General features: G+C 43.6%; 1 protein-coding gene across 5 annotated transcripts; it reads left to right on the forward strand.

The window, feature by feature from the left end:
- The first annotated feature begins 13,153 nt into the window (after positions 1-13,153).
- On the forward strand, positions 13,154-77,721 carry RPS6KA1 (ribosomal protein S6 kinase A1). Of its 5 annotated transcripts, XM_032802916.2 has the most exons (23): positions 13,154-13,262; positions 23,990-24,034; positions 54,932-54,985; positions 60,912-61,028; positions 63,864-63,945; positions 64,253-64,333; positions 65,431-65,510; positions 66,093-66,199; positions 67,472-67,509; positions 67,635-67,777; positions 68,325-68,395; positions 68,822-68,910; positions 69,150-69,214; positions 70,587-70,689; positions 71,047-71,174; positions 72,121-72,246; positions 72,755-72,844; positions 73,728-73,886; positions 74,408-74,569; positions 75,351-75,427; positions 75,605-75,722; positions 76,122-76,259; positions 76,637-77,721. In XM_032802916.2, exons 1-23 carry the CDS (start codon positions 13,200-13,202, stop codon positions 76,757-76,759), a joined length of 2,259 nt encoding a protein of 752 aa, XP_032658807.1. In that variant the 5' UTR covers positions 13,154-13,199; the 3' UTR covers positions 76,760-77,721. The 5 variants fall into 5 exon arrangements, with proteins under 5 accessions (XP_032658807.1, XP_032658810.1, XP_074916832.1 ...); XM_032802919.2 differs by lacking the exon at positions 54,932-54,985 and having other exon boundaries at positions 13,155-13,262; XM_075060731.1 differs by lacking the exons at positions 13,154-13,262; positions 23,990-24,034 and adding an exon at positions 51,792-51,932.
- The last annotated feature ends 33,955 nt before the right edge of the window (positions 77,722-111,676 follow it).

Raw genomic sequence — 111,676 nt, forward strand, 5'->3', positions numbered from 1 at the left:
ACCCCAGAGAGAACATGGACAGAGAACAAAGAACACAAAACCAAAGCTTCCCTCCCCCCAGATTTGAAAGTATCTTGTCTCCTGATTGGTCCTCTGGTCAGGTGTTCCGGTTCACTGTTTGTTAACCCTTTACAGGTGAAAGAGACATTAACCGTTAGCTCTCTGTTTATGACATGGCCTCAGGCCCATCCTGGACTGCAAGAACTCAACAAGTTTGTGAAGAAACTCAAGTTCTGCATGGTCTCATTGGCCTCCATCATCCCCTCACTGGATCCAGCAGACTGGTATGCCACCCCCGACTTTAAGGACACTTACTTTCATATTGCGATCACTCAGCCCCACAGGGAGTTCCTCACAATAGCCACTACCAATTTACAGTCCTTCTGTTCGGCCTGTCAGCAGCACCTCAAGTCTTCACCAAGTGCATGGCAGTCGTCGCTGCATTCCTGCACAGGCACCAGGTACAGATGTTTCCGTACCTCGACAGCTGACTGATCAAGGGCCACAGGAAACCCTCTACGAGAGCCACCTACCTTGTCAAGTGGAAGAGATTTTCAATCTGGTTGGCACAGCGTCATTCGTTCCCAACACTTGCCTCAGTACTGCTTATTCTGGACTACCTTCTCTATTTGAAGCAGCAGGGGCTTTCAGTGTCATCAATAAGAATTCACTTAGCTGCCATCTCAGCCTTTCACCGGGTGCGGAGGGACGCTCCGTGTTTGCTAACCCGATGGTCAGGCGGTTTCTTAAAGGTCTCGACAGGCTATACTCTTATGTCTGGCAGCCTGTCCCAGCTTGGAACCTCAACCTGGTCCTTTCTAGGCTCATGGGATCACCTCCTTTGAAACCTTGTCATCATGCTTCCTGCTCTACCTCTCTTACAAGGTGGCGTCCCTGATAGCGATAACCTCAGCCAGGAGGGTGTCTGAATTTAAAGCCCTAACATCAGAGCCTCCTTACCCTGTGTTCTATAAGGACAAGGTTCAGCTCTGACCTCACCCTGCTTTCCTCCCAAAGGTTGTGTCGCAGTTTCACATCAACCAGAACATCTTCCTCCTGGTATTGTACCGTAGGCCGCATTCCAGTGGCAGGGAGCAGAGACTTCACTCACTGGATGTCCGTAGGGCCCTAGCCTTCTACATTGAGAGAATTCAGCCATTCAGAAAATCGGTCCAGTTAGTTATGGCAGTGGTGGAAAGAATGAAAGATCTGCCTGTGTCATCGCAATGCATTTTGTGATGGATCATGTCCTGCATTCCTGAGTGCTACAACCGGGCGGGGATTCCTGCACCTCCAATCACTGCGCACTCCACCAGGGCGCAATCCTCGTCAACAGCGTTCCTGGCTCAGGTTCCCACTCAGGAAATCTGCAGGGCGGCAACGTGGTCCTCCATACACACTTTTGCCATGCACTATGTGATTACCCAGCAGGCCAGAGATGATGCAGCCTTTAGATGAGCAGTGCTCCAACCAGTGAACAACTCTGACCCCACCTCCTGAGCTTCGGCTTGTGAGTCACCTGATTGGAAGTGACATGAACAAGCACTCAAAGAAGAAAAAACGGTTACTCGCCTTTCCGTAACTGCTGTTCTTCGAGATGTGTTGTTCATGTCCATTCCAATATCCATCTTCCTTCCCTGCTGTCGGAGTAGCCGGCAAGAAGGAACTGAGGGGGTGGTGGGTCAGCAGGGCCCTTTATTGGGCGCTATGAAGGCACAACTCCAGTGGGTGCCCAGGCCGACCCACGGATGCTGCTAGGGGAAAAATCTTCCAGCTACTGTGCACGTGCATGCACACACACCTGATTGGAATGGACATGAACAACACATCTCAAAGAACAATAGTTACAAGAAGGTGAGTAATCAGTTTTTTGTGACCTATTACCATTGCCCTCAACCAACTACTAATTTATGATTGCTGTCAATATCCAGTGGATCTTGTGGCCTTTTAAAGGATTCTTACCGTATACTGGAGTTCCTGCTGTGTGAGTGCATAGGATTTTTGAGTTAAATATTATCTGATGTAACATTATTTATTATCTGTTTCCAACACACTGACCTCATTTCCACTATATCTTATTCTGGGCTGCTGCTGTGGGATGTTTTTCTTGCATGTTAGTTAGTAGCATGCAAGGATGAAGAGGGGGAAAATGATTCTGTGCAGACTTTGAAAGAGACAAATCAACACCACAGCTTTGGCCAGGGCCTTCAAAAGCTAATTTGTGAGCAAGTGTCTCACTGAGCTCCTGTTGGAAAGCAGGCAAAAAGAAACTTGTATTTACCTGCCTTGCAAGCCCTGCTATCCCTGCTCCCACTGAAGTCAATGGCAAAACTCACATAGGCTTTATAGTATTATGCTGCAGTATAAAGTAGGTGCAATAAAGATTTTATCTAATCCACCAGGGGCTAACATGCATGAAGTTCATATTTTGCAAACTGACATAAAACAAATGGCCAGAGGTACGTTGCCATATGAGCACAGAACTGGGAATCAGGAGACACGGATTTTAGTCTCGAGTCTGCCACTGACTGGCTGTGAGCTTTGTGACCTTGGGTAAGTAGTTTTACTTCTGTATCTCAGTTTCCCCATCTTCTAAATGGCATAACAATATCTACCTTTATGAAGCACTTTGAAATCCTTAGATGAAAGGTGCTACCTAAGTGCAGTGCATTATTTTCATTAAAAAACACACATGCACCCTTGATATTTCTCTGCACTTGTATCTTTTTATAGATGCTGTGTTTATTTTATAAATTTTTGAATACGAGCCCCTCTGGGCACATTTTCATTTTTCTAACATGAAAAATATATAGCAGATTAGAAATTGTCTGTTGGCTAAATTCACCAGCATTAAAACCTTGGAATTGATTATCATTGTCCTCATCTTGTAGCGATGGAGATGGGAGCACAGGCTCAAATGTAATGTTAGCTGCAAAGGGGGAAAAATGGGCAATGCCCTTTTCAATTTCATTATGATGGAGCAGAAGACCTAAAAAGTTTTGTTAGAAAACAAGCAGGATTATTATTATTATTTTTTCAAATCTTAGAAATTCAGATCTAATCTCATAGAGTCCTAGACTTTAAGGTCAGAAGGGACCATTATGATCATCTAGTCTGACCTCCTGCACAACGCAGGCCACAGAATCTCACCCACCCACTCCTGTAATAAACCCCTAACCTATGTCTGAGCTATTGAAGTCCTCAAATCATCGTTTAAAGACTTCAAGGTGCAGAGAATCCTCCAACAAGTGACCCGTGCCCCATACTGCAGAGGAAGGCGAAAAAAACCCCAGGGCCTCTGCCAATCTGCCCTGGAGGAAAGTTCCTTCCTGACCTCAGATATGGCAATCAGTTAAACCCTGAGCATGGGGGCAAGACTCACCAGCCAGACACCCAGGAAAGAATTCTCTGTAGTAACTCAGATCTCACCCCATCTAATATTCCATCACAGTCCTTTGGGCATATTTACTGCTATTAGTCAAAGATTAATTAATTGCCAAAATTAGGCTATCCCATCATACCATCCCCTCCATAAACTTATCAAGCTTAGTCTTGAAGCCAGATATGTCTTTTGCCCCCACTGCTCCCCTTGGAAGGCTGTTCCAGAACTTCACTCCTCTGATGGTTAGAAACCATCTAATTTCAAGTCCAAACTTCCTGATGGCCAGTTTATATCCATTTGTTCTTGTGTCCATATTGGGACTGAGCTTAGATAATTCCTTTCTCTCCCTGGTATTTATCCCTCCGATATATTTATAGAGAGCAATCATATCTCCCCTCAGCCTTCTTTGGGTTAGGCTAAACAAGCCAAGATCTTTGAGTCTCCTTTCATAAGACAGGTTTTCCATTCCTCGGATCATCCTAGTAGCCCTGCTCTGTACCTGTTCCAGTTTGAATTCAACCTTCTTAAACATGGGAGACCAGAATTTGTCCTGGAAGAGTCTATGGTGCCTGGAGAACTAGTGAAATGCCAAGAGCTATGAGCGGAAGCTGAGTGGGAAAGGGATTTTCAGTCACACAGTGTAAACCACTTGGGTTTGCTAATATCTATTTCATTTTGATGTCTAGTAAATATGACTGAGTTAGGACATTTTTTGTAAAAGCTTCGATGCCCTCCCCCAGCCTGTGGTCAAGGTGCAAGAGCCAGAATAAACATCAGTCTGACAGACCCAGGGAAGGCCAGACTGGATGTTCCTGAGATTTCTAATGTAAAAAAGAAATAGGGGGAAAAATTCCTTTTGCAAGGAGGGAGCTGCTGGGAGACCCAAAAAACTTCAAACCCCCTCTCAGGTCTTTGTTTATCTAACCTAAAGAAGAGGGAGGAAAAAAGAGCACATGTCCAATTAAAAAAACAAACACTTGCCAAGTCCCTTTGTAGACTTCTTCATACTTTGGTTCATTCCCTCTGGGGAAAACGATTATGAAATATGCAGAGAATTAACACAGTACAAGCTTTATATTGTTGCAGCCACTTTACCTTTGTGGTGACACATGTTCCTTTGAGTTGCAACATTGCCAGATATGCAAGAGTGCCACAAACTCAGGTGGTTTTTTTATTGTTGTTGTTGTTGTTGTTTCAAAACTTGTGAGGCATTACTTTTCCTTTGGCCAAGTAAATGCATTTCCCAGCATATTTAAAGCTGTTATACTGTTTCACTCTTTGTACAACAAAATATGAAAAAGCCACAGGGCACAGTTTGGTCCCAAATAATTGCATTTGCTAACTATACACGGCCTAGTAGCTGCATACATACTGCGGCTCTGAACAGTTTCAGGTGGCTTCTGAAATATAGAATACAGTTAGTTCCACTAGAGGGCTCATAAAGTATGTAAAAGGACTCAATTCCCACACACTATAATAATGTTCTGTGACATGGGGAGATCCGGCGGGGGGGGGGGGGACTGCTCATCCCAACTAATTTCTCAAGCAGGATCACATCTGGGATTTGAGGAGTAGGATCACAGAAAGAGTGGCTAATGGGAGTCAGCTGGGAGCAGAATCAAAGCTCTGTTGATCAGGGAATATGTTTGCTCTGATATCTCATTAGCTGCCAGATTATTAAATTATTACTTAATCCACTCCGTTTATTGTTGTGACATGGCTTTTCACTACTGGCTTAGTCCCTGCTGTGTAGCAGCACCAACAGCCAAGAAGCAATGAAGTGGCACTTGTGTGATAATGCCACCTCTTGGAGAAAGCGGAGAGTCAGAGAGAAAGAATAGCTCCTTAAGGGCATGGACTTCCAATGAGTCTGGGTAGTTCATTTGGTTTGTGTGGCTTAGGGGTTAGAGCCAAGAATCTGGGAGTCATGACTTCTAGGTTTTCTTCTCAGCTGTGAAACTGATTCAGTTCATGACTTTGAACAACTGACTTAACTCCTCTGCATCTGTTGAAACATAGCAAAAAGTAGCTCCACGTGACCTAGGCTACGGTTTAAATTAAAATGAAAGAAGAGGGACTAATCAGCTACCGTCTTCCACAAGCTGGCCAATGAGTGGCTAGAGACTCAGGAGCAGGAGAGGCGACTCCACATCCCACCCCAGCATGTGTTCTCTTCCCCAGTCACGGCAGGCCTTCTAAAGTTTCCCACCTGTTGAGGTAGGTGGCATTTCCCAGAGTATAAAATTGTTTAATTTGGAATGAATGGATGTAATGCACACCAGTGCCTTCTACACACAGTGGAATGAGAACTGCCCAGTTGTGTGTTGTAGGCACTGCACTGTTAATAGCTCATTTGAGATTTTCAGCTAACTCAGATTGTGTTTCTGCTGGAGCGTGCTTTTGTTTTACGTTGCCATGTCCCCCTATATCCCTGGCAGACCTGCCTCATGACCCAGGCACCTGGGTTTGTACTGTTTACTCTGCATTCTCTACTACCCAGCTGGAGACAATGAAAGCACATCTGTCAGTTTCACTCTTTGTTTACAGTTTCTAGTCATTTTCCCTTTCACATTCTCACTGGCTGGCATGGTGCTGCTGTGAGAGCTGGCTGTCTGATGAACACCTCTGAGTGCCAATGATTCAACAAAATTTGCCAACTTCATTAGATAAACTATAGACTGTGAATAAGTCACTATCCCCACCGGCTGTTTCCACTGGAATTGACTTTAGGTTTTGTAAGGGCTTCTCTTCTATAAAATGTTGAAGCCACATTTGACCCACCATTGTCTCGTCCACACAGGGAACTGAAAGCAGCTAGGATCTGAAAGGCTGAGCCAGTTTCTTGTAAATTGGTGTTATTAGCTTGAACTTTCTAATGAGCAGTTGAAGTAAATTAAACTGCACGTCTGTGCAGTAATCAGGCAATAAGGAGACTCCACAGTAGCTTATCCTGGATCCAAAATGCTAAACAAGAGAAAAATATGAAGAGGCAGTGAAAAAAACTCCTTTGAGGTCCTATGAGATATTTGAAGGTAACAGCAGCACCAAAATGGAATTAGTCAGAGCATTAACAGGCTCACATAGTTTAAATACCAAAAAGCAAGTCAGCTTCAGCTCCTGGTTCATTTCGTGCTAGGAAGAAATGAACAAAATAATTTTTCTTTTTGTTTGGATGTCAAGTGTTCTGCTCTGCATGGAAATTAGACTAGACTCACGGCTAATTTCTTTGCATCCAGGAAACGGAAGGTAACTGATATCAGGGAAGACTGATGGAAAGATTGTATCCATGACAACCAGCAGATGTGGCCTTGCTGCCCAGATGGCTGGTGCCTGATTGGTTCCCATGTCCTCCCAGGATGTTCCCAACCCCAATGGGTCCCTTTGCTCAGGACACCTATTGTCTCCAACTTGATGCTCTGGAGATGCAGGTGGCAAATTCCCAAACAAAAAGAGGCTCTCCTAGGCATCAGTTTAACCAATGCATGCTCTTTTAGCATAACCCGCCTTTGGCTGCATGTGCCCATGCCAAACAATCCTTCAGATTTCTGGGGCTCAAGTCTAAAACTCTGGTCATTGACTAGAGTTCCTAGGTGCTATTGTGATACTTATAATAATAATTAATGTGGAAGCAGTGGACTGGATGGGGTCAGTGATCCCATAATCACTTCACAGAACCAGGGACCTTCTTCAAAGGAAAATACAATAAATGGTGCCATAGGAATCACAACTTGGTTTGAGTAGATGAGCCGGCTTAATTCTTGCAAGAACTGGCCACATGAGCAACATCAGGAGGGAGTGTGAGGCACATGTTTGTGTTTACAGAAGATGCAGGTATTTGTCCTGTTAATAGGCCCTCACTATACACTGAACACCCTCTTCCAGGGGAATTAGAGGTAGAGAAATGATTGCGTTCCCTAAGGTACTCACTGTACCATAATCTGCAGTGATGTGTTTTCCGCATTCCGGCTGCTGCCTGGACTTGCCTCGGAAAGCAGTGGCATTTCAGGCAGCTGTAATCACACACGGCGTTGTGAGTATAACAATGGAAAGAAATCCACCACAAAAGGAAAAAGTAATTGGTCATTAAACACGCCAGCCAAAGTTGCTCATTACAGAGCTCCTGTTTTATGTCTAAAAAGTGACACTTGCACCACGCAAAGGAAAAATGTCTCTGGGATCAAAACAAGATGTTATCCCATTATGGTGGTAAGAGGAGAGGAGACTGGGACTTTTCAGCTTGAAAAGAGATGACTAAGGGGGGTTATAATTGAGGTCTATAAAATCATGACTGGTGTGAAGAAAGTAAATAAGGAGGTGTTATTTACTCCTTCTCATAACACAAGAACTAAGGGTCACCAAATGAAATTAATAGGCAGCAGGTTTAAAACAAACAAAAGGAAGTATTTTTTCACAGAACACACAGTTAACCTGTGGAACTGCTTGCCAGAGGATGTTGTGAAGGCCAAGACTATAACAGGGTTCAAAAAGAACTAGATAAGTTCATGGAAGATAGATCCATTAATGGCTATTTGCCAGAAGCTGGGAATGGGCAATGGGGGATGGATCATTTGATGATTCCCTGTTCTATTCATTCCCTCTGAAGCACCTGGCATTGGCCACTGTCGGAAGACAGGATACTGGGCTAGATGGACCTTTGGTCTGACCCAGTATGGCCGTTCTTTTGTTCTGCTCTTATGAGAGGATGACAGGACTCCTGAGTTCTAATCCTGGCTCTGCCACTGATTTGCTCCGTGACATGTTCCTCAGTTTCCCCTTCTGCACAACAAAGAATAACAGCAATATACTAGAAGATCATTTCAGATTAGTACATTTTAAAAACAAAAATACATAAATACCTACTGCACAGGGTTGTTGTAAGGCTTAATTAACAATGTCTGAATGCATGTAGCTTGCAGATCACACTGATCTTGCTCAGTAAATAATAACCTTGGTAATGGGACTCATCCTGCAAATTTGTGCTTGCAATCCCATTACATTTATTTGTGTGAGTAAAGGCTGGTGGGATCTGGCCTGAAGTTTGTAAAATGATCTGAGACTGCCTAATAAACATTATATAGGAAGACAGGGATATAATTCTGAGTGTCAGAAAATACAGAAATGTACGGGAGAATAAAGAGATACAGATTATCCGTACATCTCCTAACTTACAATACAAGCATCTAGCACAACACACAGTTAAAAAGATGTTCCTGTTGCATCTTGGCTCCAGAAAGGAGAAGCAGACAGATAAGGTGACTCAGGGGATCACTATTCCTAGGCAGCTAGGCTGATTAGCTATGGTCTGTGCATTCTTATACAGGGATCACAAAGGGGCCAGCAAATCGAACAGCTTTTAATGCAAAGGGGAGAACTGTACCTGTGGCCAAGCTTGGGAAAGCTGGTTGTTTGTTGTTTCAATGGATGTAACTTTCACATGCATCACAATCACTCTGAATGGGAACACATTTATAAACCAAAAGCCAGCCAGCTTCAGATGCTAAAATGTCTCCTGCTGTAAATGATGAGGATTTGGATTTTGAAACTGGAGAAAATAAACAGCAATGCAGCATTTTGAGTTTTTTTCAGTGAATTTCAGTGAACTGTGAAAGGGGCCATCTGAGAGCTTTGGAGACCCCTGTGTCTCCATCATAGCCATAACACTACCCCTAAACAAAGACCTCCGCACTTACTTGAAGAGAATACTTGGAAAGGAAGAAGGTTGTTTAGCTTCATTTAGCCATTGTGTTTTCTTGGGTGCCAACATTGGAGCTGCCTCTTAACTGGGAAATACTAATTGGGCTGAGACCACTACCTCATTTCACCTATGAAGAAAACACTTTCAGTCACCATTGCCCTGGGCTCACCTGGCAACCTAATAATGAGGTCCCATATTCTGTTACCAGTCTCCTGTATCTTTCAGGGTTGTCTGCTGCAGGAGGCAGTGTGGTCTATTGGTTACAGCAGCAGACTTGGGTTCAGGATTCTTGCGTTCTATGCTGAGCTCTGCCACTGAATTGCTAATAGAGTTATCTAATCTAATTTGGGGATACGGTCTTTGTGTAAATGAAACAATAAACAGAGCACAAGCACTATCGTGCTAATACTCATGTAGTGTATTTTTCAGTAAAAAAAAAATCTTGAATTTACAGTTTTACTGTGAAACTGGCTTGTGTGATTTGGTACTTTGCCTAGACTCTTCGGCATCCTTGGGTGTGGATCTTTTTGTTCCCTTCAAATTAAAGAAATCTTCATTTCCATAAAGCTCAATATTTCCTGTCTTTTGTCAAGCATGCGGTCAACTTGCAAATCTTTCTACTGTGAAATATGAGCACATTTCAGCATATCAGTAGAGTCATCAGGGGATGGAGTCAGTAGTGGATTCTCTCCCTATCTCTCTACTTGAATTCCAACACACTTTGCTCTGCATTTCAAATAGAATCCCTCTGGATAGTGGCCATTAACCTCCCACAATAATCTTGAAAATTGTCTTGCATTCTTACTGATTACTGTACCATTATTCAGTGCTAGAAAAATACCAGTGCTGTAAACAGGGCACCCCATCCAGGGCCATATGCATGCCAACTTTTTAACTCACCAAAAGGAAACTACTTTATTTTTAACATATTTTCACTCTTTACAATAGCAATAATGATTTCTGGGTCCGAAAATTCACAGCAGTTGATAGCCAGCTGGGTCAAGGTTATATCCTCAGTTGCTCCACATGATTGCAAGAGTTCCAGGCAGATCTCCTCTTTTAAATCAATAGGAGTTCTGCATGCCAACTGGGAGGAAATGCCCTCTTTGTCCTTAATGGCTTAAATATATCACTTCAGTTTAACACCAGGGCTGGGTGATTCCTAAAGTGTGGAGGAATCAAGGCCAGTGCCACCATGGTGGAATTGCCGAAGGTCAGCTTCATGGGGCCTAGATTTGATCTTAGAGGGTTGGAAATGTCCACTTTGCTCTCCTGCTTGAAAGCCCCATGCCATACATGCTTCTGTCTGCATTTATCATATAAGTCAATCTGATACAATTCAAGAACATAAAGAAGTACTAAAAGTTACATGGACTTTGCAAACAAATGAAAGGAAAATAACTCAGATGTTAGGTCTTCCAGCATTGATGCTCTCTCTTTAATATTGCCATTTAAAGCAGGTTTAATTCTGCACCAGCTGGAGGATGATCCTAGCCATGCTGCCCTATGCATATCAAGCAACAAGGAGCACTCCTAGAAAGCTATGAAGTTTGATGAAATTATCCTAGACAAAACTCATCTCAGCTTGCTCTCACAGTAATTGATATGGGGCCTAATTGTCCATAACAAGAATTCACTAGTACTATTCTGGCTGTTTCTTACTCCACAAGACTTTCATCTCAGGCTTGTAGATTTACAGTACTGAGGTGTAGTCAAAGCACAGGACTAGGAGCCAAGAAATCTTAAGCTTGGTTCTGACACTATGTCTCTCCATGATCTTGGGGAATTCTCTGCTTCAGTTTCTGTACAACAGATGATAATATGGACTCACCTCACTGGCCTGTTGTGAAGATTAAAAGTGGGATTTTCAAAAGTGATAGGTGCTGACCTAATTCTGATCCCCTTGAGTCAATTGCCCAGGCCAATGAGAATGCAGGATTGGGACCTTAGATTGTTAGCTCCTTGGGGCAGAAACTATATTTTTGTGCTTTGTACATTGCTGGTTCTTAACAAACAATAGAAAAATACTTTTAGCTCCCACATTATTATGTTTGACCCTTAGCTGTACCTATCTTTTAAAAAAATGTTTATTTAATAAACAGTTTTATAATGAAATACAAAAACTTTTTTTGCAGAAGGTGGACAGAAGGAGCAGAGTGTTACATTTTTCTACTGGGCAGGATAGCAGATAAGAATAGCAATTTATAATTAATACTTCACATTCCTAAAGCACCTTCATCTGAGTATCTCTCTATAAACCCGACAAAGCTGGATATGTATCAATGTCTCTAGTTTACGGAGAAACTGAAAAATGGGACTTGCACAAGGTAGAACAGTGAGTTAATGTCAGACTCAGAAAACAGAACCCAGATTGTTGGCCTGCCCATCTCCTGCTCTAATCACTAGCCTGTACTGCCTCCCACTAATTTAACCTCACTATGCCCTTTTTGTGGGGTTATTTTCCAGTGTTCTATATACAATGAAGGCAGCATACAACTCAGCTTAACACTTGGGGGGAGATTTTCCATGGCACACATGGCAGTTGCGCACCTCACTCCAGTTGGGCAGTGGGAGTGAGCATCTAGCTGCCTTTTGTGCCTTTGAAAATCTCCCTTATCGGTAGAAATATGTACACATAACAGTTGGTTACAAACAGTACTTAAAAACATCCAAAACCACGGCTGGCTTTATGGTGTAAGGAATCCAAGGACTCCTGTGAATGTGGTACCTTCTGTATGTGTTCAGTTATTTTCAAATATATTAGGAATGATCCTGCCACTGATCAGTGTTACTTTTCAAACAATGTATGTAAATGCCTATGCACTGAGCTTTGTCTTTAAAGACATGTTACCATATGTTGAGATACTGGTCTGTTTTATGTCTTCAACTGTACATATCTTCTGACAGGTTAATTCGATCTGGCCTCCCTCTGCCTATTTTGGCCAAGAAATCTTGAGGCTTCATCTCCACTTCCTTCTGCCTAATTCTTGAAAGACAACAGAAGTGATTTTTCTGGGTAAGCATATTCATATATCCTCCATCTCCTTCTTTGATTTAGACCTTTGTTTGCCTCCACTCTCAATAACTTTATTCCTTGACCTGGATTTCTCCTTTTCCTCCCACATCCAAGTCTGTAAATTCATAGATCTTAAGGCCAGAAGACACCATTATGATCACCTACACCAATGATACCTCCTGTATAACATGGACCATAGATTTTTAACCAGGAATTCCTGCATCAAGCCCTTAATCTTGTAATCAAGGATGGTTCTGTTTTTAAAACATCCAGTCTTGATGTAAAGACTTCAGGTGATGGAGAATCTACCACATCCCTTGGTAAATTCCAGTAGTTAATCACTCTGACTTCATCTCTTGCTCAGGAATTGGATTTTTTTAGCCACTCCTGATGCAGCAGCATGGTACATAGTAACTGAACTGCTTTGCACTGGCACCAGCCTCCTTTGAGACACCTGGTTGCCAAGTTGCCATTCATTGAACCCTTATTCTGGGGTATTGCAAAGGCAGCTAAGGGGAGGGACTCTGCGCCTTGCTGCCGTTTGAGGGGCACCTGGGAAGGGGTGAACATTTTCACGGGTCGGGCAGATTTTGAGGTACCCTTTGGAAGAATGAGACTTTGCACCCGAAGCAGGAGTGCAGAAGTGGGATTCGGGGAGCACCTGGAAAGGGGCGAGAATTTGTACCCCTTCAGGATGCGGGTCTGGGGGTGCAGCCCTGCCCTAGCACTAGGAGGGGATCTGTGAGGGGTGCGGACTGAGTGCACCCCTCCTGGGAGGGCGTTGGCCTCTCGGAGCAGGCTCGCTCTGTCCGGGGACTGCGCCCCGAGTCCCGGCCCCCGCGGGAGCAGCGCCGGGCCCCGGCGGAACCTCCCTCCCTCCCCGCGGAGACACTCAGCCAATGGGGCGGAGGAGGCCGGCGCTAGAGACCGGTGCCCAATGGGGGCAGCGAGCGGCGCTTCGAGTGCCGGCTGGTCAGAGGGCGGCGGAGCTCGGGCTGGAGTCTTAGGCGGTCTCGCCTGACCCACCTGCAGCGCCAGGGGAAGAAGCCAGCCAGCCAGCCCCGCTTTTTCGCCGCCCGCTGCTCCTAGGGCCAGAAGCCGCCAGGATGCCGCTCGCCCAGCTGGGAGATCCATGGCCCAACATGGAGCTGGTGCAGCTGGACACGGAGGTGAGGAGGGGGCGCAGGGCGGGGAATTGGGGTGGGAGTGGCATACAGCCTCCCCGCACCCCCCTTGCACCAGGGTGCTGGAGGCCCTGCCGGGGTGGAGGTAGCCCCCTACCCTAGTGGATGGTGGGGTCCGGGGAAGCCATTGGAGCCCCTGTGCGGCAGAGACGGGAGCGGGACGCCTGCCTGCACTGCGGGGAAGGGGCTGAAGGGAGCCTGCCTGCCCCTCGGCGGGTCCGGGTCCGGGTCCGGGTCCGGGTCTGGGTCTGGGTCTGGGTCTGAGTCTGAGTCTGGGTCTGAGCCAGGGCATGAGGGCCAGGCTGGGCGACATCCCAGAGGTTTGGTGGGAGGGATGTTTTTCTGTCCCATTGAAAGCCCTGAGGTCAGCGCCGAGGAGAAAGAGCCTTTGTCTGCCTGTGTCCACATACGAACACACAGAAAGTTTCCCTTTGAACAAAGAAAGTACCCAGGTCTCCTCCTCCACCTCACTCAGATGAAGAGTATGGCAGCTAAGCCTCGCTGTAGGCTTGCCTACTAATTAAAGACATAAAAATCCCATAATTGATCAGATGAATGCAATTAGGGATTCTGCACCCAGGATCTCTGCTCTGGATCATCTCTCTGCCCTCACCCTGCACTAAAGGAATTGAGAAATTCATTTTTGGGAAGGGGCGAAGGCAGGGACCTTGTCACCTGATCCAGTCAACATGTCTGCAAGCGGGTTTCAGTGGTTCAAACAGCCAGGAGTGAGTGAGTGAGTTATTTTATTTAAGCAAAGAAGCAGATTCACAGTAATCCTGTGGGTTTTGTGTGCTGCCCTGGGGCTGCTATCCATAATTTGCTGCATTCATTTGGCCTATCGCAGTCCAATGTTTAGGCAGCTGAGCCCCTCAGGGCTGACCCCTTGTGGGTGTACAACTGGGTTGTACAGACCAGTCCTGGGCTAAAACTTAGTGCTGAATAGTGTCAGTCCTCAAGCGATCTTTTGTACCAAGTCCAAGGGGGAGGGGAAGTGCTCCAAGTTTCAAATAAAAACAACAAACTGTACGACTGTCATTTTTTTAAACCACATTTTAGAAGTGTCTTGCCTGCTTTACTTTCTCAGTATTGGAGAGGAATTAACTTCCCTAAAAAGTGTCTCTTCCATGTATCTCTCTCGTATGTAATACATATGTTACACATGCACAACTAATCAAATTTCTTGAGGATTTGTAGGAAAACCATCCACCAGTGTACTTGCTAGACTGAGTGCATTGTAATGAACTGCCAGATCAACGTTATTAACCACTCCTTAAGCTATATTTCACCCTAGGTAATCTTTTTTTTTTTTTTTAAGGGACGGAGAGTATCTAGCCTGCAGTCTATCCAACATTTAAGGGCCTAATTAAACCTAACAAATGCTCTGAAGTACAGAAGGAAGTCAGGAACTCTCACCTTATCTCTGAATCTCTTGTTATTTAGATTGCACTGGTGCTGCAAGTGTGGTAGGATTTTTCCAAACACGGATGAAAACACAGTTCCAGCTTCAAAGTCCCAAGTCAAAATGACCCCCTCTGAGTACTACACTGCTTCCCCTTCAAAGCATGCACGCTGATGCTTCTCTAATCCAGTTTGCCAGGATGGGCATACATTTAAAATTCCCAGGTGTTCTATCATGTATACACACTTCTTTCTCACATACACACTTTTCTTTCCTTTCTGCTTAAATCTCTCTCTTCCTTCTCCCCCATCCCCACTAACTCAATCTTTGTTCAGATGGACAGGATACTACATGTCCCATAGACATGCATTGTTGCAGGCTTATGGTACAATTTTTTTAAAAGGAAAGGTGCAAGTTTGGGGAGCATTTAAACTGAATACTAAAGAATCACCTATGGCTGTGTGCTATGAAACTGAGCTCCTACTAATGGTAACTACACCCAGCACCTTTATTCTACAGCTTGTCTTTTTCTCAGGCCCTGAGGCTCTCCCTTCATGTTGAGATGTGTGCTACTCTGCCTACCCACCACCTCACAGGTTCTCCTGCTAAAGCTGACCAGTCCCTAATATTTAGCCTCTTGATAGGTCTTTCATGATAGAGAAAGAAACTTGACTTGAAACCTCTGAGCAATGACCATAACAACAAATGTTCTGTTGAGAGAATATCATTGGTCACAGTTGCCCCTTTTCTTTGGCAGCCAAGCCCTGCAAGGCTTTGGGTCAATACTTCACCATACTGGTTAGCAGCAGTGCTAAGGGTCTCCATCTATGGTGGGCTTAGAACATCTGGGGTGCATAGATAGACAGAGGATTCATCTTGAAGTGAACTAATAGCATCTGTTGTAAAGTTTTGAGTCATCAAGGTGCATATGCATGTACAGGGGTGGGAGAGGAGGGAGTTACTTGTTCCAGAATGATTTGATCAAGAGGCCTGCCATCACGCTGTGCTTTCAGGGCTGACTTTTGTGGTGAGGTAACTGAGATCTGGAAGATGACAGTGCCGTAGTAAGATACCACGGTGCTTTGAGTCTGCGTGGTTTTTTTGTTTGTTTGTTTTTGACTCGGAAGACCTCATAATACCTGATTACTAAATGCAAACCCTAACAGGAGGAAAAATTAATGCCAGTATCAATGACAAGCGATGCTGCTGGCAGGACTGGCATTTACTGTCTAATCCTGTGGACAAACTGCACTTTTGTGTGTTGCATGCCTGTCTGCTGACGGTGTCAACGTTTCTAGAGTTATATTGCTGACCTGAAACTGATGTCTTGGATTTTTTTGTTTGTGGTGCAGGTCGTGTGTTCTGTGTGTTTGGAAATCATTCCTATCTATGAAGTTTGTTTCTAACAACGGGAGAATAAGAAGACTAATGTGTTCTCACCTACTGCCTCTTTTGTAGCTTAATTTAAGTCTCAAGGCCTGTGTTTTTGTTCTTAGCACCTTTACAAAGTAGTCCCTTAACTTCTGGGGTTATTGTGTCTTGTATGTAGAACCCAACTCCCAAGCTAATATCCCAGCTAATTGGGGAGTTGTGTGCATGGGCACTGGATCCCGTGTAATAACATGGATAATGTTGGTGGAGTTTTGTTTCACCTTTAAGTCTGGCTGCCATCTTCTGTGCTAGATGCCAATACATTCCCTCTAACCTGGCAGAATATCTATATAGCTGCATAATGTAGAGAAGGCTTGAAAGACCGAATGTGACTCATGGCTTCAAAGGTTATTAAAGGGTGGTGAGGGTCTGCTGGCCCTTCTTGTGAAGGGTAACATAGCTACGAAATGAGACATTTCTGGAACGTCAGTTACGTAAATTACTCTGGGATCCTTGCCACAAAGGTTTTTAATGGGCTTCCGCAAACCTTTGCTTTCTGAGTCATGGAGCAGAGGTGTTATCGGAGTGTTCGTGGAGGAATCAAACCTATTGTTTTTTTCATGCTCCAGGAGTATTAGTAATCCTTTATTTTTTTGAGACTGGTGGTAGTTGGTTCTGTTTGTCACAGCAAGTTCAAGTGAAGAAGATGGAGCTGCTTTGTGGGGTGTGGATGGAAGTGTGTGTGAGACCAATGCACTGCAGGAGGCAAGTAGGGGAACACTGAAGTCCTGGGCACCAAACTCAGCCTAACAGATATTTCAGTTCCTCTTCTGCTTTCTGCATTGATCAGAATATTGCTTACATAATGAGGAAATGTGGGTGAAGTAAAGTGCAAGCAGTAGAAAATGAATCTGAGTGATTTAATTGTCATAGTAATGACCAGCAACTTCTGGCCAGGTCTGCACAATTCGTAAAGCGTCGAGGGCCATATTACTCCAAAGTAAACAGCTGAGGGCCAAACCCCTCCGAAACACAGCATCCCCTCCCCCAGCACCACCCACCCGACAAAAACTCTCTTGCCCCAGCACTGCCCCCAATGAAACAGCAGTATTGAACCTTGGTAATATTTATAGCAAGCCTCTAAGATAGTATAATTAAGGTAAAAAAAAATGTCTTTGCTAGAGGTAGAATAATATCTTCCCCCAACTTTGTAATCGATTGCCCTGTTGAATGAATGAGGTGTGAATGAGGAAGGTGTGGAGCAGCACCTCCAGACAGCTGCAACCCTTGGAGGGGCATGGGAGCCAGACCAGATCAGTAGAACAGGTCAGCCACTGACTCTCTCGCTCGCCTACTTCCCCCAGCTTGCCTACTCAGCCCCCGACACTGCCTGCCCGCCTCTTCAGCCCCCCTCCCTCACCCGCCTCTTGCCTACTCACCGCCTGTGGGCTGCACAGTGAGCCCACGCGGGCCGCATGCGGCCTCCCGGGCCACATGTTGTGCAGGCCTGTTCTAGGCAATGCTTTTCGCTAAACTCTTGTTTCATTAAGCGAATATACAGCAGTCTAACTGACCGTCACTTCAAAATGGAATTATTTTGCCCATTATAAATACATGTGCGCTCTCTACTGAGCAAGAGTTCTCCATAGCTAACTTGTCTCTTGTGAACATCTTAGGTGAAATCTGTTCAGTGATCAGAAGATAAAGAAGGAAACTATGTGATCTCAATCTCTATTAATACATTTCTCCAGCGTGTCACAGCCAACTAATCAGTCCGTCGCCTGGGCTGTGCAGCGTTATGTGGTACGTCTTTTTATTTTGTGGCGTTTTCCTTACTGGAGCCACAATCAGCAAAGGCGCTCAAATTCCATTTAAAAGAAAATAAGCAACAAAAAAGGTTGCATATCAAAGTACCAAAAGCTTTTGAAGGAAGGGTTTGATTCTCATTAGAGAGAGTCTGTTGGGATTTTGTACATCAGCACTTAATGTTTCACCCTTCATGGAAGTGAGTGGGGAAGGTTCTTTATGGATATATAATATTCTAGTTATGTTTAGGCATGGAAGGATTAGATTTTTATAGGTAAATGTCGGTAAACATTAATTTCACCATACAAACATAAACAGATGAAAAAATATTTCCATCAGTAGTGTAGTAATCTATATTTACAGCTAGGAAAAGTAAGAAATTCTTCTTGAGAACTTAGTTTGATTTAAGGATATTTACTCAGTATATTTTGACATATGATATTGACAATTTGTGTGTTAATGCTTATAAAGCTTTAACTTTTTGAATCTCAACATCTACTGTCATCAGACTATCATCTGACTTCCCCTCCCCCGTAATTTTATGCAACTGTACAAATTTAAATCAATAACTGGAAAAAATGCTTTAAAAGAATCTATTATCCACTGAAATGATTTTTTAAAAATCCAGTTCTGCCTAGTCTAGTTCCATTTTATGGCCATCTGTATAGTGATCAGTTGAAATTTAAAGCTTTAGAAATAGCACCAGGGTGTCTAAACAGATCTTTCAGTAGTCCAAGGCTCTACTTTTGCTGAACACTCTAGTTAGGAAATAAATGTCTTGATTGTCTTAATGGCAATAAGAGAATGAGCTTCATATTTTTCATGACCCAAAAGGGAGGCGTTCTTCCTGCTTCTCTAATTCAGAGCAGCTATGGCTACTGTGTCCAGTTCTGGCAATTGCTTTCTGGCTGCAATAAGGATTATGTGGAATTAAAGGGATTTAAAAAGCAAGATGTCCTAAGATAAACATCTCCAAGTGCAGCCCTAGGTGAGAGTTATGTAACCATATACATTTGCTTTCTTAATAGACTATTGTATTGAACAGACACCCCTATAGTGTTAAAGTCTATGTATGAAAGGGGCCACAAGTTGCAAAGCTTGTTTCTGAAAGTGATGCACTAGGGTATTTCTGGAGCAAACCAGCACTACAGGTGGCATGTCAGATTACCTTCTTAATCTGCACTTTCCTCAGACACAGAGCAACGCTTGCTGGAAAAGTTGGGTGGATGGACTGCTGACTCCCAGCAGAGATGCCTGTTAGCTGCAGTTTCTGTAGCTTGAACTGCTCTTCCTGGCCTGTCAGTGTCAGCCCCCTGTTAATACACAACACTCAGAGTTCAAGAGCCAGGTCTCATACAATGGAATTCTTGCAGCAGGCACTGCCTGGTTGGTACCTAGGACACTATCACCAGCGCTGCTCTCTTCTGAGTCACCCTGGGGTGGGGCAGTCAGGTAGCCTTATGTTTGGAAACAAGAGAACAATTTTCTGCCTAGTTTGTCTTTGACTGTGCCACATATAGCTGGTTAGCTGTATACGTATATAGTATGTAGGATGGAGCCTTGAAAGAGGTTTCTTACAAGACAAAAAGATGAAGCTGAAAAACCCATACATTTGTTCAGGTGTATTTATAAAGCAATAAACTGCAGCATGTTAGCTGGGAAGATGACTACTATACATGTCAGGACAGAGATATGTACATAACACCAGATGGGTCACAGAGATCTAAATGGAAACCACCAGGTGAGGCAGTAAAGGGGTTTTTGGGTTTTTTTTTGAGGGGGGGGGGGTGTCTTGGCTCAAAGCGTGCCGGCTTCTTCCAGCAAAGCTAAGTTGCACAGCAGTTTGAAAAGTGACTCATTTGTTGGATGAATTTGGTTCCGGTGGAAGCACGTATGTGCGTGCAAAGCACCCCCTGGAATGTGTGCTTTGTATTGATTTTCTCCCAGCATCCTACCACTCCCAAGCAGGATTACAGTCAATCACAAATAGCTTTCTGCAGAACCCACGCTGTTTGACTGGAGGAAGTCAGAAATGTGGTACTTAAGGGTACCTGCCAAATGCTTAGGAAGCGGGAAGAGGCAATAGGGTGAAAGGGGGAGACCCTGCTGGGATAGCCAGTACTCCTTCAGCTCACTCGGTGCTTTGAAACCTTGTGCTTCAATTGTCCCTTCTATCCAAAGATCTCAAAGCCCAAGGAACTCTGTGGCAGAGCCAAGTATCACACTCAGGGGTCACATGCCTTACCCATACTCTCTTGCTTTCCTACTGTTAGATAGCATAGAAAGAGATGTTCTTCTCAGTGTGGTTGTGGATTCGTGTTCCACTCAGGTATGCTTGTAGAGAACTTTGTATACCAGTACTTGGGGCAGCGCATGTGCCCTACGTCAGTGGCTCTCAACCTTTCCAGGCTACTGTACCTCTTTTTCGAGAGTCTGATTTGTCTTGCGTTCCCCAAGTTTCACCTCACTTAACTACATGCTCACACAATCGGACATAAAAATACAAAAGTGTCAAAGCACACTTACTGAAAACTTGCTGACTTTCTCATTTTTACCATATAATTATCAAATAAATTAATTGGAATATAAATATTGTACTTACATTTCAGTGTAGAGAGTAGTATAAATAAGTCATTGTCTGTATGAAATTTTAGTTTGTACTGACCTGGCTATTGCTTTTTATGTAGCCTGTTGTAAAAGTAGACAAGTATCTAGATGAGTTGATGTACCCCCTAGAAGACCCTGTGTACCCCCCAGGATACACATGCCCCTGGCTGAGAACCACTGCACTTCACCTCCTTGTGTCTCCTCCTGAGGCTGTTTAAGGGCGTCTGAGTTTCAGGTTGGCCAAAGTCTGTTTTCAGTTACTGTGGATGGCCTGGGTGCAAATGAAAGCAGAGTTTGGCCCACGTGAAGCTCAGTTCACTTTCCTGGCATGTGCCTTTAGTAGCGTCTGAGTGGCTGCTAATTAAATGTGAACTTCTTCAACTTAGAATGGGCATTCCACCTCTTGTCGGACTTATTTTTTAAATACATAAACAACTCTTACAAAGCTGGAATTTTAATGAACAGTGACTTAAGAATTGTCTATCAGAAACAGCTGAGCCAATAAACACGAGTACCCTTCTACGCTGGTGCTAGCAAGGAGGCACTCTCCTCTGGGCAACGGAAAGATCTTACTTCATTTCTTAAATATTCTTTGTAGGCTAAAGCCACTGACAGCTTCTCCTAAACAATATATCTGTAATCTCTTGGAAACACTTAGTTCTTCTGCTAGTTCGGTTCCATAGTGGTACCATTATTTTTCTCTGGCCACTTATGATTGAAAATACTTCTGATACTTCAAGCTGCGCAAGTGTATGAGAGGAAACAAAATGTGGTTTGGTCCTTTCTAAGTGGCTGAGTTAGAACAAGCAGCTCTGATATCTTTGAGAATCTGGCCCTAAATCCTTATTAAACCACATCTAACGCCGCCTTTTTGGGTATTGCATGACTAACTGGTGAATGTTACTGAGGAGTATATGTCTGCATGTATCTGTATCAAACTACAAACTCCATTTGTGAATGCCATTTTGACTGTAAATGGTGCTGGGCCGTCATGTTGTGTTTTACCTCCATCTTGAACTGGGATTCCAGGAGGTGTCAAGAGAAATCCTTGTGCCTAAAGCAGTCGGGAGTCATTAATCTGGATGGTTTTCTATTCAAAAGAGAGCCCTCTAGGACAACTGAACTGAGTGCAGCCCAGGAAAACCAGTTTTACCAGACTGGACTGCATAGGCCAGATTGAGTTGCATTTCACGCAATACAAAAAACGGGTCACCAATGAAATTAACAGGCAGCAGGTTTAATGCAAAGTAATAGTACTTTTTCGCACAATGCACAACTAACCTGTGGAGCTCATTACCATGGGATGTTGTGGTGGCCAAAAATATAACTGGGTTCAAAAAAGAATTCTATCCGCCATGAACGTATCGGTCCATCAATGGCTATTAGCCAAGCTGGTCAGGGACACAACCCCATGCTCAGGGTAACCCTAAGCCTCCAACTGCCAGAAACCAGGAGTGGGAGATGGGTAGATCACCCTGTAATTGCCCTGGTCTGTACACTGAAGCCCTGGTACGGGTCACTGTCCCACACAGGATAGTGGGAAGATGGAGCATGGTCTGACCCAGTATGGCAGCTCTTGTGTTCTCTTATGTTGCTTACCTGAGATGCTCAGGGCAAGGGATGTGGAAAGAGTGCCGAAGTCATTTCCACGAACTCCAGTGAGTAATCCCTGTTCCTGGCAGCTCTTAGGTACATTCTTGATTTTCCCCATTGAAGTCAATAGCTTTTTAAGCATGTGCTTCTGTCCACACTTTAGAGAAGCAACTGGTTGTACCACAGGATAAGACTGATCTCTCCCAAGGGTAAACTGGAGGCAACTGGAACTACATTGGTGTGAGATCAGAATTAGGCCCTATAGGGCTAATGTCAGTCTAGCAGGCAGGGATTGGCTCTTTGCTGAACTGACACGGCCATGCTGTGAATTGGAGTGGCTCTAAATTCACACATACAAGGTATTGCTCGGGGCATAGCTCTCCTAGAAAGGGGGAATCACCTACAACTTGGAGACAATCAGCTGTTTTCCCTGCACTTATCTTTGAAGACTAAATTTGTATGTGAAGAGCTGAGTCTGCCAACTCCTCCCTGTGCTAAACTCTTTATCAGGAGTTAGCCACCAGTTGGTATGCATGAAGTTTAAAACTATATTTAATAGTGTGTATGTACAGTGCTTCATGACAAATGTGGAGCACCAGTAAGATATGGTAGAAACTGAATCCCTGTAGTGTTAAAGTGAAACTTGGATAGTGTCACACTCTAAAAGCTGTCATACCAGAGATCAATAAATGTAAGTCTTCTCTGCCTTGTTTTGAAAGGGCATGAATTAAACGGGCAAAACATCACTTCTTGTTAAGTGTTATGAAAGCTTGACACCAATCTCGGAAAAACAAAAATACTTCATCATAACAAAAGTTGATTTAAGCCCCTCCAACTCCACAATGTTTAAAATTCACATTACAACGCCTAGAACATGAGGGTGACGTGGGTTTTTTTTACCCACGAAATCTTATGCCCAAATAAATCTGTTAGTCTTCAAGATGCCACCCAACTCCTTGTTGTTTTAATTTCATTGCCTTTCGTTGCTCAAGTTGAGATGCAAAAAAAAAAGAGGATAAATAGAGATGAGGGAAGTAGATTCCTCAAATTCTTTCACTTCTCAGCTAAGTTTATTAATAAACACAGGTAAATTACTTTTACAGGGGAAGGATTTTTACAGAGCGTTCCTGCCACTCTGCTAACTATCAGATATCTGTGTCTAAGCAAATATCTTCCACCCATCTTCACCCCCAAGTCGTCTTGCTCTTCCAGGGCTGGCATCTTGCTGAATTTGACACCGCTTTCATTCCCAGGGCAACAGGCTGTGTGACCAGCGTTTTGTTAGAACAGGCGTAAGTCACCTATCATGACTTCACTGCAGATTCCAGCAATAGAAGTTTGGCTTGCAGGATAGTATTTGAGTGGAAAGGGCCAAATGCAGCCTCAAGCCAAGCAGGTGGTGCAGAAGTTCCTGGGGCACTGTCAGTAGTGTGGTAAATATCAAGTATAAGCCATTTTAAAATGGGCATCAGCAGTAAAACTGTAACTTCCCATCTGGGATTCATTCAATGCAAAAGTGTAACATACACATCCATCTTGGTGTGTAGCTTTTCACGCTAATACAAGAGTGTAAAGCTGACACAGCTCTGCCTCTCCTTTAACCTACACCCTCACCAGCCAATGTTCACAGAAGAGCAAGCGTGCATAAATCACACTCACTTGGCTGAATTCCAAAATTGTGCTGATTATACCATGTCTTTTTTGGTTGAAATGTCGGGGTTTTGACCAGCTCCACTTGTCATGTATATCTGATGTGTAAGGGACACAATTGTGCTGTATCTTATAAATCTGGCCCACACAATTTATGGAGGTTTCATCACCTTCTAGCCTAGTATAAAAGTCTGTTCAGGTAAACTTAACTGTCCCTCTCCAAAATGACATTTTCATAGTGCCTGGCATTTGCTAACAATGGATTCTTCTTTGCATTTTGCAGAATGGGCAGGTTGCACCAGAAGAAGGTGGGAGACATCCATCAAAGGTAACAAAACAAAACAAAACAAATGTAGCATCTTCAAGTCCCAGAAACATTCCTCTGAGCTGTACATTACACTGCTATGTGTGGCCTTTCCTCCGGAGCCAACTGAGTAATCCTTCATTTTATGAGGTGTGCAGAGGTGATGGTTTAAAATCTGCTGCTCTGTTGCTAACTGGGGGTGACGGGGTGGGAGGGAAGGAGGGATGGTGGGAGGCAGCGAAAGGGTTGAATGCCTGTGTTATGCCCCGTCCTTGCCCTCTCACTTTCCCCTAGACTTACATATACAATTTCACCCAACCAGCATCTTGAATCATCTCAATCACTCTCCTCCCAATGGAGCTGCTGCAAAATGCACTGGAGATGGGCTCAGTGGTTAGAGCAGTCCAGACTCCTGGGATTGGTTGGTGGTTCTGATACTGACTTGCCCTGTGACCTTAGGCAAGTCTCTCTACCTTTCTGCTTCCGTTTCCCCATCATCTCTGGAAAGGTTAATAGAAATCCGCAGCATATTGTGAGACTTGATTGTCAGTACAACTCTCTTCAGGTTCTCCAAGTGCAAAGTATTTCCCCCTATACCTAGTCTTTATCTCTTCAGTCTATGGCCCCCATTACCATTGTACGTGGGTGCTTCACAGTCTTTAACTTATTTATCCTTGCAACACACTAGTGATTTCTACATCCCTTTTCACACCCTTGCAAAGCAAGGCTAAGGTAGGTGCTATTGTCCCCATTGTACAGATGGGGAACTGAGACAGACTGGCTGGGATTTGCCCAAGGTCACACAGGAAGTCAGGGCCAGAGGAAGGAATTTTACCTCCTCTGAGGCAAGCACCCTAACCGGGGCTCATCCTTCTGCTCTACAGGCGTAATGCCCTTTCTAGTCTAAATGTGAGCTGTATAGTGTTGAGGAATTTGATTTCAGGGATGTGTTTTTCCCTGAGATGAACTAGGAGACTCAAACGGATGGTCTGCCTCTTAGCCTACAGGGACATCTTGCAACTTGCTGTTAGTCTGACCCTAAGTTGCACAAATGCTGCTTCCTTGTTTCTCTATCTGCTGCACAAGGTTGCTCATGCTGAGGAGTGGAGAAGAATGGCTGTCTGTTTGCCTTCAGGGTCCCATAAGCCCTTCAGTATAGGTAGATGAGTATTTAAAATGTAGCTTTCCAACATGCTAATATTATGGCTGTGGAGAGAGGCATTGTGGAATATGCAACACCTATCACAAGTCATGATGAATGGATTGTCCATCAGAGTCCATTTGACACATTCTCTCCTAATCAGGAGTCACCCTCGATACCTGATGTGTATCCTTGAAAGAGTTTTCAGTCTGACACCGCATCTTAGCCTATAGTTCCATGGATTTTTCTTTCCTTTCTGCTGGCCCTGGAGGTTAATTTTGATTGTGTTCCAGTAAGTGAGTTTCTCACTTCCTTAGATTTAATTTTGTGCCATTTAAAGAAGTTTAAATGGAATAGCTGTTGTCTTGCCTCTCTAGGGCTTGATGCTGAAAGAACCAATTCTTGTAAGCCAATTATCTTCTCCAGACTTGTGCCTTGGCTTTTAATAAAGCTAATGTTAAAAAATGATATATTACATAGATTGAGAAAACAGTGTCTGTACATCTGGGTATAGTACTTAGATTATTCACATTTGTATCTTGACCTGTTCCTGACTATTTTGGGTCTCTGTTCTTCAGCTTGCCAGTCTGATCTTAGGAGTGTCATCTTAGTGGCGTAAAAGTAGCATGTAGAACCCGATGCTGACACAGGACCAGGCATCTTAAGATCAGTGGGAATGTGCTCCTCTCTGTGTGGAGAGTATAGCTGGCCCGTGGTTCTTTGCATTGCTAGAGTCCTTCCCTGCCAGAGGGTTGTGTCCTCTGACTGGATTCCCACTGGCTTGCTGAGGCTCATTGTGGGACTTGCCTCTTTCATCTTCTAGCACATTACTGAGCTCTTCTCCTGTAAATGCCGCTGAAGGACAGCAGCTCTTGCTACCTCAGTAGTCTTTAAAAATCTGGGATTTCTTTTAGTACGGTGATCTTACATGGCAAGACAACCCAGCCAATCCTGCTTCAGACTCCGCTCTATAGAAAGTGAGGCTGAGGGACTTCTGTTCCAATCTGCAAGAGGGTCTGCAAGCACCTTAATCATGAAATCAGCCACCTCTTCATGAGGCTGAGATGGTTACCAATTTACATGTGGGGAACTCTGAGGCAGAGTGAAGTTAAGTGACTTGCCCAAGGGCTCACAGCAAGTTGGTGGCGGCTGGGAAGGGAGCCCAGGAGTCCTGAAGGCTACTGTCTTGTTCGAGCCACTGGGTGACTATTTGTGCCTTTCTGAATTTGCCGTGGCCTCTGTGTCAGTCACACTGATGACAAGCCACTACACATTGCTAACTAAAACCTTCCCATCCCAGTCCAGGGGTTCAGTAACTTAACTTGTGAAATAACTGTTTGGGATAATAACCCCTTATTTATCTTGTAAAAAGTAGAACTGGTGTTTTCAAGCAGAAGCGCATGCAAAGGAGGTCCCTGATGAAACCCCTTTCCTCTGAAATGGCATGGCTAACTCTGAAATACTCTGTAACTAGCTCAACTAATTCAGGCAGGGTGCTAGACCTGGATATCAGCAGAAAAATCTCCAAGGGTATCTTGCTTCATGTTTTCAGATCACTGAACCTGCTAGTTTGAGGTCAGGTTGTCAGCAGTTGCTTGCTGCATTTGTAGAACTGGTGGTTGCACTTTACAGTCAGTAAGAAAAATTAGGTTAAGAAAAATTCCTCTACATCTGTTGCATGCCTTTCTGATCTGCTGTGGCTGTGTTTGGAATAGTGGTAAGAGTAAACACTTTATTTGGGGGTTTTATTTACTACCCTCTTACAACTAAGGCCATGCCTACACCAGACACCTCAAAGCTGTACCGATGCAGCTGCACCACTGGACGGGTCTCCACTGTCGCCACTCTGTGCAGACGGGAGGAAGCTCTCCCACCGACATAATTAAACCACCCCCAAGGAGTGGCGATAGGTATGTCAGCAGGAGAGCGTCTCCCACTGACACAGCACTGTCCACACCAGTGCTTCTGTGAGTGTAACTTATGTTGCTAATGGGTGTGTGTTTTTTTTCACAACCCTAGTGACATAAGTTATACTGACAAAAGTGCAACTGTAAAGAGAGCTTAATTCTGTGATCTCACCTAAAAATAGCCTTCGTCGGTGAGATCAGCAGATAACAAGGATTACTCAGCACCCACATGTAGTGCAACCTGCCACTCCCTCTGTCCCTACAAACTCTGTGTAGCCAAAATGTGTACTTTTTGTTGTGCAGTAAGTGAAGATATGCTCTCTAGGGACCCGTTGATGTCCATCTAAAAGAACCAGATCGGGACCTCGCTGGGTTCTGTAAAAATCTTATGCTACCAGTAGATAGTTTTCCTCCCACTCCATAAGGGACTGTTCTGGTGGTGTGACATTGCATGTGCTACCTCTTCGCTGTCAGACATGGAGCACAGTAAAAGCTAGTGGACAAGGCTGTGAGTCAGAGCTCCTGGGTTCTATTCTCAGCTCTGGCACTGACTTGCTGTGTGGTCTTGGGCAAGTCACTGTGCCTTAGTTCCCCATCTGTAAAATGGGGATAATTTGTGGGTGGGTTACTACTTGCAAAGTTTCTTGTGATCCTTGTATGAAGGCATTATGCTGAGAACTGCTGCTTCATACAACAATGGTATTGTGGGTGTTGTAGGGCAACGTGCATTTTGAGAGTACACTTGATAGCCTTACTGGGACCAGTGTCAACAAACACTCTCTGGTGTGTGTCGGCCTACTGGAAGAGACTAAGATCGATGCAGTTGGAATGATGCACTGTATGAGTGTAATGTAACTCCACCGTCCTTGGCGTTGAGCCCGATGTACTGAAATGAACCATATTATGACTCTTCTCGTGTTCTGGAAGGTGGGACTCCATTACAGTCTTGTCATCGCAAGTCTCTGCAAGCATCCTTCCTCACTCCTGCTCTGTGAGCACCTTAGCAGTGCCTGGGGGTGGGAGGCGTTATGTCTGTTGACTTCTGAGTTCAGACCTGCTTCGCACTCAGTAATAGTCTTGGGGAAAGGCAGCGTGACTCTCTTCAGGAGGAGCAAAGAAGTCTGAACTAATAGTCCAACCTTTCAGATCCTCCTTGTAAGGAACCCACAGGCTGAAGATGACAAATCCCATACAGTATAAATGAGCATGAGAGTCATGCTTACCAGAGTGGTGTTGGCATGCCCAGTACGGTACAGCCTTGAACTGCCTTGGCTCCAAGAAGCTTGCAGTCTAATTGTTAGACAGCATTAGTTCAGATCCACAGTACTTGGATCCGGCCCTAAACCAAGCAGGCTTTAGAAAAAGGAAATTATGTGGGTAAAAGCTTAAACTGTTGGTGTTGCTATTCCTGCTAAGCTCCACTGTGTTTGTTATTGGCCTTTAGGATGGACATAAGGGACACTGCCCAGGCAAAGGAGTTCTATAAATTGTCTAGGACTCCTATGGGTTGCTGAATGAAGGAGCCTTTTTCTTTCTTGTTCTGTATCAGTGGCACAGACCTTCTATTGCTGATGGAATAAGGTCAGTAACACTTATATCTAGGCCACCCCCTACCAGCCTGTTAACATTTATTTTCAAAGCTGTTTGAGAGGCTTCTGTTTTTCCTTTATCTTCATTTCCTTTGACCCCCTGCCCCATCAGGAAGTGTCATAGGGGATATAAGGCAAGACCCCCTTCTCAGCCTTTTTATGATCGGGAGCCATCACACAAGAGATGGAAGATGTATATACCCAGGAACCAAACCTCTGCAACATCCACTGCCACTTCGTACTCTAAACCCCAGGCAAAGGGTTTCTTTTAACGGGATCATCAAGACCTGCTTCTCTTTACTGATGATTCTTCGCTCCCCTGTTCAGATGTTGGGAGGCTGTTTTACCTGATTGGTCAGAAACTGAGGCGCCTTAATGACAGACAAATGGGTATCAGAGATTATCCGTGGTGGCTATCTGATAGTTTGACAGCTCCGTCCCATGAACCTTCTTCCTGGTTTCTCTTCAGGGATCACTCTCACGAGGAGATTTTATGACAGGAAGTGAACTCCTTGCTCCTCCAGGGAGCCATAGAAAACATACCTTAACACTGTGGGAAGGGACTCTATTCTCTTACTTCTTGATTCCCATGGAGGAGCGAGGTCAGTTCTTGAGGTACATCAGTTAAACAAATGTTCTGTTCAGCCTTTTACTTTTCCTAGGTGTCTGCGTCAATCCTCGTTGGCCCTCACAAGTGTATCTACTTTTCAAAAGACTTCAGGCCATGAGAGCACTCATTCATCAGGTCACTATCGGACTCAGGGTCTCAGTCAGAACTTGCCTTTTCCCTCCTTAGCCACGTGGCTTCCTGCACACATATGATGCCGGTCACCAGGCTACAGCTATGATGCCTACAAGCTTGGCTTCTCTCAGCGTACTTGCCAGAGAAGAGCACCATGAATGACTGTCAAATTCTGCCCAAGCTATAAGTCTCTCTTGTCTGGCTTACAAAACCGGAAGAGATTCAGGTAGAGATCCCTTTCCTTGCACAGACACCCAAGATAACCATCGCTACCAATGCCTCCCTCTTGGGTTGGGGTGCACGCGTGGCCAATCATATGGCTCAGGGCATTTGGACCCCAGGAGTCCAGAATGCACGTCAACTTACTAGAACTTAGGGCAGTTGTTGGGCTCACAATGCCGCCTCCTACTCATCCAATCCAAACATGTTCAGATAATGCCAGACAATATGACGACAGTCTTTTATATAAACAAGCTGTGGGGAATGAGATCTCTCTTTGTGCATAGAGGCAGTCATCCTCAGGGATGTGTGATGTTTAATGTACCACTTCCAATCAGCAGCATACTTACCAGGGGCTCAAAGGTCCCCAGTGGACAACCTGACCAGACACTTTTCCGCAAATCTAGAATGGAAGATTCATGATTCAGTTCTCAATGATGTCTTCCCTCAATGGAGAATAACAGCTTGGGACCTTTTTGCCTCACAGGTGAACAGAAAGCTTCCTCAGTACTGTTCCAGAGCAGTCCTGGGCAAAGACTTATTAGGAGATGTTTTCCTGACGTTGTGGAAGTGTCACCTGAAGTATATTTTCCCTCCAGTTCCATAGATGCTACAGGTTTTAGGGAAGATCCGCCCAGACAGAACTTGAGTCATTCTCATTGTGCTCAACTGGCAGAGACATTGCTGGTTCATAGATCTGTTGAAGCTTTCAGTCCTACCACCCATGAACATCAGTGTTACTGGATCTTCTAATGCAACCTAGCGGCAAGGTCACACAACCCAATCCAGGGCCACTGCATCTCAGAGCCTGGTATTCGGATGAGCAGCAGAGATGGAACGTTCATGTTCCAAGAGGGTGCAATCCATCCTTAACCAAAGTAGAAAAGATTGTACGAGAAGCTGTCACTCAGCTCAATGGGCTCATCAACGGAATTTGTCTCAGAACTTCACTGGAATCCCTGTGAGTTATCTGCTTATTCTCTGTGGGTACATTTTGCAGCAATCAGCCCTTGCCATCCTCCCGTGGATAACCATACAATGGTCACGCATTCTGTCACAACTAGATTTTTGAAGGGGATTCTCAGATCCTTTCCACCAGTGGTGAAGTTCACACCTCAATGGGATCTCCATTTTTTTTTTTTTTCTGTCATCTCTTACTAAGACTCCTTTTTTTGAGTCACTGGCCATATCCTTTATGACCCCTCTGTCCATGAAGGTGTCCTTTCTTATAGCTATAACATTGGCCAGAAGTCAGTGAACTGGGAGCACATAGGGCAGTCCCAGCATATGCTGCCTTTTATAAAAAAGTGTCTCTAAGTCCCCATCCCAGATTCAGACCCAAGGTAGTTTCTGAGTTTCATATGAGTAAGATCATCTATCTACCTGTATTTTTTCTTAAACCATGTGCCTTTGGAAGAGGAGAGAAGATCCAGAGGGCTTTGGCGTTTTAACTGCAAAGAACAAAAGATGTTATCTAAACTGAACATTTCGGGTTGTGTCTATTATCTTTTGGTACCAACTAGCTGGCATCCCTCACCCAGAAATAGTAAGGGCTCATTCCACCACGTGGCAAGCTACTTCAGCTGCATCTCTGAGACGCCCATACCCATACTAGAGATACGTAGGGCAGCTACTTGGAGCTCTTTGCAGACATTCACAAGACATTATACCTTGGTACGATTCTGGGCTGTGGACATAGGAATGGACTTCCTCTCTACCTGGGGGGTGCTCAACCCTCCGCTCTGCCCCTGCCCTGCCCCCACTCCAACCCTTCTCCCAAGCCCCCACCCTGCCTCTTTTCGCTCCCAGCTGCACCCCCGCACCCTTCCTGCTTCTTTCCGCCTCCTCCCCTGAGCACACCCTATTCCCACTCCTCCTTCTCCCTCCCCCTTCCAGCACCTCCTGCATGCCACTGAACAGCTGTTCCACGGTGTACAGGAGGCTCTGGGGGCAATGGGGAGGACTTGATCAGCCGGGCTGCCAGTTGGAAGGAGGCGCTGGGGGAGGGAGGCAGCTTGGCTGCCAGTGTGTGCTAAGCACCCGCTAATTTGTTTCTGTGGGTGCTTCTGGAGCACCCACAGTCAGTGTGCTGTGGGGACAACACTACTACAGTCAGTTCTCTTCTATGCTCTCTCACCAACCTGTTTGACTACTGCTTACTAATCTCCCCTGTGTGGAATACACATAGGGGCTATCACTTGAAGAAATGCAGGTTCTTACTTGTAACTGGAAGTTCTTTTGAGATGTGTGGTCCTGATCTGTATTCCACTACTCTTGCTCCATCCCCTCTGCTGTGGATTTGTTACACTTCAGTAAGAATGAGAAACTGGGGAGGCGTCGGCCTGGACCTCGATTTATGCCCTCATTTGGGAGCACAAGGAGAACTATGGTATATGTATGGGCCAACAGATGCTGTTCGCAAGAAATTCTGGAATCAGGTGCATGGGACACATGTACATCCCATGTGCGGAACATAGCTAGGGACCACACATCTCAAAGAACCTCCAGGTACAGGTAAGTAATCTCCATCCCTCCTTCCCCCCTCCCCAACTCCCCATCCATTGAGAGAACTTTTTCCAGTGATGGTCTCTGGGAAGCAGACAAAGGGTTAATCCAAACTGGCTCTGTATTGGTAGTGGAGTATGTTGCACAGCAGATACTCAGGCTCTGATCTAGCCTAAACCAGGAGGGAGTTTGTAACATCTCTGCTCACAAAGACTCACTGGCTGCCTTGCATAGAAACAGTCTGATCTCAGAAGGGAACTTGGGGGCTTGCTCAGAAAAGCTGTGCTGCTTTTGGGGCCCCATTGGCTTATTAAATAGGCCAGCGGTGTGCGTAGGTCTTCCACGGAGCACATCAGCTCGTCTAGATATTTGCCTAGTTTTACAACAGGCTACATTAAAAAGCATTAACGAAGTGAGTAAAAACTGAAATTTCATACAGACAGAATGAGAGAGTCTGCAATTTGTCAGTAATTGTGTGGCTGTGACATGTGTTGTAAGCAAGTGGTTTTTAAGAGAGGTGAAACTTGGGGGTACACAAGACAAATCAGACTCCAGAAAGGGGTGCAGTAGTCTGGAAAGGTTGAGAGCCACTGGATTAGATTGACTGGCAGTGTCTGCATTAGCCTCGTGGGGCGTAAATCCTGTTCACTTCTCAGCTAAACTGACAGTTCTAAAATCTAAAGAGCAGAGCAATGAGCTGCCTTGCTAGGCTGCTGATTCCACAGCTGGTTAACGGGAAAAATGGAACTTCTTTGATGGAATATACATTCAAACACTGATTAATTAGCTCATGGGCAGGTTGCATACTCTTAAATTTATGTATAATGCCTTACTCTTATCGACAAGACCCAATCAGTGAAATCATTTCACAATGAACAGAGTTGACTCCAGTGCTGAAGCTGTGCCCACTCTTCCTCTGTGACAGTAAAACTAATACCTACTGCTGAGCCGGTCATCTGCATATCCCGTGGTTATAATGATAGTCCCTCATGAAAACGGGGCGGGAAGTGAATGAGTAAACACCTCTCGCAGTTCTAGTTCAACACCGTAAAAGAGACCTTTGAAATCTCCTAGCCTCTGCACTACTGTGGTATGCGTATCAGTGCCACACCTGATTCCGTGCTTGATCTGAATCTTGTTCTTGGATCATTTTGAGCAGTAGATGGCAAGCGGTGGGGTGGAAGAAGTGGACCTGGCACAGAGATGCAGTTTTGTAGGAGCATTAAAAGGGGGTGTCTAAGGCAGTGGTATCCTGCAGGGAAAATTCCTAGGAAAAGCTAATCTTGGGGAAACCTTAGGCAGAACTTTGTCTAACCACCTTCATAAAACCCAGCCACAGGAAAGAGCTGTGTTTGGCCCAGTGTGTGTGTATGTTCCCTTTCCCAGCTGCACGTCCCATTCATCCTCTGTCTACAATTGCAGCACCCCCACAAATCTCTTTTCTCTGATACCACAAAGCTTTCTAATTTACCTGCATCACCACTGCCACCTCAGCAGAACACCTCTGGTCAGCTGCGAGCAGTGGAGTGGCATTTGGGGCCTGATGCAGCAAGTTCAGTGACCTGTGTTTATAAAGGAGGCATTTAACTGAACGCATGGTCACTTACAGTAAAATCAGTTCACCATAGGTTTCTGGGGAAGCAGCACCTTTTGTGATAAAGCCAGCATAGTCAGAAGCTTTATTTCAAGTGTAAACCTTTGTGCTTGGTACTGTCCAGCTCTGCTCTGTAGCTCCTTGAAATGAGTTTTAGGTGAATGATTATGATCCTCTTTCCCCAATCTGATGAGTGAGAAGGGCTGCGCTCAAATCCTGTTGTCTGGGTGATAAGCGAGCCGTCCGATGGGGCACATGCTGCAGTCCACCCTGCAGGGACCAGAAACGCAAGTTGGTTTACCCAAGGGAGGGAATAGGGAGTTGCCTAGAGATGAGGAGAGAGAACATAGTGGGAGGGGAATACTGCTCTGGCTTATTTACTAGTCTCAGTGAAGCAGAAAGACGAGAGATTAAACCCATAGATGAGGGATAACAAGGTGGAAATAGGGGGAAGGATGGAGATGACAAGGGCCTGTGGCCACTCCCTGCCCTCACTTATGCCTGTGGCACAAGATGTCCCACTGATGTCAGTGGGACTGCATAGGTATATCTCAGGGTAGAATTTGGACCATAAGTTTCAGTAACACCTAGACACTCGCCTGCATTAGGACATGTGACAGTGTCTCATGGCTCCTCCCTTTGAATGTGGGGCAGGGGTGACAGGCTGCTCTTACGAGTGAGGTTTCAGTTTGTCTTTGTCGTGTAGATCTCTCTAAACTGTGTCCCTGTAACTTTCAACTTATAAACTACAAGCCCTTTGGTAGCTATGATGCCCCATCTGATCGAAGGAGTTACACAGCTCCCGGCAAAGGAGGTTGTCTCTAGTTGCTATAAACAACGCTGTCTCTTTGTGCACCCATACTTAGGTGACTGGTTGATGCAGACAAAAGACAGAGAGATCCTGACCGTGATCTGTGTGCTGTCTCCCTTTGAATCCGGCAACCAGGTGCTGTGTGGGCCTTTTTCCTCCCAGGCACTAGTCTCTCCTGGGACCAGCTTGATGCTCTGCAAGGTCAACCACAAGCTGATTCCTCTTGTAGCCTCTGATCGCGAATCAAGGAGCTGCCTATATTAATGGTCATCGCCATTACCGCCTGGGTACATTTTCATGCACTGGGCCCCATGAAGGCACATCTGAACCAGTGCCAAGGATGCTTCTTAAATCAGTTTGCTCCACCTATCCCTTGATGGTCACTTGTCTCCTGAATCCAAGCTTGATGCTGCCTGTCTATCTGGAGATGGCCGGCCTCTCACGTAGAGTGGTTGCATGGCAGGAGCATCAAATAGGAGTTGCCCCTGAAAACTGGACCGTAGTTGCACTAGGCCAGGTTCCTGCAAAATACAAGTTATGGGATATTAAGAAAACACCTGTTTGTAGTCATCAGAGAAAAGGATTAGCTGCCTAATCCAGAATGGTACTCAATTCACCGAGTTGGCCATGACTTGAAAAATCAGGCAAAAACACAGGTGTGGCCTGAATCCCCAATACAGAGGTGCCCAGGTGGCAGGGGCCTGCTGTACTTGAGCCAGTGAAGCCCAGACTTGTCTACTGAAAACGCTGTCCTTGTAAGTGTAAGTGGTTTTTAATTCAGTCTAAGCATAAATCCTGCTGACAAGGAATGCCCAGCAGCGTGATCCTTGCCAATACTGAACAGCTGCTCTCATCTCGGCCTCTGAAAAGGAGGGCTTTTAAAAATAAATAAATCTAAAGTCTCCCCCTTGAAGCAGAGGCCCAATCTGTTGACACAGCTGGAGCAGCTTTCTCTAAGAATTGCAAAGGTCTGCTGCTGATTCTGATGGCAAAGGTTGCTCAGAAATGGGCCAATATGAATGAACTGCAGAAGGCATCTGCAGTGGCTGGGTGTAATCTGTACTGCACTGCTATCTGGAAATCAGCCTTTGCCTCTCCAGCCCAAGAACTGGTTGGTGCTCTGACTCTTAATTAGTCACTGCTTTTTCAGCCTGTCACAGTTAAAGCCTCCTATTTAAACTGACTGTTCCCTAGTTGTCAGCCAACTAATCAAGTGGTCTTAAATTTAATGTAACTGTAATGCCTGACAGGCGCCTGGCTGTATTCCTGTCAGTGCTCTTGCTGTCATCCTCTACAAGGATTGGCCTCTGCTTAATGGCAAGTTTCTCAAAGCTATTAAAAAAAAAAAAAATACATCCCTATTTGAGAAGCCTGGCCTCGGCTGAGCTGTAGCTTTAATGAATAATTGAGTAGGGGTCAGTTTACAGGACTTGCACATGAGAAATGCAATGAAGTTAGCAGCGGCCAGCGAGGCTTGCGTTTTGGAGCAATTTTGCTTGCAGAACTAGCTTGGCATTACTGATTCTGAAGTCGCTTCCCTTTTAAATTATGAATTCAGATAAAAACCACCTCTGGATCTTTGTGTTCTAAAGAAATTCCCTTACCCTGCTAGCTATCCATTGGTGCAAACCTGCGATATGTTCCAGCTCAGAAGCCATCCGTCTCTCTCTGTCTCCCTTCGTAGCAAGACTCAGAAGAGAGCTATAAAGCAAGGCCCCTCCTTTCAGCCCTTCTGTGTTCTCTTGACCTGATAAGCTTTGTTGGCACTGCTCTGGCTTTGAGGACAGACTGTGATCGCATTTTCAAAGGGGAACTGACTGTGATCCTAGAGAGCAATTTATAGTAGCATGCAGACTAGGAAGAAACACAACAAAAACAGACAAGAACTCTGCCTGCATTTCTCCCAGCAAGGCTAAATAAGCTGCTACTCCCATCTTCACCCTCCGTGTGAGGATATGTGTTCTGTTGCTTCATCTATAACAGAGAGAGGAGGGCTGGGGAATGTTCCAAGCAGAAGCTCTGTGGTGAAGCAGAGATCTTTAGGGATAATACTGTTCTACATCTGTGATTCTTTACCACCATCATGCAAAGCATTTGTAAGGTGCATGAGACAAATGGCAGTTCCAAGTCCTTAACTCCGAGAACTACAGATCTCATGATCGTAGGACTTTGTAATTCATTATTTTGTGAAGCTAGAGAGAGTTTATAATGTCTAACAGATTTAAAATCTTAGCTTTGAGCCCTGCACGCTTAACTTGACAGAAGATAATTTAGCTTTAAGGCTGGTTTAAACTTAAACCCAAGGTTTTCCCCATGTAGATATTCATGATCTCAGTGAGTTTTTGTTTTTTGTTTTTTAACAGCTTTACAAGTGTCAGCTTTATGTGGGGGCTAACTGTAATTTTACAGAAGCAGTAAAATTCTTCTGTAGCTTCAGGTGAAACTATATAGAATCATTGTTTTTCCTCATTGTTCTGCTGGCTGTCAAAGGCAACACAGATAAATATGGCACAAGCAATGGTGGCTCTTCTGTGCTGCCCCACTGTAGCAAACCCTCAGAAGGAAATGCCAGGCTGGAACTGCTTGTGCTGTGCAAACAGGGTGGTGTTCAAACAATCTTGAACTTTGTATTAATAGCTCTTCTTGCTACACTAATAAGCGATGGCTCTGAATTTGTTTATCAAAGGCTATCTGGCTTAGAAAGGTGGCTAGCCACTTCCTCCTTGCTTCTAGTACAAACCATTAGTCTTTCTGCAGCATGAGAATTGGAGACCACACTGTCAACTGATTAGGATAAAAAAAAAAAAAAAACCAAAAAAAAAAACCCTGCCTCTTGCCATAATGATACTCAAAGGCAAAAGGGTTTTCTTCAGCAGTACCATGAAATCTTTGCTTGTATGGGGCTAGCTCAAACTGCTGTACGACCCTGCCATTGAAATTGGAGTGGTTCTGCCTTCAGCCACTCTTCTAGGTTTGGATGCTAATGACAGGTGTTGCAGTATCCACACCCTTCCCCAGAGGAATGATGGTCAGATATTTTGTTTTGAAAAAAGTATCAGTTTGGTGGTGGGTTGGTTGGTTTGTTTTTAAATTGGTCTCACCAAAACTCTGGCTCACTGCAGCTCTGGCTAATGAAGAAGGATTCCTGTTCTGTAGAGGGAGCAGTATCTGAAGAGAGCTCTGTTGCATAACTTCTTAATCAGTCATGTTAATTATGGTAGTGCTGAGGGCCAACCACAAATGAGGCTCCATTGTACAAGGTACTATTTGAGTAGCAGTCCCTGCCCAATAAGGGGGGAGGGATAGCTCAGCAGTCTGAGCATTTGCCTGCTAAACCCAGGGTTGTGAGTTCAGTCCTTGAGGGGGCCATTTCGGGATCTGGGGCAAAAATCAGTACTTGGTCCTACTAGTGAAGGCAGGGGGCTGGACTCAATGATCTTTCAGGGTCCCTTCCAGTTCTAGGAGATAAGTATATTTCCATTTTTGTTAACAATACAGTCTAAATACACAAGGTAGGGTAGGGGAAGGGGTATAGCACACCCAAGCAGAGTAAACAGTGTGAAGATATTGGCAGCCATGTTAACTCCCTTACTTTGGACAGTGGCGAGCAGGGGGTTTAGTTTAGTTAGGAGATCAGCTAAATGGGAAGAACAGAGAAGAGGTCAGGGGCAGGGAGAAGAGAGTAAGATGGTGGTGTAGGTGTGGCATGAGGGAGGGAGGGAGAGGGTTGGCGCAAACAGCCGGTCAGCTCATGGCAGAGAGTCCAGTCAAAACTGTAGGAAGTTCTCTGAATGTTCGAATTCCCTACTTAGGCCAGCCACAGCTGCAATGACCGGCTGGGTCTCCTGCTTGTTCCCTCTTTAATCCTTTCCCCAAGTGCCTTCTGTTTGGGTGGGTTTTCCCCTGCACAGTTCTGGGTCTGGGGGTGGTTCTGGAGGGATGGATGGCACCAACTGGCCCATATTTCACCCCCTCCTCCCAGTGCAGCAGTCTTTGCTCTGGTGGCTCTTCCTACTAGCTAGAGCAGTAGTCGGCAACCTCTGGCACACAGCATCGGTAGATTCGGCTGACTGCAGCTCCCACCGGCCACGGTTCGCCATCCCAGGCCAATGGGGGCAGCAGAAAGCGGCGCAGGATGTGCTGGCTGCGTCTTCTCACCGCCTCCATTGGCCTGGGATGGCGAACGATGGCCAGTGGGAGCCGCGATTGGCCGAATCTGCCGCCGCGGCAGGTAAGCAAACTGGCCCAGCCCGCCAGGGTACTTATCCTGGTGAGCCGTGTGCCAGAGGTTGCCGACCCCTGAGCTAGAGTCTCTGGCTGGTTCCTCTGCAGTTCTGCACTGGAAATGATAGTGCTTTCGCTTTGGACTTGGAGTCAGGAATAGTAAATCGGCAGTTAGAGGCACATAAAAGGACTCTGTTAAAGAGGCTTTGTGATCTAGTGGTGTCGGTGATTCACTGGGCTGAGGAGAGAAGTGATGCCTCAGCTGAAATGCTTTAGCACAGGTTGGCCCAGTTACTGCACATTTTCGATGTGTTTTTGATTACTCCCTCCTTTCACTTTTTGTAATGCTCCATATTGTCGCACCACCAGGGCTTTCTTTGCTATTCTGTGTTAAACAGCAGGTGGGGGCTGAATGAATATGCTAGGCCTCCAGCGGAGCAATCCAACCCTCTATAACAGCACTGCTGAATGTACAGAGAATTCACACCCTCTTGGGTGCAACTAGTAGAGTTTGCTGTGCAAATGAAGTGCTGGAAAGCAAGTCCCAGTTCCCTTCACCCTGGCAGGGAGAAGGGGAAGGGGGCTGGGGGTTGGTCTGAAACTCTTAAATGGAAATAACACCATTCTTGGTGCACAGGGCAAAACGTCAGCCCCTATCACTATTCAAAGATCACAGGTGTAGAGCGTAGAGAGAGCCACCTTTTCTTCTCCTATCCCCACCCAAAGTCCTGCATAGTATCCTAGATTAAGCATCAAGACCAGGTGAACATATCTAGCTTCAGTCTCTAAATAGTGGAGGGAATCCCTCCTGGCATCAGTTTGGTTTCACAGCATGGCTTTTATAGGCATTAAAGGAAATGACACTCTGTCGTCGCAGCCAGGCAAGCGTCTGCCAACTTGTGTGCTCTTAGTACAGCTCTGCTATCAGACAGCTCAGCTTTAAGGATTCACAGAATCCAAAAAACAGTAATTTGTATTGTAAGATGCCATTATCTGAACTGGTGGAAACAATGCTTCCTTGCTTAATTTCCTGCAATGATTTATTCATATACCTGCTGCAATAGCTCTCCAAACTGCAGGATGGTGGGGGAGGAAGGCTGGCACTGCATGGCGGTTTGTACACCCTCCTCCTCAAACATGCAACCCATTTTAAAAAAAAAAAAGCTTTGTCGGGACCACAGAGGCCTAGAGCGTCCTACGAGGAAAAATGTGTCTTCTGGGTTGTTGTGGGAGGAGTATGGAATTCCCAGATCCTCATGATGGCAAATAAATTCCACATCCCACAGCCACTCCAGAGGCACTTCACTTAATATTGCAAACAAGCATCAGCTCTATTTGTGGAACTAGTGTTAGATCCTCTTAGGCAGTGAAAAGGAGTCTGTCATTCCTCTACCGAGAGTGTAAAAATAGCAAGAACTACGTCATGTCTAGAGTGAGCATAGCATTGATGTACATACAGGTTTAAGAATTTCTTAATGTTTCTCAATTACAAGAACTAGATTTGCTTTATCAAGCATCCAAGATTGCTGTGCATTTTATTTGGGGGTAAAACTGGAGACATCCCTACCTCCTTGCCTTTAATAGAATTCGCAGAAATGTCAGACAAGACAAGCAGTTTCCTTTGCACTTTCTCTAGAGACTTCTTGTTCTTTATAAGTTGCATACTAGGTACTTCCGCATCCACAGACTCTTATGTGAAAAGTGTTTTGGGATACTTTCCACTGTAGCACCTTGTTTCACTAGATGCAAAGCCCTGCTTAGCATGGCTGCTGCTCTTCTATTGACTGCTCTGGAGACAGTCTGATGTAGCACAAGTCAGCTGTTAACACAAAATTTACAAAGAATCTTTGATCATGTATCTTCAGACAGAACTTGCTGTCAGCTGATCTCAGACAGGGGTGGCTTTTTCAGTGCCTTGAAAGGATGGAGAGTCACTAGAAATTTGCCGGCTCAAATGCCAAACTCTTCTTCCTTTCTGAGGAGCCGAGGCCTGGCAGTAAAATAAGCTGCTTTATCTAGTCCAGGGGTAGGCAAGACGGCACACGAGCTGATTTTCAGCGGCACTCACACTGCCTGGGTCCTGGCCACCGGTCTGGGGGGCTCTGCATTTTAATTTAATTTTTAAATGAAGCTTGTTAAACATTTTAAAAATCTTATTTACTTTACATATAACAATAGTTTAGTTATATATTATAGACTTATAGAAAGAGGCCATCTAAAAACATTAAAATGTATTACTGGCACTCAAAACCTTAAACCAGAGTGACCTAAATGAAGACTCGGCACACCACTTCTGAAAGTTGCCGATCCCTGATCTAGTCCATGTGTCCTTGACTCAAATAGAAGGATCCTTGCTAATTCTGTATCAACATTACGTTTCCAAGTGACACCTAGAACTCATGGATAATGGAAATTGGATCAATATCAAGAGATAATGTCCTCTCTTAAAACTGGACATTCTAGTATTCTTGCCGTAGTAGCCACATGGTGCATCTGGCCAGGCCAGCAGGGCTGTTCTAAATGTGTAAGGAACTTGTCTTGACCTGGAAATTCTGTCCTGTGATGTCAAGCTGGGCTATATTCTGTTCGCTTTAGCCTCTGGCTAAAGCTGTTACTTAGGCAGTATTGATTTGCTGAAGAGAGGATTAAAGAAAACTATTTCCAAAGATGCTGAATCTAGCTCTGAGCCCATCATAAAACTAGTTCTTTTGGCTGGTTTGTTTATCAGATATGGAAACATTTCTGTTACTTTAAATCTACTTTAAGAGTGCCATCTGCTGGAGTGAAATATTGGCCTGTGTAACATTAGGGTCAAATTCTTACCTGGTGGAGGGGTGTGTCCCTCAGTTGACTTCAGTAGTGTTTCACCAACTTACACCAGGTATGTATTTGTCCCTATAACCGCTAATATTAGTATCTGTCAGTTCTATCCCAAGGCAGACTTCAGACGGTATTCCCCTGCAAGGGCTTTTTTGCCTGTTGCTAAAGAGGCTATTGGCATCTGCTTGTAGCCTCTGGACTTAGAACTGTCACAGGAAGGGAGTGAATTTTCAGAAAGTACAATCAGCCTTTCATGTAGTGAGATACTGGGCATTTTCGCAGTCACAAAAATAGCCAACTTTCCACTGGCAAACCAGCTCAGTGGGCAGGACGACTGCCCCAGCGCCAGGCACAGAGGCTGAAATTGGGATGTATTTTGGCCTGCTTTCCTAGGCTTCACTTGCAGCCCCAACCAGAGAGACTCACATCATTCCAGCTGCTCTGGCAGAAGGTCATTTGAACTGCACTGGCAGAAAAGTCCTTCCAGGGGACTGAAGTCTGGTTTCCTCTTTAATTTTTACTATTAATGCCATGGCCTTTTTTTGTTTTGTTTGTGAGGAGAAATACTTCCATGAGGAACACTGCCTGAAAGCCCTAACGTACTGGGCCAAAGGACCTCTGGTGCACAATTCCACTGAGTTCTGTGGTGTTACCAGGGGATTAACTTGGCATACTGATTTCAAGCAGAAACTTCAGGGTGTGCTTTTTTACATGGACTGTGTAGAACAGGACTGTTTCCATCTAATCATTGCTGCTTCCAGCCTCTTGCAAACTAACAGAGTTTTTTTTTTAATAGTACAACTATAGTGTAACTTTGTCCTTTTTCTGGGATGCTAAGTTCATCACCACTACAATTCAGCTGAATTCAATGAAGTGAGATCAGGGATCCTTTTGACTCAATAACAGGTTTTCATACAGATCACATGCACATCGCATTTTAATTACTATAACATTGTCACATCACTTGTTTGCCATAAAGTCATAGCCTAAGAAGCCTGTATATTACTAAAACTTGCGGAAAGATGACAGTAAACCAGATTCTGACCTGGTATAAATCCAGAGTAAATGAACTCTCATCATTGGCTCTGTTGGTATAAATGAGATTGAAATGTGGTCCCCTCTCCCTTAAGGAAAGAGAGCTTCTTGCTGTTGCATATAGACTTTGCTGTAAGATTCATGCATATTTTTCTTCAGATTCTGTCATCTGAATATTCCTACTTTTTTTAAAAAGGGGAAGGAGGGCAGAGGCCAAGTGAAATGAAAGATGTAAACTCTGCTGCAGTAGCATTCCCACTGTAAAAAATCCTTCCCTACTGTACTTGCAAACATTGGTGCTTTACCTGAGTTAATCCCAAAGAATCCACCCCCTCTTTATTATCCATCTGTCAGGAAGTTCTGGTTGCCAATGCTCCAGCACTGCTCCTTATACACACAGTTTATTGGCATCGTATGCTCGTTATATCTCCAAAACCACCCTGCATGCATGCAACGCCCTCCCTGGCCCCAGGAGCTTGTTCTGGCACATGGAGATGTGTGCCTGCTGAACTGTACCTCTGGTTTAAAGAACCAGGGGATGGAGCTGTAGCAAGAACTTAAATTAGAACAGACAGTGCTGCTGTGATGTTGAAATCATATTAGAGGGACAAGGTGGGTGAGCTAATATCGTTTATTGGACCAACTTTTGTTGGTGAGAGAAACAAGCTTTTGAGCTACACAGAGCTACTCTTTAGATCTGGGAAAAGTTCTTCGAGGTGACAGCAAAATGCAAGTTGGAACAGATTGTTCAGCATAAATAGTTAGCACATATTGTTAGGGACCATTCAAGGTAGAGTGGCTCATTAACACCTCTGCATTCATAGGACAAAAAGAGGGGGTTGGTAGGTTACAGATTGTTGTAATAAGCCATAAATCCAGTGTCTGTTCAATACAAAGAAGGAGGAGTACTTCATCAGATGCAGGAAGTGGAAAACACAGTAAGCAAGTATAAATATACAGCCCATGAAAAGATGGGAGTTGCCTTACCAAGTAAGGGGTCAGTGCTAATGAGATCAATTCAGATAGGGTGGAGGTGCCCCATTCTCAACAGTTGACAAGAAGAGGTGAATATCAACAGAGGGTATTTTTGTTTTTCATCTTTTTCCAGTGTGAGTTCATTCCAGAGCTTAGTGATTTATTTTGGCTTTGCACACATAATTGTTCTTGAGACATTTAGTGCACTGGATGAGGTACACCACATGTTGTGATAGGTTTGTGTAGGATCCATGGATCTTGAAAGGTGTGCTGTGGCGGGTGTTGATCATGGCAGCAGTGGAGATGTGTCTGCAGGTTTTGCACCTGTTGTTCTGGCAGGGTCTGGAGACGCTTTGAGTTGGGGTGTCCTCGTCTGTGGGGAGCTTGCTTCTGATGATGAAGTTGGGGGTTGTTTTGAAGGCCAGAAATGGGGGCTCAGGAAAGATTTATTTCAGGATGAGTGTCTCCATCAAATATGGGTTATAGTTGTTTGATAGCCCATATGGATTCCAGTGTGGGTTAGTAGGTAACAACTGGAGGTGTGCTGTTAGAGGGGGTTTTATTTTTGTATTGAAGGCGGTTCTCTTGGGGCATTTGGGTGGCCTGTTCCATGATGCGATCTACTTCATTGGTGGAGTGTCCTTGTTTGGCGAAGGTGTTTTTTAAGCGTGCTAAGGTGTATATCCTAGACTTCCTCCTCTGAGTGTATTCTGTGGTATCTGAGTGCCTAACTGTAGATATCAGATTTCTTGGTGTTTGGAGTGGTTACTGGCTCTATTAAGGTAGGTGTGGTGATCCGTGTGTTTCTTGTGTATGATTGTCTCTGTGGTTCAATTGTTGTTGATCATGGTGTCCAGGAAGCTGATGCTACTGTGGGGAGTGTTCAGAGAGGTTTTAATGGTGATGGTTGATGAAATTATAGTGGAAAATCTTTGAGGGGGTTTAAGCCATCTGTCCAGAGGATGGAAATATCATTGATGTACCCCAGGTATATCACTGATTTCATGGTGAATTTGTCCAGAAATTCCTCTGAGGGGGGATATAATAGAGGTCTATAAAATCATGACTGGTGTGGAGAAAATAAATCAGGAAGTGTTATTCACTCCTTCTCATAACACAAAAACTAGGGGTCACCAAATGAAATTAATAGGCAGCAGGTTTAAAACAAACAAAAGGAAGTGTTTTTTTCACACAACACAGTCAACTTTGTGGAACTCCTTGCCAGAGGATGTTGTGAAGGACAAGACTATAACAGGGTTCAAAAAAGAACTAGATAATTCATGGAGGATAGGTCCATTGATGAATATTAGCCAGGCTGGGCAAGGATGGTTTCCCTAGCCTCTGTTTGCCAGAAGCTGGGAGTGGGCACAGGGGCTGGATCACTTGATGATCACCTGTTCTGTTCATTCCCTCTGAAGCACCTGGCATTGGCCACTGTTGGCAGACAGGGCACTGGGCTAGATGGACCAATGGTCCGAACTAGTATGGCCATTCTTATGTTCAAGGAGGCCCAAGAAGAAGTTGGCATATTGGGGAGCCATCTTAGTACCCAAAGCTGGTCCTGTGGTTTTGACAAAGTGTTTGTTGTTGACTATAAAATTGTTATGGGTGAGGATGACATTAATGAGTTTGGCAATTTGTGTTTCAGGTGGATATCTGAGAGTTGTCCATTGCCTTGTAAATAGGGTGACCAGACAGCAAGTGTGAAAAATCAGGACGGGGGTGGGGGGTAATAGGAGCGTATATAAGAGAGAAACCCAGAAATCAGGACTGTTCCTATAAAATTGGGACATCTGGTCACCCTACTTGTAAATATTTGAGGCAAGCAGCAATGCCGTCATTATGAGATGTTGTTGTAAGTGGCTTCCATGGCGGTGAAGATGGTGTTCCGAGGGAGGTTGTTAATCATATCGCATACAGTTTAGGATAACATTTGAGTGACAAATCCAGATACTGCAGGCTCTTATAAATGCCCTCTAGGGAATAAGTAAACCTTTGAGCTTTGTCGATGGGGTGTTCTATAGGTATAGAACTGTAGTGATCAAACACATGCATATTGAGAGACATTTCTTTTCCCTTCACAATAAGAAGTTCTAATCTACTTTTGTATTCAGCTGGACTTTTTCTTTTTAACATTCTATGCAACTGAATTCTTTTTTTCCCATCCATGAAGAACATGGGAGAGTTTTTCTGCCTAGATGACTTCATCTGTTTGTTCTTTGCTTAATCAGAAATACTCTCTTAAAGAGCCAATATCTGAACTAAAACACAGTAGAAGCTATCTTATAACTACCCATTGTGTGAGGCAGGAAGACTCCCCTCCACTTGGGGTGATCCACACTAGGAGAAACGGAGGGGTCGTTTTTAATCATGTGACAACACATGGTAAAATTCTAGTGTGGACGAAGAAGTTGTGTGAAAACTAGAGTGTTAAGAGACTGAGGTAAACACTAGAGGGGAGCATAGGACTTACTTTGGCCAGTGAATGTGTGAAAACAATTGCCTTGTCCACAATAGGATTTCTGTGACTGAGGGGCTCAGGCTGTATGGACAGCCCAGCCCTGCAGTGAATTAATGCCCTAATTCCTCCCTCTGTGGAGGGCATGCATGAAAACCAGGATTTAGCAGACTCCTGGCTTCTCCTATAGAGTGCCTTTCTGCTAGGAGGCCCAGGATTGGTGTGGCAGAGTTCTGTGCAGGTGTTAATCTCGTGGTGCCTGCAGTTTCCATGGCTCTGCTACTGACCTTTCTTTGAACTCTCTTCCCTGTTCCCCAGATTTCAAAAAAATAAAACCTGCTGTTGCTGTGGGCAGTACTTAGAATTGCTACTTCCTCTTACCTCACTAATGGTTTCTCTATCAAGAGCTAACACCCCTTGTTGCAAAAATTGTCGTCTTTTAGTCCAATTCTTTTTCTGATTTTAAATAATTCTCTAGCCTGATCCTGCAGACTGGGTGTCAGTTGATCAGTGTACATGGCCACTTTCCACTCCTAAATATTTTTTTTTTAATTTCCTTGATCATAAATTGGAACTGTTTCCACAAATCACATGCAGGCTATAACGAGTGTGTGGTTTATCTATCTTAACTGTGGAATCATGCTCTGAAATTATTATTTGGGGCTATGAGGAGTAAAATGTGGGTTGGTCTGCCCCTGTATCGTCACAGTAGTATATTTGTTCTTTCCTGTAGGAAACATGCAGAGGTTTATTAGAAGAACAATCAACCTCAGCTTTATTTAAAACAACTCTTCAGGAAGCACTGCTTGCTGGTCACTTCCTCTTGCCACCTACTAATTTGAAGTTTATCACATGAGCATAATTCTGTCTTTTCTCTTACTGCAAACTGCTTCAAACTCCTTCGTAGCACCAGAGATGTTCCAGAGTCCTAGGCCTGAATGCACTTGAGTTCCTGTTGCTCCCAGTGAAAAGGCTGAGTGTCTAGGGCTCTTCTTAAAAACTGCAGCACCTGAATAAAGGCACTGTCTACACTCAGTGCCCAGGCTGCATGTTACAGTTCTCTTTCCCAACAGCTACTGCAAACCTTCAGCTGCGCATTGTCTGGCTTGCGGCATAACCCACCGCTGGAAAGTGTCTTCTCTGCTGAGGGGCGAGAATCCCACTTTCAGAGCATGCTGAAATGACAGCCGCTGTCTCTCTTCAAACAGCAGCTTTTTCACACTATCAGTTTCCTGTTTATGAAACACGGATCCGTCCTCGCTCTCATGCTGTAACTGATGCTCTGTTGCCAGCACGCTACAGGATGTAAGCAGATCTCAACAGCAGACAAAGGCAGTTCCAGTTATTCTGATTAAAATTAGAGCAAGCATGGTGTCTCTCTTTTTCAACAATTTACGGAGGTGATGTTAGAATCATTATCCACTGATGAAATCTAATTTGCAGTAACTTTAAACTGGGTGCTGTGGACTGTCATCTTTACTGCTAGTTATGGATAGTTCTGGGCCATGTGTTCTAACTTCAGTCTCACAGTTTGATGTGCCTTAAATAGTACTTGTAGAATTAGACTTGAATTGCTAAATGCTGGTGGTAATTAACATCTGCCTTCACTAAAAGCAGGCTCCCATTATTTAATCAAATTAAAGCAGTGGGAAAGGCATGTTGCACTTTCAGGCAACATATTTGTCCTTTCTTGCTACCAGTTCTATCTGGACAAGAACACTTGATCATAGTTAATATTTCTGACCAGTCATTAGGTTTAGAACAATTAGGCTTGTTTCCTGCTAGTGCAAATAATGAAATCCCTGTCCAAAATTCAGAAACTGCCATCTACAAGAAAAGGGAGAAAGGCAGCCATGCTTGTCTCCTTTGTCTGTTACCAGGGAGAAATAATACATGCAATTGTCCTTGAACTGAGATACCAGCAACCTCTCTGCTGCCTTGGTAGAAGGGAGAAGCAAACTGCCCCCTTGCTAGCCTTGTGTGTGAAAGGGATTAATAACTAATGCACAAGGTACCAAATTGTTTCATCAGACATCTTCAAACCGGGTACCCATAATCTACCTTTGGGCCCTCTTAGCAACCCCTCAAGAGCTGCCTTACCCACTAGTGTGAGATTTGGGTGCTCAGACATGGACTTTAGCCTGAGTTCAATTTGTTCTTGGCACTAGGTGTCTTCACCACCATGGAGTTGGATGTACCTCACTAGAAGTCAAGCTGGTGCTGTCTGCTTTTGAAAAGAGAGCTAAATGGAGCTGATCCCTCTCAGGAGAGCTCTGTCTTACAAAATTGTATTTATCAGAATGTGGCGTGAGCAAGCCACAGGGCTGCTGATGGTATCATTTGTGAGATTCATTGCACGGACATTAGCAAAACTGCTGTGTAACTTCCTACCCAGCATAGTCTCCTGTCAGTGTGTTTGCACATCTGAAATACAGAAGGGAGCTAGAAGTGAGCATGTGACACAAGTCATGCGCAAATGGTCACCTCTCTTTGCAGTGAATTTGAGTCAGCCTGGATGTGCTAAATATTAATGAATGCATATGATCCATAATAACCTGCAATTTCATAGTGTGTAATTTTGGCCCATAAGCATGTGAAGAGAGAGATCTGCAGGATTGTGAAAATATCTTCTGTGACAGGAAAAACTTGCACTCTCACTCCATTCACCTTTTAACAGACCCACTTACTGGCGCCCAAAGGGCCTGATCCTGAGAGGCATGGACAGCCTGCACTCTTGTTCCTTTCAGAGGACCATACTAAGTTCAGAAAAATATTCTCTCACCTTCTGACAGAGGCCCATTGGTGCCAATGGGTTCTCTGTTCTTTACAAGCTGTCCCAGACCTGACAAACTCAGTACACCTAATACACCACTTTCACGGTATTTGTCCATGAGGGGTAGCATGTGAGGTCTCTACTGAAATCTTGTAATTTATCAATACTCATAATCATTGTGAGATGTGTGTATGGGTAATATTTAAGGAATAATGTAACTATATTGAGAATTATGCTTTATGGTGTTGGAGTAAAAGTTAGTCACTAGAGAATCACTTGTCTCAGTGAAGGGCCCATTAAGGTGGGAGGGCATTGTCACTCTTTCCTGGTTAGCTGGTGACATCATGCAAGGTTCAATTGTCTACCCTGGCCCTGTTCCAGAAGAGTCAATGGAAAACCACCAAAGACAACGACAAACAACCGAAACCACTTGGAGGTAAAAAGGAACATTATAGCAGACAGAGGATTGCGTTGTTTATGAATAAAGACACAAGCCTGGTTCAGTATATGAGAGAGTAGAGAGACCCGCTCTGGATCCATTCACCTGAGGAGACATTTTCTGGAGCGAGAGGTGTTCCATGAAAGTGTGGATCCTGGCTCCTGTGAAGCCAGTCAGCAACGCAACAGACTGAACTTTGGGGAGGAAAACCTACTTTATTAGATAAGAGAGGCAACTATTAATAAAGTGTAGGCCCTAGTTTGTGTATTATGTAGGGCTGTAAATTATTTGCAGTTAACTCACGCAATTAACTCAAAAAATGTAATTGCAATTAAAAAATTTAATCGTGATTAATCACAGTTTTAATCACACTGTTAAACAATAGAATACCAATTGAAATTTATTAAATATTTTGGATGCTTTTCTACGTTTTCATATATTGTTTTCTGAGTTGTAATTGAAATCAAAGTGTATATTTTTTATTACAAATATTGGCTCTGTAAAAATGATAGTAGTATTTTTCAGTTCACCTCATACAAGTACTGTGGTGCAATCTCTGTTGTGAAAGTGCAACTTACAAATATAGATTTTTGTTTTGTTACATAACTGCACCCCAAAAACAATGTAAAACTTGAGAGCCTACAAGTCCACTCAGTCCTACTTCTTGTTCCGCCAATCACTAAGACAGACAAGTTTGTTTACATTTACAGGAGATAATGCTGCCCTCTTCTTATTTACAATGTCACCTGACAGTGAGAACAAGTGTTCCCATGGAACTGTTGTAGTCGGCGTTGCAAGATATTTATGTGCCAGATGCACTAAAGATTCATATGTTCCTTCATGCTTCAACTGCCATTCCAGGAGACATGCATCCATGCAGATGACGGGTTCTGCTTGTTAACAATTCAAAGCAGAGGGGACGGACGCAGGTTCATTTTCATTATTGGAGTCAGATGCCACCAGCAGAAGGTTGATTTTCTTTTTTTGGTGGTTCGGGTTCCGTAGTTTCCACATTAGAGTGTTGCACTTTTAAGACTTCTGAAAGCATGCTCCATACCTCATCCCTCTCAGATTTTGGAAAGCACTTCAGATTCTTAAACCTTAGGTTGAGTGCTGTAGCTGTTTTGGAAATCTCACACTGGTACCTTCTTTGCATTTTGTCAAATCTGCAGTGAAGGTGTTCTTAAAATGAACATATGCTGGATCATCATCCGAGACTGCTATAACATGAAACATATGGCAGAATGCAGGTTAAACAGAGCAGGGGACGTACAGTTCTCCCCCAAGGAGTTCTGTCACAAATGTAATTAACGCTTTTTTTTTTTTTTTTTTTAACAAGTGTCATCAGCAAGGCAGCATGTCCTCTGGAAAGGTGACCAAAGCATGAAAGGGCATACAAATGTTTAGCATATCTGGTACGCAAATACCTTGCAATGCCGGCTACAAAAGTACCATGCAAAACACCTGTTCTCACTTTCTGGTGACATTGTAAATAAGAAGAGGGCAGCATTATCTACTGTAAGTGTAAACAAACTTGTTTGTCTTAGCGATTTGGCTGAACAAGAAGTAGGACTGAGTGGACTTTGTTTTATTTTTGAATGCAGGTTTTTGTACATAATTCCACATTTGTAAGTTCAACTTCCATGATAAAGAGATCGCACTACACTACTTATATTAGGTCAATTGAAAAATACAATTTTTTTTACAGTGCAAATACTTGTAATAAAAAATAAATATAAAGTGAACATTGTACACTTTGTGTTCTGTGTTGTAATTGAAATCAATATATTAGAAAATGTAGAAAACATCCAAAAATATTTAAATGAATGGTATTTTATTATTGTTTAACAGTGCAATTAATCGTGATTAATGTTTTTAATTGCTTGACAGCCGTAGTATTATGATTTGGTTTTGTATTGTAACCATTTTGTTTCCATTACTCTCTGGTTTCTAGTGGAGTCTCTATTCTTTCCTAAACCTATGCTTTCACGGGAGTGGTAAACTGGGGTAGCTGGCTCCTTTGAGGGCAGAGGATCTGAGATTCCTGTGAGTAGCCAGCATAAGGGGCTGGGTATCACAGGCGAATGCTTCAAGAGGACTAAGGTGCTCCTTTTGTTCACCTGCGAGGTAAAGACAGGCTGACAGAGCCCAGAGGGGAGTGCTTGAGTGGTTGACAGGCTGGTGATGTTAGGGAGCTGACACCCAGCTACCACAGGCAAGCCTCCTTCTCGCTAGAGGCTGGGGGCAGGAGGTGTAAATAGGTGATTCAGTCACGGGTATCCTGAACACTGTCACGCTCTCTCACCCTGTCCAACGGAGATACAATCCACTGTGTAAATAAGACCTACATGCACATGGGCAGCACATCATTTGGATTCTCCGAATCGGGCTTCACAAATCAGCATCCCATTAGGGTTCATGTGCCTTAATTAATGCTTTCATTTGGCGGCTGGTGTTGTGCAGTGAGTGCTCACTGCACAATTTCCCCATAGAAAACCACAGTTTCCTTTTATGCTGAAACTCCCAAAATACATCCAAGTGACATAGCTACTACTGGGGGTTCTTGTGCTGGTGTCCGTGCTGGGGAGAACGCTAGATCAGAAGCTCCCTTGCAAACTATGGGAGAGTAGCCATCTGGAGCTTTGGAGATGCTGAAGCTGCTCTTTCGCACCAAACCAAGGATCCAGGAGGCAAGTGTAGTGGTCTCTTTATCAGCTCTGTTTTCAGTATCATGTTTTCTTTTTCACAGGATCAAAGGCCGGAAGTCAGTGACTTGCAAGACTCTAGAGCTGGCCAGGCTGCATTTAATTTACTGTATTATGTATTCTCTTTTGAAAGGGCCTTTCTGTGATAAAGGCCATGGCGTCCTCTCCTGAGGACTCGCTTCTCTGTACTGTCAGAGTTTGGGAGTGGCTTGGAACATGAGCATGATTGAAGCAACAGTGGAACAAAAATTATGGTCCTTGATGCATGAAAGCAGGATGCAGAAAACATAACACTAAATAACCTCTAATTCTCGCCACCTGTTTCAAACGTTCAGACTCAAATATATCAACTATCAAGGTTATAAAACACACACGTGGTCTTTTGCCACTTTTTTGTTTCTAAAACTTTCTATAAAGGAGAGAGAGAGGTCAGAGTGCATTTTGAACTGTATCTGTGGGAAGAGACGACAAATATCCTGAGATTCTTGCAGTACAAACTGTTCTAGGCTTGACTAAGGGATCTGCTTAGTTCTAAAGCAGCCCCGAGATGTTTCAGTTCAAAAGAAACTGTCTCCTCCTCTCAGACTTGCAGTAACTTCCTGGTTTCAAACCTGACTGACTGGGTGAGGAGGAGTATTGCGGGAACAGCAGCAAATCCTAATCCCTCACTCACATGGGGGATCTATGTAAATGACTTCTCTTGAATTTGTAGAAGGCTGCAAAATATTCTACTTAGAGATGCCAGTTTTGGTTGGATCTATTCCTGGAGATCTCATCACTTGACATAATCTTTAATTGAAGATTAGTCTTTAATTTCTGGACACTCCCAGGCAATCCTGGAGGGTTGGCAACCCTAATTCCGCTGCAGTCCCATGACAATGCAGCCTGTCTCTTGTGTGAGGTAGTGTGCATAGTTCGCAGGGGCTCCACTCTACTAAGGGAGACTTGGTTTAAAAAAAACGTGTTCCCAGCTGAACACATTGCTCAAGGAACGTGGTCAGAGCAAAGGATTAAGGTATCATGAGAAGAGTTGTACAAGAGCTGTTCCATCACCAACGTGCGTGACTGTCACCTCTGCATCTTTCCTTATTTGTAAATGGGGGACAATGTTGGTTCATGCGTGGCTATTGTGAGGCTTTGAAGCACCTAATGGAAGTTAGTGAAAGGCTCTGGCGGCGATTGTTTGTTTTTTCTTCAGCTGTGAATGGCAGCTCTTGGCCAGGGCATAGAATTTGTGCCATCATGGCAGAGGGTGGGCGGGTCAGTCTCTTCCCTGCGAGTACGTCTGCACTTCAAGGATATCTACTTGTGCTGGGTCGGTGAGCGGTAGTGTGTGGAAAATAGCGTGGTGGCAATGGCACAGGTGGTGGGAGAAGCTAGGGAACTCGGCCTTTCTACTGCTGTGCCAAGCAGCTGTAGTAATGGGGTCATGTGGGGGAGAGGTGAACACAAGGCCCCATACCCTGTATTCCGCTTCTTCCAGGCTTAGAATGTCTCCTTTTATTCAAATTTTGGTGAAGTTCCGCCAGAGCTTATTTTTTCTCATATCCCCTTCGCAGCCATTATTTACTTTCAGATTTTTTGACAGTAATACTGTTTATGGGTGCAGAGTTGGGGAGATTTCTCCTTTCGACCTGTGTTCAGAGGACCTTGGAACTGTAACTCCGATTATCTAAAATGCTGGGCCACAAGCGCCCTCACCCCCAACCCTGTGACACTACCTAACCGCATCAAGAGAAAGCAGAAGTAGCATTCGAGTGTCTCTTTAAAAAACACATGTGGCCACACTAGAGGAGGCTCCACCTAATCTGCAGCTTGAGAATTAAGCCCCACAGAGGGAAATGCACCACATCTGGGGGATTTTTTTATTTAAACTTCAGGTCAGCCTCTCAAAGCTGGCTGAAAAAGCACCCAGCTGCGATAGTGAATCCAGATGTATATGAGTTAACCTGTTGGAGATACAACAGGCTTTGGGATCTAATCTCTAACCTTCCAGAAATCAGGCTCTTCAAATGTAACCATCTTGTCTGAAATCTGTCTACCAGTGTTTCTGTGGGGGCGGAGCAGAAGGAACAGCTTTTGAAGCAGGGCATGGTTAAACCTTCCTCAAACAGTTACATTCTCTGTCTCTCTCTCTCTCTCTCTCTCTCAACAAAAGAAGGCTGCCTAGAACTCGATGAGCAACAGGTTAAAAGACAATTGGATGAGTACTTTTCATGTCACCCTTTGAGATGAAATACAATAACTGGGCTGGAAACAGACCACGACACAGGGGCTGGACCTACTCTCTTCCTGCAAGATGTGATGCCCTGTTTGCTTGTCTGTATTCCTATTAGCTGGTTTAGGAGCCCTGATTCCCACTCAGATGAAAACCCATTTCTCAGCTGGTAAGAGCTGAGCAAGAGTCGAGATCCCAATTTCTGTCGTTACCCTGAATGTCAAATCAGTGTAACTCTACCAAAGCAGAGAGCTGCTGTGGAGTTACACCATGTGTGGCTGAGAACAGAACTTGGTCCTGCCCCTGGGCAACCAGCCCCTTTAAGGGAAAGTAGAACCAGCCCCGCCTGTGCCATAATTAGCTTCCCCCCAGCCTAAGAGGGGGACTAACTATGACATGGGTGAGGCTGGCCCCATTTTCCTTTAAAGAGGCCAGTCGCCCGGTGAAGACCTAGGAACTAAACTCTTTCCCCATAGCCGTAGTGATCCTGTGACCTTTGGAGGCATGCAGAATTCGCTTCTGATGTTCACTCCCCTCTCCCACCTGCTGTGCAAACAAGTCTATAAAGAACTGTTAAATCTACTGGACCCTTCTTTCCTGGCAGTATCAGCACAGCTCTGAATTGCCTCTTGGGAGGGATGTTACTGGGGGCACTGTCTCGTGACTTTGTAAATAGCTTGCCTGCTTCTATTAAACAAATACATGAGGAAAATGTTAACTGAGCATCACAGACCTTTTGTACTGACACTCATTTGCTGTTCCACAGGCAAAATCAGACATATCTTGGATAGAGAAAGACGTTGTAGACTCAGCAGATAAGGTAAGAGAGCCCATTGCAAACACATGGCTTGAGAAGACTTGTTTTTTAATTCACACTTTGTCGTATGACAAGATTCTCTGACCGTTTATTACAGTATAGGATTTGAGTTGTGAATCATTCTCTCCTCCAACACCTGTGCTAGCTTAGCACACCATTAACACTGTCTGAACTGTACTTGTGAACTTCAGCAAAATCAGACACACAAGCAGGTGTTGGCAATGTGCACGAGTCCCTCTCTGAAAGGTCTTTTATGGTACGTGTCTACTGGCCAAATCACAGAGCTGCTAATATGGAAGGCAGACAGACATGAGTCACTCATTCATGTGACCTCGTGATCATGTCTTCAGCCTCTTCCAGCCCCTCCAATGTTGTAGTCATCAACTGTTGTACTCTCATTGTCTTTGGGGGCACAAGGCGCCATTTTGTGTGGTTGTTAAGGCACTCTGCCCATCTTTTCCTCTGTATTATGTATTATTCTCCAATAAGCTAGTTGCCCTGGGAGGGAAGAAGATTGCATTTGTATCCATCCTAACAGTTTAGCATAGAGTGACCAGACAGCAAGTGTGAAAAATCGGGACGGGAGTGGGAGATAATAGGCACCTATATAAGACAAAGGCCCAAATATTTGGGCTGACCCTATAAAATCAGGACATCTGGTCACCCTAGTTTAGCAGTAACTGTTCACATTCAGTTGTTGAGCAGCGCGATGGCTACTGTGTCCACCAGAAATAACTGACTCAATGCAACCCTTAGTCATTCTTGACACTCTCTCTTTATAATTACCTAGCAGGTCGATCTAGTAGATCTCTTTACGAAGGAGGTCAGTGTCATTAACTTCATTTTACAGATGTTGAGTGCAAACTCTGGCCTTGATTCCTGCTCACACTCTGGCCCTAGCAGAATAAAGTAGTGTAAATCCGAATCCGGCACCTAGACTTTACTCCTGATAGCTACTGGACTGTAGCACAGTATACCTAGCTATTGCCCTTTGCTTGGAATCTTTCCTACTGAACCTGCTGTCCTGCACCCCAACTCCTCTACCTGTTGTATCTTTTGGGGGCAGAGCCCATCTTGGTCTGACTCACTTCTACAGCATGTAGCACAATGGGGCCCTCATCCCTGACTGGTGTTAACGCAACATAAATAACAGTCATTTCCTACTTTCATTATCAGTTACCAAAAAGCGTGGTTTGTGGATGGTGAGGAGCAGAAAGGTCAGAAGTAGTCATAGGCTCAAACTAAAATCCCAGCTCCAAACACCCCCAGCGCCTGGGGGTATTTCCAGAAGTGAACGGAGACAGGCTCATGTCTTATTGCAAGCGAGGCTAGTTTTAAAGCAAAAAAACCAGAGAAACGTAACTGGAGGGAATAACTCCATGCTCACTTAGCCCAGCATGCGGGACTATGAAAAGGGAACATAGAGAAGAGGGAGTGGGAAAGGAGCCTGGTGATTTGTTTTTTAAATCAGAACAATCGCTCCCATCCTGTAAGTGAATTTGGACAATGATGGGATGAAAGAGCTACTCTGTCTGCCACAACGATCTTGTTAATTTCTATTCTGTCCCTGTTTGCAGCTCCCTGAGCTGTGGTCTCTGCAGAACCATGGCTTGTTGGTTACTTATAATCTCCATAGGTGCCTTACAAATATCATAGATATGATTTCAGGAAGAGATTAGGCAAAGCCACCTCCCCTGTGATAGAAGGCATCCTCTTGGCTGTGCAAGAGTTGTACGTGTGGAAATCTAAGGACCAAATTTATCTCTGAATTCAGTGTGGTTATATGCCCTAGGGAAGTAACCCCCAGGATCAATCTGATACTAAATTCTCTTCTCCGTGCTCAATCAGAGGGGCAAAGATGCATTTGCAGATCTTCCAGGCAGTATCGCTGTTCAGGCTCTTCTGAATGTGGGGCTTTTATCTCTTGTTCAAAATGTAAATAACTCTTCAAAATATTCCCCCTTTGTGGGAGTTCCCACATAAACTCAGACTACCTAGAGTAGACCCTGCGGGGTCTAGCACACGGAGAGAGAGAGAGAGAGTCTTCTCTGAATAGAGAGGAGTCAGATCTGAGAGAGAGTGTGAGGTGCTGAGAGTGGGAGTGTTAACCTGCTTAGCTGTGCGAGTCAGAGACTGCTGCCTTCACTGCTCATCTGCCAGTGGGGCTTTAACCACCTGCAGCTCCTCCAGCCTGCGACTCTAAAACCTGAAGCCTGTCTCAAGTCCTCCATGGAGCAGTGTGTATTCCAGCAGCCTGCCATGCTCCCCTAGAGCCCCTGGTAACTGGGGATGTGCCATGCTGAACGGGATGGACCATGGAGAGGGACCCCAAGCTTCCTCGCATCTGTGCCTTTCTCACACTGTGGCTGCACAGGAAACACCGAGCGAAACCCTGCAGCCTGCAACTGCCTTCCCCTGGCCAGCTCTCCAGCTCGGTTAGTACTGCAGCTAGCTTGCTGGAGGACGCTCTGGCTTCAGCCTGTGTTTGTAACTGCTCAGTTCAACAGAACTGATGTTGGTTGGGTTAACAGTTGCTGCAATTTGGGGATGCAGCTTTCTGGGTCATCCCTCTTTCCTGCAGGGTAACTTTGGCTTAATCGCATTGGAGAAGGAAAGTTCCTTCACCCAGGTATAAAGCCGGTTAATGCTACGATCAGTGTGGTGATAATGCACTTCTCTGGCTGCTGCGATTGTTCCTACTGGCCAATGTTGTGACTTGCTTATTATACCTGCTGCTTGTCTGGTTTGCAACTGAACAAGTTATGGAATCTGATCTTCTGACTAATGCTCTAAACAGTCATGATGTTGTCTTTCTTGCGGTAGTTTTGTAGGTTAATGGACTAGGCAGGCAAAAACATTTTAAACGCTTTTTTTTTTTTTTTTTTTTTTTAAATACAGGAGCAGTTAGCTGAACTCTAAAGCTTCATCTCAAAATGTGATCAATTTCGGTCTCCTTGCAAATATCAACTTTTTTCCTAGTTCGTATATTCAGTGACAGCTTTAGTTGCCAGACTATGCAAATCTTTCACTGCCTGATAGCCTTGAGAGCACAAGTATAGCAGTGAAAACCCATCTAGAACTAGATAAATTGGGGCTTATTGTTGGCTAAATGTCGTGAAGTTCAGATCATTCGTACAATTGTACTGTACCTCCTTTGGAAGAACTTGGAACACCAGCTAATGGGTGTACATGGAACTGTTCCTACTATAGTGAGTCCCTCAGTTATAATGAAGGAATATAGAGGAGCAAAAATGCCTGTGTGTAAAGGAAATATTCATTTAAAATGGATCTACCAGGCAGACAATATAACTTAGTAGTAAACTTAACCTAACCCAATCAATGTGAATAGTTTTTTTCCTTGCTGTTTTCATGAAACCCCTGTTTTTCTTTCTCTTCTACAATGGAGCCTAACTTTAAAACTACTTCCTTGATGTTGAACTGGGTCTTTAAGCTGTCCTGAATTCTGGCTATTTCTTCATTCTTTTGTGTTAATGAGAACGCTGTTGGCCTTTTCTTTTTTCCTTATGAACAGCAAATTGTACTGCTGAGGTCTAGAAAAGTGACTGTGGCCACAAAAATAATGTGCTGGAAATGAAACTCTCTACAGCCTGATAAAATAGACTTGTCAGAACAGTGTGTGTTCAGCCCTAATACTCCTAGAGTGCAGGCTTTCTCCAGTACCTTTCATGACATTCCCCAAATAGCTTGGTATTTCTGGGTCCTTTCGCAGGTTGGTTGAGTGTCATGCTTTAGCAACTGGGGGATATAATGTCACGGGGGCCCCTTTTTCTATTCAGTCCAAACCAGGTTGACAATGATGTAAAGCTGTTCCTAGAGAATGGTTTTTTTCATTGGCATGGGAAAGGAGTTGGTGATTCAATCCTTAGTGGACAGCTGCCAGCAATGTAAAAACCACAAACTCCGTTGACCATCTTATGGACTGTCTCTGCATAGAAACTTAGGACGAGTTATGGAGACAATACCTTTCTTGCCTCTAGTTTGCTCCTTCCAGAACAGGGATGAGACAGGCAAGAGAATGTTGGGGAAGTTAGTCCTGCTGCTACTCTTGCTGGACCTGTTTTATGGGTATAGGCTTCAGTTGGTACCAGAATTCAGTGTCTGCTGTTGGTTTTGAGAGAACCGAGCTGCCAAATAATATGAAAACAAAGGCACTTCCTAGTCTAGAGAAAACAAAGCTCATGAGCTAAAAAGAAAAGGCTGCACTACTTCAGGTAGGCAACCACATCCTTGTGTGCATCTCCCCGTTTCCGGAGAACCTTTTTCAGAGAGGGTGGAGGTAGCTCTGGTAAGGAAAGCAAGCCAGTGCCTAAACTACATGGCAGCTCCATCCTCTCGGGTGGTGGTTAAACTTTATTTAAATACTGTTCTATTTAAAACCTCTAGGGACTAAACTGTACAAAAGTGGATTTTTCCATAGGGTAGAATTGTTGTTTCTAAATCTTAGTCAAGATGTTAAGTCAACTAAAAAGTATTAAGAAGTCAGGGCCGCTTTTAAATCCAGTATCTTTGAGCCCTGTTGTAGATTGGGTCTTCAGTGTGCTCCAGAACGTAATTCCCAGACCAGAGGTCCAGCTTGTTGAGTTTCCATATGCTGGAGAATCTCAGGTGGAGCCGTGCAAATACAGATTTTCTGGTTCACTGACAATTCTGAAAAATCAAAAACAAATTTAAAAAAATGGAGAGTCAAACAATATTTTTTGTTTTAGGTTTTGAGAAATTTTAAACATTTTTGACATTTGTTAAAATTAATGGAAATTTTGAAACAGTAATTTCAAAATAAAATGGAAATGTTTTTTGTTTAGAAAATGTCAAAACAGTGTTTTGGAGGGCAGGCTTTGACATTTTACAGTTTAGTCCCCTTCTTTCACTGGAACAATTCTGAAAAATCATCATAAAATATTTTGGTGTTGCCAGATCTCCATTTATTTTTATTTTTTTTTGATCCCAAAAAAGATGTTTTTAGTCAAGTTTTGCCTGGATCTAGTATTGGGTGCTTTGTTTATTTTAAAAAAATAATTATAAAGTCATTTGACTATAAGGAAAACTCCTTCCTGTTCCCAAGGTAGTTAATGACTGGCTGCTTTGAAGCATGAATGCTTATACCTCTCTTTGGAGATGTTCTGATTCATACAAATGTCTTGGGCTTTTTAAATTGAGCTAAACTCTTGACCTCGGTCTTGTGGCAGGGAGTTCCATCAGACATTTTGTTTGAGAGGTGGAGAGGGACGTGTTAAATGTTGTTGTCCTTTTTAATGTCCTTTGTTGCCCTGTGTTCTGTCTTTTTTGAAAAAAAAGGTAAATGGAAGGTAGTGACTTACCTTCCTTCCACCTTTCATTAGTCTCTGATCATGTCTGCTCTTGAGCTCAGCAAAAGAATGTATTTAAACAAACCATGTGTCAGATACAGACGTTGGCTTCTCTATCTCCCAGAAGAGCTGAGGCTGTAAAAAAGCGTCCTTATGTGCTGAAGATGCACTAAGACTCCTGTGACAGAGCTACTCAGATTGCTGAGCAGATGGGGTTCTGTGTGTCTGACTTGCCAGCCACGTCCTTGTTGTATGACAACAATGCCGTGTGTTGGGATTTTTAGTAGTATAAACATTGCCACTATTGCTTTAAAAAAATTGCTTTCAAAACTCTTATGAAATGCAGTTCAAAGAAACTGAACTCTGTTCGTTGGCTAGAAGCAAAGGAGTGTGGCGTTTGATAAGAGCCTAGCACCTTACAAATATTTCACTCTATTTGCTGAAGTCCTTCTAGTGATTTTGCTCTGGAAGTTGCAAGCAGGAGGTGCTTGTGTTGTGGGATCAGTTCTGGTTCCCAGGAGCTTGTAATTGTACTTGAACGGATGGGGCTTTTCCTCCACTCTAGAGGTTAGTCTTCCTCATCCATGTGTTTTTTATTTCAGGATGAAGGTATCGTGAAAGAAATTAACATCACACACCATGTGAAGGAAGGCTCTGAGAAGGCTGATCCTTCACAGTTTGAACTTCTCAAAGTTCTGGGCCAAGGCTCTTTTGGCAAAGTGAGTTTGCTTCCTACTGTATATTTTTATGTCAGTTAAATCTATTTTGGGGCCAGGATGATGGGTGAAGTGCATGATTCCCACCAGCTCATAGCTGGAATAACAACTTGATTGAGTTTCTTCTGAGACCGGATGCTGCTGCAGGTGCAATCTGCTCCTAGAAGTCCACTCTTGCAGTCCTTGTGCATGCAGTGCTCCAATGGGCTCTATATGAGCTCTGACAATGAAGAGGGTGGAAGGAGAGATCTTTGCTTATAAATGTAGTAGGGCTGTCAAGCAATTTAAAAAAATTAATCACAATTAATCGCACTGTCAGTAATAAATACCATTTATTTAAATATTTTTGCATATTTTCTACATTTTCAAATATATTGATTTCAATTACAACACAATACAAAGTGTACAGTGCTCATTTGATAATTAGTTATTTTTATTACAAGTATTTGCACTGTAAAATAAAAAGAAATAGTATTTTTCAATTCACCTATTACAAGTACTGTATACAATTGCTTTATCATGAAAGTCGAACTTACAAATGTAGAATTATGTACAAAAAAACTGCATTCAAAAATAAACCAGTGTAAAATTTTAGAGCCTGCAACTCCACTCAGTCCTACTTCTTGTTCCACCAATTACTCAGACAAACAAGTTCGTTTACATTTACAGGAGATAGGGCTGCCTGCTTCTTGTTTACAGCGTCACCTGAAAGTGAGAACAGGCGTTCTCATGGCACTGTTGTAGCCGGTGTCGCAAGATATTTACGTGCCAGATGTGCTAAAGATTCATATGTCCCTTCGTTCTTCAGCCACCAGTCCACGGGACATATGTCCATGCTGATGACGGATTCTGCTCTATAACAATCCACATCAGTGTGGATCAAAGCACGTTCATTTTCGTTATCTGAGTCAGATGCCACCAGCAGAAGGTTGATTTTCTTTTTTGGTAGTTTGAGTTATTTAGTTTCTGCATCGGAGTGTTTCTCTTAGAAGACTTTTGAAAGCATGCTCCACACCTCGTCCCTCTCAGATTTTGAAAGGTGCTTCAGATTCTTAAACCTTGGGTTAAGTGCTGTAGCTATTTTTAGAAATCTCACATTGGTACCTTCTTTGTGTCTTGTGAAATCTGCTGTGAAAGTGTTCTTAAAATGAACAACAAGTGCTGGGTCATCATCTGAGACTATTTATAACATGAAATATATGGCAGAGTGCAGGTAAAACAGCAGGGAACGTACAGTTCTCCTCCAAGGAGTTCAGTCACAAATTTAATGAACGCATTATTTTTTTTAATGAGCATCATCAGCGTGGAAGTATGTCCTCTGGAATGGTGGCTAAAGCGAAGGGCCATATGAATGTTTAGTATATCTGGTACGTAAATACCTTGCATTGCCAGCCAGAAAAGTGCCATGCAAATGCCTGTTCTCACTTTCTGGTGACACTGTAAATAAGAAGAGAGCAGCATTAGCTCCTGTAAATGTAAACAAACTTGTTTGTCTTGGTGATTGGCTGAACAAGAAGTAAGACTGAGTGGACTTGTAGGCTCTGAAGTTTTACATTGTTTTGTTTTTGGGGTGCAGTTATGTAACAAAACAAAAATCTACATTTGTACAAAACAAAAAATGTACATTTGCACTTTCACGACAAAGAGATTGCACTACAGTACTTAAGTGAATTGAAAAATACTATTTCTTTTCATTTTTTATAGTGCAAATATTTGTAATAAAAAATATACACTTTTATTTCAATCACAACGCAGAATACAACATGTATGAAAATGTAGAAAACATTCAAAATATTTAATAAATTTCAGTTGGTATTTTATTGTTTAACAGTGCGATTAAAACTGTGATTAATCATGATTTAATTTTTTTGAGTTAATTGCATGAGTTAACTGCAATTAATCTACAGCCCTACAATGTAGGTATTCCACATGGCAAAGCAACATCCAGCTGCTCTCCGATTGGCTCTCTAGGCATGTGACTGGATAAAGAGAATTTGGGGATTCTCTGTTACTCTCCCCACCCTCCTCTCTTAGATTACTCTGTATACGGGTGACTATGCAAGGCTTCCTCTCACTTGTACGCATGGTCTTCTTTTTTTTTATCCTTTATGGAGCGGGAGGGAAATGGCACCTAAACTCTCTTCTCTTTCAACCTATGAATAATCCATATCTAAAAACAATCTGCTGCATACAGTCTTGAGACTGGCCAGTATTGCATTGGTCAATAGCCTGGATATCTCCACGGGTCACTGAGGATCAGACTAGGATTCTGAGCTCCATTGCTCCTGCTGCCAAGAGAAGTGGCCACTCTCTGATAATGAGGCCCCATTTCCCTGTCTGGATCCAGCCAGTGTTGTTTATGAGGACTTGGAAAGGAAGGGGAAGCTGCGAGGGATGGCATTAATCATGAATACCTGGAAGTCAGTCTTGCTGCCAAATCCACTTGGGTACTCCCTGTTTCTGATATAGTCTGACATGGTACCAGGGCTGGATCCTTGGTATTGGGGAGAGGCTTTTTTTTTTTCTTTCTTTCTTAATAAGTATTGCTTTCAGTTGTGATGGTTGGAGGAAAAAGGGTATGGTGAGCAGAGGCAGGAGTGCTCTAAGGGCAAGCTTGCTTTGGAGATGGGGAGCAGAAAGGGTGAAGCATCAAAATACCCTCCCCAGGAGACTCTGGAAACCTGTAGGCTTTTGTTTGTGGAGCTCAAAGCGGTGAACTTGTTGATCCTGTAGTTCACTGCTGTTCTGGAGTCGTGTGGGGGTTTATTTGCTATTATGCAGTAAAATTCTATCCAGACGACTTTAGTAACAAGTTGATCTCTCCTCCTGTGTATGCAGGTCTTTTTAGTAAGAAAAATCACCCCACCCGACAACGGCCATCTCTATGCCATGAAGGTCCTGAAGAAAGCAACCTTGAAAGGTGAGAAGAGCTTTCCATGTGCTGATCCACATCTGCATCCCCTAAATGGAATGAGAAGTTGTGCTGGGAAAACTCTGCACCATTCTGTAGTGATGCACCCATATCTCCCCACAGCTGACTGACTGAGCTGGGAGAGAGTAATTCAACGCTGCTTCAAGAAAGAAAGTCTCTTCAGAGCTGGGAATGGGGAAATGTGTAGCTCAGGCGAGAGCTAGTGAAGCCATTAGGCTGCAGGCAGAGCCCTATAGTTGGTGTCAGGGTCACAGTGCTGTTCCGAAGTGTTTGAACTGTGCATCTCTCTCCACAGTGCGCGATCGCGTACGGACAAAAATGGAAAGGGACATCTTAGCTGATGTGAACCATCCCTTTGTGGTGAAACTGCACTATGGTGAGTACACAGCTAACTTCAGGCCAGAGGAATGGCAGAGCCAGTGGGTGGCAACAACCCTGAATAGTTTCTAACTGTCCATGAGCACTACCCACTATGCACTACTGCAGATGCAGTGCATTGCCTGTGGGAGGTGTGCCCTAGGTGTCCAGCGACAGATTCTTGTTGAATGTGCTCAAAGCATTTTTCTCAAATACTGTCTGGAAGGGTTATGCCAATAGCAGTAATGTGGGAGGAGCCTTTATCTGTCAAGTAGCCCCTGTTCCCCTTTCTTCCTAGATTGTCCAGTTGTCTTTCTAAGCACAATCTCCCTAAAAATGAACTCTTCCTCTAATAGGATCTTGGTCCCATGCCCTGCCTGGTTATTGAATAGGAAAATAGAATAACACAGGAGAAGAGGATGAATTTTAAACCCTTGGGCTTTGTGTGTTCAGTGCAGTTCTGTCTAAGCACAGAAGAGCAGGCGTAGCAGATGCACCAGAATTTGTTCCCTTTTTTAAAGCTTAGTTTTGTCTTTTCCATGCAGCCCCTTGGACCTGATCTCCCCTCCCTTCCATTCCCCACCCTCCCTCCTAAGTTCAGAATTCTGAGCTCTCCATTGTGAGTGGCTCCAGAGGCAGCTGGTGCTTCAGTTACCAAAACAGCAAGGGGGATTTAAGAAGGCAGAATAACAACGCATGCTGGAATTTGTCCCCAGGGTTAAAACTCCTACTCCTAGAAAAGGTATTGTGGGAAATTTATGCAGTACAGTGGTTGGCACCTCTTATTTCTCCTGTGCAAAAACAGCTCTTTCAGTAAGTCACTGCCTCCTAGCAGCATGCATTGATTGGGCACCAATTTCAAGGGAAGAATGCCACCTACTCAATCACCAATGCCAATTCCTGCGATGCCTAAGTGTTCTTGGTGATCTCCCATCCCAGTGCTGACTTTGCAGGTGATCTCATTTTGACACCCAGTCACTAGCCATATCTGTATTAAGCCTAGTGGGAATGTGGGGCATCTGGAAATCTAAAGCCACCCAGCTTTGGGTGGTATCTGACATTGCCAAGCAGTCAAGGATAGAAGGGGACTGATTCCTGCTCTGGCCTCTGTTTCAGCATTCCAGACAGAGGGCAAGCTCTATCTCATCTTGGATTTCCTGAGAGGAGGAGATCTCTTCACTCGGCTTTCCAAAGAGGTGAGCATGCCTTGGGATCTTGCTGTGCTGTTTATGGTGCATGCGTGTTCAGCTCTACCAGCGTAGGCAATAGTGGGTGCCTATTGTAGAGGACAACTGGTATTTGGAGCATTGTTCTCCAACTCATCAGAACAGAAAACAGTGGCTACATAGGTGAGGTGAGCCCTGATTAGCTACTGCTATCTCTCTTGCTGTGTAAAGTGACAGAGATGGGAACCAGGAACTCCCTTTCTCTGTCCTGCTGCAATGTAGAGGCTTAAACTGATTTGCTTCTATCGAGGAGGAGCGGGCAAGGAAGGAGGCTAGGGATGGGAAATTTAATCTGCAAATTGAAGTGACAGATAAAGATAATTGGAGAACAATAGCTGATGTAAATGAAGATCCTAAATTAACATCAGCTCACTGCTTAGCAACCTCTAATTGTGCTGTTTAATCTCAGAGTAGCAGGAAATACAAGTCTGAAGGGGTGAGTGGCTGGGTATGTTGGGGAGGGATGTTTGGGATGGGGAACAACTTCATGGTATGTTCTTGGGAGGCTGATTTTCTTATAACCAAGGTGTCTGTCTCTCTTCTGTCCCTCAGGTAATGTTCACTGAGGAAGATGTGAAGTTCTACCTAGCTGAGCTGGCTCTGGGGCTTGATCATTTACACAGCCTGGGAATCCTATACCGAGACCTCAAACCAGAGAAGTATGTATAGCAGAACCTTAGGCTGCCTCTGATTTAATGACAAAGCACTGGGCCAGCTCTCCTGCAGCTCAGTCTCATGTCTGTAGTCTTTAAATGCCAAAGCATCCTCCTGTTAAGCTGAGAAATGCACGTGGGCTGGAGTAATGAGTAGCAGTAGCCTAAATCTCTTGTGTGGAAAGAGAGAAGGAGAATAATGCTCTAGCTTTCTCCTTTCCTTCCTAGGCAGTCGGGCTGGGAACACTGCACAGCAGCTTGCCCTCTCCTGGGCTAAGAGCAATGAACTATATACGGCCATATAGTGAGCAATGAACAGTCCTCCAGTGGAGGGGCTATGCAAAACACAGGGCCTCTGCAGAGATACACATCACTTGTGCAAGTGAATAGTCCTTGCTCAGAAAACATTTGGGACCAAGTTCACGTGAAGCCTGAGGGTTGGGCTCAGAGTCTTGCACATCACACCAGATGACATAGATGCAGTCAGAGAGAGAGAGCGAAACAGACCAAGATGGATTTCAGGGGAGCATGGAATAGTAGGGTAGTTGTTTCTGTCAATAACAGACTTCTTTTTAAGCTTTGCTTTTTCTTGCTGACCCAAGGACTCTGATTCTGTATTCTAGCTGACTGAAATGCTGGCTTGCTTGGCAAATAATAGGGATACTCCAAAGAGACTGTATAAAGGCTCGGGCATCAAACACCCCCCCAGCCCCCGTAGAGCCATCAAAGGAAAAGTAGGGGTTCTCCAAATCTCCTCTGCTGTAATACTTACAAAAACTTAACAATTAAGTTGCGGGTGTGCTGGGGCAGCTGCCTGTCATGCCAACCAGTGTTGTCTCATTGATTCCTTGTAGTCCTCGCTCTGTCCATCTGTTGTTTCTTGTCTTTATACTTACATTGTAAGCTCTTCGGGGCAGGGATGTCTCTTTGTTCTGTGTTTGTACAATGCCTAGCACATTGAGTTCCTGATCCAGGATTGGGGCTCCAAGGTGCTACGGTATTGCAAATAATGGAGTCCTTGAACAAAGCATCCCTGTTAGGAGGGAGAGTGTAAGTGGCTGGAGGAAAATGGGCCATTCTCTTTGCGTCGTACATCTTGATGAAAGGGCTAAACCATCGGGGCTGAAAGTGGTGGCACTAAGATCTGTTTCTGGGGTTCTTAAAGCTTTTTAACTAGCCTCTCAGGAGCAGAAATAAGTGCTGTTTCACTTGTTAGTATCTCTGTTATGGTAATGATCATTGGTGTTTACACACCTGTCTCTCCTCTCCCTCTTATAGCATCCTGTTGGATGAAGAAGGACACATCAAACTCACAGGTAAGGTGACTCCAAAAATCTTGCACTACAGCAGACTTGCAACTTGAGATACAGGCATTCTTCCATGCCTGTGCTCTGTTTGTAGAAAGTGGATGTATGTTCATGTTTTTTTCTCTTTTGCATAGATTTTGGTTTGAGTAAAGAAGCTATTGACCATGAGAAGAAAGCGTATTCCTTCTGTGGGACAGTGGAATATATGGCACCAGAAGTTGTGAATCGTCAGGGCCATACCCACAGCGCTGACTGGTGGTCATATGGTGTATTAATGGTATGGTATCTAACTAGCATGTTTGAAGGCTAATTTTATGGTGGATCTTTAAATGGTAGCTCTGGAGAGATGATGCAGTAGTTCTTGCATTATACTGTATCTCTAACAGAGAACTATTGAACTAGGAAAGATCTAATAATCACTCCAATGTTTTCAAGCTCCCATATACGTTACTCTGCCCAAAGCAATCAGTAGTGAAGTGTAACGAATGTCACAGGGATCAGCTACTTCATAGCTGTTCCATGTAGAATTTAGATAGTTTCTGACAGTCTCTCACGACTGTCACATTTTGTCTCATTTAAGACAGCTTAAGTTTCCTGTTAAGATACTTTCATTTCAGACTGGAAGTGATGCTAGTGTTTCTTGTATGGATCTGGAGCTGCCACCTGGTGGTCATTCAATCCATGGCCTTTCAGCTCTATGGTGTTTGAAAGACTATAAATTACCATTAACCATATCAAGGTTCAGTCTTAAAGCATATTAGGATCTGCTGCCCCTAGAAACTCTCACTCAATCATTTAACCTTCTCTCTTGTTCTTCTTTCTAGTTTGAGATGCTCACTGGCTCCCTGCCGTTCCAGGGAAAAGACCGTAAGGAGACAATGACATTCATTCTCAAGTAAGAGGAGTTATTCTTCAGTGTCTCTGCAGGGGAAAGCTTGCTGCTCTGCTTCTAGGATAGGTTGACCAGATGTCCTAATTGTATAGGGACAGTCCCAATATTGAGCGCTTTGTCTTATGTAGGCTCCTATTACTTCTCACCTCCATCCTGATTTTTCATACTTGGTATCTGGTCACTCTACGCTAGGACGTCAGGAATTTTGCATCCTGGGGGTTATTACAGTTTAATGGCATTAATTTGCAAGTATTTCTATAAACAGACTTACGGTGGGCACAGTGTTAAAATGCTGAGCAAAAAACTGACTCTGTCTCACATGCTGCAAGGAAAGACGTGGAAAGCTAGGTGGCAGATGAGCTGCAGTCAGCACCTGTTTGCTTGTTTGACTTACTCATAGTTAATTACACCATTATTTTTTCTTTCCAGAGCAAAGCTGGGCATGCCTCAGTTCCTGAGCTCCGAAGCACAGAGTCTCCTGCGAGCCCTTTTCAAAAGGAATCCAGCCAACAGATTAGGTAAGACATCCGGTGTTGCATTGTTTCTGGGAGCTCCAGGTGCAACATCGTGGCTCCTATTGTCCAAGTGGGTCAGATACATTTGGATTTTGGCTAGGTTCTCCCGCATATCTCAGCACAGCTTGATTCCCGGTAATATCTGGTCACACTGCACAGTGGATTATAACCTTGCTTACTTCGTTAGCAGTGGAGTGGGTATATACAGTAGCACTAAATCCAGAGTGGTGTCTGTCTTCCAGGTTCTGGTACAGATGGGGCAGAAGAGATAAAGCGTCACCCTTTTTACTCCACCATTGACTGGAATGTGAGTACTGAACCTTTCTTTGCTTAGATATTGGATTCTACATGCTCTCAAACTTGCATACCAATGAAGGGGAGAGGCATGAGTCACTCGACTGACTTAGCTCTGCAATGAAACAGATGCTTATAGAGTGACCGGCAGTCAAAAGGCTGCGTCCTATTGTTCATCAGCTGTCAGAGTTCTTCCCCAAAACATCAGAGGGGTAGCCGTGTTAGTCTGGATCTGTAAAAGCAGCAACGAATCCTGTGGCACCTTATAGACTAATAGACGTTTTGGAGCATGAGCTTTCGTGGGTGAATACATGCATGCATCCAACGAAGTGGGTATTCAGCCATGAAAGCTCATGCTCCAAAACGTCTATTAGTCTATAAGGTGCCACAGGATTCTTTGCTGCTTCCCCAAAACAGTGTTCGCACAAAAGGAACGGGAGTCACCTGGACTGCTGAAGTAGGAAACTGAACAAAAATCACATTTGTCATAGCAAATACCCTACATGTGTGAATTCAGATCAAAATGAGACCATCGACCATCTCTTGCAGTAGAAGGACGAGGAAGCAGGAGAGGGATGACCTCGGAGGTATTGGAAAATATCCTTGAGGGACAGGAATCTTTGGAAGGAATGGATCTACAGTTTGAAAGACAGAAACTGTCCTAATAGAACAATATCTGGCTGAAGTGATTGGGCCAGGGTGGTTTGGTGACGAAGATTGGAACTCAGGAAATAGGGGTTCAATTTCCTGCTTTACCACAGGCTTCCTGTGTAAGTTCTGAGCAAGTCATGTGATCTCTTCCCCATCTGTACTCCTGTACTTTGCAGAGGTCTTGTGAGGACTGGCCAGTTAGTGCTTGAGGCATTCGGATACTGTGGTGATGGAGGTTCAAGAAGACCTAGAAAGGTTTTAGAACAGACCTCCCATGATGCTAGCATATAGGGTTCCTCTCAAACTATCTTCAACTAGCAATTCAGAAAGGCAGTGGGGAGGAAAAAACTCCCTGCCAGGAATTCCTCTAGCTCTTCCTAGATGTAGCTTTCAGGCCAAGCATCTGAATCCAGAGCGAGCAAAGAAGACGCAGCAGATCCTGGTGGCATCAACTAGTTCCTGGATAGCTGGCTTTTTAGCACCCTGGAGATACAAGGTTTTTTGGCTCTTGGTGCCTAGGGAGGAGAAATACTGCAAGCTTCTACTACAGAAGTGACTCAACAGCTTCCACTATGCTACCAAGCAATTTCTGGCTTGTAAAGTTTCCTCCTCATGGCTTCTCTTTCCTGGTAAATCCATCCCCTTAGGCATGTTTTTGGGAATGTCTGCTAATTGGGACATCTACCCTTCGGGGATGGTTTGTTGAATGGCATCTGTGGCGTTTTGTTTTGCAGAAACTATATCGCAGGGAGATCAAACCACCTTTCAAACCTGCAGTGGCCCGACCAGATGACACCTTTTATTTTGACACAGAGTTCACCTCTCGTACGCCGAAAGGTTTGTGTGCACCCCAGCAAATAGGAAATTGGTACAGGATACTCTGGCTATATAAACACATGGTACTGGGGTGAGGCATATGACACTGACTCCTATTCCAGCAGAACTAGGCCTGTCCTCACTGTAAAATGAGGAACACTGACTTCAGAGGGTTACAGCTCTTGACAAGGGATGGGTGGTGCAGGAGTAAATCTGCAGGGGGCTCTCGAAGGTAAATGGTCTATTAAACTGTGGAATAACACGCGGTGTAGCTACTGTCTAGAATAGGGAGTAACCATAACTCTTAGTATGCGAGGGATACATTATCAGCTATTGGCAGGCAGCTGCAGGAGCACTCTTTTTCCTGACTTATTCCAGACTCCCCTGGAATTCCCCCGAGTGCAGGGGCCCATCAGCTCTTCCGAGGGTTCAGTTTTGTGGCAACTGGATTGATGGAGGATGGCATGGTCAAACCCACCCAGGCACCTCTGCATTCTGTGGTACAGGTAAGGGGACCGGACCAAGGAAAGACCTATCTTAAACTGCAGTGATAATTCCAGAAGCCTGGCACGTGTCAGCCAGACCATGAGGGCTGATAAGTGATAGCCTGGCTAAAACCTGAGGGCAAGGCTTTTTCTGTGGAAAAGGAGGGATTTCCTCATGCAAACTCCCTGACCAGTGCCCCGGTGGATTCCAGATGTGTGTGTGAATTTGTTCAAAGGCTTAGCCAGACCGTGGATGTGAACAAGAGGAAGGGCAGGGGACAAGAGACATAGCCTATAGTGGGCCAAGGTAAAATAGCCACGTAAACCTCCTGTGGAGAGATCAGACTTCAATATGCTACAAGATTAAAAATCCTGGACAGTTTGACCCAATCGTGCATATTTATGCACAAGCCTAGAGGATTCATATCCTGCTGGGGCCAGCTCAATCCTTCATTCTGCAGCAGCAAGTCAGTTGAGTTGATGCAGCTTGCAATGTGTGGGTCTTTCAGATGAAATGGGCTATGATTTTCAAAGGGTTTAAGGCAGCTATGTGCTAGATTTCATTGAAATTAAATAGGATTTAGATACTAGCTGCCTTAGGGACCTTTGAAAATTACAGCCGTAAAGACCAAGGTCCTTTTGGCTCTGCTTGGATGCTGAAGATCCTGTGACTCTTTCCATAACTTCCCCTGGCTGGTGAACTGTTCAGCCAAGGACACCAAGGCACTGCCCCAACTCTGTGCCATGTGGCTGCATTTCAGTAGGCGGTAGCTGTGGGCTGAAAGGTACTCTAGAAATATGACTTCCATTTGCCCTTCTCTCCCCCTCCCTGGCAGGCAGAATAAGAAGCTGTGTGATGCAGTGGGTAGCAGTCAATCCATCCTCCATTTTGTAGCTGTACAGATACTGTGGTGTTTCCCTAAACTACTTTTTTTCTTGTTTCATTTCTCCATTCATCCCCCTGTAGCAGCTGCATGGCAAGAGTCTCCAGTTTAATGAAGGCTACGTAGTGAGGGAGACGATCGGTGTGGGCTCCTATTCCGTGTGTAAACGCTGCATTCATAAATCCACCAACATGGAATATGCCGTCAAGGTTTGCAGTCTGCCATCTCTCTCTTATGTGCACTCCCACACTCGGGTTTCCTTTTCTCTCTACTAACAGCCTCTGAAAATAAAAGTGAGTGAAGTACCGTTGTCCCTGCAGCTCTGCGCTATCATACAAGAAGCCAGGCTGGATTTCTGGGCTGGGGGTGCTGGGGAAGCGACATTCTCCTTTTGGGAGAGGAAAGTTCAGTACCACACTACTTTTCAGCAGTTGCGCTTGCTGTGTTGGGCTTTAGGAATTCCATCGAGTACTTCTCAGCCTGAACAAAGGCTGATGTGGCGCCCCATGTGATCATGAGGATGTATAACTGGCAGTAAAATGAGTCGGTCTGGAAAACCACAACAGCAGGAGCTGGGGAGTGGAAATAAGTTTAGAATCTCAACCCCAGCTAAATTCTGCAGTGCTCCACCTGTTGTTTCTCCATGCACACAGCTCTGCCCTACCTGCCTGGTAGAAGGACCCCAAGCCTAGTAACACTTCCTATGCTCTCCTGCAGATCATTGATAAGAGTAAACGAGACCCTTCTGAGGAGATGGAGATCCTCCTGCGATATGGGCAGCACCCAAACATCATCACACTGAAAGATGTGAGTGTAACCGTGTTTAACTTGCAGCGAAGCAGAGATGTTGTCTCTGAAAGCACAGGCCTGCCTGCTGAGGCTGAAGCGGTTGCTCCTGAGAATGCCCACAATAGAATGGTGGCAGGCCTGGGAAGGTGTCAGAGCTCCCCAGCAATGCGCTGGGGGAGATGGAGGATTTCTGTAGAGCTTGTGGTAGAACTACTAAGGCTGCTTTGGAAGCATCCCGTTGGATGTACGCTGGTTTCTGATACCACCTGATTGCTACAAGTCCTAGCTTAGAGTGACTGTCTCTCCAAAGCTATAATGTGGTTCACCATAACACAGCTACTTTTCCTTTGAAAGCATTAGAGTCCTGTGGCACCTTATAGACTAACAGAAGGACTCTTTGCTACTTTTACAGATCCAGACTAACACGGCTACCCCTCTAATACTTTTCCTTTGAAGTATCACTGAATTTATTAGTACACCAGAATCTTATGGGACTGAGCACCCAGCGACTCTGGTGCCATCAGGTCTTTCAGCAGTGAGCAGCACTTCTTTGGTCCATGCTCCATCCCTCACCTGATCCCAGGCAGAGTGCACACAGCATTAAACCAGTCTGTTCCCCCAGCACTGCCTGGTAACAAAGGCTGGGGTAGAGGAGTCCTTCCATGTGTGAATCAAAACTTGGCTCTGCTTCAGCTTTTTACAGAGCTTGTGAAAGTCCCCTCCAACTAGATCTGCATGAGACTAAACCGCACATAACACGTGCAGGAGATAACTTTTTATTATGGCCATAGGTGCATGGTTTCAGGCAACTCAGCCCCCAGGACGGATGGACGTATGCATGAGAGAGAGAGAGAGATCATTATTATTTTAGGGACTAACCCCTGCATATCTGCTTTGGCAGGTATATGACGACGGGAAGCATGTTTTCCTCGTGACTGAGCTGATGAGAGGAGGGGAGCTGTTGGACAGGATCCTCAGACAGAAGTGTTTCTCTGAGCGGGAGGCCAGTTCTGTGCTGCACACGATCTGTAAAACTGTAGAGTATCTGCATTCTCAAGGGGTGAGTACAGGAGGCTGAGATGCTGACCGGTCCCCGCACAACCAAGTGGGAGGCAGGCGGGCACGGGGCTATTATCCTGCCCCCAGGGCTGGTGCAACCATTTAGGCGACCTAGGCGTCGCCTAGGGCACTAGAATTTGAGGGGCGGCATTTTCTTCGGCAGCGACCGCGGCGGCTGGATCTTCCGCCATCCCGGTCGCTGCCGGCATTTAGGTGGAGGGAGCTGGGGCAGGGGAGCACAGGGAGGGCCGCCTGCAGCAAGTAAGGTGGGGGAGGGCGCCTCAGGGTGGGGGCTCGGGGACAGGGGAGGGCACAAAGTGAAAGTTTCACCTAGGGCACGAAACATCCTTGCACTGGCCCTGCCTGCCCCTTCTCTAGGAAGTAGCTGCCTGTTAGGATACGTTTCAGTCTTGAGGGAGGCCAGGCATGAAATCTAAGTCTGTGCCATTTGCTTCACCTGCAGCCTTGAGTGCAGCTGCTAGAGGAGTGTGACAGCAGCACCTGCTGTTGTTTACTTCACAGGTAGTTCACAGAGACTTGAAACCCAGCAACATTCTCTACGTGGATGAGTCTGGAAACCCAGAGAGCATTCGCATTTGTGACTTTGGCTTTGCCAAGCAGTTGAGAGCTGAGAATGGCCTTCTCATGACCCCTTGCTACACTGCAAACTTTGTGGCCCCCGAGGTAAGCCGCTCGTGACCTGAAACTCTCCCTCTGTAGCTCTTGCTGTCCTCCATCAGGCTGCAGTTCTCTGCCAACATTAGTTACCTGCTGAAATGTTGGCCAGGCCTAGCTCTGGCACACTCTGCCAGCAGGGCCCGCTTTGGGGAGTGGGCAAATGCAGAAATACTCTCCCAGTATTGAACTAATGGAGGCAAGTTTTGGGACTAGATTTCATACGCTCCTGCTGCTTTTCTTTCCTACCCTCTGTCTATTGCCTCCTCATGAAGTGGTGGCACAATTCAAAACCAAATGATTCTCTTGGCTCCCTTTCCTAGTCTGGAAGTTGCCCCCTGATTTACTTCTGTCCTGCAATCCGACCCCTTCTCTGGGTTCCTTAACAGACTTGCTCTATCGGGGCTTTAGAAGCAGTGACCCTCCATTCTCAGGACAGGGTGGGCCACTGGCTTGCAAACAAGCCCCTCATTTAGGGGGCTGAAAAGCCAGTGTACTGGCCACCTAATTCAATGAGTATATCTCGGTGTCAGAACTGGCTTCTCTGTAGAACTAATACGCAGTGTGAGATTCTGTTAGTGCCTGATTCTTTTCCATAGCTATTTTGACATGCCTGGGATGTTTCCTCTTCATCCATGAAAGCAAAGCCAAGTTGAGTCCCAACCTATTCCCTGACAGAGCCCTAGAAAGGTCCAGCGCACAGACAAAGCGGTTAAATCAATGCTCATTGTCTGACAGAGCAGGAACTCTTAGGAAAACTGACATCTTTCCCTTGGCTTATTCTGCATAGGTACTAAAACGTCAAGGCTACGATGAGGGATGTGACATCTGGAGTTTAGGGATACTCCTCTATACAATGCTGGCAGGGTAAGTACCTGCTGCTCTTATGGTGGGGATGCATTTAGCGCACCGACGGCTGTCTGTGAGTATATTGCTAGTGGGTGTGCCCTGCTGCAGAGGGCATATTGCCCTTATTGACTGTCATTCACTCAGATTTCAGTTCTGTTCGGTTAGAAGAGGAACCTGCAAATTTTCTGTTTTCAGATACACTCCTTTTGCAAATGGGCCCAGTGACACCCCAGAGGACATCCTGAGCCGAATAGGTGGAGGGAAGTTCACTCTGAAAGGAGGAAATTGGGACACGGTTTCTGAGGCAGCCAAGGTAGGGTCTGGTACCTGAATTAAGTTTGTAGCTCAGGTCAAGTATAGACAGCTGCTGTGCAGCCTGTTAAAATAAACCTCTCTACTGCTTTCACTTTTTTCTCCCCCATCATGTGGGTTCAGTAGCTCTCATCTCACATGCACATTTTGCTCCAAAACAGGGGCAGCAGTGTCTATGTAGGGTGCTTCACCATTTTGCAATTAGTGCCGCTATGCAATACCAATCTATAGTGGCCCATCCATGGCCATTGACACTCAACCCCATCTTCTGTGCCCAGGCTGATAGCTGCTATTCCCTAGGATAACGAACTTCTAAGTCTCATCTCTGAATGAGATGAACCTCTCTCAGATGGGTTTGCACCACCTTTCTGAAGTCTAATTCTCTGAATGCTTGCTCCAGGATCTGGTAACAAAGATGCTCCATATTGATCCTCACCAGCGCCTGACAGCCAAACAAGTCCTGCAGCATCCCTGGATAACACAGAAGGATAGGTTACCCCAGAGCCAGCTGAGTCACCAGGATGTACAGCTTGTAAAGGTACGCATTGTGGGGCTGTGCCTGTGGTGCATTTAGCGGTGCCCTCTTGCTCCATCACCACCTCTGGGTAGTGAGTAGAGCAGTCTCAAGGTGTGGGGGTAGGGATCTGCTTCCAGGGCAAAGGGATGATCTGGGGGAAATTGCAGTGGGAGGGGAATGGTTAGTAAGTGTAAGGCAAAAACTAACTCCTTCAGGCCACAGAAAGACTTCCGATAACTCTCTCTTCTAAAAAGAAGCCAGTTCCTTATATGCTGGCCAGTAATTTTCAGTAGGGTACAAAGATATTTCTGCCTCCCAGCTATTCTGGGTGGATGCAGTCCCATGACACCCCAGTGACCGTTTTTGTGTGTTGTTTTTTTTCCATTCTTTTCTCCAAGGGAGCCATGGTTGCAACATACTCTGCAATAAACAGCTCCAAGCCAAGCCCCCAGCTGAAGCCCATTGAGTCATCCATTCTGGCACAGAGGCGGGTGAAGAAGCTCCCCTCCACCTCACTGTAATGGGAAACCTGGGCAGTCCATGGCACCACTGTGCAGTGCTGTCACTCGTGACATTGCATGAGCTGCTGAAGATGGGAAGCGGGGAAACGGGCAGGAAAACATGTGAAAGGAAGCCCATTTGCAGACTGTCTTCCTCCAAACCACGTCAAGGCCAAGTGCCTTTTTCCTTTTGAAAGACTAGCTCTTCTCTTCGTGGACTTGCGTATCCTGATAAAAGTTCACTGTAAAACCTTTTTTTTCTTTTTTCTTTTTTTTTAAAGTGTAAATTGATACAATTTTTAAAGGGATCCATTTGTGTATATGAGAACTAGAATGTATAATCCGTGTAATGATGTCCCTAAAGAGCAGATCTGATCTGTCTTTTCCTGTGAAAGGCCAGACCTTGATTGTAGACACATCACCTTTCACAACTGATTTGGGGTTCAGGGCTGGTGCAGCTGGAAGTCTGACTCCCCCCAGCCACCCCCCAAAACTTTTTTATCCTTCCCAGTGTCAAACTAGCAGCTGTTCTTTCCAGAACCACCTGTTAGAGAAGTCGCCCCATTTTTGTGTAAAGCTTGTAAAACCAATTCTTAAATTTCACCTTGTACATTTTGGTTTCTTCTAGAAGCCACATGGCTGCTGTACGAGGGCATAAGCCATTTTAAGCACCTACTTGGTTAAACTGTCCCAGATACCTGCAGGGTCTGGACCTTTCCTCCTCTTTGCTCCAGCATTCATTCAGGGTTCTGTCGGATGAACAGATGCTGATAGGGGAGAAATATTCCCTGTTGTGAAGTCAAGTCTTTTTGGGTTGGCTTTGGTTTCTTTCTTTTTTATTCCTGTTTCACTTAGCACCATCCAGGAATCCATGATGCGAAGCAAAATCTTTTTATTTTTTATTTTTTAATTTAATTGTGTTCTATGGCTGGTAACTCAGGGTTTCTGTCTGAACTTTATAATAAACATGTCATTCAGTTGAAGTTATTTTACTGACTGAATGTTCACCCATGCCTTTAGCTACAGAATAAGCTATGCTAGTCACTGCTCCTCTCTTTAAAATGGGGATGATGGTACTTGCCTTCCTTTTGTAAAGCGTTTTGACATCTACAGATGAAAAGCTGTGTGTATAAGTGCATCTCTTCTCCCCAGGTGTCTCAGTGATGAGGGAACTCAGTGTTGCTAATAGCTATATTATGCCATCTTCACTCAAGTTTAGAATTTACTCTGCAACTGAAATCATTAAGATTAATTGTGGAATAAGGCACTAATCAACATTAAGGGTGGCAGAATCTGGCCTGTAGAGGGGAAACTCTTATTTACAGGAACTAAATATCACAATCTTAATAGAAATCAGCCCTCAGAGACTACTTCTAGCCCTGTTCAGTTGAACTTTAGTCCTTCTGAACCCTTAGATATTGTGGTATTGAGACATGGATTCTTAGCTGCCTTGTATATTCTGCGTGCCTCCCTCTGTTTTTTGGGGCAGGGGAGTGGATCAGTGAGAGAAGCTGGGGAAATCTTGAAATAACTGTACAAGGATGGCTTCCAGGACTGAACTGAGCAACTCTCTTCAGTGTGTCAATCTCAGCTGTGTTCACTGCTCATGAGAACAGAGAAGCACCAACTTTCCTTAGTTTGCCCCAGTGGACTCTCCTAATGGGGGCCCTTCAATTTAAAATGTTCCTTTTCCTTGCAGCAATCCAACAGCACAAGTATCTTTCCCCCTTCAGTTACTCTGACTAGCCCCTCACACTTACCATCTATTCTGAAGCCTTATTCTTGAGATGTCCACTCACTATTCCCAGCGACACAGGTACATCTATTAGGGTGTGCCTACATGAGGAAATTGACCAGCGTAGCTATAGCCAAAGAATTAATTCTGCTATTGCTATGTCATTTTAACTCCCCCATACTTTGGAAGTTGGAAGCAGAGTAATTAAGCTGGAGCAAGAGTGACTCTTACTCCAGAATAATTACTCTGCTTTCAACTTCCAAAGCATGAGGCTGTTTTACAATGGCATGACTACAGTGAAATAGTCATTCTGCTCTAGTTATGCTGATCAGTTTCCCTGTGTGAACAGAACTGGCTTTCCTCTGGGACATCAGAAGACTTAAGCAATGAGTTCAATGGAGTTGGGCCTGCTTACAGGTCTGAATTTGGCCTTGATCCATAGTTTAGTGGGGGGTGGTTTGGAGTCCTTTGCATGTTACAGCTTCTTTAAAAATTCTTTTCCCTTCTGGTTTGTCTCAGGTCTGGCACACTCTGGTGTAGTGTCTCTCGTATCCATGCCAACGAGGCTGCCTTATGTTACTACTACTCCTCCTCTGTGCGACAGCAACTGTATCAGTACAGATGTGTTCAGAGTTAGGAATCGGATAAACTTTTTGGCATATGGGGCTGCTCACCTCGAACTTTTGGTATGTTGCCCAAACTGTTGGCTGTAGACGGTATCAGTTTATTGACAAGCGATTGAAACATAAATGTTCTGGAATGTAGAAGATACTTTCCAGCCAACTTTGGGGTTGAAACTTTCCATTCTAACCAGCTTGAACGTGTTTGAAATGCTGCTCATGTTTACCACTTGCAGTGAGCCTCAGAACAACATGGAGGATCTACAGCAGGTCTAGAAACCAATATTTGTCCTCCTTGAATGGTGGTTTAACAATCACAATTCTGCAGGTCATCACGTGTACTCTGATACAATAGTTTTAATTTAAGCAGGATGGACACCTAAGCCCTCACAGAATCCTCTCCACAGGGGTGCTGTGGTATTAATTTAGATGGAATATGGGGGCTAAAGGTGTTAACATAACCCAGTCACTGTCCAACATTTAAATAGCATGAAACAAGGTTCAGGGTTTGGTATACAGAGACATCAGTCACCCATAGACATGGAAAGATGCAGAAAAGAAGGAAAAACAGTGCATTTGAAATGGGAAGTATTAAGAAGCTTTCATTTTAACAACATTACTTGTTCCCATTCCTTTTCCTTTTAGCTGGAAAGAATTTTAGAAGGAAAACCCCCTTTGTCTGACAGTCTCTTACACATATTAAAGATAGTAATAACTGTCCTTTTGGGGAAAAAGGGAAGAAGTTAGCTCAGATGAGCTGGAGCAGTTCTTGAAGTCCAATCTCATTTCCTCCCAGCTGGTGGTTGGGATCTAGCTGGACCTGGTGGGGCTGGCAATGTTATCTGGATCCCTCTCTCTGGCCTGGTGTGGTCAGGACAGCTCATCTCTCAGGATTAGGATGATAAGGGTCCAGGGTCCCAGGAGATTGGGGATGGGGGGAATGACAGGATGATGGAGAAGCTCATTTCACTTTCCTCCGTCTGTTGTTCTATATTCTGCTCCAAAATCTTTCTAGAAGTACCTTTAAAGGAAATGGGGGGTAGACTAGCCCATCCCCTCATTATTTTGTCCATCAAATAAGCCTAATATCCAACACCCCACTTTTCATTCATTAATTTCCAGCCCCACATCTTGTTTTAACCCAGCATCATTTCAGCATTGGCCTGGAGTGATATCAACATGGCCTCTCTTGCTTGCAATAATTTAGTCCCTGTCTGTTTCTTTTGCCCGTTTATAACATTCATTAATGAAAACAACTTGACATACTTTCCATCAACACTTGTTAAAGTTATCATACATCTTAGAAACTTCATACAATTGAGCTTACAATTAGGGAAAATTTGTAGGCTTAATTGTCTCAATAGTACTCGAGTTAATCCTACTGGCCTGATGGCCGAAAAGCAGTGGTAATCCACCAGTCTGGGGATAATGGTATATACAGCAATGGGCATTCAGTATGTCCAAGCAGTATCACTTAAGGTAGCTGAAGACACCCGAATCCTACAATAACGCTGAATTTATTTAACTGCCTTGCTAACTTGATTCCAAAGTACTTTTTGTATATCTCAGCTCCATACCCCTTGAAACAGATTCTTCGAGTTTCCTCTGCATAGTTCCACTCTTGGGACATGTGCTGACCATTGCTGTTGAATGATGCAGCCTTCTACTAGTGGTGCCTGATCCATTGCTTGCATGCCCCTCTCTTCCCCCCAACTCTCAGTATCTGAACATGTTCTGGGGATGTGGTTATAAAAGGCAACACAGCAGGTGTGGCCTCCTCAGTTCTTTCCAACAGCTACCACAGACAGATGAGAGCCTTCAGGATTCAAGATCCTTATTGATCTACATAAGTGCCTTGCTTCTGTCTGTAAATAGATTAGTATAGTGTTAGGTTTAGCTGTTAAGAGAATGGCAGATACAAAGAGCAAGAAGCACAGATTCAAGCGATGTGTCTTGCAGTTTTTCCAGCCTCATGCTTAAGATGTTTAGGGAGGGACACTCTTTCTCGATGCACTCACTCTGCGACATTTACACTTAAAGCTAGGAAGGAGAGGCAGAACAGACTTCAGGCCCCCCTTTTACATGAAATATAGTTGGCAAAAAATCCAGAACCAAGACTATAAGACTCCAGACAAGGAAAACAGAAGAGCTGATTTGACTGAGAAACCTTTGGGTTCCAAGAAGCCGCCTTGTCAAAGTCTTCAGCATTGACACCAAGGTTGAGATCAGAGATATCTGATTACAAACACATCTGACTCTATTCCAAAAAGGGTTCTGTTGTTGAAGGAAAGGCGTAGGGACAATTCTTGAACTATGTCTGAATCCCTATGAAACAGGCCTTCAGTTCCAAGAAGAAGAAAGACAAGACCAAGCATCTTTCTGGGCCTGGCGTTGTCTCTTATTCAGGGGACTCATTGGATCTTTCAGATCATGACCAAGCTGGGGTGCGCATCTGCTAACAAGGTTTGTGGAATCAGCATGAGTGTCATCTGTGTAGCAACATCCTGGAGTTAAGAGCAATATGGTAACACCAATTCTTTCCTACCTCAAATCAAGGAATGGGTGGTGCAGGTGCCAACAGACAATATGACAGCAATATACTGCATAAACAAACACTTGGTTTTCCCAGCTTTGAAAGGATGTGATGAGATGTTGGGAGTGGTGTATTACTCACCAAGTTTATGCAATAGCTCTTCCTATAGCAGGATCCCTTAATTAGTTAGCAGACCAACTAAGCAGACTAAATGATCCTTGAAAGACAGGGAAATTTTTGCTCTCTGGGACACTCCAAATATAGATCTCTGTGCCCCAGTATTTAACACAAAATGTTCTCTTTTTTTTATTCAAGGGCAGGTGGGGACCTATACACTTCGATGGATGCTTTCTTCCTCAGAGGGGTATGGATCTGATGTGTGCCTTCCCACCTTTGTCCCTTAATACTGAAGGATATAAGGAAGGTCAGACAGGCTGATTCTGATTGCTTCTGCATGGTTGGGATAGCAGTGGTACACTGACTTACTCCTGTCAAAGAGAAACGTCAAAATATTGCCACTGCCAACGGATCTGTTCTGACAGCAGCAGAGGAGGATGTATGACCAAGATCCATCTTCACTATGCCTAGAGCCTGGGAAATAAGTCTTTGCTGGAAGTAGAGAAATCTTTCTCTGAGGATGTACAACATGTATTACTAACTCCAAGAAGACAATTTACTAGAAAATGTTAGGAGTTGAAATGGAGAAGATTTTCTCTAGGCAGTGTTCATAAGGATTGTAGCTCTGTTCGCTTTTGTACAATCCATTTTAGAGTACTTGTTATTGAAGAACAAAAGTTTGTGATGTCACGGAGGGTATATTTAGCCACAATAGCAACGGTTCATACACCTATAGATGGCAAATCAGTAGCCTCCCATCAGCCTGTTGAGAGCTATGAAAGGTGTACTCAATCTGTATCCTCCAGCTGAAAAATGCTGTTCCTCCCTGGAGTTAAACTTAGTACTTTTACAATGTGTATCACCATCATTTGAACCACTATCTAATTGTTTTCTGTTTTATTTTTCAATTAAGGCTGCTTTTATCACCGTTCATACAAAATGTAATTTTGAAATTTCATGTTAACCAACCTGTTAGTCTGCCAGTGTATTTTTTTCACAACAGGATTCAAATAGGTGTGAAGCAAAATTACGTTGTTTGGATGCTGAAAGAGTGTTATCATTCCGTTTAGACAGAACTAAGGATTTGAGATTATCACACAGATTGTTTCTCATATGCGGGTAACTGGAAAGGGAATCCCATTTTGCTACACAGTGTGCATGTCAGACTTTTACTGACTGTTATGTGTTAGATACTGCACCGAAGGCAGCTGCTTTGTTTGGCAGATTGGTTCAGCAGTCTTTGCTCAGTTACGACTCCTTACCTGCCATCCAGTCTCCTTACATACTTCTGACTAACCTATCCCAAGAGTGGGAATACGGAGAGGACACTTGAAGAAGAAACGAAGGTTACTTACTTGTAACCAAGGTTCTTCTAAATGGACTTTGCATATTCACATGCCTCACCTTCCTTCCCCTCGTCAGTGGAGTCCAGTCTACTCGTGGCTCTGCATTAGTGGGGAAGGAACTCAGGCAGCAACTGCTTGTGTGTCCCCTTTTATAGCTGTGCCTTCAGGATGTGCTCCAACCTTGAGGGCTGGGGAAGAAAGGGATGAGTGAGCAACTGATTAGGCATTGCTAATAGAAGGCTGAGCTGGTCGGTGCATATCCCAAGAGTGCAAATATATAGTCTGTCTCGAAGAATCTTGGTTATAGGTAAGTAATCTTCATTTAGTTTACATTGGACAGGCTAATCAAGCCTTAATTATCTTTACCAAAAGCAGTGTGAATGATTCCTCCATAAATCCAAATTAGTTTCATTTTTAGTTCTAATTCAGACTTATTCATGTATCAAATCTCTGCAGCAGCATCTTTTATTCCAGTGCTCAGTAAAAGTCCACTTATTGTTCTCCATTCATGCACGAACATTTTGGGGGTTCTTTTCTTTTCTGCTGAGTAGTCTCCAGTAGCCTTCTAACCCCAGAGAGAGTTTTGCTGCCAGGTGCTAGTTCAGCCTGGATTTTTGGGAAAGGTTGAAGTGATTTTTCCCATTACTACATGGTTCCTGGTGAAAATTTAAGTCTCCACTGGCTCTCTTAAGTTCAGCATGGTGAGTTCTGATCTTACTTGCAGAAGATCCAGCTGTAGGTTCCTACAAGGGTCTGTGACTGCACTTGTACCTATCCTTCCATGGGTGTTAATGCCACAAGAGATTGGGGCTGAACTCCTAGATGACTAAATGATGCATTTAATTTCTTCACACATGAGGAAATGTCTCCCTGGAGACTTCTTGCTCTATGATTTTTCATGCTTAGTTGCAACCCAGTGGTGTTTAAAATTTGCTTCTGTTCTCAGGGAGGGAGGGAGGGAGGAGAGCTTTAGAAGTTGCAGCCTCTTGTGTCTTATAGCTGGGTCCAGCTGAAATGACCCTGTGCAGCAGTATTGTGCAAATCCATAAACAACTAAACTGGAAAGAATGGTAGCAAGCTTTTTTTTTTTTTTTTTTTACATAAGACATATCATACTGGATCAGGGTGTTGGTCACTCTAGTCCAGCATCCTGCTTCTGGCAGGGGTTAAGCACGTGCCCTTTCACAGAAAAGGCAGAAAGCCAGTGGTTTGGAGCTGGGGTGTAGGAGTTTTCTTCCTGACTGCCATTGGCTTTGTGTGGCCTTGGAAAAGTCACTTAACCACTGCAGACAAGTTTCTCTCTCCTTAAACATGAGCTGACGATACTTTCCTTCCTTTCGTAAAGCGCTTCTGATAGTGATGGATGACAAATGCTTACTTGTGAGGAAGGTGGGGGTTGCTTTCTTAGTCATTTAACATGATTAACAACTTAAAAAAAGAGGATTAGGAACTTTAACAGGTAACATTCTTGTTACTACCAGGACACACCGTTTGTTGTTGCTGTTGTCTGAGCACATTGCACATACCAGGGGCACCTTGTTTTTCTCTACACAAGCTCTGTCTTCCATCTCCCTCTATTTCAAGGACTCCCTGCATCACCCCTTCCCCTAAACCAGGGGCTCTGTTGTTCTGCCTCCGCCCTCCCCCCATCTCTTCCATTTCTTTTCTTTCTCTCAGAGATAAGTTATTCAGGGTATCAAATTTTTAAAACTATTGGAAGGATCAGCAGAGCTAAGGAGTGTGGCAGATGTAATCTTTGATCTGGAGACAATTAGAGGTGGCTGAAGTCGCTGGGTCTGCACAACAGGTACTAGCTCTATATGTCCTTCATTTGTCACCTGCCAGTTTTCCAGATTTCACCCAAATCAATAGAGTTCTGCCCATTCATTCACATGTAGTTCATTCCCTGAAATTTTGGAATCGCTGGAGGCAGTGTTCAAAAGTTATCACATTACAGGCAAGCAGATGCCATTGAGTATAAGACCTCACTTTGCTCTGGCAGCAAAAGCCAGGATAAGCTCTTGAAAAGAGATTAAATTCTCCTATTTCAGGGCATAAATCAGCCACTAACTGTCTGTGATTTGGGAAGAAACTTCCCCACTGGGTAGATTATTTCATAACTGCCCTATATATAGGATTCCTTATGCCTTCCTCTTAAGGACATGGTACTGCACCTTGTCCAGCAGGAAACCAGACTAGAAATGTATTTAATTGTCTATGCCAGCAAAAGTTAATGTTCATAATTATCCAGCCAAAATTATTAGTTTTAAAACTGTCATTTCATTCCTGAGCTCAGTGAATTTCAGAGGCTAACTAAACCCTTTTCCCATTTTTTTTGTTCTACATTTATCAAAATTTGATTTACTGGAGTGTCCCCTCCAAGTCTAAGTCACAGAGTGTGAATTGCACAAAACCATTCTCACCTATTTTACATTTATCAACAACCTTCTAGTTTTCTCAGCTGGTACTTATATTTCAAAATAAGATCAGAAGAGTAAGCAACTGTCTCACTTGTGTGTACCAGCACCCTCTAGTGGCCAAAATATCCAGTCTATTACCCTGTTTTTCAGGGAATAGAGAGGCTTTTAGTTCAAGGACGTTTGATTTTGTGTGTGGATTACTGTGTTGCTTAGATGTAACATTCAGCAATTTGATTCTTTCCTTTTAAAACAAATATTTTAATAGAATTTTAACAGATTTCTCCATTGGGAGGGTGTGGGAACTAGATGACTGCTACATTTCCATGGGTCTAGGACTTCTAGCTTCAGTGAACTCTGAATAAAACCTTTGCCCTTCTAAAATTGGAGCTGCCATTTCTTGCCTCTGGTTATTAAAATACCAAGATGCCTTGATTAATGAACTTAGCTAACTCGTTGCCTTCCTCCTCCCGTTACATTGGAACAGCAACTACTAATGCTAATTCCATTCTGGGAAGAGATTCCCTCTACCTGTGGTCTAAAAATGTTTTGAAAATAAATTGTCAGGTTAAAAAAGTAGGGCTGTCGATTAATCGCAGTTAACTCTCACGATTAGCTAAAAAAATTTTTTAACTGCAATTAAAAAAATTAATCACACTGTTAATAGAATAGCAATTGAAATTTATTAAATATTTTTGGATGTTTTTCTACATTTTCAAATATATTGATTTCTATTACAACACAGAATACAAAGTGTACAGTGCTAACTTTATATTTTTATTGCAAATATTTACACTGTAAAAATGATGAAATAGTATTTTTCAGTTCACCTCAGACAAGTACTGTAGTGCAATCTCCTTCTGAAAGTGTAACTTAGAAATGTAAATATTTTTTGTTACATAACTGCACTCCATAAACTAATCAATGTAAAACTTCAGAGCCTACAAGTCCACTCAGTCCTACTTCTTGTTCAGACAATCACTAAGACAAACAAATTTGTTTACATTTATGGGAGATACTGCTGCCTGCTTCTTATTTACAATGTTACCTGAAAGTGAGAACAGACATTTGCATGGCACTTTTGTAGTCTGCGTTGCAAGGTATTTACATGCCAGATATGCTAAACATTCGTATGCCCCTTCATGCTTCAACCACCATTCCAGAGGACATGCTTCCATGCTGATGATGTTCATTAAGAAAATAGTGTGTTAATTAAATTTGTCTGAACTCCTTGGGGGAGAATTGTATGTCCCCTGCTCTGTTTTACCTACATTCTGCCATATATTTCTTGTTATAGCAGTCTCAGATGATGACCCAGCATATGTTGTTTGATTTACGAACACTTTCACTGCAGATTTGACAAAATGTAAAGAAGGTGCCAATGTGAGATTTCTAAAAATAGCTACAGCACTCAACCCAAGTTTCAAGAATCTGCATGGCCATCCAAAATCTGAGAGGAACGAGATGTGGAGCATGCTTTCAGAAGTCTTAAAAGAGCAATACTCAGATGTGGAAACTACAGAACCCGAACAACCAAAAAAGAAAATCAACCTTCTGCTAGTGGCATCTGACTCAGATGATAAAAATAAACATGCAGCAGTCCACTCTGCTTTGGATCGTTATTGAGCAGAACCCGTCATCAGCATGGATGCATGTCCTCTGGAATGGTGGTTGAAGCATAAAGGGACATATGAATCTTTAGTGCATCTGGTATGTAAATATCTTACAACACCAGTTACAACAGTGCTATGCGAATGCCCGTTTTCACTTTCAGGTGACATTGTAAACAAGAAGCAGGCAGCATTATCTCTTGCAAATGTAAACAAATTTGTTTTTCTGAGCGATTGGCTGAAGTAGGACTGAGTGGACTTGTAGGCTCTAAAGTTTTACAATGTTTTATTTTTGAATAATTCCACATTTATAAGTTCAACTTTCATGATAAGAGATTGTGCTACAGTACTTATATCAGGTGAATTGAAAATACTTTTTTTTGTTTTTTACAGTGCAAATATTTATAATCAAATATAAAGTGAGGATTGTAAACTTTGTATTCTGTGTTTTAATTGAAATCAATATATTTGAAAATGAAAACATCCAAAAATATATTTAACTAAATGGTATCCCATTATTAACAGTGCAATTAATCACAATCAATGTTTTTAATCACTTGACAGCCCTAATTGTAATCATCCCAACTCTAAGCAAATATCTTTACAGAAGACAGGACTAGCTGCTCCAAGAAGTAAGGAGATGGATAGATGTACTAAAGGAGAAATCCCTTCAACTCAGGTCTGATGCAGTAGTCAAAGGAAGGTGTTTAACTCCTTGATATTGCCTCCACTCACAAGCCTTCTGGCTTTCTCAGCCTGTCTCCTCCATCAAAAAGTCCTTCACAAATTGAATCAGTCTGCTAGCACCTGGAATGACACTGCAAAAATATACCTGTTTGTTGAGGGGAAAGGGCGGGAAAAGTCAGTGAGAGGTTCTTGGGTGAAGAGTCAAAGAATCTCAGTAGAGACTGGGAAGGCTTGTCACCCAAGCCTGACTGGGGCCTTTGGTTTATACTACAAGGTCAATATCAAACCTTCACAGCAGAGGACCTGGTTAGTGTATTCACTTTGCATCACCCTGGCAGTGTCATAGGTCAGGGAAACATCTTGATTTGAAGAGCAAGAGAGTTCGTTCATGAATCAATCGTTCTCAAGGGAGCAGATTGCTCTTCTCCAAGAATGAGTTCTTAACAAGGTCCTTTTAGATGTGGTTTGTTTGGGAACAGAACAGTCCTCCTTAGAATTCTGCTATGCTGGTAAGGTGGGGCAGACAGGGCTGCAAAAGAAAAGTCAAACCATCCACATCCTCTCACGGTGGCCAAAGATTATCCCAGAATACAAACCCAAACCCTGGGGTTTTGGGATGGTTTGGATGTGGATTAAGATCCCTGTTCTGAAGCCTGTGACCATCAGATTCTATGAACCATCTCCCGTTGGCCATCATGCCTTCTAGGTTTCCCAATGGAGAAAGCACAACAATACTGGCTATAAACAAGACCAAGATGAAATATACTCAAGAGCTTGAAAGAGTAGAAGTGAGGGAGAGTGCTAATTACACAAAGCCCTTCCACGTTCATATCTTATTAAACAAAACCAAATGCTTGTGTGGTGTGTACCTCAAATGCTGTCTTGCTTTTAAACAGCAGATGGTGTTGCAAACCTACGACAGGTGGAAATTCTTCAGCTTAATATAAGAGATCAGAAGTAACAGACATTTCTCTTTTCCCTAGGGTAAGTTCATTCATTAGGCAAACAGTAGGTTGGTCATCTACTTGAAAATTTACTACAGAAAAGAGGCAGAAAACAGCTTTTGAGCCACACATATTAGGATGAATGAAAGCAATTTGGGCTTGAATCATTCTGATTATAGTGGAAAGAAACTGGCTAAGGTAATTCTCTGTTAGCATCACTGGAATAGAGATGGGATAAGTACAACAGATTTAGGTGTTTGCTACTATAATATAAATATTTACTAATAGTGCAGGACTGTGTATATATTTCTAATATTGGGTAGACTTAAGTCATCAGTAGATCCATTTTTTAGGTGTTTGTTTATTTTGCACCACGTAACCAAGGTAAAGTTAAGTTGACTAGTTTTAAACTCCAAAATGGCTATATGCTTCTGGCTATGCTTGGATGGATACAAATAATTACTCCTGCATGCAGGTAAGAATCTCACACACACAAGTGGTTTTCCTATAAGGAAGTTACATGACTGTCCTGCCCGAATCTGATCTCTCAGTGGTTTAACATCAATGCAACTCTGTTGACATTAGTAGAACTAGTTTGGATTTGCAGGGGTCCAACTGAGCGCAGAATTGTGGCTTGTCTCTTGTAGTCATCCTTTGCTTAGATGTTCCTAATCCTTATTGCAACTTTGAGAAATACTTTTAATGCTACTTTGTTTAAACAGTAGTAGCTGTCATTGCTGGATATTTGATATCCTGAACTGGATTTATTACTGATTCAGGGTCCAAGCTTCTACTCTATCTGTCCAATGAAAGTTTAAGGTAAATTAAAAAAAAAAAAATCCACTCATGAAGTAAAATAAAATGTCTCCTTTCCACCCCCCCTCCTTCCCCTACTCCTAAATGCTATTTAAAGGAGGGGGCAAGGAGCTTGTCTGATGTTTAAACAATAACTGGGTTTCTCTCCTTGTGGCAGTGCAGATTTAATCAGACCCGCCTCCTAGTTCCAGCTCCCAGGTTTGAATGCTCTCTGATCTGTGTTGGATGCACTTCTAATTATCAAAGCAATTCCCATGGATACCACAAAGAATTGTCTGTACTGGAGGAGATGATCCCAGCAGGGAAAATGTTGAAGAAAAATTGATCAACACATTCTGGAAGAAATTCTGAAAGTTTTGGAGGATGGAAAAGAAAAATGTACTTGGTGTAATTGCACCGCAATCCCCCAATCTGCTCCTTTTTCAAATGGAGATGCTCATCGTGGTTCTGGTTCTCATCCCAGTTACAACAGTATAAAACAGTGACTATTGACTTCACTGTTGCTACTTCAACATTTACACTAGTGAACCAAAGTGGAATTTGGCTGGCTCACTGTGCCCAAATGGAACTTTTACCCTATCAACGTTCTTTGCTTTTCTAGCCCCTTTTAGAAGCTCCAGAAACACAACAAACCAAAGTGTTTTACTTTTCAACAATACTAGGGAGAGGGTTTATTTCCTTAAAAGGAGCATTAAGGATGAGGCAGCAATCTCTACTCCCAGCAAGGCACCAACCGGAAGTCTAGCAACCTAGCTTCTATTACTGGCTCTCTTGCTGACTTTCTCTGTAACCTTTGGAAGTCACTTCCTCTCTGAAGTGCTTTGAAGTTTGAGAACTATTACATTTTATTTATAAAATAAAGTTTAAAAGGCATTTAAGTTAAAAATATCCTCTGCTAACAAAAGAAGGGAAGAAAAAATATTGTTTCTAAACCAACTACTGTTAAATGCAGAAAAAGAACCAAAGATATTCACATCTAAAATCTTTTCTCAACTGTAACTGTTCAACAGCAATTCCCTGACTTCAAAGTGCAGAGGGAAGGTCATTTTAATGTTTTTATTTATATGGATGTTTAAAATTAGAGGGAAAACTAAGAAAATGCTGGAGTGTAAGATTATTTTAGAAATCTTCCAGTCAGCCATAGAACACTCAAATGCATTAGCTTCACTGATTACTTTTATCTCCAGTTGAAAGCCCTTGATACTTTTAAATATGTTTTAATGTTTCTAACTAGCATACAGCTATAGTATAAAGAGACTGCAGCACTATGAGAGTAGATTTCCATCTCTCTCTCTCATCCAAGACACCTGCTCCCTTCCCTCCTCCATGCTTCCAGCTGTCTGTCTGTCTCATTTGTGTCACTTAGAGATTCAATGATGCCTGATTTAATTGGCCTGACTCTCCCCTCAGATAGAATCCTAACTGGAGATAGGGTGTTATGCAGGTCTCCACAGACTGCCTGACCAGGTGAAGTGTCTCCAAATAGCTGATGATGGTTGAGGAATGACAGTTCAGCTGGCTCTGTAGATGAGATGGCTGGAACTTGATGCAGAGTATGACACAATTACCTGTTAGTACCATCCTCTATGAATCAGACTGGAAAGGTCAAAGGCCCTTGAATAGTGACCACAAACTCTCAGTGATGTCATCTGAAAGTTTGGGAGGGTGGGTGGATGTGACTAATTGAAAGGTATATGGAACTGTGCTCCCAGCTTGGACTGACTCTGTGATCTATAAATGAGGTGTAATCCTCCCCTGCTTTGTAGGCAGATGCTTATTATCACAGCTATGGTTTTAGCCTAATGGTAGGGCCAAATCCTGTGCCCATTGAACTCAGTAGCAAAGATTCCATCAGTATCACTGGTGCAGGACAAGGCCCTTATCGTTGAGATGCAGTTGCTATCAGCCCAAATCACCGTAAGCACAAAGTAAATGGTGATTGAGGTCATTTGTACCATACAAGCCTGCAATTCATGCAGTGATCCTATCTCCCTCTTGGGCAGCAGAACTGGAAGGGAAGATAGCTTCCCACCTCTCTCTCTTTGACATGAGGACGCTCTCAGGTAAATTCATCCTACTTTTCCCCTCTGCCTTTTGATGATTTGGGGATGCTTTCTTGCATGTACCTGATAAATTGCAGGCTGATCTGGCTATCTCACACATATTTCACGCCCACCCCAACATCTGAGTGCAGGCCTAGGTACAAGGGTGCTAATGGGAAGAATAGCCCTACCAGCTAGTAAGATTGGCTTTCTGATTCATGGAAGGCCTAAACAATAACTGGACAGTCAGGTATCACCAGCTGTGAAGACTGGACCACTCCATAAGTTGCTGAATTAATGTGAAATCCCCAAGCAGTCATCTGCAAATCTATCCCTCTATCTTACTCCAATATAAATGGCTGGGATGGATAACGCTTTAGCTGCAACTGTCCATTGCTTTTAGTGTGTGGTGATGCCCTAAATCCAATCCTGGCTTCCCTCTGTGGCAAAGAACTCATTTGTTAAATGTGTGTACAACTTTTTTTTTTCCCTAGGCAAAATCAGATCCTCATCAAGGCCCTCTACAAAAGCTACAGTCTGAGATTAAATTAATTTACATTAGGGCTGAGATAACTTCTCAGTTTGAATACAAATGGCACTGCCTTTCTGTAAGCAGGTTCACTCAGACAAAGCATAAATAACAGATTCACAAATAAAAATATTGTTATAATTCAGTTTATTACCTCAAAAGTATGTACAGAATTTATCCGAGAACACTTACAAATTCAAGAAGCCCTCCCCTAAATTGATTCAAAATTACACACTCCCATTCACAGCTGACTAGGAGAAAATTGAATTTCCTCTTCCATCAAAGGATATTAGTCCTGACATACCACAAGATCCCAGGGCCATTATGCGTCACAAATCTTCTACCTACTGTGTACAAGTTAGTCTTGTAAGCGTTCTGATTGTCCAAGGCAAGTTTTTTATAAATAAATAAAACTTTGTTTTTATGATAATGCTAATGATGGAGTAGTACATTTTGAGCCTAGACCAGTAAGTTTCCACAACAATTTTATAAGGCTGGTATACTTGTGTGTATATTACATATTTCTCAGTCTAAATGTGAGACTGTTACTGTATGTGTGTATTTAACACACAAGTCTGGAACAAACATGACATTAAAAAACAGCACTACAGAACTCAAATGCTAACAACTTCTCCCAGGGCTATTAAATGTCATTGGATACCTCCCTGTCTTTCAAACATATCCCCTCTTGGCTAGCAAGAGCTGCAGCCACTGCAATGAAACTATGCAGCTAAGTTCATAGGATGATGAGTGACTGACAATTTTCTGGTTTAAAATTAAACAGAAAACTAAATTAGCGAATTAATTGTTTGCTGTGTTTTTCCTATGACCCTGTCAGCTGCCTCAGGTTCTGCAGCCAATCAGAAGAGCTCTTTCAGTAGTCCTGAGTAGGAGGCGGAGTTCTGAACTGGGCCCTGCTATCTACCAACTGTCAATCATGTTAATTTTAAATTACTTTTTGTACAGCTTGGTGTCAAAACGATTAAAGCATGACAAGAAAAAGGGAACTAAAAAGAGAGAGAGAATAATTTACCTTGCATTTACAGCAAGGACACTTAGTGAGAAATGTAACACCCACAAGTCTGAGAGCTGTGAAACCCTACAACTTTTGTCTTCTATAGTCCAGTCTACCTAAAGATAGGAGCTATGGCTAGGTGCTGTGGATCTCACTTCATAGTAAGCAAGTAGACAGTAATTGGTAGCAGTACAAAAGCCAGGATGTTTTCTATCTCTCTCTCTTCCCAGATAAGGCTTTACTCTGCATTGCATTCACCATTTGTATCTCTGAAGCAATCAGCAACATAAACAGGCAAACCTATCCACCCACATGTAGACATCTTTTACCCTTCTTACTGTCCCACTCATAGTCATGCTTATTCTATACCATGTACATACTGTGCTGGATAATTACATGCTCAACAAATAAATGCATAACCATATATTGCCTTAAATGTGTGTGGAAAAACTTTAATCCTTTCATATTCTTTCTCTTTTACACACATACAAAGGGTCTTGTGCATGATTACACACTCACGTGTATACTAGATCTCACATCATACCCTCACTTGTTCCATTTGCAAACACTTCTATGCAATGCATAGTCTTTATTTTTCTGTTGCATTATGCTTCTCTCTATTGTTCTTTCCATTATTCACTTTCCTCACCTTCTAGTTATTGAACATTCTGATTAACATTCATCCAAATCATATCCTAAAACTGCTGACTCTAGGATGACTTTGAACAAACCTGTAGAGAGTGTAACTTGATGTCACCTGAAAGTTACTACAGAATGTGATTAGCTAGTTCTGTCCATATGAACTCTTCTATCATCTCTAGGTGACATAGAGGAGCTTATTTTTTCCACACAAAAGGGTTATAAATATTTGGAATTCTCTTTAACAAAGAAGCAAAATACAGATGGAAAAGACTGACGTCCTTCCCCTGCAATTGTAGGGAAAAGCTGTCAGTACTCTTGTGAAAGATGCAAAAATGAAAGAACCTCAGTGTCCAAGGCAATTATGGTTGGACCCAAGTTAATGGAATTTCCATTTTGCCCCAAATTTGGCCAGTCAGTTCAACTCCGTATACATCCAGCAAGAAATAATATGGTTAAGCATGTACTCTCTCCTTTAAGATACCACTGGTAACCTAGTAATGGTCTACATTTTAATGGAAACTACATTAGCTGGAGGTACCGGCAAATTACAAAATCAAACCTATATTTCAATCACTTAATCCTCTTTACCAAGCTAGACTTTATTATACACTCTATTCCTGTTAGCTGCATTAGCTCTGCAGTGCCTATGGGAAAGGGAGCTGGCTTCTATTCTGGGCCACTCATTATCAACAGAATTATTAATTAAGTTCAGTTACAGAATCTTTATTTATTGGTGATGTAATGTAAGACAGAAAACACTGCTGGATTTCCAGATCCTAAGTTGCACTTGCAGACCTGGCAGTGAAGGGAAGAAGAAGTTGTAAATTGAGAAAATATTATCGAGAATAATTGATAACCAATACGCATGGAACCCCAGAGTGCCATTTTAATCACTTTTCAGAATATAACTGTAGCTTAAATACCCATTATGAAGAGAATTCCTTTATCAAAATACTTGGAAGTACAGTAGGACCTTGAAATTTATGAAGTTTTCAGGAGGCACCAGAAATATTAATTGAAAGTGGAGATTTGTAAAATCAAGTTGACAAACAATGACATACACACATGCTGCAGGACACAAAACGGAATTTAAGATTAAAAGGAGTTATGTAAATTCAGGGTTCATAAATTCAATAACCCAAGGGCCTTTTCTCTCTTCTACGTCTATATTTCCAGTGTAGTTTTGGATTTAAAAAATTATTTATTTAGCTATTCTTAATGAGGTTTTTTTTTCTTTTTTAACCTTGTGAAAAACTTCCCTCTGCAATGGGACACCCCACTGCTAAATGTGAATTGTCCAGCTAGCAATGAATAGGATTCCAATCCTGGACAAGGATATGCTATAAATTCCTCATTGATAGACATTTTGGCCCTTTTAAAAGTATTTAGGTGTCACTGCAATCAGCGTTGCAATGTCTAACTCATTTAGAAGCTGAAGTCTCTTTTTCAAAAGGAATTTAGACACTTAGGAGCCTAAATCCCAAGTCCCTAAACCCCTTTTGAAAATGAGATTTAAGCTTTTAAATGTTAGACATTGAAATCCTGAGTGCAGCAACACCTAAAAATCTTTCCAAATCTAGGCCTTTATCCCCTTGAAGACTCTAGTACTGAAATTATTCAGGAAAAATTACTGTAATGTGGCATGCAGATGGAGTGATATTATTTTCCTGTCTCCTGCTACTTAAACAGCAAATTACAATGATTCCAAGAAAATCAGCACCAAGACCTGGTGCATGAGTGGCTTCTTGGTAGTAGTTATTTGGTAGTTTCTCCCTACCTGCTTGTTTATAAGACTGAGGAAGAAAGGACCCGGCCACAATCAAATTATGTTCATTAGCTAAAGTTCTTTGGGTAGGATGTTTTTAGTTGCTAGCTTTCTCCAAAGTAAGTTACTCATGTGTACACATGACCAGCTATTGATGTATAAACTTTTATCTTTTAATATTTTCAAGGTAAAAGAAAAGCAGCAGAAGGTTGATAGTTGAAGAAAAAATTAGTCAGATACTCAGCCCTGATCATGGAATGGAGACCATGTAATGTTAGGACAACGGAGGTGTGAAGAAATAAACCAGAAGTATTAGCAAGAACATGCATGTCAAGGAGGCTGGGGGACACCAGCTTGGGTCCTCATTCTCCAATGGACTAAAAAAAGTTGTATTGGGGATAATAATATATAATGATAGTGTTGCTCTTAGTGTCACTCTTTAAGGGTCTGTCAGCAATTCAGTTATAAACTCCTTATTTTCAGGAATTCATAACGTGGCTGTAAAAAATTATCAGTGAATGTGGTGCACAATATCAGTCCCACAGTAAATTTATTTTGATACAACATTTTGAAAATATTGTTATTTAAAAAGTGACTCCTTTTCTTAATGTGTTACAGACAACTAGTGCATAAAATGGTTTAGAAACCTTATGTATTTTGGAATTATTAATTTGCCCCTTGGTGCTACTGTAATATAATAATATTGTTTTAAAGAATGTGCACTAGGAATATGCGCTAAACTTTTCTCATTACAAAGTTCACAAAGGTTTTTAAACGTGTGGTTGAAATAATGTAGCCATTGGTCTAATAAATCATTCTGTTTTACTGAATCCATATGCATTTATTAAAACTATTTGATACCATTGTTCCCTGTCATGCTAGTGGATAGGGGTCTCTGGGCATGTCTACACTTACTGTACAGGTACAGCTGTGCTGTTGCAGCACATTTGGCGAAGATGCTCTATGCCGATGGGCGACAGCTCTCCCGTTAGCATAAAAAACACCCCCCGAGCAGCATAAGCTATGTTGATGGGAGAAGCTCTCCCTCCAACATAGCGCTGTGCACATTAAAGCTTATGTCAGCATAATTTATGTCGCTCAGGGGGATAGAATATTCACGTCCCTGAACAACATAACTTTTGCCAACACAGACGGTAGTGTGGATATAGCCTCCAAGTCAACTACCTCAACAATCTGCACTTTCCTGCAATGGTACAAATTATTACTTCATCCTGGACTGTCTATGTATTGCATGGTGGGTGAGATATTCCTTCTATGCTTATAAAAGAAGTTGTCCATTTATGATTTATTTTTAATTTTTTGCTAAGTTACCTTTCAACGTATATTGCTGCTAAGGAATAACCTATTTCAGAGACAGAAGGTGGGTGAGGTACTATATTTTAGTAGTCCAATTTCTGTTGGTGAGAGAGACAAGCTTTCAAGCCACACAGAGCTCTTCTTCAGGTCTTGTAAAGGTACTCTGAGCATCACAGCTAAATGCAAGGTGGAACAGATTGTTTAGCACAAATTAGTTAGCACATATTGTAAGGGACCATTCAAGGTACAGTGGCCCATTAACACCTCTGCAGTCATAGAACAAAAAGAGGGTGTTAGTTTATTACAGATTGTTGCAAAAAATTTTGTTCGGCCTATGCTTATTAGTGTGTAGCAGAGTAATGAATTTAAACTCCCAGGCTAGTCTTTTGAAAGTATTGAGCAGGTTTCCTTTGAGGACGGGGACTGCTAGGTCAGATATAAAGTGATCACTTTGTGAAAAGTGTTCACCCACAGGTGATAGGATGTTTTTGTCTTTTATCATTTTCCTGTGTAAACCAATTCAAGAGTTTAATGATTGTTCCATTTCACCCACATAATTGTTGTTGGGGGGCACTTAGTGCACCGGATGAGGTACACCACGTGTTGTGATAGTCATGTGTAGGATCCATGGATCTTGAAAGGTGTGTTGTGGGGGGTGTTGATCATTGTGGCAATGGAAATATGTCTGCAGGTTTTGCATCTGTTCTGGCAGGGTCTGGTGCTGCTTTGAGCTGGTGGGTCCTGGTCTTTGGGAGTTTGCTTCTGGTGATGAGCTTGAAGAGGTTGCGGAGTTGTTTGAAGGCTGGAAGTGAGGGATCAGGACAATTTTATTTTGGGATGCGGTCCCTATTGAGTATGGGTTGTGGTGGTTTGATGATACGCCGTATGGGTTCTAGTATGGGGTGGTAGATAACAACTAGGGATGTGCAGTCAGAGGGGGGTTTTCTTCTGTATTGAAGCTTCTCTCAGGGTATTTGGGTGGTCTCTTCCATGAAGCAATCTTCTACTTTGGTGGAATGTCCTTATTTGGTCAAGGTGGTGTAACAATGCTGGTTCTGGTGGGACCCAGCTGAGAGTGCCAATTCAGGACAAATTCCTTAAAGCAGGGCAGTTACAGCCCAAGGCTGGGGTTTCTTTGCACACCAAGGCAAACCAAACCAGCCAAGCAGAGAAGACTTTGGTTTCACCCCATTGGCTAACCACAAGTCACACAAGCAATTCCCTTAGACACTCCTATTTCCCAGTATCACCACCAGTGCCACTCGTTATGGAGAAGAATGATTATGAAAACTGATATCCCAGTAAAAGGAAAAAAAAGTTCTCTCGATCACAAAGGACCAAGTCCCAGACCCAGGTCAATATACAAGTCAGATCATACCCACAAATCACGCTGTTGCCAGTCCTTTAGAATCTAAAATCTGAAGGTTTATTCATAAAAGGACAAGGATACAGGTGAGAGCTAGAACTGGTTAAATAGAATCAATAACATACAGTAATGGCAAAGTTCTTGGTTCAGGCTTGTAGCAAGGATAGAATAAACTGCAGGTTCAAATCAGCTTTCTGGAGTACATCCCCAGCTGGTATGGGTCATCAGACCTTTGTGTAAAGCTTCTGTTTGTAGCAAAGTCCCTCCAGAGGCATGAAGCAGGATTGAAGACTAGATGGAGGAGCTGCAGCAGCTTTTTATAGTCTCTTGCCATGTGGTCTCTGCTTTTTTGTCCCAAAGACAAGCTGTCCATCATGTGGCATGGAAAAACCTCAGAATTCTGTCCATAGGCATGTCCCTGAATACCTTGTTGAGTCACAAGATGTGTCTGCCTTCTCTCAATGGGTCAGTCTTATAGCTGATGGTTCTTAATGGGCCATCAAGCAAACTAGGCAGAGTTGACACCAACTTGTCTGGGATGTCACCCAGAAGCATAGCATAAGTTTGAAATGCAGACAGTATAGAGCCAATATTCATAACTTCAACTACAAAGATGATGCATGTATACAGATAGCATAATTATAACCAGTCAATCATAACCTTCCCATAGACACCTCACATGACAACCTTCGTACAATATTTGCTGCAAATATATAACAGTGGTTGCAACAGTGATCTATATGATTTAGATTCTGTCAATAACATCACAGATGGTTTTAAGTGTGTTATGGCATATATCCCGGACTTCAAAAGCTTGTGTCTCTCACCAACAGAAGGTGGTCCAACAAAAGGTGTTACCTCACCCACTGTGTCTCTCTAATATCCCAGGACTGACACGGCTATTACTACACTGCATATAACCTGTTTCAGGACATTTCTGTCTTGGCTTGATAGCAGCTCCTGAGATTTCCTACATCAACCATTTCTTAAAGATGTAGGGTCGTCTATGAGACCAGCTTCCAACCTTTCTTTTGTCCCTCATGGGAGGTCAAATTAGAACCACAAAAAGATTTGTGGGCTCGTAACTTCAAATAGATCAGCGGTTGTAGTACAATTGAGTCTCATTAAATTTTCACCATCAACTCATATAACAAAAATTTACATTTAGATTATATTGGACCCCATAAAAATTAAGGAAATGAGTGCTTGTTGAGGATGTTGAGTATCATACTAGTTTTGTGAAAATGCTTGGTCACATAGGTTTTGAGAGGATCTACTTGCTAAAATTAATTTTAGCCTATGTCTACATTGGCAATTGAACGACAAAACTTTTGTCTTTCAGAGGTGTTAAACCCTGACCCTCCCGAAAGACAAAAGTTTTGCCACGACAACCATGAGTGTGAACAGAGCATTGCCAGCAAGAGCACTCTCTTGCCGACAATGCAAACACTGCTCATTGTGAGTGGAAATTTTTTGTCGGCAGGAGAGCCGACAAACAGCAGCTTCACTGCCTGACTTTTAGCAGAAGGGCTGTAGCAACACAGCCATGTTGCTAAAAGCTGTGTAGTGTAGATATATCTTACACTTCCAAGTAATTCATGACCTTTTGTCTGGTTTTTATTGGGTGCAATCCCAAAATTGCTGAATTTGGGAGTTTCAGTGAAGAAAAGGTTTCTTTAATGGTTGGGAAAATAGCATTGCAACACTGGAAATGATCAACAGCTCAATTTTTAAAGGAGTGGTGCAGTGAGCTATGGGAGTTAGCTGCTCTGGAGAGAGTGATTTATAAAAGGCAATAAGCTGGAGGACTTTGAGAAAATAAGGTCTTTATTTTTGGACTGTTAAGCAGAATAACTATATTTCATAACCAATGTATTCTCTAGTCTTAATATTTTAGCATCTCAAGGAGAGTGTTACTTTTTGGGGTTGGAGGGAAAAGGTGCAATTCATCTGTGTGGAAGAGGGGAATCCATTGTATTTAAAGTGAGGAAGTCTACCTATACAGGTGATGGGTATCACTGTTTGACATTCAACATGGAAGGGAAGACACATGGGTGTGAGGAGTTTCTGGTTTTGACATGTGAAGTGGGGAGATCCATAAGTGCAAGTGGGACCCTGTTGAGGTTCAAGTGAGAAAGGGACAGATATAAACAGGTCTAGTGCCAATATTCGTATGACCTTGGGCCAACCCTGACTTGTACTCTTAAGAATATGTGCACAGTATCTTTTACACACAGTTGCAAGTAGTGAGAAACGTAACTTTTGTTGGGGTCTCTGTAAGTGTACATATAGATTTTCTTTCTTTTTGCTGATAGAAATGGCAGGTGCTGACTGCCAGGGGGCAGCAAAGGGAGATTTTTTGTTTTCAGCCCTTTGCAGTTGGAGCTTTTCAGCTTGATCGTGCTAAACGCTTATACGCCAGTGTTTCAATTTACAAACTCTGCCTCCCCTCCCCCCCTTCTCAGTTTCTCTACCATTAACTCTGTGCTGCTGCAGCCTGTTCCACCTCCCATACAGCAGGATGGGGGTGGAGGCCATGAGGGGCTCTGGGAGGAGACTGGCTGAGGTTCTCTGCGCTCCCTGAGTATATTGTAAGGGGGGGGGGGGCGGTTTGAGAGGCTCAGGGGACCCTCTGGTCACCCAGGTTTTCTCTCATCCCCTGCTCCCCTCGTCTAGGATGGGACTGAAGGACTCTGTCCCACTGGCCCCCCCGCAGGCTTTCGCTCCCTGCACCCCAAGTATGGGGTATTAGAGCTGCTGTTTCTCCCCATCCTGGCTGGCTCCCCCTAGAGTGATGAGCGTGAGGGGGGGTCTCTGTCCGCCCCCCTTGGCTTTGCTCTCCCCGTGTACTGCGTGGGGGTGCTAAAGGTCTTGCCCTAATCTGGCTGGGGTTCTCCTTTCGCCCCTCATGCACGATAACGGGGGGCTGCGCCCCTCCTGATTTGGGAGGTTCCCCTCCATCAGGCTGGCCTGTGTGTGCCCCGTTGCCCCCTGGCCTAGGGGACCTCTGTCCCCCCCCAACTGGGGGCTCGCTCGGTTACTCCGTCCTGGGCTGGGACTCTCCTCCCCGCCCCCCTAGCTCGGGAGTTTCCAGGAAGCAGCGCTGAGAGGAGCCGTTTCACCGCGTAGACTCAACTCCCCCCCTCCGCTGAGACCGTGGCAGTAACGTCAGATAGTCCCCGTCCCGACCCCAACCAGACTTCTCCCAGGCTGGGTCCCGAGTGGGACGCACCCCGCCGGGGGGGACCGAACTAAAAAGGAGCTGGCTCAGCCTGGGGCTAAAGTGAGAGTTTGGGGAGGGAGGATTGTGAGGGGGGGAAGGAGTCCCGGCCGGGGCGGAGGGATCCGAAGGCGAAGAGAGTGAAAAGGTCCCGGGTGCTTTCTCAGCGAGGGAGGGAAGTGAGCGGGAAAACACGGCGCGGATGTAACCGGGAACAGACCCACCTCCTGGAGCCTGGGGGCCCCCCTACCCCCGTCTTTCCCCACAGTCGGGGGCTTCCTACGCCTCATCCCCTCATGCGGGGCCCTGTCCGCACAGAGCGACGCTCCACCCGCCCCTCAGGCGCAGGGGATCCTGCCCCACCAGCCCGGACCCTAACTTCACCAGACGCTGGGAGGGGGCGTCTCCTTCCCCTCAGCTGCGAGCGCCCCTCTCAGAGACGGGGGGAGGCAAAGGGGACAGAATGGAAATGAGCGGTGTGGGGTAGGGAGGTCGGAGCAGGAGCCTTAGGGCTGCTGGGATGGGGGGGGTGTAGGGTCAGATAGGGGGTGCAGGAAGGGCAGGTCTGGAGGAGACCCCAGTGAGGCAGACAAAGCAGGACATGGGTTGGATTTGTGTTAGTGATGCTTTGTAAAGCCCCAGTGCCTATGGCGATTTGGCTCAACAGAGTAAGGTGACTAAAAAGTGAGGCTGCCAGCTACAGTAACCCCCACATGAATGACGTTTTCCTCCCATTTGTCCTGCAGGGTGAGAAGAAATGGCAGGTCTCAGTTTGTGCTCACCCCCTTTTTCTCCTTCCCCCTAATTCAAGCCACTTCATCAAGGGTGGCCTTTGACACGCCCCAGGGGTGCAGCCACACAGGACAGGTTGTTTTTGTTCTTTTGTGGACCCTGTTTCTGCTGGACCTGCCTCCGGTGCCTTCAAAAATGAACTTGGGAACCAAAGTCTCCTGTCTTCTAGAGATAAGGACCCCAGTTCACCACTACTCCACTCCCCTGACTGTTACTCCCCAACACTGAGTAACTTACTGGTTTAGTTTCCTTTTCTGGATAAGCAAAGCTACAACAAACCCAAATGTACCATGGTGTTTATGGAAGTTTGCTACAGGCCCCTGCATATTTTACTTCACACAGGACCCCACAAATCCTAAAGCTGCCCATTCGCAATGGCTTCCCATCCTTCCATTAACCCTGCAGGGAGAGGAGGGAAAGAAATTGTGATCATTCTAAGGTCTTGCTTTCCACCAACACCCTCCCTGTTCCCAGGTACACAGGCGTCATGTCCTCCCATTAACCCTGAGGAGAGAGGACAAAAGCTAAACTACGCTCCTGCCCTGCTTCCCTCATCCCACCCCCAGCTAAGCAGGCTTCACATCCTCCTGTTAATGTTGAACGGAGAGTAGGACAAGAGCTGCTGATGATTCTCAGGCCTTGCTCTGCTTCTCCCCACCCCCTCCATCATCACTATCCCCATCCCCCACTGCAGCTCCCATAGACTTGCATCTCTTCTATTAACACTGAAAGGGGAGGACAGGAGCTCTGATGGGTTTTTCTCGGGCTTATTCTGTTCTCTGCCTTTTACCAACCAGTACCCAGCTCTACAGCCCTTTTTAAGTGCAAACCCTGCAGCCAGCTCTGTTTTCATACACACCAACCCAACTGCCCTTCCCCCAACTCTCTATCCAAGCTCCACAGCCCTGCAGGAAAAACTGGTGATTCCCCACATTTTGCTTATTCACAAATGGTAGTTTTTTAAAAATGTGTGATCTGTTCTGTTTTAGAGGCTGCAGCATGCTTTTAGAACAACATTTTGTTTTATATAATCTTGTAGATAGCCCTTCATAATAACCCCTTGAAATTCTCCATTTTGGTCTTTTAAAAAGTTCTATCTCCTCACCTCTTCTGGATCAGTAAAGGTCAGTTTAACCCCTTCCATTTAAAATCAGAAGTCGGTTCAGAAGGATGACTTTTCATGTATAGTTGTGATATCTCATTTTAGTGAATGAATTTTTTTCAACCCGGTCATGAAGCACACTGAGGAAGGGTGCTTCTGCACTAATGAAAGTCATGTATGAGTTAATGAGAGGTTTGCAGGGTATGCAAAGCAAAAGAGAATCTTTAACCAGCTCTGCCATTCCCTCTACATACCACAAATTTGTAAGCTGTAACTGCAAGGTGGATTGGATGTGTGTGTGTGGAATGCTGCAGCAGGAGACTCATGTACAAGTGGATGCTCATTCATTTCATATGCTATCATTTTTAGAGTACCCTTAAGTTTATACACACTTTTTTTCTGGAGACATTGTGTGAGGCTTAATTAATACTTGTGAAGCACTTTGAGAATGTTAGAGGTAAGGTGTTATAAAACTACAAAAGTATTATTTACTAAGTCAGGTTTCACTTTAAAATAACTTGATTTTTTCTATACTAACAATTTTCCAGATTTATATTAATAGATCAATTATATTTAGCAAATTCTCAGCTGCTGGGGCCAGTGTTGTTGGTGGCAACATCCTAGCTATGGAACTTTTTGCCTAAGGAACTCCTTGCCAGAAGAGATCAGATCAAGGCCAAGCCTTGCTGTGTTTAGGTCCAAATGTAAGATGTGCCTTTAAATTAAAGGCCCTGGAACAATGCTAGTAAACAGAACAAAAACAAACCCCTTCAATTCATACACCCCACCCACTTCACCAGGGAACAAAGAGAAGTAACATCACTTTCCTTATGTACTCTGATACTATTTAAGTTTATACAGTGCTTAGATACCAAAGCAATCAGTGATTTAGAAATACCTATAATTGCAGAAATTACTTTAAAAAATAAACTATATCTAGTCCTCAACAGGAAGTACTGTAATGGTAAATCTAAACAAGAGGAACAAAGGTTTTATTTTCCTCTGCCTTTTTCTAACATTTTTCTGTTAGTTTCTATTAAAGTGTTAAATTCATCTTTCAATATGATGGATAAATATTAATTGTATCAATGGTGTTTTGTCATCTTTATAATACAGAGAGAATGGAGCCTTGTAATAAAAAAAATCACTTTATATTGGGGAAATTTTTATATAACAGAGGGAACTACTGTATCTTGAAGTCAAAGGGGGGAATCTAACATTAAGAACATGGATGCTATATATTGTTGGAAAGCTATATTATAGGCATGGAAGTCAGAAATATGTTTTATGCTGGAGAAAGCTTTGTAATGAGAGAGTTTGCCTTGGAGTAAGAGAGGATTTGATTTTTTTCTAACTTTAAGCAATAAATTAGGAACTCTTCGACCATATGAAAAAAGTCTCTGTCTGAAATATCCATGCTGGAAACTGAAATTTGGCTCAAGTAGTCTGTTTATGAACATCTACTGAGTGGAATAATAATTAAAAGAAGTCAGACACTAACTTTAATCTAATCTAATTTAATTTTGCTATGACTTCAGTTGAAATTGAAAGAGGTGAAGGGTATGTAAGTAAATATTTAATTTTTAAAATTATGAACTAAATGTATGTTCAATAGGCCATAAAACTGGATTACCTGCTTCTGACTGGTGTCGTCTAGATTTTGCTCATGACAGAACATGGTCCTCCACCCCTCTGGGCCCCTGTCTTACTCTTATCAAGTATTTTCCTTGTAAATGTTTATTCTGTAGTAGGAAAGATTGGGATGTTGGTTTGCTGGCTTGTCCCTCTCTCTACCTTATTTTTGTACAGATAATGAATGCAGTGAGGGCAAAATTGAAATTCTTTTGTATTCTCAACACTGTTGGCCACCACCTGCGCTCATCTCTCTCTCTGCAAATGCAATCACTTTAATGTTGCTGGGAAGTATTACTTCAGTGTCTTCTCCTTTCTGCAACATTTGTGGCCTCCTGGTCCAATGAGCCCTTCATATTAATTTTTCCTCCTTTTATCCAAGCAAGGAGTTTACCAGATACTTCAGCTAGATATTTAGGTCATCCATGGTGGAAAGGGGAAATAGAGAGCTAAAAGTAAAAATAATTTTTTGGTGTGTGGGTGAGTTTTTTCTTTCTCTTTTTTTTTTTTCCCAAGAGGTTTGTCAGTTTAATTTTTTTTTTCTGTTTGTGTGTAAACTGAGATTATACATGTTGAAAACTGATTAGGGTAAATCATTTTTGTAATTTCAGAATCAAAGTTGACTATTTTCTTGTATGTATGGTTTCTTTCCCATCTTTGTTACTAGTCTTAGTCGCTTTCACACCTGCTTTGAGCCTGAACACTCAAATTATTCATAGACTTGCTCTGGAAAAAGAAGACTTCTCATCTGGACTGGGCAGATTTACCATCAGTAATTGTAAATGGGCTTGGATGATTTAATGATTCTTATGCTTTAACAAAATCTTAATTATCTGATTTCATTGCCTGTTAAGAACTCCTGTGCACTGTGTTGTCCCAATTTGTAAATCTCTCCAGTGGAATTTATTAGTTATTTCTTGCAAACTAACTGAAAGCTTACAAGGTACTGACTTCATCCTTTGACATGCTGAGAGATACTGTTACTCTCCTTTTGGAAAATTGTATCTCTTATTGTATTATTAGGTTAAGGTAGGTTATTGGACTATTTGCAAAACTTTTTGTCCCATAATCCCTAATAATCCCAGTTCTGTATGTTTGTGATAGGAGATCAGCTTGGTATGACCTGGTTGTATCAAAAATACCATAGCAAATTTGGCTGTCAAGTCCAGAGCTTTTTTTCCTTTGTTAGAGAAGGAGATTGTATCTTATCTGAACTGTCCCTTCCTTTAAGAGGAGAGGGGGCTTTTGTATTGAAGACTCTAGTACAGCCAGCTTTAGTACTTTGTGAAACACTTAGGATTCCCATCACCTAGACAAGTGCAGCTGGAGGCAGGCAGAGGATCATAGTAAAAATAATTTCTGTTTAGACTAAGATGAGCTGAAGGACTCATCTGATGTCAAATACATCTCCATAATGGAGGAACACCAAGACAGTAAGTCCACTGGGGTCCATGGACTTCTACCTTATTTGGAGAATTGTCCCTTGAATTGTTCTTAAATGTTGTCTTCTGTACACAATGCAGTATATCTCGTTCTTTTCGCTGCAACCTGACTGCTCAGAAGAGAAGGAATCTCCTTCTCTGTCCTTTGCTAGACACAGACTGAGCCATTAGACAACTGGGCACTTTCACAGTGTGATGGTCTCTTCCTTGGGCCATAGGATAGGACTGCTTCTTCAGGTTCCTCTATGCTACCAAATGAGATGGTGCTGCTCTTCTGAGCAATTGAGTGGTTGGGGAGCAGCAGCTCCTGTTTGCCTCTGGTCCTGCTAGTTGTACTAGCTCTTCAACATGTAGCTGACCAGGGCTGAGGAGAGGGGGGGAAGCTGGTACAAATTACCAGGGCCTGGGGGTCTGGAAGGGGGCCCTGGGGCCTGGCTTCCCTAGCTTCGTCAGCCCTGTTTATCCAGTATGCCCTTGCTGGGGGGCCTGAAAAAAAAATTTCACCAGGGCTCGAACCTGCTCTCGGCGGCCCTGTAGCTGACAGCACAATGTATGTATAGGCAGCCTGCAGCACAGCAATTCATTCCTTGGGCTTCCTGGGAGTCATCAACCTTAGCCCAGCAGTTCTGCCTGCCTCTATCACATCCCAACCTCTCTTCTATTTCATCACAATCACTGGCTTCCCCTTTTGCTTGCTTCCACCAGTGCCTTGCCTCCTTCCCAATTCTTTCACTTTCCCTGTCTGTCAAGATATGCAGGGGTGGAAGGCTGGTCACAAAGGGGTGTCTGTAGGATGACAGGTCAGATGGCCACATGTGTATGGGGAGCAAGAGTGGATGCTGGGTGTCAGGGATCAAATCAATCCAGTTCACTGTAGTTTGGCAAACCAATACCCTTTTTTTTTCTGAAGGCTATCATCAGCTTGTGCTCCAGAATATAAACTTTAACTCTTATGATTGCACCATTCAACTTAAAAATATGGGCTGAGGAGGATGCAGTGATGTTTGCCTGAGTCTGCATGCAGCCTGAAACAATGACTCTGAGAGAGGTATGAATTACTTCTATTAAATTAAAGTGGTAATTATATCTGAAGTACAATGACAAATTAAATGTCAGTATTAATTATTTCACTGCTGATCGAGGCTTGCTAGAAAGAAGGGCAATCATATTCTGAAGATCTACTGTAAGTAAAGTCTTGTTTCCATAAATCTCAGTTTGTGAAGGAACTTTGGAGAATACGAATATGTTTGTTTCTAGTTTCACCCTTGTTGGGGTTGTACAAACAAGAAATAGAGAGGTTGGAACAAAAGATTGAGGATAAAGAAGTAGAGAAAAGGATAGAGAATTTGAGAGAGACTTTTATGAGATCACATGCAATAGAAAGCAAAGGAGGAAGAGAGGAGTGTGAAAGGGAAACAAGAAAAGGAGAGAGTGCACAAACTGGTTGGAGGGGAATTTAAAGGGGAAGGGGAGCCATTAAACACTGCAGAAAAGTTAGACTGAACAAATGCAGACACTGGAAAAGATAAAGGAAAAAGACACTAACAGTGGAGTGAAAGTTAAAAATGGAATGAAGGAAGTAAACTGAAGTGACAAGAGAGAACAAAAGCAAGGGAAATGTATTATTTTTTATAAAATGTTACAAAAATAATATATTTTAAAATAAGTTGTTATGAAACATTGTAAAATATGTGTTTTTATTAGAGATTATATTTTAAGTATGTGAGCTACCCCAATCAAATGGTTTTGCAGAGGGGCCCAATCTTATAACACACAAGTCTGGGCCACTGTAAAGGTGTTGCTTGGGCTTCTTGTGTTCTGCCATTCCAACTCTGTTCTTCACCACCAGCAAACAAAACGAGGAAAGGGGATATCCCTGGTAGTTCCTTTCCTTCATCTCTCTTTTAATTAGAGTATCAGCTTTTACTGATACTAGAGACTGGAAGATGGAACAAGGATTTTTGTTCCCTGAGAACCACTATTTCTGCCTCATACAGTATAGGGCATAGATAACTAACATATCCTAGCAAAAATTGTCTGTGATGGCCAGGGAAATTTGTTCAGGTTTTAAAATTCTTGTTACCATAATGTAAATGAAATCTTAGAGTAAGAGAATCTTGCAAATTTGTCTGTTCTCCTACTTACAACCAAGACAGATGAACACACCTAAATCAAGATACTTCAAAGCAGAAAGTCTGTAGGACACACTTGATAGATCCTCTCATTGAGTCTTAGTCTTTTTTGTTTGATTTTAAACTGTTTGCCATTTTGAAATGGCTCTAGGGCTTCAGCCAATCAAGACACTTGTTCAGTTGTAACAGTTACTTTTAATTTTCCAACTTTGAGAGCACAGCTTAACTAAGTTTTTGCATTTATTCTGTGCACTCGTTTGATCATCTTGAATGACATACATTTTACTACTTGTGTGGTGTTTTCTCTTTCCATAATATTTTTAACCATGTCAATAGCACAAAGGTTAATTTTCTCTGTGAGCTGCTCTATAAAAGGCAGGAGGCAGAGGAAGTGGTGTGTACAGATGGTAGTATTGTTGGTGCAAATAAGCAGAGAAAAGACTGTCCAGCCACTGGTGCATTGATCTGAGTTCTTTCCTTCTTAACACAGGGTCATTGCTTTTCTTTCCCCCTACCGACAGGCTTTGGTAGAGTATTAATTAGGATAACTTATAGCTATTTTATAGGGTAGCAGACTTACTTCATAGACCTCCATTGATCAGAGCTGAAAAGGGGAAAAAAAAGGAAAAGCTGCTGATTCTTGTTTTGTTTAATTTCTCAAAGCTATATGAAATGTGAATTTTTAGAAACAGCAATTGTTACCATGTTCCAAGGGATGCTTGTGCAAAAATGTGAAAGTGAGCTGCTATCATTCAAACTGCAGTTCTAAACAAAGCCAACTTCTCTAGCCAACCTTCCCAAACCCCTAAATAACACTCCACTAACATAATGCTCTGTGGCTTCCATTTAACATTGTTATCCTGTTATCGATAACCCTCTTTGCTCACCACTCAATGTCCTGATATGAGTAGAAATTAAAGGACTATATCTGCACCAAGGAATCAATTAGCATGCATGCACCAGCCTTCTGTAACCCTATGGAGAGACCACAAGAAGAGACCAGTCTAAAGAGCGTGTGTGTGTATATATATATATATATATCTTAGCACTTATATAACATTTTACCTATTTAAAGTTCTTTACAGACATTTAATTTACCCTAACATATATGTGAGGATAACTGTAATTGTTTCTATTTTACAGATAATGAAACAGAAATAGAGAAATTAAATAACTTTTCCACAGCCACAAAGAACATCTGTGAAAATTCTCATTAGAAATCAGCCTCCCTGGCTTCTAGTCCTGAGCAGAGACCATGTGACTAAATCATGCCTCTTTTTTGCATTTTAAACAAGGACTAGTGCAGATAAAGTTTTGGGTATCATCGAGCCAAGGAAATCAATATACAGAGCAAGTTAACTTGGAGTTCTTCTTCGAGTGCTTGCTCATATCCATTCCAGTAGGTGTACGCGCCGCGCGTGCACGTTCGTCGGAAACTTTTACCCTAGCAACTCAAGCGGGCCGGCAGGTCGCCCCCTAGAGTGGCGCCGCCATGGCGGGTGATATATACCCCTGCCGCTCATTCATTTTGATAAGTTGTTCAATAAGGCAAAACTAGTTTGTTTTGGAATGTTATGATTTCAATATTCCATTTTTGCATCCCTTCATAGGTATTAACAATCATAATGTGTTGATATATGACGACCACCAAGCAATGAGCTAAACGATTAGTCCCTCCCCTTATTGTTCCAAATACCCTCAATACCTTGTCCGTAGGGAACATCATCCCCAAAAGACTCAGAATAGGTGCCACATTTGCTCACCAGTTCCATGTCACCGCGTGTTGTCCACTGAACAAATGCCAATGGAACAGTGTGTGGGGGTGAGAACAGATACTAGTCAGCGCGCTAAGGTGGGATAGTGACTGAACAGGGTCCCAAAAATGAACCTCCGCGTAATCAGAGCTGCGCGCAACTCCGTACGTGAGACCCTCCAATACACGGTCCTTCCATCGAGAACAAGGTGCAACTGGAGCCGCACGCCGGAGCACTGTGGAGCGGCATGCCGCCATTCACAAAAAATTGTCTCAGCTTTCCACGTTTAACCAGGACATATATTCCTTCCCCGTATTCTTTCCTAAACCTCATTCTCTGGTAGAGAAAAACAGTTCACATTCGCAAGAGACGTGCCACAGGGCGCTCGCCTGTTTTACTAAAGGATAGAACTAAGCCGTTCCGCAAGTCCACTCAGACCTCTTTGGTCAGGCAATAGCTGACGACGGCAAAGTTCCGTTTTGGGAGAAAATACCTATCATGTGTGGATCTTCAACGTAGGGCTGCCTCTCTTTCTAAGTCCACTACAGAAGGATCTCCATCGCTGTCGGATTTAGAGGTATAACACTTTTTGCGGTACCTGCATGGAAGAACTACTACATGAGTGACGAAAACTACAGGACCATGAGAACGAGTACATCGTGCTATAGAATGTACAGAAAGCCCTATCCAACGCTAATAAGTAGACAAACCGGTGCAGTGTAAACGTCAATATAACTCGCGATCATTTTAAAATCACCTACTCTCTACAAGAGCCAGGCATCGGCGGTAGCGTTTCCTTACGCACGAGTTCCCAATCCGGAAAATCGCAGAAGCGGCGAAACCTGGTCCTCACGTAGCACAACGATTTACTAGCCTCAGTGGACTGATCTCAGCTGTGTCCTCAGACAGCCCAGCCAGATTTGCCAGGGGGGAATGGATGCGGGCGAGCCCGCAATTGGAGACGGGAAAACAGATTTAATATACGGAAATCTGCGCTGGTGAGGTCAGTTAGCAGAGTACATAACCAATGTGAATCTAGATGTATGGGTACCTCAGGGCTTGTATTGTCAAAGGGAGTTAGGTGGTATCACATTACATTTCAAACAGAGACGCATGAAAACGTTTTAAATTTCCATGGAATTACAAACAATAACACTCTCACCCGCCCACCGCGATGATAAGCTTCGGGAATCACCTACTGGAATTTGGATATGAGCAAGCACTCGAAGAAGAAAACATGGGTACTTACCTTGTTAACTCTTGTTCTTCGATGAGATGTGTTGTCATATCACATTCCACACCGCCCTCCTTCCCACTGTCGACAGTAACCGGCAAGAAGGACACCTGAGGAGCGGGCGGGCCG

This window comes from Chelonoidis abingdonii, chromosome 25, assembly GCF_003597395.2.
Source record: "Chelonoidis abingdonii isolate Lonesome George chromosome 25, CheloAbing_2.0, whole genome shotgun sequence".
NCBI lineage: Eukaryota > Metazoa > Chordata > Testudines > Testudinidae > Chelonoidis > Chelonoidis abingdonii.

Bases quoted from the DNA above. Each gene is read 5' to 3' on its own strand.
- RPS6KA1 (XM_032802916.2), top strand. From the start codon at position 13,200: ATGCCGCTCGCCCAGCTGGGAGATCCATGGCCCAACATGGAGCTGGTG. The intron at 61,029-63,863 runs GTGAGTTTGCTT...CTGTGTATGCAG, and splicing joins GCCAAGGCTCTTTTGGCAAA to GTCTTTTTAGTAAGAAAAAT. The intron at 63,946-64,252 runs GTGAGAAGAGCT...CTCTCTCCACAG, and splicing joins GAAGAAAGCAACCTTGAAAG to TGCGCGATCGCGTACGGACA.